The sequence below is a fragment of the Mauremys mutica genome, chromosome 3, assembly GCF_020497125.1.
Source record: "Mauremys mutica isolate MM-2020 ecotype Southern chromosome 3, ASM2049712v1, whole genome shotgun sequence".
In the NCBI taxonomy this organism is placed as follows: Eukaryota; Metazoa; Chordata; order Testudines; family Geoemydidae; genus Mauremys; species Mauremys mutica.
Genome location: NC_059074.1, coordinates 41,418,549 through 41,562,727, shown reverse-complemented (window position 1 = coordinate 41,562,727; position 144,179 = coordinate 41,418,549). Strand labels below are relative to the sequence as shown.

Genomic DNA, 144,179 nt, shown 5'->3' with positions numbered 1-144,179 from the left:
CTTACAAGTCTAGAGAAATGCTGCTTCACCATATCACTTTACTGCCATCTTGTGTGAAAGCAGAAACACTACAGTAATTTCTTTTCTATGTATCACTAAGAAAAGGTACTCTTAAAATATACGAACAAGAGTCAGAAGCAAAAATGGAGTGGGGGGTTATAATAAAATCTGAAATGTAAATATTTGGCCATATTTACTAGGTCTCAGAGAGGAGCAGGAAAAGGGATTCATTCATCCTCAGCAGGCACCCCCATTTTCTTTGTGCTAAGATGGATGGCTTCCTGTGCCCGTCTGTGGACTATCAGGCTCTGAACAAGGTTACCATTCTGAACTGATGCCTTTGGCCACTCATAAATGTACTTCTCGAGAGACTTCATTCCACAAACATTTTCACCAAATTGGACCTCCACAGGGTTTACAACCTGGTCTGTATCCAGGCAGGGAATGAATGGAAGATGATGTTCTGCACCCACTACAGGATCTTCAAATACTTAGCCATTCTATTCCAGCTATGCAGTGCTCCCACAACGTTTCAGCACTTTATCAACAACATATGTAAGGATAGGTTGGACCAGTTTGTAGTTATTTATATTGATGACATTCTTATCTTTTTTTGAGAACCAGACCCTTCCTGACCAATATGTACGCCATGTTCTGGAAAGGCTCCACCAAAACTACCTCTGTTGTAAATTAGAGAAATGCTATTTTGATTGTAGCACAATGAAGTTCCTTGGATATGTAGTGTCCTCAGAGAGGTTAACTGTGGATCAATGCAAAGTGTCTGGCATCTCCATGTGGGCTGCTCCCATCAACATATGTGGGGTATAATGGTTCCTCGGCTTTAACAATTTCTATCGGCATTTCATCAAAGTGTTTTCCCACCTGGTCATTCTAATTACAGCACTCCTTCAGAAGAGAAGCCTATTCATCTGGTTCCCTGAGGTCCAGTCCACCTTTGACCAGCTGAGGAAGGCTTTTACTATTTCTCCCACCCATGTCCATCCTGACCCACCCAAAGTTTTCATAGTGGAGGCTGATGCATCAAACTTCGCTATAGGAACTGTGTTATTGGAATAAGCAGGGCTGTTGACTGGTTTTAATCAGCTGGGGACCAGTCCTAGAGATTTGTCTCCCTTATCCTCCATCTATGAATGGGGTTTATATGCCCCAACATAAAACTAACAAAATATGTGGGTGTAAAACATGAGGTATGTTTGTTAACCAAAGCAACAGTTAATCAAGTAAGGCTAAACAGGTGTAAACTATAAGGACTTCCAACACAGATAACAAGGAAAACAGGTAAGGATGACACTGATATACTAGCTGTGAACAAAAAGGGTTTACTCCCTCCCCAGAACATGTCCCAGGCAGGGGTATGGAGGACTAAAAGGTCTCTACCATCTTCTTGCAGCTTTATCCGAGAACCTCATGATGGGGACCATCTCCAGATTCCATTTAGGTGGACCAGCAGGTGAAGAGTGGACCTCAGGATATAGGCAGGCATTGGCTCTGTTCAACGTTGATGCCTCTTCTGTTCTTCCCCTGTGTTGTCGTGGGTGTAAGTAAGAGCCTGAACTAGGATGGCAGTTGGCAGCTCACCCTCGCGTGCAAGTATGATAAATCCTCCCACAACCCTAAAGCTCAATGCTCAGGTCTACACACCTGCTGTAAACACAGCACCATGATACTCCACCCGAGGTAAGTAGCAGCACCATCAGCACTCTGGCACTCAGATGGGCAGCCCTGTCTCACTGATCTGCTAGCCCCTATATATCCTGCTGTTGCTGGGCAGACTTTGGGTCAGGTGACTACCCTGTTTTCTGACCTTACAGTGAAAAGGGCTCCAAAGTGTACCTGGGGATGGGGAAGAAAGGCACCAAGATGGATTCCTACTTGTTACCTGTAATCCAATATGACGCATAGGTGTTAACATAAAACAAAAAGGTTTTCCCTTTACAGGGCCTTGTAACCAACTCCACCCTTGTGCTTTGTACTGCAGAAAACTAAACCAAGATGAGTGGAGCTATGATATTTGGGACAAGGAGTTGTTTGCAATTAAGGTGGAATCTCCTTGAAGATTCCAGTTCAGTTCCAAATTCCAGTTCAGGTCCTTATGGATCACAGAAAATCTGGAGTATCTTCATAGGGCCCAAAACCTAAACAAGCACCATATCCATTGTCCCCTCTTCTTCACCTGATTTCATTTAGTTGTGACATACCATACATGTGCAAGAAACAGAAACACAGATGCTCTGTCCCGCAAAGATGAACTTGCTGAATTATGCATGACAGTATGTTCCACCATCATCAAGCAGAGTGCCCAAGGGTCAGTCCTGAGGCCAGTTTTGTTCAATATCTTCATTAATGATCTGGAGAATGGCATGGACTGCACTCTCAGCAAGTTTGCAGATGACGCTAAACTGAGACGAGCAGTAGATACACTGGAGGGTAGGGATAGGATACAGAGGGACCTAGACAAATTAGAGGCTTGGGCCAAAAGAAACCTGATGAGGTTCAACAAGGACAAGTGCAGAGTCCTGCACTTAGGATGGAAGAATCCCATTCACTGTTACAGACTAGGGACCAAATGGCTAGGAAGCAGTTCTGCAGAAAAGGACCTAGGGGTTACAGTGGACGAGAAGCTGCATATGAGTTAATAGTGTGCCCTTGTTGCCAAGAAGGCTAATGGCATTTTGGGCCGTATAAGTAGGGGCATTGCCAGCAGATCGAGGGACATGATCATTCCTCTCTATTCGACATTGGTGAGGCCTCATCTGGAATACTGTGTCCAGTTTTGGGCCCAACACTACAAGAAGGATGTGGAAAAATTGGAAGAGTCCAGCGGAGGGCAACAAAAATGATTAGGGGGCTGGAGCACATGACTTACGAGGAGAGGCTGAGGGAACTAGGATTCTTTAGTCTGCAGAAGAGAAGAATGAGGGGGAATTTGATAGCTGCTTTCAACTACCTGAAAGGGGGTTCCAAAGAGGATGGATCTAGACTGTTCTCAGTGACAGAACAAGGAGTAATGGTCTCAAGTTGCAGTGGGGGAGGTTTAGGTTGGATATTAGGAAAAACTTTTTCACTAGGAGGGTGGTGAAGCACTGGAATGGGTTACCTAGGGAGGTGGTGGAATCTCTTTCCTTAGAGGTTTTTAAGGTCAGGCTTGACAAAGCCCTGGCTGGGATGATTTAGTTGGGAATTGGTCCTGCTTTGAGCATGGGGTTGGGCTAGATGACCTCCTGAGTTCCCTTCCACCCTTGATATTCTATGTTTAAGCCATCTATCTTTGCCTTTGGAACAGTGGACAAGGCCTTAATGTAACTCATTCAATCTTTGCTGCTTCATGACCATTTCACAACCTAGAACTTGTGTGTTGTGGACCCACATCATGATTCAGTATTTCAGTTACAGGATGGAATTCTCTATCATAGAGACCACATTTATGTTCCAGGTGGCTAGCCTAGAGTCAAGGTTCTTGAATTATGTCATGAGTCACGGGTCTCCAGTCATTTCTGGTCAAACTAAAGTCAGGAACTTAGCATTCCAAAAATTTTGGAGATTAGGTATACACTTGTATGACAGAAAATACATTGACTCCTGTGACCTGTGTTCCTGAACCAAAAACCCTCACAGAAGGACATTCAGTCTCTTTGAACCCTAACCCTCCCTGTCATAGCCCTGATCAACTGTGTCCCTGGATTTCGCAGTAGAACTATTCTGCTCCCATGGATATATAGTTGTGTTGGACTCCCGACCAAGATGGCACACTTTTGCATGGGTCCTACTGCCGTGGGAACTGCCAACCTTTCTTGAATATGTCTTCCATCTTGGTGGATACTGACTGTCATTTTATTGGTTCAAAGCCCACAGTTTGTCTACTGTTTCTGGCAAGAGCTCTTCAAACTCTGGGTTGTAGAATGCCTCACCTTGTCTGCATATCATCCACCGCTCAACTGCCAGATAGAGCAGGTAAAATGGACTGTCTAGAAGCTGCTAAAAAGCTCTATAAGCAGTATGAAGATGAGAGCTGTCAAACCACACATAACATAGCTAAAGGGCCAGCTCTAGGCACCAGCAAACCAAGCACATGCTTGGGGCAGAACATTTTCAGGGGCGGCATTCCGGCCAGCTTTTTCTTTTTTTTTTGCTTCGGGCAGCAAAAGCCTAGAGCCGGCCCTGGCAGCAACAACATGTCGCGCTCAGGGGGCGCAGAGGCCACCCCGCAGGGCACACGGAGCTGCCTGCAGGGGCTGCAGGGTGGCTGCCCCCCAGCGCCACAGCCGGGGCTGAGTGAAGTGGCCCGAGCCACCCAGGGACTGAGGCAGGGTGGCCAGAAGCAACAGCAGCAGCGGGGCCATAGAGGGCAGGGTGCTGTCGGGTGGGGCCTGCGTCCTGCTCTCCAGTGCTCCACTCCCTCTGGGGCTAACCCTGCCCCAGCTCCTCCACCCCCTTCTGGGGTGGTCCCCCAGCTCTGCCCTCCTGGGTGCCGGCCAGTCCTGGAGGTGGGAACCCCAGCTGGAGGGACCCTGGGCAGAGGCGCAACCCGGGAGCCCTGCTGCTTACTCTGACTCTGCTAGCGCTAGACCTGGAGGTGAGGGGGGAGCAGGCGGAGTCAGCACTGGCAGGAGGGAGCCCAGGGCTGGGATGGCAGGGGGTATGGGTGGGGTGCGGTGGAGAGCCCAGTGCTGAGGAGGCAGGGGATGGGGGTGGCGAGGTGGGGAGAGAGAGCCCAAGGCACGGGGGTGCGTTTGGGTTGTAGTGTGGGGGAGAGCCCAGCGCTGGGGCGGCAGGGGGTGCGGGTGGAGGAGGGCACTGGTGGGGGGGTGGGGGTGAGAGCCCAGGGCTGGGGTTGGGGGCAACCAAAATTTTTTTGCTTGGGCAGACGAAAAACCTAGAGCTGGCCCTGCATAGCTATCAGGGACAAGGTCTGGGTGACAACTCAACACATCTGTTCTCCCCAATCTGTGGCAAAGTTAGATCACCAGTATGTGGGGTTGTTCAAGATCATCGCACAGGTCATTCCTGTAACAGTCAGGCTTTGTCTGTCAGAGTCAATAAAAATCCACCCAATCCAATCCAATATGAGCCAACAATGTGATGCATTTTCAAAAAAGGATACCATCATTCTGGGGCGTATTAACAGGAACATCATATATAAGACCTGGGAGGTAACTTTCCTGCTCTGCTTGGCACTGGTGAGGCCTCAGCTGGAATACTGCATCTAATTCTGGGTGCCTCATTTTAAAAAAGATGTGGCCAAACTGGAGAGAGTACAGAGGAAAGCAATAACAATGATAAAAGGTTTAGAAATACTGGTATGTTTAGCGTTGAGAAAAACGAGATGGAGGGAGGACTTGATAATAGTCTTCAAATATGTTAACGGCTGTTATAAAGAGGATGGTAATCAATTGTTCATGTCCACTGAAAATAAGAGAAGAAGTAATGTGCTTAGCCTGCAGTGAGGGAGATTTAGGTTACATATTAGGGAAAATGTTCTAACTATAAGGATAGGTAAGTTCTGGAATGGGCTTCCAAGGGAAATTGTGGAATCCCTGTCATTGGAGGTGTGTAAGAACAGGTTGGACAAACACATCAGGGATGGGGTAAGGTTAAGGGTCCTGCCTCATCACAGGGGGCTGAACTAGGTGACCGCAAGGTCCCTTCTAGCCCTATATTTCTATGATTCTCTATGAATTTCCAACATACATTTGTATTCCTATGGCTAGAACCTATGACAGAGGCCAGGTCTCCACTAAAAAGTTATGTCAACCCAGCTACATCCTTCAGGGTGTGAAAAAATCCATATTCTTCAGCAATGTAGTTAAACCGTAGTGAAAACAGTGCTAGTGCAGCTGCTACTGCCTCTCTGGGAGATGGCTTAACCACAGTGACAGGGAGAACCCCTCCCATTGCTGTAGTGAGTGTCTACACTGAACTGCTATTGTAGCGTAGCTACAGCTGTGCTGCTGCAGCATTTCTAATGAAGTAGACTTAGTTCGCTTTCATAGGCACTGCCAATGAATTTTATTTTATTTTTAGTATGTGGCACTAAATCCATACAGTGAACTTCAACTGTTGTTCCTCTTTACTTATCTCTATAGCATTACTCAGCACAGAGATTACTAATTCAAAGTAAGAAAGAGATGAACATCACAGGAATGATATTGATACAGCCTAGTGGGTGGAGTGTCTATTTCTAACAGAAAACTGATATAAAAAACTTGAGACAGAAGGTACAGATGACAGGGATCAGCCACTGTGCTCCATACTGTGCTGGAATTCCAGCTAGGAATTCTAACTGTTCCTTCTGCTTCTCTATCTTGATTCTGCCCTGAAGCAGTGACAATTAGTAGCATCTGGGAAGTGATCCCTTACTGGTGCTTTGAAAGTCCACAAAAGTAAGCCCTGATTCATCCCTGAGCTCTTTGTTCTAGAGAGGTAAACAGAACACATATTTAATTTTCAGAGGATGAGAACTGAGATACCTGCAACATCTTTTCCACATCCTACCTGGAAGATACTAAGTTATGTTACAATCCTCATCAGAGAAGGGTTACTGGGCATGGCACAATGCCACCTGGAAGTTAGATTTCCTCTACTGACTCTTCTCCTCAGCCATAGCAGATGTAAGACTGGTACATTCCTCAGGGAATTTTGCGCCACTTCACATGTGCAGAATTCATGTCCCCTGCAGATTTCTTTGCTTCCCTGCAGAAAAACAACTTTCTGACAGGGAAGCAAAGGGAAGCTGTAAGAGCAGTCACACACCACTTCCTATCTGTGCGGGTACATTGTTTCAGGCACCTGGAGCATCCAGCAGAGAGGTACCGGTAAATCACTGCAGGGCTGGGGATACCCCAGCCAGTGGCTCCTACCCTGATCTGGGATCAGCTGCTAGTCCCAGCTGGGTTGGAGGCAGGAGATTATGGGACTTCCTCTTTCCCTGCAAGGAGTGTCTGGGGCTGTGTCAGACCCACTCCCAGAAACCTTCCCCACCTGCAGGAAACTCAGCATCTTCCCCTACTTCCTGACCCCATTGCTCCTCAGCTGTATGGTCACTGTATGGGAAGTTGCTCCCCCATCCACCCAAACCTCATGCATCCGGACCTCCCATATCCAGATACCCCCACCAAGCCTCATCCAGTACATCCAGAACTCCCCTAGCCCTCCATACCCAAACCCACTCCATTGAACGTCAACCCCTTTGCCCCAGACCCCCTGCCTCAGAACCCCTGCACCCAGACCATCCCCTCTGATCTCCCTGCACTCTAAGCCCCACCCCCTTCAGCACCCTGAACCCCCACATCCACACCCCATGTCACTGACCCCCCAACTACTTGCACCCAGACCCTCATCCCACCAAGTCCCATGCTCCCAGCACCCAGACCTCCCTGCTGAGACCCCCACACTCAGATCCCTCCGCTGAGCCCCAACCACATCCACCTGGAAGTCCCTGCTTAGTCCCATTGCCCCTGCACCTGGAACCCCCCCCCCAACAAGCCTCTGTGCATCCAGATTCCCCCATGCCTAGACCCCCCACTGAGCTGCCTGCACCCAGATTGTCCCACACAGAATCCTCTCACCCCACACCTGGATCACCCCCATACTGAGCCCCTCAACACTTGGATCCTGCCTGGTTGAGCCTGCCCACCCATACCTGGTGAACCTGGAGCAGAGGGGCAGGGTCCCAGAGTGTTTCTGGGGCAGGCCCAGGCCTTGTGCTGTGTCAGGGTTGGGCGCAGCCTCACCACTGACTCTGTGTCCTGGGGGTGGGGAGGCAGTAGGGTGATCTCCCACCTTCATGCAGCCAGTGGCCTGTGCTCCCCACTGCCATGCAGGAGCCTCTGCATTTATTTATTGACAAATAAAGCTTGCAGAATTTTAAAATATTGTGCACAAAGTTTTAAATGGTGCAGAATTTTTTATTTTTTGGTGAAGAATGCCCTCAGGAGTAATTGAAGAGGGATCAGTGACGTAGCCAGGTGGAGCGAACAGGCGGAGTAATCACAAAAAAAGGCGCCACCCGCTGCGGCGCTTTTACTCACCCGGCGGCGCTTTTACTGACTGGGTCTTCAGCAGCACTTTGGCGGCGGGTCCTTCACTCACTCCGCAGGTCTTTGGCGGCATTTTGGGGGCTGGTCCTTCAGTGCCGCCGAACACACCCGGAGCGAGTGAAGAACCTGCCGCTGAAGTGCCACCGAAGACCTGGAGCACCGCCGGGTGAGTAAAAATTAAAAAGGTGCCCAGAAATTGAAAAGGCGCCACTTGTGCTCAGTGGGAGAGCAGCTGCTGCCCCTCTCCCCCCATAGCTACGCTACTGAGAGGGATAGCTGAAATCCTCTCAGGACTCTATACTGAGCACCTATAGTTACAAAGAAAAAAACGAAGGATACTAATGGACAATTGTTTTTCTCAAGTCAGCTTTCTATCCACTGTGAAAAATCAGTCTGCTTTTAACTTGCTGTTCTGAGTTATCTTTTCATCTCCAGATTCCATTTTTATTTTCCAAATCACAAAAATATTTTTTAAAGAACTTTGTAAAATGTCACTAATTCTCAGGCCACCAATCTACATATACCACAATTTTCCACACATGGAATGGCAGCCTGTTTGCTAAAGCAAAGATTTAATGGCCATCTATTGTAGTATGGTTTCATGTAACTGACACACCATTATATTTACAAAATATACTGCAACTGGGAGACTGACTTATTATACATTATTGAAATTAAATGCCCTTTTTTATTGTTCTGTGGTATTTTTGATCTATTGAGTTTTTCATGCACTAACAAGGATTATACATCACCTAGAGCTCTGCTTAGATGTTTTTGTAATTTGAATAAAAACCAATAAATAAATTAAATGAACACCATATATTTTGTGATGCAGCATCCTTGCTTCTTTTTTTTATTCCCTATGCCTTTTTCCTTGTCCAGTAATTTACAATGGGTCTCCAAGTCATTAATTAAAATTAATTCCTGTGTTCAGGTAGGAACTTATCTTAATGCCATAGTGTATAACTCTGCTTGCTCGACTATAAATTCCTGAATTTGCTTGTAGCAGCCTCTTGCTTACATGCTACACAAGGACATTGACATTGGAATAAGAAGGACATGCAAACAGAATGTAAAAGAAACCTAACTCACACTCTACTGCCCAGGACTTTCTTTGTGACTAGTGGCCTCTGAAGGAAGCTGAGGGTTGTCTAGTGGTGACATTTGCCTGATTCGGCTTCTAATGAACTCACTGGCAAGACTCCTATTTGCTTAATTCGGAGGAGGATTGAGGCTATTGTCTGCAAGTCAGAGATTGATTTTTTTAATGGTACCATGTGACTGACCACTTACAACAAAACCAGTTATGATAGCCATGAACTAGTTAGGCAGCGGAGGATACTTTTGACAATTTTTTCATTCAGTATGTGGCGCAACCACTAACTGGAGCGGAGACAAACACTTTGTCAGTAGGTTTGACAGCTATTTGCTGACAACAAAAGAATATTGAAACTCAGAACCCTGAGTGCAATTCCAGGTCCGGGAAGAGAATGTGCTCTAGTGGTTACAGATCCTTCTCCATAGCATGTCTCTATGCCCCTGGTTCCTTCCCTTTCCCCTCTGCTCCTATTTCCCTCTGCTTCCTGGATCTTGCTTCTATTTCACCATCCCACACTCTCCTCCTAGCCCAGGGCCGGCTCCAGACCCCAGCGCGCCAAGCGCGCGCTTGGGGCGGCATTTTGCCGGGAGGGTGGCAGGCGGCTCCGGCGGACCTTCCGCAGTCATGCCTGCGGGAGGTCCACCGGAGCCGCGGGACCAGCAGACCCTCCGCAGGCACGTCTGCAAGAGGTCCCCCGGAGCCGCGGGACCAGCGACTGGCAGCGCGCCCCCTGCGGCATGCCGCCGTGCTTGGGGCGGCCAAATTCCTAGAGCCGCCCCTGTCCTAGCCCATCCTATTCCTCCTGCTCCCATCCTCCTCATCCCTCTGCATCAGAGTCAGGCTGTTTCCTCCCTTCTGCTTTATGCTTCCTGGGCAATGAGAACACAGGAGAGATATCCTTCCTTCCTTCCAGGTCTTGTGCCTGGAAGCTTACAGGAAAAGTCCTGCCCAGTTGCTACAGGTCTGTGCTGGTGTATACTCATTTGCTTTGTGGGGATGGCATACATACAATCTGTCAGCACATGGGAGCTGTGTGGGGGTGGAACATGCTCAGAAACTCTAACAAAGCTCTATTGAATACATGCACACTGTAATTTTTCAAAGGTTTACAGTATGGCCAAATCTGGGCAGATTTTCAGGATGATAGAAAAAGGCATAGCCCTGACACCACAGTGACCCTCCCCGCTTCCCAAATGTCAAGCTCCTGCTTCACAGAATGGAGCTGTTAGAGGGCCTTGGTAAGATGGTTGCAAGAATTTTTAAATATGGGCAAAACAATGTATTTTTCCTTGATCTTGTTTTTGCAAATGACGAAACTATTTTTGTTGACATATTGCAAAAACTTCAGCCTGAAGCTGACACCTGGTATGAACATTTTCAGGTTAAAGTATGGCAAAGTAATAAGCAATTAAAACCAGAGTCTTATAATATTAACTCTAGGTGGCTCTGCCCGCAAGTATAGTCACTTTCAGTGGTGACTCTTTCTGGAGGGGCAGGGAAGGGAGAGGAGATTATACTGAATGTTTCCAAAGGTTTAAAAGAAACTCAAAATAAAAATAAAGGTCCTGATTGCAATTGTATGGAAGCCATCATAGAACTGGATTAATATAAGTAGGCCCACATTTAATCTAGTGATTAGCTTGTTGCATAGGGCATTTTTTTGTTCAAAAGTTTATAGACATATGAAAAATTTTGTAGGCTACAATATACATTAAATACAATTGACAGAAGAACTAAAAGTCTTTTGCCCTCACTGTCCTTCCAAAAAAACCTGTACATGGACAAGTGTGGAAGCAACTATGTCCTCCCCATGGAAAATGCCCTTTTGTTCCACCAGCTGCAGCTAGCTAGATATATGTAAGCAATCCATCTTCATGTTCCTTTAAGGCTTCAGCTATGTAAGAAAAATTGGGACCTATGGTAAAGCGTCTGGAGTAAAATAGCAGAAATCATAGGAGCCACTGCCCAAAACACAGGCTGCATGCTAAGCCAATCAGGAGCTGAGCTGGAGGAGAGTGAGGGGCTGAATGACAGTGCTATTTTGCGCTACTGCACAATGCAGAATTTTGCAGAAATTAGCGTTGTGTGTGCAGACTTTTCTTTTTTTATCCCAGAAATGGGCTGCAGAGCTGCTGGCCACCACTAGGGTCTGCTGGACCTGGCAGAGCCCAGCTTGCAAACAGAAGACAAGGCCGGGGGAGAGGAAGGGAACTGGAGGGTTCCCAGCAGCTCTAGTTCCCAGCATGCCCTGAAGGAAGGAGGAGATGATACGCAGGAAACTCCATGCAAGCCCAGGACCAAGCATCAGGCTGTTTCTCCCTCTGGCTGCCTGGTCTGGGGGGGTAGAGGGTGTGAGTGTCTGGGCTTGTGGCTAGGCACTGGTGGGGAGGAATGTGACTGTCTGGGATGGGGGAGTGAGTGAGAGTTTCTGCAGTGGGGGTGGGGGTGCAGCTGGGGAGTAGAGGATGTTAGTGTCTGGGCTGGAGATGTGTGGCTGGGCTCAGGGGGTGGGGAGAGTTTCTGTGGTCGGGGGGCATGAAGTTAGCCCTATGGGGTAGGGATGTGTGTGTGTCTGGGGCATGGAGGGCCCCATGCTTGGGCTCTGAGGGGCAGGGGGTGTGAGTGTCTGGCCCCCTAGTTGGGCTCTGGAAGGGAGGAGGCAGAGAAATAGGTTGAAATTGGCGTGATTATATAGTATTATTTTGGCAATTAAAATTTGCAGAATTTTGCAGAACTTTCAAATATTGTGTGCAGAATTTTTAATTTTTCGGCGCAGGAGTACACTGCAGAGGGCTGGGTATTGTGTTGGTGGAGCTGTGTGTAAGAGTCTGAGCGTGAGAGCAAGTGAGAGCAGACAGAACTAAAAACACCACAGAAGCAGACAAAGCAGAAAGCCTAAGAACAGCTAAGGAAGCCCTGAAGCTGAGAAAACTTTTTGGGAAGAGTGCTGGCTGGAGAATGTTCTGAGATATTGAGCAAGGAATCTATTTCTTGGACTTTTGAACTCTAAATATGGGGGAACAGATTCTGAACTGCTCAAATCAGCAGGCACAGCTCATGTGTGCAGGGAATAAGGTGGCGTTAACCCTTCTTTATGCCTTCTGACTTTTGGACCTGGCTGGAGGGTGAAAATTAGAGCAACCCCAGAGGACTGTGCAGAAACAACTTAGAGCATATTCCAATTACATCACTACCTCGATATAACTCGACCCGATATAACACAAATTCGGATATAATGCGGTAAAGCAGTGCCTGGGGGCGGGGGCAGGGCTGCGCACTCCAGTGGATCAAAGCAAGTTCGATATAACATGGTTTCACCTATAACGCGGTAAGATTTTTTGGCTCCCGAGGACAGCATTATATCGAGGTAGAGGTGTAATATATTTGATTTTCAGCTACTGCAAACATGTTTGTGAATTTCCTTGTTCTCTGTTACCATCTATGACAGTATGGTTCCCACCCATTTTTCCTCCCTATGTAATTTCCCCTAGGTATTGTCTATGTGTACCACACCTTTTCCTTCCTTTCATACTGACTCAGAGTTGTTCCCACATCTTGCCCCCCATAATCTTTTCCTAGCACAACAGCTGGAAATACAGCAGCAGCATAATCAGAAGCATTAAAACTTTCTGCAGAAAGACCAGGGTCCCAGTGTACTATCTGACACAATATTCCATGATGGATCATCCCAGAAAACATCTACAAATGTGTCACTTGTGACAATAAAGTCAAATATCGTGCAACTTATGGGCTAGCTGCTCCATCTGTCATACTTACTGACAGTGAGGCGCTAGGTCCCAGAAAAATGAGAAATGGTTGCAACATTTTAGGGCATGTGGGTCAAATGGCACTGAAGTGAAATACTTGTCATAGTTGTCAAAGGCTCAATGGAAATTGCTTCATATGACAAATCTTTCAAATTGCCAAGCGGCATGCCTCATGCAATGAAATACTGCAAACTGCCACTCCAGGTGTGTAAGCAATTTCTCTTTCATTGTATTATTTCAATACGTTCTCAAGTGGTTAATTAAAGAGAATACTTTAACTCTGAACATAACCACCTGTTTTGATTATGCTTGGTTTATTTCACAAATGAAAAATATCCATATAAAATATCAAAGATAAGGAGAAAATACCTACATATAACAGCATATTCACTTAATTTATTTATTCATGTCCCTTAAGGTCCCCTCTTTGGCTGTGAGGATACATCCGTGCTATCCCCAAGTGTTGGATTCTTTGCGCTTCGATTATGTTTATGATCAGAAAGTAAAATCAGATGTAGTTATACAGCTTCCTATGGATTATTACAAAGGATATCTGTACATTGTTTATTCCACCTGCACATAGAATAAGTTAATTGAGATTTCTTGCTGATATATCTACTTGAGGAAGGTCATACGAACAGGTGATGAATAAGAGGTCTTGATTTTGGCCAATGGATGTGGCATTCTATCCCTCCTACAAACAGGGCTGGCTCTAGGTTTTTTGCTGCCCCAAGCAAAAAAAATTTTGGCTCCCCCCCCTGGCTTTTTTTTTGTTTTTACACGTTTGCACTTTGCAGTTTTGTTTTGACTGTTTAAAATTAAAAAAAATTAAAACAGAGAATTTGTAGTTAGTGAAATAAAACAATTTCCTACTAGTGTAATTTTAACATTTAATTTTAACAAAACCCTCTTGCCTGGCCCAACTCTTACCTTGCTGTGGATCTGGCCTGAGACGGATTCAGCTCCCGTCACCACCGCTCCCAGGGCCAGGGGTTGGGGCTGCTGCTGGATCCCAGCCCCGCTCATCCTTGGACTTCGCCTTGGCCCTGGCACGAACTGGGCTCAGCCCGGGCTACCGCTCTGCTCCCCTCCCCTGGCAGGAGGTGGCGCAGAAGGGAGGAGGAGGAGGAGTCAAAGGCAGGGACAAGCCAAGGAGGAGCGGCCCGCCTGGGCACCACGTCCCCCCCATCCTCTGCAGCCAGAGAAAGGCCGCGCTACCAGCTCCCACCCAGGCTGTGGCCGATGACCACGGGAGAGTGGCGGGGACAAGCCGAAGAGGAGCGGCCCATCCTCTGCAGCCAGGGAAGGGCCGTACTACTGGCTCCCGCTGCTCTTCCGTGGTCAGCGGCCACCACCCTCCCACCCCCCAGGCGGGAGCCGGTAGCATGGCCCTGCCCAGCTGCAGAGGACGGGCCACTCCTCAGCTTGCAGGGCCATGCTACCGGCTTCTGCCGCTCTTCTATGGTCAGGGGCCAACCCCCCCGAGCGGAGGCGGTAGTGCGGCCCCACCCCAGCTGCAGAGGATGGGCCACTCCTCCTCGGCTTGTTCTCGCCACTCTCCTGCGGTCAGCGGCCACGCCCCTACCCTCCCAAGTGGGAGCCGGTAGCACGGCCCTGCCCCGGCTGCAGAGGACGGGCCGCTCCTTGGCTTGTAGCAGCTGGGACAAGCCGAGGATGAGTGGCCTGTCCTCTGCAGCCGGGGCAGGGCTGCGCTACCAGCTCCCGCCTGAGGGGTCGGGGGTGGTCGCTGCCCATGGGAGAGTGGCAGGGACACACACGTTCTCCACTTAGCCGGCTCCCTGCCCCGCTGCACCCGGTGGCAGAACAACAGGCTGGTTACCGCCCACCGAGGCGGTCAGGATCCAGCCCAGGACGCCGCTTCAGGGAAGAGCTGGGGCCCCAGCATTATGCCGCCCCATATATTTTGCCGCCCTAGGCCCCTGCCTACAAAGAAGTAGGTAGTTGCCCTAATTCACAGTCTGGAGGATGCCAGGATGCTGTGAAGTAGTTATCTAAGGCCTGGTCTACAGTACGAGTTTATCAGCGTTAAACCGAATTAACCCTGCACCCGTCCACACAATGAAGCCCTTTATTTCGATATAAAGGGCTCTTAATATCGCTATCTGTACTCCTCCCTGACGAGGGGCGTAGTGCTGAAATCGGTAATGCCATTTCCAATTAGGGTTAGTGTGACCAAAATTCAACGGTATTGGCCTCCGGGAATTATCCCACAGTGCACCATTGTGACCGCTCTGGACAGCAATCTGAACTCGGATGCACTGGCCAGGTAGACAGGAAAAGCCCCGTGAACTTTTGAATTTCATTTCCTGTTTGCCCAGTGTGGAGAGCTGATCAGCACAGGTGACCATGCAGTCCCAGAATCAAAAAAGAGCTCCAGCATGGACCATACGGGAGATACTGAATCTGATCGCTGTATGGGGAGATGAATCTGTTCTATCAGAACTCCGTTCCAATAGATGAAATGCCAAAACATTTGAAAAAATCTCCAAGGCCATGGTGGACAGAGGCCACAACAGAGACTCAACACAGTGCTGCGTGAAACTTAAGGAGCTGAGACAAGCGTACCAGAAAGCCAAAGAATCAAATGGACGCTCACGGAGGGAGGGGTGACTGATGACTGTAGCTATCCCACAGTTCCCGCACTCGCCAAAAACCATTTGAATTCTTGGCTAAGCTCCCAAAGCCTGAAGGGTCAAAAACATTGTCGCGTGGTTCAGGGTATATGTCGTCAGCCCTCCACTTCCTCCCCGTGAAAGCAAAGGGGAAAAAAATCATTTCTCGCCTTTTTTCAATGTCACCGTATGTCTACTGGATGCTGCTGGCAGACACAATACTGCAACGCTACACAGCAACATCCCCTTCCCTTCCTGATGGCAGACGGTATAGTATGACTGATATCCATCATCATCATCCCGTGAGTGCTCCTGGCTGGCCTCGGTAAGGTTGGCCGGGGGTGCCTGGGCAAAAATGGGAATGACTCCCAGTCATTCTCTTCTTTGTCTAATGGCGATTCAGTCCTGCCTGGAATGTCATGCCAGCTGGAGGCTTCTGCCTCAGGCTGCTCTCCCAGTCAGCAGCTCCGCACGGTCACGCCTACCCCTTGCTACCAGGGCTCACAATGAGATACTTAGACCGCTATATTTTGCTGCAAATAAAAAAATTAAGCTGCCGCTTAGAACTGTCCCCCAACATACATATCCTGGGACATTTTGTATTTTAACAGAGTCAACCAAAGGCACACATACAAATGGAGATTCAGTCCTGCCTGTGCTTCTATCCTCGTGCTTGTCACAGATTCCCATTTTCACCTATAGGCTGAGTAAGTGCAGAATGGTGATTCACTCTACTTTGTTGTAAGCCAACTGCCCTCCCCTCCCCCCTTTGATCTCTGCTTGCAGAGGCAATAAAGTCAGTGTTGTTTCTTATTCATGCATTCTCTATTACTTAACACAAATGGGGGGATAACTGCCACGGTAGCTCAGGAGGGGTGGAGGAGGAGGGAAGCAACGGGTGGGGTTGTTGCAGGGATACCCCCTAGAATGGCATGCAGCTCATCATTTCTGCGGGATGTCTGGGGCTCTAACCCGGAGCAGCCGTTTGCCTCTCTGGTTCTTTAGTATGCTTGCCTGATATTCTAGGCAGGACTGACTCTCCATTAGACAAAACTTAAAGAAGAGAATGACCTGGGGAGTCATTCTCATTTTTGTCCATGCGCCCCCTGGCCGACCTCACCGAGGCCAGCCAGGAGCACCCATGACAGCAGCAGATGGTACAGTATGACTGGTAACCATCTTTGTCAACTTGCAAAGCAGCAGACGGTACAGTAGAGCTGGTAACCGTCTTTGCTAACTTGCAAAGGCAAGGGGATGCTGCTGTGTAGCACTGCAGTACCGTGTCTGTTAGCAACATCCAGTAGACATCCAGTGACAGTGAAAAAAGGCTGAACAGGCTCCATGGTTGCCGTGCTATAGCGTCTGCCCAGGAAATCCAGGGAAAAGGGCGCGAAATGATTATCTGCCCTTGCTTTCACGGAGGGAGGATTGACTGATGACATTTACCCGTAACCACCCCCGACAAATTTTGGCCCCTTCAGGCATTGGGATCTCAACCCAGAATTCCAATGGGAGGGGGAGACTGCGGGAACTATGGGATAGCTACCCACAGTGCAACGCTCCGTAAGTTGACGCTAGCCTCGGTACATGGACGGACACTGCCGAATTAATGTGCTTAGTGTGGCCGCGTGCCCTCGACTTTAAACAATCTGTTTCCAAAAATCGGTTTCTGTAAAATCGGAATAATTCCGTAATGTAGACATACGCTAAAGCAGTGGCTCTTAACCTTTTCCAGGCTACTGTACCCCTTTCAGGAGTCTGATTTGTCTTGTGTACACCTAAGTTTCCCCTCACTTAAAAAAGTACTTACAAAATGAGACATTAAAACCACAAAATTGTCACAGCACATTATTACTGAAAAATGGCTCACTTTCTCGTTTTTAACCATATAATTCCAAAATAAATCAATTGGAATACAAATATTTTACTTACATTTCAGTGTATAGTACATAAAGCAGTTGTCAGTGTGAACTTTTAGTTTTTACTGACTTCGCTAGGGCTTTTTATGCAGACTTTTGTAAAACTAGGCAAATATCTAGATGAGTTGATGTACACCCCACTGCCCCCCAGAAGACCTTTGTGTACCCCTGGTTGATAACCACAGCTCTAAAGTCAGATTATTGGCAACTTCTGGAGGTAGGAGCCTTATAGACAGGTTCATAATGGGAACTAATCAAAAGTTGCTTCTTCACATATGTAATTTAAGCAAGATATGGTCAAATAAATGTGTACATCCCCAGAATGAAGCTTACATTCCTGATTTGATCATAAGAAATGTAGAATTTCTAGCTGTATTAATTTGTACATTTCCTTTCCCCAGCAGCTTTCTCCTTAGCTTCCTTTTCAGCTTCCCCTTTCTGTGTTCCTCTCAGCAGTGCTCACTGAGCAGCCTTGTAAATCATCATTAGTCCCAGTGGCACTACACTGACTTACACCAGCAAGTGGCGTGATCCATCATATCTATCAGTCTAATTGTGTGTATAAATATACTTAAAAATCAGGTTAATCTTTCCTAAGGTGTCAGTTTCTTTCTAGTTTAGATGCATTTTTGATCAAATTTATTTGGACATATTCCAATACCAGATAATATTTATGTGCCTTCTTCACTCTTCATTTGGAGTTTGTTTCCTGAACTGTCAAAAGTGCATGTCACATCTCTAATATTATTTCTGATGTCATTTGTAATACTTACGTCCTCGATCTTTACAATATTATTAATATTTATTTATTCATTGTATTACAGCTTAATTTCCTTTTTATAGCCTTTCATTTAAAGGAGTTTATTATATTAAGTTCCTACAGAGCTGTATTGCAATTGGTTGGCCATCATATCACACATCACTGAACTAAATACTGTGAATTCTGAAGCATTTCAGTGCCGGGTTCTGCATCAAGTGTGATGGGATTCAGCTGCAGTGGCACTGAGTTCTTGCAGCATTTTAGGGTCTGATTTTCAGAAGTGCTGAGTGTCACAGCTCCAGTTAAAGTTATGGATGCTCAGCACCACTGAAAATCAGGTCCTTGGAAACCCTGAAAAAGACTGTCCTTATGTATTTGTAGCTAATAATAAATAACATTGGCACACAGCAACACTAAGCAACAGTTTGACTACAAATGATTCAGTTTCAAGTATTTTGAATCTATAAGGGGCCATTGTTCTCTGTTAATGAAGAATACCGCATCCACTGGAAATTTCAAAGAGACTTTAGAAAGGCACAATATTATTACCCAAACTAGAACTTGGTCAGGACACCAGGCTTACCATCTCTGTTCACATGGGAAAAGCTAAGGGATCTTTAATGATCACCAGTAGTCAGGACCTTTCTTTTATGTCTCTATCTAAAGACTTCACATCTAGAGTCCCATTTCCTGCTAATATTGTGCTGGGACATTAGCTCAGTACTGACTCAGGGGGAAGAACATCACCAAATAAATCACTAGCACTTCCCGTGGCACGTACATTTAGCTTGGAGGCCTTCATCCAAGCACTAACCTTGTCTCATGTTGCTTTTCTTTAGATTTGACAGAAACACAGCTCACAGTAACGGCCTGCCCTTGTCTACATTTAAAAGTTTAACTATGTTGGCATAGTTTAAGCAGCAACCCCCTCTCCACCTCCAAGTGTGGACACAATTATAGTAATATAAAAGTGATTATAGCACTTATAGCAGGATAGCTTTGCTTATTCCAGTTCTGGAACAGACCTAAGCTATACTGAAATAACTTTATACCTGGATAACTGTGGCCACAACTAGGGCTTTTAGCAGCCGACATATTTATGTTGGCAAATAATCACACACATCTCAACCCCATATACTATGTCAGTAAAACTATGTAAGTGAAGGCCAGACCTAAAACTACTGTGCAAGAAACAGTGTACTTTTAAAGAAAAACAACAATAACAATTCTGAGAGCAAATGCATTTCCAGAAAAGATCCTTGATTTTAGAGAAGCCCCAAAAGTTGATTAGGGAAATGGGTATTGGAATGGCTGCTGCTTGTGATCAAGGCATATCTTGGTTGCAGAATATCAATGCAGAACTGCTACTAATGCCTCTTTCTGCCAAAACAGAACTTGGACTGGAGACAGAGATACAGACAGAAAGAAAAGCTAGGTGGCCTTTGGCCCTCTCCCAGTTCTTATATGAAAATCACAGACATTTGGCACTGAGAAAAAAATGCTTGGGATTTCCCCCATCCTAATATTAAGAGCAAAAATCCTCTCATCCAAATTGTGGGCAGGCATACTACTGGGTTTCAAACAGATACTTAGCCAGCTAAGTAATCTCCCCTAATACATCTGCCTGCCCCCAATAAATTCATGGTTGTCACAGGGTCTCTTGTACCTCCTTCTTCTATTCTCAGAGATTCCGAACTCATCTTCATGCACTCCTATTGGCATATCAAGAAGTGTGGGCAGTGGAAAGCAATACTCAGGTTTTCTTCTGAGACATGCCATGAATGCAACTTTGTCTGTTTGCTCTGGAACACTAACATTCTTAATGGCTAATTAGTTGCTAATAGGACAAATACAAACACGGAGAAACACTGGGCTACATCTTGTACAACCAATATGATCTTCCGTTGTTTTTTTACATTCCAATACAAACTAATTGCAAACAATTCAGTTTCAATTATTTTAAATCTGTATGAGGCCATTATTTTCTCTGTTAATTAAGCACAATGAATTGATTCAAAATGTATGCAGATTAGATTCTATATCTCTTGTATGAATATTAATCAAAGAGTGTAACTGTTAGTATTGCTCAATTGATTCCAAATTGATTTATCACATTCCTTCAGCTATTACGTATGCGTTGCTTTGGCATTCAAACAACTATTTGTTAAAACTATTACATTTAGGTTGCAATTGCAGGTACATGAAACTTTACATCTGCAAAGTCCTTTCATAGTTATCATACGATTTGTTACACAATAATAGTAGGGGGTCTAAGAGTTTCCTGATGGAAGAGGATATGCATTTTCCTGTGTATTTTCAACTAATGCAAATTGTTTAATTCAATAAAGAGTAAATGCCACTTTTCTCAAAAAATTTAATTGCAGAATTATGTACAGGAGATGAACATAAACAATACATAAACCAATTGAAAGAGGCAACTTCATAAAAGAGTATGGGGCAAAAGAGTGAAGCACATTTTCTTACAATCAGCTGGAGGTGAGTAGAGAATCATGAAAAGGAATAACTCAAGAATAAAACAATTCTCAAATATGTCTTCAAAGTAACAAGTAACATTCTGGTAAAGAAGATATTACCTAGAAGCAAGAAATTATTGTAGCAATGAAACAGCATACTGTACATTCAATTTAGGTATCCTGCATGCTACTAAATAGAATTTATCAAAAGAACCATAAAAGCATGAAAAGAGAATTACATAAAATAGTTTAATTCTAGTGAAGTGTAGCTTTGTACAGATGGTGAATATTTGGCACTCAGTTCATCCTCATTGTTGATATGATTTCTTATGTATATATATTTATATATATATATTTATATATATTTTAATGTTAACTAAACAGCTAGTTTCCTGGTTCTAACATTCCTTGAAATTTTATAGGAGGCATTTAATTTAGTCCTTAGGCCACACTTGAATATTTTGGCATGTTACATGGTAAATGGATGTATGCGTTTTATCTCTGTACAGAAGAAACTGCACAGTCATAGTGGCTTTTCTTCAAGAAAGAACAGTTCTAGAGCAGTAGAAGTCACACGACTTCAAAGGGAAATTTTGTCAATTCAGAAAAATCGCTATATAAAGTGGAATAAAGAATACATACATGCTGAGCCCTTTTAAAGTGAGATGGACGCACTGTTTAAACCACCACGGGGGAAAATCAAAGCATGGATATGAGGCTGTGGATTCCACAGATAACTATAAAGAAAGCTAGTAGTTTTCTATGTAATGACAGTTTTCATAAACTTGAGCCCAGTAACAAGCACTCTGTGGTGACTATGACCTACTTGAAAGGGAAGATCTACTACAAAAAGATTTGCATGCGCTAACTTCCACAGTAAGTGTTTTCCACTTCAATAGGACATGCTGCATCAGATTCTGATCTCGGTTGCACTGGTACAAATCTGGCATAACTCCATGGACTTCAGTGGAATTTCTCAGGGTTTATATTAGTGTAACTGAGATCAGAATCTAGTCCCAAAGCTAAAGAATATTTATCACATAGAGCTGGAGCTTTGATTGCAGTTCAGCCCCAAAGATGGAAACAGCTATGTGTAAAACGACAAAATAGAAAGGGAAAATTCTCAAAATGGGCTCTACTGATTTGTGGATTTTAAATATCTCTGTGGCGAAACTAATGAGCATGTCTTCAAATAAACTTCCATTCATTCCTTATGTAAATACTGTTTTTTTGGTCAACTCAGTGTTAAAGGAGTACAAGACTGTTCTGCAACAAAATACCAATTTAGAAACGTGACTACCAATGATCCTTAACTACACATATAAGGCTAGATTCTCAGCTGATCTATATCAGCGTTAATGTCAGTGGAGCTACAGCGATTTACACCTGCTGAGAATCTGACCCATAAAGCTCAATTCTGACCTCAGCGAATGGTAATGGGCACTACACCCATATCACCAAGGGCAGAATTAGGACCATAATGTCATTCCCCAGTCATTACTTTTTATGAAAGGTGGCACATGTTTACTAACAGGAATTCTTGGATGTGTCTTTCATATGTAATGAAAAAAATGTACTGGCCACATACAGTCATTAGGCATTACATTTACTTGGTTATTTATTTTGTAAATATGAGGAGGTGTGTTAGTCTCAGTATCCCAGCCAAATTCAATTTTGGGCAAGCAGCAAAGAGTCCTGTGGCACCTTATAGACTAACAGACGTATTGGAGCATGAGCTTTCGTGGGTGAATACGATGAAGTGGGTATTCACCCACGAAAGCTCGTGCTCCAATACGTCTGTTAGTCTATAAGGTGCCAAAGGACTCTTTGCTGCTTTTACAGATCCAGACTAACACAACTACCCCTCTGATACTTGAATTTTGGGCAAGTTCCCTTTAACTTTCACTTTTACACAGTGTCCTGAACATACTTTTATGTAGTGTTTCCGCTGCTGTATGTCACCTCAGAAATGGGTGCATTTCAGTGATGGACTAAGTGATTCCTATGCTTCTAGAGAACTTAATTCTAGCTAGGAATTTGGGTGTGGACATGAGCATGCCACAAAAATACACCTGTCACTTATGATGGATGATGGCTGCCCCTAATCTGCCCACCCCCAAATATTGCATAGAGGTTGCCTTATCAATCTTTCATAAAATGAACTGTTAGGGTCATAAAAGGTGTAATCAAAGAGCATGGTCCACACCCGGGCAATTGCCTGCTCCCTACGTACAATTTCAGAATATTTTATTCTTTTTTATTTCTACTTGTGGCCTTCCTACAGTCCACAAGCAGGCAGTGAATAGAGCGAATTTCTCCTATAATACAGGCATACATCGTTTGCTTTTTGCAGCAGATAGTCCAGATCATCTTCTGCTTAAAAAACCTATAGGAAGGAATTCTGGTGGGGGAGATATCTGCTTGAAGATCCCTAATGGAGATTCCTCCATATCATCCCATGGGGGAGAGGGATGGGTTGCCTCAGTGGAAAAGACTGAGAGGTGAGATAGAAAAACCTGGCAAACCTGTACTACCTACACACTCTGTGCCTTCAGCACTGGTTGTGGCTCCTTTGTGAATCATTATCCAGTTCCCTGGTAGACTAGCTCCTAATAGACCTTCCCTTGGCCACAGTGGCTCTAAAGACCATCAAGTATGGCGGAGAGGCAAAGGCTATTTCTGAAAAGGTGCCATAACCTGAGGATGCACTCTCTCTTCTGCCTAATTTCTTGAGGGATGACCATGTGCATTGCCCCCCCACCCCTGTTGTGGTCATTCCTTTCTCTTGGACCATCCAATTTTTACCTCTTCCTCCACCAGCCCAGACCCTGGACTATGCAAAGTGGCCCCCATAAGGTTCTGAGGGGATTATAAAACTCCCTTTTTGTGTGCAGGGAATGAGGACATGATCTAGCCCTATACCAGTTAAACCATTTTCCCTGCATGAGCCAGAATTTTGCCCACCCTTTGCAAATCAGCTAGTAAAGTGCTTTGAAATCCTTCTGGATGAAAGGCACTATATAAATGTAAGTGTTGACCTCCCGTACACTGGGGAAGCACCACTCTGAATATTAAAGGATTTACTGATATTTGTCACCTGAATTTTAATTTACGTGTGACTGCATTGTCTAGTGATTTGCTCTGAAAGCAGTGCAGAGGAATAACTGACTACTGCTGAGCATTTTAACTCAACTATCAATCAGCATTTCTAAAGCCCCCTCACAGCAGACTTTATGCTTTTATACAATATTAAAAGAGACAGCTGTACCTAATTTCCTATGGGATAAATTTAGCCTTCAGATTAACATGCACAACACACAATGCACTCAGACAGGCCAAGTTCTGGCCTCCTCCACTGACATTAATGCTGTAGTCCAGGTGTAAACAGGAACAGAATTTGTCTCAGAATGTGCTGCATCCAAATGACTGAGATGAATCTGGTCCTTAGCTTGCTAATATAGCTACCAAGTAGACTAAACACGTACTGGAATAAAAGAGCACAGGGACCTAACACAAAGTTTACCTTCAGAAGAGTTGGCGATGAGCAGTAGAACTGGATAATGTGTGTTGTGAGAGAGGAATGAACAAAGAAGCCCAGGAAGAAAGAGAGGCTGTTGAGAAGCACAAGTCAAAGAAGGATTCGGAGAGATTCCAGGTACATTTGTGGCCTAAACTACATTTGTGGCCTAGTCTCTTAGTAGTAAATTCTATCCCTTTCAACATCACCAGCTGAGTGGAAGTTTCCCCAATTTGTAGAATCAACAGTGTTAAATTAGTGAAAATTAGGGCACTGATTTACTGATACAGCAGGAGTTATGATTTTAAAAAAATAACTTGTGTTATATGAAGTGCATTATATGTATGAAATCCACACACCTTCCTATTTATGCTTCAGTTCTTTTCTAATTGACCTAAAATTTAACATACAGTGACAAAGTTTAAGCATGAACTAAAATGTAATTTTTGGTATTAAACTGTACAACATTTTCAGTTTTTACACATTGCCAAGGGCCATTCTGATCGAAGCTGTCGAGAAATAATAAAATGCATTGTAACATATTTCAGCAATTTACAATGAACTTTAAATCTAAAAAAATATACAAAGCAAAAAATAAGTATAATAAGTATTGAACCTTAAACTGGTCAGGTCTTGTTCCTACGTCAAATATAATACTCTTGAGAATTCTATTTATTATACTTGTGTTTTACGGACAATGGAATAACAAATGGTGGCTTTCTGTATCTTTCATCCTTTACGGATAAGATCTAGTATGCATATGGCCTAGCTAATGAAATATTTTATCGTTATGAGAATTTTGACTCCTAAATATGTTCTAAGTATCTGTAGAGCATGAAGCCGCTAAAAAAGAGATATTCAGCTGTTATCTTAATAGAACATTGTAAGTTACTGAATTTTCTCCTACATTGGTCCTGTAATCCATTCCTATGTATGAAATAAATGCTATTTCCAGATTTAACATGACCTCTCTGTAAGCAATAATTACTGAATACTGTGTATCTTATAGCAATGATTCAAGCAGATTGGGTGTGACTGACTTTCAACACAAGTATTATAAACATAATTTTATTTTTCCAGCTAATTAGATGTACAATACATAGGTAAACATGGCTTATGATCTGCCTTTATTGATAGAATGTTACCTGCACAACAAGTTGAATATATTGCACTTAAAAATGTAACATGCACAGATAACATTTTATCAGATTTAGCAGTAGGCATCTATTTTACTTTTAATTCTTCTTCTTTGGAACAGAGGTGGAACAAACAGGGAATCATACATATCCAAAGACTCATATTGAGCATATTCCCATCATTGCATGGACATTGTAAAATTTAGGGTCTGATTTGCTCACACAGGTCTGTCTTAGCCAGACATTTAGAGTCCAATTTAGTGATGACGCACTAACATAAAATACCCCAAAATATCTATCAAAATCTGATGTGTAATTAAAACCATTATGGACTGCTCCAAGTCAACATTATAATATAATCTGGGATCTAAATTTAACAGCTAGTCTAATTTTTACAATTCAACTTTACAAATTCTGTATACTGACAGGTCAAATGCTGTTTGCCTTAATCACGTGATCCCACTGTTTTATGTGGGATTATTCATGTGAATAAAACAAGTGTGATTTAGCCTGGAAGTATCCAAGGAAATTAGATAAAACACATAGGTGCCATAAATATATATATAGGTCTATTTTAAATTTCCTACATCTAGGAAATACACTGGCTTTATTTTCATGTGGATAGTTCTAATTCGCAGCTCCACTTAACATTAAATATCACTTTTAAAGACTAAAGATGCCAATACCTGCAAATACATTTGTATTTCAAATAGTACAACAAATATAGGAAGCAGCATCAATATTGTACACTACCCAGGATTCAGCTCTTTCCGTACACAGAAAACGCTTTGAACACGCTGGGGGGTGAGGGTATAATAAGTTTTCATTGATATAAGAATATTTCAGGGAGGGTTTTTTTGTCATCGTCGTTTTTGGAAGGATATACATTCATCTTGGTTTTTGCTTCCAAATATAGTTTAAGGCTATTTGGTAAACTATATACCAGATATCAGGCTCAATTTACAGAGTTTTCTCCTTACAGAAACTTCTCAACTATTCAACTCTAAAGATTCATATCTTGAAGCTAAACATGCTTATATCAGCTTTGCTCCAAAACCAGAACTCATGCTTAACAAAATGCTCAGAAGGAAGAAAAAAAAAACCCAAGAAACTAAACCCAGATTTGAAGCAATGTCAGATCTGTGTAACCTGTGTTACTTAATGTTCTCAGTCATGTGGCAGGTTGCAGGGTGTGCCAAGTACATATTTAAAGTGCTCATCAAGGTGAACAAACCAAAGTGCTGGAGTATAATTAAGTAGCTCTTCTGCCTATGGTTAAGTACATAGTTAAAGCAGTAAAAAAATAAATAAATGTGTTAGTTGGGACTATCTGTGTCATGGTTGTAATACTCTTTTGACCTAGAGTAGTAATCAGAACCCTGGTATCAGGATCTGTGGGCTGTATCTTTTATTACATCTTTATCTGAAGACTTCTAAGAGCTGGGATGCTCAATTATCTATGGGAAGGTAAATGAAGTGGAATAATACTATCTAAATTTATTTCAAATTAACATTTAAAGCCTCTTGATTGTAGTGATTCCTATTTTTCTCTTGTAATAATCAGAGGCTTGAAAAAATTACTTTCCTTATATTCCATGTCTGGAAGTCACTTTACTCTCAAATCATTTCTTTAAGTCTGACACAAGCAAGAGGATAATCTTGCCTTAACTGATACTGCATAGGAAAAAGATTTCTGGAAAAAAAATGTAAACCACAGTTCACCTTTACCTTAAGATAACCATTTAAACTTAGATATACTTACCACTCACATTCATATTTCTTAAACTGGTTACAACATCACAACTGGCATTTTAAACAAGCAAATATTTTTTTTCAAGGATACCCTGGAAACTCAATTGATATAGCATTTTGAGAGTTTAAAGTATCACATAGCATAGCTTATGAAATTAAAGAGAGAAGGTTGGTAAAATAAAAAGTTAACACATAAAAGAACTGTTAAATGCAATGAGTGTTCCCAAGGAGTAAGTATAACTGTTCTCTTTACACATCTTGCTACAGAAGATCTAACTTTTTAAGGCTTCCACTTCCCTTTCCCCATCACTCAAGTTCTCTTGCATTATAATTTTGCTTTGATTTCTGAATGTTGTTATACTGCTATGACAAACATTTCGCACTGAGCATTCCCAATAGGACTAGGCTTGTATGCTTCTTGGTTCCTGATGAACTTTGGAGTTTTAGTGGCTGGATATTCCTGTTCATCTCCAGAAACTTGACACGAGAGGCCTAATGTTATTTTGCAGTAACAAAGATGAGTAGAATGGCAGAGCACATGGGCAAATATTTTAGCTGGGTTCAAGGAAAAGAAACTGGAGGTCAGAGAGATAAATGGGTTCTTTCTTTCCTGCACTTCACATTTGTAGCACCTTCTACTTGGATAAGCTAATGCCTCTAGAGAATGGTGAGATGCACCCATTTATAGTTTGTTATTCTTATCCCTAATTATCACACAATTTATAAAAATATAAATAACAAAAAGGTAAGCTGGGTTCCATCTCAAGAGGTGTTTCTTGTTGTCCTCTGAGAACATATTGGATAAGTCAGGTCTCAACAAGCCCTATCCATTGTAGCTGATTGTAAGTCAGACAATAAATACAAAAAGAAGTAGTTCTTGCAATGAGCTCAGCAAACTCTGAGGAAATCAAAAGCATTCCACTGTGCTTATGGCACAAAGAACACAACAGCAAGGGCATATTCAGTGGAGAGAATGAGACAAAAATTACCAGGTAAGTGACAAACTGTACAGCATTTGTTTTAAAAAAGGACACTGCAGCATTCTGTCTTTAAAGCCGGGTTTGGGCTTCTGGGATATAGATCTCAATGCTGTCTGCCCGCTCTGTGGCTGAATTCTGCCGAAAGGAGGCTGCTCTCTTAGCAGCCATTAGCCGTCTTCTGGCTTCTTGACGTTGTCTGTCAGGTAGGTCAAGAGACTTTTCTCTCGTTATAGGGAATTTTCCTTTTGGGGGCTTCTTTGGTACTGGAGGAGGAACCTTCCTTTCTTCCTACAATGGTTATTGAAAATTGAAAAGTGAGTTAAATGTGAAAGGCACCATATCAATAAAACACGCACATCAGAGAAATGTCAATTGAAAAAATACTTGTCACACAACTAATAAACATGCTCAGTTTATACTCTGAGATGAGCTAATTAATATATAACATTAATCACCATCAGTTCTGGGGACACAGGGGGAAAACCAGCTATTGCAGAATCCAGTGCAAATTCCAATGGATTGCACTGCAGTAGCACAGTATAAAGAGTATATCTCCATTTACTCTCATTGCAGGTACTGTACACATACATGCTGCAAACCTCACTTTCATCTTCGTGTTAATTTTATTTTACCTGGCACATCATTAGATCCATTATGTTCAGAAACACAGGCTGGCTCTCAGATAAGAACTCAGTGTGTCTGGGTGTTCTGGTGGAGTGAAAAGCCTGTCTAAGATTAGCAGGACAGGATTTTTAATTAAATTAATCATACTGAGTTTAGCCTCAGCTGGGTATGAGATAGCAGCTGTGTATACATCTCTATTAGTTTAGTCTCCTCTCTGAATTGCAAAAAAGGTAACATACAAAAACAAACCAAACAAATGGAAATGTAGGGCTAATTGTTCCATACATCAGCCCAGAATACCTTAAGAAAATCATATTGAGAAATTATTAGAATATAAAGTGTTTCTTAATATATGTTTGTATAATGCTTGTTGTAGCTCAATTCTGTAGCTATTAAGCCTGACATTGTTTTGAAAAATGAAATGCAGATTTTACTTCAAAATTTGGATCTCCCATTTCGACTCATTCTCTGAGTAGGACTGTGAACTGAAAGCTTTGGATGATATGTATCCTCCTGCATCAGTGGCATTGTTACATGATGCAACTTTCCGCCATTAGTACATGTTACTGCTGCAATAATTATTGATACAGTGGGTAACTATTTACATAGGACACACTGGCAGGTTGCTAATTTAATCCACTGCAAGACCTATATCATAAAGATCTTTTGAGGGTCATGAACTGTGTAGGTCTTCTTACTGCAACTGCTGAGCCCTGAACCTAATAGTCAAATGCACTTGTCATTGGTTAGATTTTACAGTATTTGGCAGTCTTGTTCCAATTTTCCAAATTAAAGGACTTATAGCAGAGTCCTGAGAGGGGGCACAGGCACTGTTCTTCCTGAAAGCATGCTCTGCCAGAATACTTTGTTTTTATTTGCTATTTTCAGTCAGGAGCATTCCATCCCCATGTCCTTCCTCCCATCTTCTCTCTCTTTACTAGGATTTAGTTCCCTCCTTAGACAATCACCAATGCTGCCACTAGAATCATCTTTTACTTTCACCCCCACAATCAGCAAAAGCAAAACTGCCTACCCACCAGCCACCTGGCCAAGCAACCCAAGAGGAGGAGCAAGCAGTTACATTACATGCCTGAAAAAGTGAAAGAGCACATCAACTTCTGAGAAGATACCTCCTGTCGCATTCTAAAACCAAACAAGTATTCCATTGGGGCCAGCTATACTGTCTCTAAGCTAAAGACATCCTCCCTGTTTGTACAATATTGTAACCAGCAGGGATGGAGCCAGGAGCATAAAGAAGAAAGCAGGTACACAGCAACATTGCCACTGTGGCTCATTTGCAATCTGTGCTGCTACTGCTGTGAGCAAGGGGGGCCGCAGGGATGTGGCGCCTGAGAGCACAAATGCAGACAGCATGAAATTACACAAGGATGCAACCTCTATCCACACAAGGTTCACAGGCCGATCTCCAGTCCTCGAGGTTCTCAGAGGGGATGGTGCACAGCCCCAGAGAGCCAGAGATCTTGGGAGTCAGATCTCTCCCCATTAGGAAGGAAGTAGAGGATGCAATCCCCAGATAGTAACTGCTCACAGTGTGACAGCATGAGGGACTTTATTTCAGTTGCATTTGCAATCTGAATGAATCAGAGCATCTTTCAATTCCAATCTGCTCCTAGTCATTTGTTATCAGAATTCAAGGGGCCAAATGACAGTGGCTAGGCACAGGCTGGTAGGGATAATTATACCTATATTATTTATATCTTACAATTTAAACCAAAAATGTGAGAAGAAAGTAAAAATAAACCTCAAGGCCCTGATTCTGGACAGGGTCATCTGTTAATGAGGCAATGGAAAATAGTCACTTTCTATTTTCAGGTTTGAAACCAATCACTTTCTGGAATTGACTGTAATGCCAGGGGGCCTTATCACTACAATCTGAAACAAAATGTTATTGTCTCTGGTCTGCTTACCTTCCTTTCAGGTGATTCTATTAGTTTCCATTCATTGAGTTTCAGCTGGTGCAGTTCATCAAACTTCATGCTGACGTCTTCAATTGAAAGCTGCAATAAGTCCCAGAATCCTGCTAGGTCCTGGGAAGTTGGCCTTGGCATGGCACTGGGGTCCTGACATATGCACAATAGAGAAAATATAAATAGACCGGAAGCCATTGAACAACATTCTTTAAAGCGCCTTTGTATGCAGTTGAAAATGCATGGTGCCAGTTTCCATTGTTACAGTGGTACACAGTGCTAAGGCAACGTACATTATGAGGCTGGGAACTGTGACTGAAAATATCTGCCTCCCATACAACCCCAAAATCTATGAGTTATACATTATATATTGATTCTTGTAGCTTGTGCAGATTCTTGTGCAAAGCTGACCTGCATTTTTAAAATGTAGTAAACTGCCATACTGACTATGTTTGCTGATCATTACAGAGGAAGGAGAACATGAGAAACCAACTTTTTTTATTCCACTAGTGATATCTGAGTAGAAGACAAAATTAATCATGTTATGAATTAATTTCCAGCTTATGCTTATTGTTGCTATTACATTTTCTCAGGTCTTAAGGTTTATGTATGGCACAAATATCTTATCTGAGCCATTTTTAAAGTTCTATTGGTTGGTCCCAAAAGGGCTGGGCAAGCTTGTCCCTCAAGATATTTTGATTAGGTAGTTTCTATGCCAAGGGCAGGCAATATGACTTAATGGAGAGCCAATAATAGTGGTAATGAGTTGGTCTGAAGACCCTTCATCTGATTATGAATCCATTTGGGTACTAAAGGGAAATTATATAAGAAAAGCTATTATGGGGACATAACCCTTTGCTGTGTAGGCATTGTCTTGAGAAAAGTCACCAGCTGGATGACTTTAAAGAGAGATGGCCTGAGTGGTGAGGATCTCTGTGAAGACAGCAGTAAGGAATCTTTCCTTCTAGGCCACAGGGCAGCAGTGGAGACAATCTACAACCACCACAGTAGACTTTTGCCTGCAGCAGCCTCCACACACACTGGGGTACAGTGTGTGTAGAGTCAATGGCTGGTGAATCTGCATGGAAGCAGATCTACTGCCTCTACTCCTCCTCCAAAATCCTGCCTAGGGGACAGTACACAAGGAATCTCTACAGAGCTGTATTGTATGCTGCACAGGAATGCTCATTCCATACACAGCCCCTCCCTAGTTACTGTACAGTTACAGGCAGAAGAACCACAGTGGGATTGTGTGTGGAGCTCTCCACACCTGATAAGGAGAGGGAAGGACACCCACTTAATGAGTAGGTCTCTAATTAGTTCACTTGAAATCCCACCTTTTGTTGTAAAGGAAGTATCTTTTTTTATGGTAGCTCAGTGGAAACTTCCTGGGGGGAAAAGATGATGTTTAGATGGACTTAAAACATTTAATTTAAAATTTCTGTCTGTTCCAACATAACTTGCAGCCTGTGCCCAAGTAAGTCTGAACTAGCGTAAACTGGTGCAACTCCACTCATTTTAAGATACTGGGACCCTATATGCAGTCCACCAGGTGAGTCTTGTGGTAATGTACAACATTTAATATAGCTTGTATTTCAACCTGTTCTTCCTCCACTACAACACAGCCCTCTCACTCCTTCTTGTCATTTTTCCAGTTTACTTTACAGACACATAAGAAGATGCCTGCTGGAGGCTACTCATTCTGAGTTGTCATCCTCTTCTGAATTGAAGGCAACGGCTCTTCTATAACCCCTGTACACACAGTTCTGCTTATGCCTATTTCAGTACAGTATATTTTCCAATGTAGCTGCTGTTGACTGGAGCTTGTTTTGTATTCTCTGGACCACAAGGGGGCTACCTCCTGCTGCTAATATGTATAAATCAATAATGTACGTTATTTTCAACTGGTAACCCCAGCCAAAAGGACTAATGTTAGAAACATCTAAGCTTGGAAAAGCCTTGTTCGAGTGCGAATTTATTCAGTAACTTTTAATTTGTTTGTATCTAATTTTGAATTCAGGCTTTGCTTCTAAAACTAGATTATTTATGACTGCAGCCTTTATCCTGCAGAGAGCAAAGAACTAACAAAAAGGGCCTTGACAATGCTTATGTGTTGCTGCTGCAACCAGGACACCCTTGAGTGTGATCTCATTAGATCTCATATGCTGAACAGGATCAGTGCTGAACAGAACATTGGTGAGGAATCAAAGAAAACTCAGCAGTTACAAACAGTGGTGCGGGTGATTCAGTAGGGAGCAGTAATGAACCAACAATGCTCTTTCTAGTTGTTAGTGTGGGCCAGATTCTCAGCTGCACTGCCGTAACAAGGGTGAGGCGAGTGAGGCACTTGCCTCGGGCGCCCAAAGCTGAGGGGCGCGGAAAAGCCCCGGAGTGTCCCTGCCGGAACGAAAGCTGCTGCACGTCAGGAGGGGGAGGGGAAAGGGGGCACACACATGCTTTGCAGCCCTCTCCTCCCCTGGTACCCACTTGGAGGAGACGTCGTGGGGGCTTCTGGTGGGAGACAGATAGGATCATTTGTAGCTAGTGGATCTCATTCACCTGAGCAGCTGCTGGGGCTTCGGTGAGTGTACTGTTTGAGCCTGTGATCCACCCCGCCCCCTTCCCCCCAGCCACCACTCTTGCAAACTGGGCAAGGGGCAGCCCCATCCCCCACCCCCAGTGAGGCTATGGCGAGGGGCAGCAGGGGAGGAAGGAAGCCATATGTAATGGCAGTCCCCACCCCCACCAGCACCCACCACACCCTCCCAGAGCCCACACCCCCTCTCCGGCCCCCAAAGTCTGTTCAGAGTCTGCACCCAGCCCTCCGCACTCCCTCCCAGAGTCTGCACCACTCTACCCATCCTGCACCCCACCCCGTGCCCCAGCCCAGAGTCTGCACTCAGCATCCAAACTCCATCCCAGAGCCTGCAACCCAGACTCCATCCCAGAGCCCAACCTCTCAACCGTCCTACACCCCAATCTCCTGTCCCAACCCAGGTCCTGCACCCCAGACCTCCTCCCCCAACCCAAACTCCCTTGCAGAGCCTTAGGCAGGTGGGGGGCAGAGTTTGGGTTGGGGGGGGGGCTCTGAGCATTCTGGGCACCGGCACCACTAACATTTCTACAAACCTGCGCAAAAATAGCTAGTTACGGCTCTGCTCAGCTGATGTAAGTCGGCATAGCTCCTTTGAAGTTGAAAGAGCTATGTGGATTTACAGCAGTTGAGAGTCTTTGTTAGGAGACTTATAACCAAGAGCTTGACCAATTGTGCTGCTCAAAGATCTCAGAGCACTTCTTGCAAGTCTAAGGATGAGGGTTCATTGTCTTGGATAAATTCTTTTTTGGGTAATTACATTCTGTCTTCCTAAATCCTTGCTGTAGTTTCAATTGGTAGTTCCACTTCCTGTCCTAAATATTTATTTAGCTTACTGCGTGCTGTTGGAAAGCTGCTGTTTTCTACCCCAAAGAGAGTGATTGCATTTAAGTGGTGGATTTAATGCAAAATGATCTGTATCTGGCTCAATTCCCATTGACGTCAGTGGGGTGGGATCAGGACCATACACAATATCTACTGTAGATACACTTCTAGTGAATACTTTACAAAATACAAACAAATGAAAAAAAACAAAAACAAACCAAACATCAAATATAAACAGGAAGGGTATAAAAAACCCAATCATATTAAGGGCTCAGTCCTGCAATACTTATTTCCCATTGACTCCAATGATAGTTTTACTTTAGCGTGTCCTGCAGAATGAACGTTAGAGCTTGTCTACACATTAGACCAGGGCAAGCTGGGGTGTGAATCTAGGCTATTCTAGCCAGCTGAGGTCTAACTGTCCACAGTGCACCCTCCTGAGGTGCGCTGACAGTTCATTAATGAGCTTTGAGCTAGTCCACTCCTGTTTCAAAGACTACTAGATCAAAGCACTTAAATGAACTGTTGGTGCGCATCAGCAGGGTGCACATGGACCATTAGGCTACGGCAGGCTAGTTCACACCCCAGCTTGCCGTAGTTTAATTGTTTGGTAGAGTTAGTTTATCAACGTACCAGACAGCCATGCTGTGTTGGAGGTTTATCAATCAAAAGGGGAACAGAAAAAAAATCACACCATTCCTTCAGTCATCATGTCATAAAAGTCCTAGATTTTATCATATATTTTCCTATTGTTTTTTCAGTAAGAAATTGCTAACTGTTCCAGACAGCCAATGTATATGCTGGACAGGCAGTGTCTTTTCATCTTATTAAAATAATGCTCTTGGCTACAGGAGCAAGAGAGACCCACTTCACTTAGAGATAAATAAAGGGGGATGGAGGCTACAATTTAATCCAAGTATGGATAGTTTAGCCAATCAGATAATGGGAGGATACGTTAGATATGCAGCAAGATTTTTGTAGACATCAGTCAAGATTTCCTTCACCAGCAGACAAAAAGAAAGCATGCGACATATCTTAATATCTCGAATATGGTTCCTAGCAATAGCCTGACTCAGTTGTCTGTTAATATCTATTAAAATCATATTTTTGAAGCAGATAATTGGATGCTTTCCAAATTGGACCACATAGAGTCATAGAAGTGTAGGGCTGGAAGGGACCTCAGTAAGTCATAAAGTTCAGTCCCCTGCACTCAAGGCAAGACTAAGTAATAACTAGACCATTCCTGACAGGTATTTGTCGAATATGTTCTTACCATTCTTTATCAGATATCACTAAGTGAAAGTAAGACATTTTTAAAATGACTTTCTCAGTAACATTTTGGATACAATTTTCAAACCCTGGATGTTTGACTTTGTAGATGACAAGCAACAAAATGTGCATCTGCAGTGTACGTATGTTGTCATGACTTTAAAAGGTTATTCAGTAAATATTAATGAATGATGGATTTTTTATAGCTAGTCACCTAGGTCCTGGCTTCTGTTACACATGCTACAGAATTTAGCACTTTTTAAAGAGATGCAGAGAGGGAAACAAAAGGTAAAGATTATATTCAGCGTTGAAAGTGAACCTGAGGAAGTAGGAAAGGGTTTATCACAAACTGTACTTAACGAGAAGAATTATCTTCTTGTACAGATAAGTATCTTATACCAACAGTTTCCATACAACTGATAGCAGCTGTCATAGCATATTCATGAAAATAACATTTAGAACTGAATTAGACTCTTGTGGACTTCCAAAACAATCGTTTTACCAGATAATGCACTGTAGCTCCTCTAGCTCTAGGACTTCTTATATATAATTGGCTGGGCAAAATATGGGGCCCAATGCTGCAAGCACTCCGTGCATTGATTCCCATTGACTTTACAGGATCAGACTTGTATATATGTAGTTATATAACCGAAACACATGCCATTCTGTTCTCGTTGTACTGCAACTTTAAATCAAGGGAAGTCTTCTCTTCCCTATTACTAAGGCCACTGCCATTCTCAGTTTAGATACAGAATGTTACAAAATGAAGTCACTGTGTTTTCTGTCTCACAGAGAGTTTATATTTGTTTATTTTCTTTAATCTGAAATAAAAGTTGCCAAGCCTGAAATTACATGTTTACTCTGTGGGAAACATAAGAGGCTCGATGATATATTTTTATGGCCAGACTCAGTTTAAGAATTAAAAAAGAGTTCTAGGACAAATAGGGGCCATGGAAACCGTCCAAAATGAAACTTCAGGACTTGTACAACTTTATGCAGTTGCAGTAACTAGATAGTTAAATTTGTCTCTGAACTGGGATGTTAAAAGCAAGTTTTTGTGGATCACAGTAGGTATCAACTTGCTTAAACTATCCAATAATATGTATGCAATGTAGTTGTAGCTGCCAGTCCCAGGATATTAGAGGGATTAGAGGGACGTGGGTAGGAATATTGACTTACCAGGTTCTGTTGACAAAGCCAATAAAACTGCTGGAACTTCTGAGACATAAGGAGCTGAGCACTTCCAACAGCACTTCGGATCTTACCTAGAACTGAACAAGCAGAAAGGTTTTTGCCAACCGGTGTCTTTGAAGCACTATTCATGCAAAACTGTAATTAGATACAAGAAGTATTGAGCTGAACTCCTGTTATTTCAGAATATTAGTAACTACACCACTACCTCGATATAACGCCACCCGATATAATACAAATTTGGATATAACGCAGTAAAGCAGTGCCCCCGGGGGGGTGGGGCTGCGCACTCCGGTAGATCAAAGCAAGTTCAATATAACGTGGTTTCACCTATAACGCGGTAATATTTTTTGGCTCCCCAGGACAGCGTTATATCAAGGTAGAGGTGTATTTTGTTATGTTTTAGAGACTATGTAGACAAACTTCTTCTGAGGAAGATGCAGTTATCAGGAGACTCTGATGCTGTGTATAGCATTATACCCAACCTTCCTAGACCCATGGCAATAATAAACAATACGTTAATAATTGGAAAGAATGCAGGGAAGGTTGACTTAGGAAAAGACGGAAAGCCTAACACTGTCTCCACTTCCTAGGAAATCAAAGATTTGAGAAAATACTAAATAACTTGCTGAGACTGGCACTCAGATTTTATTTTTAAGGCAAACCTTGATTTATACAGTAAATGACAAAAACAAAGCTCAGTCACAAGTGTCATCATCCTGAAGTTATTTTAGCAAATGCTTTAGTCTCTGTCCAGCAAAGCACTTAAGTATGCACTTAACTTTAAGTACTTCAGCAGCCCATGAAAGTCAATGAGACCAGTGGATTATCACAAGCACTGTTCTAAATTGTTATTCAGCTCCACAGTCCATCAGTTTTTCTAACCTTACCTCACAAGCATCATCAGGCACAACTAACAATCTGGAGCTCAACCCAATAATATCTTTATTCCATAGTCTCCACAGTGGAACATGATTTATTGTTGATGCCAACAGGCTTGGGATCAGGGCCTAAGAGCGTATTGTAGGCAGCAGGCTCTGTTAACTAGGCCGGGCTTATTCCATGCATTAACATTCTAGTAACTAATTAAAGTACTACATCTTTCTAAAGCATAGTCTCTATAAAATATTAAGTGCTAGCTCATGTGTTAATATCTTAATATAAAATAATTATGAATCAAAACAATATTGTATTAGTTTTCCTTAAAACATTGTTTTATACTGAAAACAGAGTTTGTAAAATTGCATTGTGGACTTCTCTGTTAATTGTTTTTGAATGATGTTAAGACCAAATTTGCCCAGTTTATGGGTAAAAAGATGATGCCTGCCTTGTAAACCTAGTCTGGGAATCTCATCAAAATGTGTTCTCTCCTGGTGAAATCCAACCCCCACTGGAGTTTTGCCATTGATTTCAATCGAGCCAGGATTTCACCCTCTAGCTCTGAAAGCACAAATGATAAATATCCTTCACTCGGAACTCCACTAACAATTCTGTGGATGCTGTCCTGACCCTGAACAAAACCCAGCTCACATTATCAGAGCTGTATTGGCTGTGCAGTGCTAATAAAGGTAAAATATATGTGAAGTACCCTACCACAAGAACCTCAGAGGAACCTGGGCCTCAATGACTCCCAGGGATCTTCCTGGAATGGTGCAGGAATGGTCATACATGTTGACCCATACTTAGGACTATTGATAAAGGCCCCAATTCAACAGATCACCAAAGCATATGTGCTTAACTTTAAGCATATGCATTTAAATCCTGTTGATTTAAATGGGACTATCACGGGGTTGCTGATCCCTTTAATGGATTAAGGTATCTCTATGTGGCAAAAGAAACACTTTGCACTCACCGACGGAAATTACAGAACCACAAGTCAGCTTGAAAAGCTGCTCAGGACAGTCAACCCCATTGGACAGCGAGTCATTTAAGCCAGTCAATAAATTGGCAGGCCCAGGAGTCTAACTGCAGATGACTCAGGGGTTAGTGCAGGAAGAGATGTGCCAGACACTGAGGCTATGTCTACACTACAGCTTATGATGGCATAATTTATATCACTCAGGGGTGTGAATAAACTGCCCCCATCCCCGAGCAACATAAATTATGCCAGCATAAATGCTATGTGCACGGGGCTATGTAAACAGGAAAGCTTCTCCTGCTGACATCGATTTTGCTGCTCAAGGGGGTGGGTTTTTTATGCCAATAGCTCTCCCGTTGGCATAGAGCGTCTTCACCACAGGCGCTGCAGTGGCACAGCTGTATCGATACAGCTGCGCTGCTTCCACGCTGTACGTGTAGACATGGCCTGAGTCTCGTACCTGGGTGGAACAGATGGAGGATGAGAAGAAGCAATTAAAAGGAGCAGATGTGTGAAGGACCCAAGCTAAGCCAAAATCTTGGGAAAGAGGTCTTCACCTAAAAAACAGACAGAAGGAATTGGAATATCTGCTTGCTTTGGAGAGGCAAACTACTAGAGAGACAAGTGGAAACATATTGAAATAGAAGTATGGGAATGAGAGAGAGACTCTCTGCTTATTGAGGAGGGGAGGAACGTTGCCAAAGATTGAATAGTCTTATGGGGTGCTGCTGAACAGAAAGTTCCCCATGGCTTTAGAATATGACCGAGTGTTAGATAGTGTCAACCCTACATTTGTATATAGGTCAGTTCTGTAGGGGAGGAAGAAATGTCATAGGGTTGCTTTAAGAGGAGTGTAGGCCCAGCCTACACTTGATGAGCTAATGTACGGAACACATCTAGGCAGCTGATTGGATAATGAACACCTATGCCTGTTAAAAGGCTATCAGGGCTCAGTAACAGGGAGAGGCTCACAGAGAGAGATAAGCTCTCCTAAAGGAGAGGAACTCCAAGAATTAAAAACCACAGGCCCCAAGGAGGAGAGCTGTACAAGCCCTGGGGCAAGGAGAGCGACCACAGGCCAGAGAGGCCAGAATTGAGAACCATAGGCTCCAAAGAAGAAGGCCGTGCAACTCCCTGAATCCAAGGGGAGAGACTTTCATTCCAGTTTATTTTAGGTTTAATAAAGGAGAACCCCAGCAGGAGAACTTTGTCTTACATCTGTTTGGACTCTGTGGAATTCTTAAAGGGCCCTGAGAGAAGGGAAACTAGGGCAGGAAATGCCTGCAGTCCCACTAACTCAGCAGGGACTCAAGCACATGTGTAAGTGCTTGGCTAAATCAGGGCCAACAAGCACAGTCCATAGTAACTTTTCTGACCATAACTGTACTTTACATTTACAGCCTGTATTCACATTTTCTTAGCTAACGCTATATTCCATTACAAGTTTCCCAATTCTTACTGAAGTTCTTGAAAAATCCAAACTTCCTGTAGCTTCACATGAAACATCCAGACTTTTCCTGGAACAAATAACATTTCCTTCTATGTGTAAGAAAATCTAAATTTTTTTTTAAAGATTTGTAAGCTGAGATGGAAATCGAATACACTAGGATTTCCTTATATGGTGGTGGAGGGGGTTTTTGGGATGAGGATTTTTCTGGTATCTACCAAATTCAGTAAACCCTACTATACTGATTTATACCTATCTCGTAGAGGTCTAGAAAGATATTTCAGCAGTGCTAGAAACAAAGGACTGTAGCAGATACTATATCAGAAGTACACTGCAACACATTTCAAAAGTTAGCTCTTAGCTGGAGGTAACATGCCAGCTACATTTGTGAGAGAGATGTCTGACTGGACCATGGGAGACTGCTTATGGTATTAGGTACTAAATTTTAATTCAACGTTGTCTACACTAGTTATACATGTGCTTAGTTACAAGCAGTGGTGAGAGAAAATTCCAATATTTTAGACCCTAATCCTGTAAAAACGTATACATGTGCATAACTTTAGGCACATAAGGAGTTCCATAGAGTCAACCGGACTACTCAAAACCCTGACTCAGCAAGATACTTAAGAACATGTGTGACTTTAGGCATAAAAATAGTCTCATTGCCTTCAGGGGGACCACTCATATATATAAAGTTACACGTGCTTAAATAATTTGCTGAATGAGTGCCTATGCGCTGCAGATACGGTTAGGTACAATGAAACTTATTATAGCCCTGGGATTGGAGAACCAATATATATTATTAAGAGCCTACCTGTTACTACCGTCTTTCTTAACTTTACTTACATTTAAATAAGTAAATCAAATTTAGAAAGTTATAACAAGTGAGAATCTCTCTTATTCATTCCTCTCAGCTTTACTGTAATGAAATTAAAGTATTGAAATACTTCAGTTCATAATCTTTAGCACAGTATTAATACACCGCCAAAACCCTGTTATTAATTTCATGCATTGGGGAGTTATTCTGATGAATGCAGATTGATTATCTCCATGAAGGGATGATGAATGTTAGAGAGTGTAGAGGTTGAGATGTTTGAAATGCGTAGAAATAATTTTGCTAATCAATGAACGATGATAAAATTAACCAAAATATCAATTCCATATAAGAAAAACCTATTAAGAAAAAATCAAGGTTGCACAGTTAAGCACTCAAAAGTCAGGAAATGGTCACACGACTTTAGCTCTGTTCCCTCATGAGTATGAATTACAATACACTCTTTAACTAATTAACTAAACTTCTCCCATTGAGTACCACTATTTAGGAGCTTGCTCCTGCTCCATCTGAAGAGAATGGGAATTGTACCACTGACTTCAACAGGAGTAGGTTCAGGTCCTATAGAGAGATTGTGAAAGTTATTTGTATACAAGATGCACAGATAATGCCACAGAAATTTTTCCACATGGACCAAGCATGTTATAATACTGTAGAAAAAAGCCCTGTGTGATGATAGATCATATTATTTGGGATATATGATGTAATCATATAATGAAGTACAGTTCCATATCACATGTGTACAAGGGAGCGGAGAAAGATTATACAGATTTACACAAAAGTAACCATGATTCTGCTTAAGCGCTACTCCTCGTAGGTTAAAATAGTTCTGCTCAGTTGCAGTCGATATGGCAATAATGAGGAAACTACCAATAATAAATCTGTTACTGAACCTCTTAAAACACCATCATTTTTGAATTCTCAGGCATTAACATTTAAGTTATAGATAATACATATACAAGTATATGAAATCGTAATTCTATATGAAAGTTGTCATTTTGATTTTAATCTACTTCTAATTTTCTGTGCTAGTGAGTTAATTATATTCAGTACTGACTATATAAACTTTTTTTAAACTTAAATCTTCTTACTGAACTGCAAATCTCATTCACAACACATTTTTTAGCACTATGTATAGGTTGTTAGTCTGGCATGGCATTTTACTGCAGCACAAGTTGTGTCAGTTAAAAATGTCAAACAGTGTAACTGTCAAATATGTCTATTTTAGTTCAATATATTGTATAACCACGAGAATGGAAGATTAAAAATATATGACATATGTCAGTGGGGTGCTTTGGAAATCAGAACTAAATCTTCCTCTACTGAGTCAGTGGGAGTTTTGCCATTGACTTTAACAAGGGAAGAATCAGGCCTATGCCATGAATCTTACATAATTGATAAAGTACACTACAGAGTTTGGACTACAACCAAACCATTGACATTCTAGCTGCTTTTTAAAAATGAAAGTGGGGAGCCGCTGTCTCGAGTCTGCAGTGAAATCTTGCAGGGCACGCTCAAAAGCACGACACGCTTAATTTTAGCTTGAGTAATCCCACAGCTTTTCATGCTATTGAGATGTTACCTAGATGACAAATTTCCATGGGATTAATCTTACATTATGTCTACTGTCACAAAAGTTGCACAATGGAATCTTTGTGAACAGAATGAGACTATATGTAGATCCACTTTCCAGATAAATGAAGGATTCAAAGAGGGGAAAATTTAGGCAGAACACTTAATATGCTAAAAGGGATTCTGAGATTCCATACACAGTATTTTATTGACTTTAAAATACTGTTTGGGGGAAACAAAGATATTCTTTAGCCATTTAATTTTCTATTTAAATTCCAACAGATGCTGATGGACTGCATTCCTGAACAGGAAAGGGAAAATATGTAAGTAAGCTTTTTAGTTAAAATAAAAGTATAACTTTTACTTGGAATAAGACCTCTGGAAAGTTTTCATGATTATTAATTGATGGACATACTAAAATGAACTAGTTGAGATTTTCAGAGCAGTATCGGGGATTTAGTCACACCTCTTTCATTAATTTTAATATATATTGCTAAATTTCCTGCACTGCTTGGGAAATCTGAACCATTCCATTTAGGAAACACATACCCAAAGCATGGACTCAAGAAGAAGAAGGCCGCAGTTACAGACTGAACTTGCTCCCCTCCTTTCCAGGCATCCAGTATTATGCTAATCCCTTCACTGGGAAAGCATTTTTTCCCTCCACTGGGCAATGTAGCTTTTAAAAGCTCTAAAGGGCTGCATCCAATTTTCATCACTGGGGGGAAGGGTCACTTCACTGTGGCCCAAGGCTGCTGCGGTGAGAAGGGAAAGCAAAGTTAACTTGTTCATTTCTAATGAGAATCTTGCTTTGCTACTGTTAGTATTTGTAACATACTGCTGAGGATACCCAGAATTGTGAGCCACTGTGTTACCTCTCTGCCTCAGTAAGAGTGAGCTTTGCTGGCAGTTAGACTGTGTGTCAGCTCCCGGTCACCCTAATCTGTCTCCATCACCAGCAAACTCCTCAAGGCTCGCCTGCCCCAGATCTTGCCTAGCAGGTAATGATCAATGAACTTCAGCCCCCGAGTGCCTCAGAGATGTTTCTCTGCAATGCACAGCCCCTACCACTGTGCTACTCTATTAACTAGTCAGTACATCACAGCTTATTAATTTAACTGGGGTAAATACACCCTTCCCTTCAAACACAGCGCAGAACTGGTTTAAAATAAATGTAAAACAAGTTTAAGTGATGCCAACTAAAAGAGATAAAAGTAGAGATGGTTCCAAGGAAATAAAAGTGAAAACACACATCTGAAAGTCTAAACCTTAATCTAGCAAGATACAGTCTTTGTTCAAGAAGGTTTATTTTACCCCAAGTCTCTTACCCAACTTTTTACTGGCCAGGACACGTCACAGATATCAAGTCGCTTGGTTTCTTTGTCTCCTAAGGTGAAGGATCAAGATGGAGTCTCTCTGTGTTCCTTATATCCCAAAGGGATGTCTCTGTCTTGCAAGTCAGGACGGCCTCCTGGGGGCTCAGTCTGCTGTATCAGTTTGAGGTGCAGGAGCCATGTTAATGCTCTGTCTCTCGAGTTCAGGACCAGGATAGCCCCTGCTAGTTTAGCAATGGCTTTGTTTACTGCTAATATGTAAATTGAGGTCAATCCACACTCTTTTGTCTACTTGGAATAAGACCTCTTTATCACCTTTACCTAGATTAGGCTGTCTTGTTTTAACCATGCTCTAGTAACATCATACAGAGGGAATTTCTAACTTCACATATAAGGTTAACACATGCATTTTATAATGGTATTAATAATCAGCAGGTTTCTAGCTTTCATATGATACCTTACAAGGCATACTTTGTACAAATATCATTGCAATTCTATGGAGGATGTGCCTAGGGTCACAGTATTTTGCTGCAGATAACCCTCTTGTCCCTGAAAATCCAGAGTGGTGCAAATCTGTGTGTGCTGCTGGTATATATGTCTTTGTGTGGATTCTGGAGAAACTGGGAAGGAGCAGTGGCATGGGAAGGGAGAAAGAGTAACAGGTAACCACAGAAAAGGGGCTCCACCAAGACCTGGAAAGTAGAAGGAATAGTAGCAGGAACAGGTGAGGGAAGGCAAGAGGGAAAGCTGGAGAATCAGAACAGAGGCACGCAAGCAGGATGAGGGAAAAGTAGTGAGGAAAAGGTAGGCATAAGGTGGAAGAAGGGTCATGGGGGCAAAACAGGTTGTGGTGGGTGAAGCGAATGTGTCGAGATGGTGAGTCAGGAACATATCAAGAAGGTGGGGATCAGAAAAGCTAGGAGGAGATGCAACACTGTAAAACAGGGCTAGTCTGCAAGAGAGGAGGATATGCTGCTTTCTGGCTGTGTAAGAGTCAGGGTTGCAGTGCAATTGGACCTACCACAAGAAATCCAAATATACACCCTCCACCTGGAGAAATCTACTGCCTTATGGACTGAAGTGGTTACGAAAGGAATCAAGGTAGTTTGAACCAAATCTTTCCAAGACTGTTTTCTTTTCATGCTGAATTCCACAAATAGCAGAATATTTTTTAAAAGTTTGCCTTTTAGGCCTACACACACAAGTTGCCCCGATGTACGTAAAGGTGTGATTTTAAATCAGTTCAGTTAATCCAGTACAACTTTGTGTGTGGACACTTAAATTAATTTAAAGTTAGTTTATATCCATTTAGCTGGTCCTGAAATTTTACAGGGAAGCTACGCTGATATAAGTCTGTCCACTCAGGGGTTTTCACTAGTTTAATTAACCAGTTTAACTAACTGGGTGCAAACTGATACGCAGACAAGCCTTTAGTGGGTCTTGAAAGCTGCCAGATTGACAACAATAGAATCTGAACTCCTCCCAGTATATTTAGCAATTCAGTAGATCCAGCTTAGTTAGTGGCAATGTAGATCTTCTCCATAGTGCTCTGCTAATATGCCGCTCCCATCTAACCTAGAGACACTGCCTTGGGGCGAAAGGGTATTATAGTCGCCATACCCATTCTTTGGCCTCTGTCACCAGCAACATGGGAGCCAATTGCTGAGGTACTTTGTGATATGGAGAATTTTGCCAGAGAAATGCATTGCCGTTGACAAGTAATTTTCACCCAAAGCCCTGAACATCTGGAATCAAAGTGTAGTGAGCTTTGGGCTGTCTTAGGCATTCACTGAGTGTAATTCACCACAGTACTTGGGAATTGGGTACAGTGATTGGGTGACTACACTGAGACAGAATGAAAATGGTTTTGGACTAGGCATATTTATTTAGGATACTGTATGAACTGTAAATGCATCTGAGTGTTTATCTACTTTCCCTCATATGTTAATTTCCATATATTTGAATGTTTGGGTGGCTTTGGCTGTTGGTTTGGTTTTCCACTGTAACATTTCTTGATGTGCTACTCCTGGAGGTAATCTGTGCCTCTGTGCATGTGCAGAATTCATGTTCCCCCACAGATTTTTTTTTCTCTGCAGAAAATACATTCTGACAAAGAGACACTGCAGTTACACCTTTTGCGCACAAGGGGCATCTTTAGCACCAGAACAGAGGGCAGCCAGCTCACTGGTCATAGCAGTGAGCTACAGAGGAAGGAAGGAAGAGGAGGCTGCATTCCTCACAGCATCGTGCTCCTGGGGCCAGGTCAGGAGGCACATATGGGGTTGGGGGGGGGTCACATAGCCTAGGGTTCAGAAGGGCTAGTGGGGTGTCACAACCTGGGGTGGGGGTTGAATGGGAGTGGGGAGGGGGATGCAGGGACACATGAGGACACAGGCGGATGTGCCTGACTGATTGGGAGAGGCTAGGGTCTGCATGGGGGAGGGTCCCCAACTCCCTAACAATCCCTCCCCTCCAAAAAAAAACAACCCTGTTCCATACTCCTCCCACACCCAACAACCCACCTGGTTCACTCCCAGGCGCCTTTTCAGAAATTACTTCCCTCTCCCTCAGCTCCTCTGTTACCCCTTACTCCCCCAAGCCTTTGTACTGCTTCTGAGGGGTGCAGGAAACTCTTTTCTGCACTGTAGTTTAAATGAAGTATTATTCAAAGTTCTGTATTAATATGCCTAGTAAGGAATCTATTTGTCAAAAAACATTCCGGAATCTTTTTTAGCATCTGTATTGTTACAGACATACTTGTTGACAGGTATTTTGAAATAAATTACCAAAATAACTGAAACTGGCACGATCATATTGTGTTATTTTGACACATAACATATGCAGAATTTTGCAGAACTTTAAAATATTGTGCGCATAATTTAAATTTTTTGGGTGCAGAATTCCCTCAGGAGTAACAATGCGCATATGTAGTAGTTGCTCATTAATTTTCAGCTTCTGAAGAAACAGGGCAAATGTGGAACTTAGGAGCACCACAGTATTCCTGGCTCCCCTGCTACTCTCTATGTTGTGGTGTGGTGTCCTTATCTCCCACATCTCTCAGTGCCCTTCACAACTTACTTACTCACTGCCTTACTTTGCAAGTCTCCCAGCTCCTGTTAGAAACCACTCCCCTGCAGCACTTCTGAGCACCACATGGCTTCTCGCTCTTCTTGTGCTGTGGAGCTTTGGAACATGGAGAGTGATCTTCTCATTAGCATCCCTCCCACAATGCTAAGTCAAACACGGTTTCCCGAATCCAAAACTGAGACTCTAGTTGCTATTGTTTAGAAACACATATTTGCAAAATAGCGTGGGAGCACTTTTCCAGTGAACATGGTCAAATGACTTACCCTGGAAACAGCCAGAATTTCCTAACTATAAAAACACCAATATCTACCCACATAAAAAATAAATGACATTTACAGAAATAAATGCACTATTTACTAAATTTACTAAGTGAGCAAATAAATAAGTAAATAAATAAAGCGAGGGGCTTTGAGACATGAAAGGTTATTTTTGGTGCAGTGATTATTCTTTGGTTCGCTAAGACTCAATGAGTGAAGATCTTAAAACAACATTATAGGAGAAAGTCTACGGTAAAAGAAAAAAATCAATAGGGCAATCAAACAGTGTTCTAAGATCCCAAGGCTATTGTGCTAACACACAAAGTGAAATTGCTTTTTAAAACATAACTCTATTTTAAGCCCTCTTTTTCAAGATTATCTGTGAAATATAAATGGTAGTGTAAAGTGCGAGGTTCGCCTATGGGATATACATCTATAGCTACACTTGTGGTACAATTAATAGATCTGACACTCAAATAAGGGATTCAGCTTTAACAGTGACATTTTGAACGGGCAAACTCTGCCATGAAGTTTCTTGGGTATAGTATGTTCCAGTGGAAGATGGAAAAATACACTTGGCTGCCTCTGGCCCAGGCACTTCTGATTATTTTCTTCATGGAACTGCCAAATGTTTAAATACATCAAGATAAATTTCATGCTGGGTTATCACTAAACCTTGGGTATGGTAGATAGAATACGGCTCAGTCTGCCAAGGCCTAAATGTGGGATGCAATGTGTGAAAAAGACCCATAAATGAATAAAATTATTCATGCATATTCAAAATGCTGTGGGATTCATTCCTTTAATATAAATAACTCTGTTGATAACTTGAGCTTCATGATTATTTTTTTCCCCCTGAAGTAAATCATAACAATACAAATTTGTTTGTAGTTAATGCATGTAAATTTGGGAGTAAAAGGAGGGATGTCCATTGAAATGAGGGACATTTGAGACATATGGCTATATAAAGCAGAAGTATGAATGCCATATGTTATAATTAGTTGGAGCCAAAATCTGCTCTCAATTACACCACGTAAACCTGTAATAACTCAATTGACTTCAGTGTCAGCAACAGCAGAACCTCCGCCAAAGTGCTCTCTGAAACATAATCCTGTAAAAACAGCATCACAGGGAGTCCATGTTTATTTTATCTCAGTGACTCCATCTCAGCAACAAGAGGCTGGGTTTTCTCCTTCTCTTGTACCACCACCAGTAATAGAGTTGTTCAGCAAATGAGAAAAAAATAAAATAATGACATGTCAATTCTCATTCCCTCCACATTTATTTTTTGTCAAAATTGTCTCACCAGGTCTAAACAGTAATAAAAATGTAGCAAGCCAAATGATGCCCTCATTGACATCCGTCCAACACAACTATCTGAAAAGTATGGCTACACCAGCGCAGCACTGTACTTTATGGTAATCTAAATTATAGGATGCTATAAGCACAAGGGATGTTAAGGATCCAGATACCAATATTAATCCAACATGACATAATCAAAGCTTCCTAAGGCATTTAGAAGACTGTTTTATGTTCCAGAAAGTAATGACCCCAACCAAACCCAGCTGTATCTATCAGTTGAGGACTGAACAGTGACTGAGAACAACAGAGAACCTTGGAATCTGTGTCTTTGAGCTACTTGACTTCATCAAAGCAAATGATTTACAGATTGCAATAATACAAGGGCATTCGATTTGGGGGAACTGAGAAATCTGATGAAGAAGGTGCATGAGAGGGAGTATTAAAAATCAACTATTATGGAAGAAGTCTAGGGAGTCTTAAAAGCCACTCTAACAAAAGCACAATATTATAAAATTATTATTATTATTTAATAGCGCCTAAGAGTGTACTAAGCAGTTCACAGTATGAAGGCAAACTTCCTCGTCCGAACTGCTTACAATCCAATCTCAGACATGACACAATGAAAAAAATGACAAAAGAGAAAAGGAGGGAGTTGAGGGGGAAAGACTGGCCTTGCAGCAGTATGATAATGCAGTTACTCAGCAAAGGCTTGTGCACAGTATGGTGGAGCAAAATAATTAAGGGTAAATAAAATGCATTCATAACAGAACAGCCTGTCTTTCCTCTGAAAAAGAGGTGTGCAAGAAATAAGAATGGGACAGTGGACTGTGCGACTGTCCAGAGATGTGAGGGTAAAACATGAATCTGACATGGAAGATAAGAGCATAAGAACGGCCGTATCGGGTCAGACCAAAGGTCCATCTAGCCCAGTATCTGTCTACCGACAGTGGCCAATGCCAGGTGCCCCAGAGGGAGTGAACCTAACAGCAATGATCAAGTGATCTCTCTCCTGCCATCCATCTCCATCCTCTGATGAACAGAGGCTAGGGACACCATTCTTACCCATCCTGGCTAATAGCCATTTATGGACTTAGCCACCATGAATTTATCCAGTTCCCTTTTAAACATTGTTATAGTCCTAGCCTTCACAACCTCCTCAGGTAAGGAGTTCCACAGGTTGACTGCGTGAAGAACTTCCTTTTATTTGTTTTAAACCTGCTGCCTATTAATTTCATTTGGTGACCCCTAGTTCTTGTATTATGGGAATAAGTGAATAACTTTTCCTTATCCACTTTCTCCACATCACTCATGATTTTATATACCTCTATCATATCCCCCTTAGCCTTCTCTTTTCCAAGCTGAAGAGTCCTAGCCTCTTTAATCTTTCCTCGTATGGGACCCTCTCCAAACCCCTAATCATTTTAGTTGCCCTTTTCTGAACCTTTTCTAGTGCTAGAATATCTTTTCTGAGGTGAGGAGACCACATCTGTACACAGTATTTGAGATGTGGGCGTACCATGGATTTATATAAGGGCAATACTATATTCTCAGTCTTATTCTCTATCCCCTTTTTAATGATTCCTAACATTGTTTGCTTTTTTGTCCGCCACTGCACACTGCGTGGACATCTTCACAATCTGCTTTGGTCTTAACTATCTTGAGCAGTTTAGTATCATCTGCAAACTTTGCCACCTCACTGTTTACCCCTTTCTCCAGATCATTTATGAATAAATTGAATAGGATTGGTCCTAGGACTGACCCTTGGGGAACACCACTAGTTACCCCTCTCCATTCTGAGAATTTACCATTAATTCCTACCCTTTGTTCCCTGTCTTTTAACCAGTTCTCAATCCATGAAAGGACCTTCCCTTTTATCCCATGACAGCTTAATTTACGTAAGAGCCTTTGGTGAGGGACCTTGTCAAAGGCTTTCTGGAAATCCAAGTACACTATGTCCACCGGATCCCCCTTGTCCACATGTTTGTTGACCCCTTCAAAGAACTCTAATAGATTAGTAAGACACGATTTCCCTTTACAGAAACCATGTTGACTACTGCTCAACAGTTGATGTTTTTCTATGTGTCTGACAATTTTATTCTTAACTATTGTTTCAACTAATTTGCCCGGTACTGACGTTAGACTTACCAGTCTGTAATTGCCGGGATCACCTCTAGAGCCCTTTTTAAATATTGGCGTTACATTAGCTAACTTCCAGTCATTGGGTACCGAAGCCGATTTAAAGGACAGGTTACAAACCTTAGTTAATAGTTCCGCAACTTCACATTTGAGTTCTTTCAGAACTCTTGGGTGAATGCCATCTGGTCCCGGTGACTTGTTAATGTTGAGTTTATCAATTAATTCCAAAACCTCCTCTAGTGACACTTCAATCTGTGACAGTTCCTCAGATTTGTCACCCAGAAAAGCCAGCTCAGGTTTGGGAATCTCCCTAACATCCTCAGCCGTGAAGACTGAAGCAAAGAATCCATTTAGTTTCTCCGCAATGACTTTATCGTCTTTAAGCACTCCTTTTGTATTTTGATCGTCAAGGGGCCCCACTGGTTGTTTAGCAGGCTTCCTGCTTCTGATGTACTTAAAAAACATTTTGTTATAACCTTTGGAGTTTTTGGCTAGCCGTTCTTCAAACTCCAAAGGTAATAAGAGAGGAAGCAGTCAAACAAGAAATTCAGAGTCAGCCAGGGCTTGAAGAGAAAATATGTGGGCAGCAAAAGTCTAAATGAATTGATCCTGTGCCTGAGGAAGTCTGAACTGAAAAAAACAACTCAAATTGGCTGAGGTAGGAACATTGTTATGCGAACTGAAAACTGGCCAAGAAGCCTGTCGACAAAGGCTAAAAGATACATGGCAATGGAGAGAGTTGTGGGGAGGCATCTAACAGAGTGGCAGGAGCAGTTTTATTTATCAGCATCATTAATGCCAACATGGCTCTTGCTCCAAGAAACCTGCATCACTTTTTAGTTCACTCCATCACTTCTCTCATGGTGTCCACAAGAAGCGAGCAAATAATAATGATTCTCTATAAAAAATGCAACAACAAAACATAACTGAACCATCTAAAAGGACACATGCCCAAATAACTACAGAATCCTGTTGCAGTAACCACTGTCTTTCCTTACTCTATTTCCTCTCCAATGTTTGTTTCCCCCACCATCACTCCCGCCCCTTCATGCCAGGGAAAGGGCTGCAGTAGAGTAAAAGGGTTCTAAAAGGCCTGGATCCAGCTGGGGGAAAATGTTTGTGGTGCAGAACTGAAGAAGACAGTTGAAGGCTGTCTCTCAAGGATCCTCTCATATGCCCTGGCACAGGATTGCTAGAAAGGTTGTGTCAGGGGTGGGGCTCAAGCATGTAGCACTGAAGAGATTCTGGGCAATGCTACTGCCATACATAGGCATGGATAGGTTGCCGCAAGATAGAAGCTCCTCAGGGCTAAATTATGCCAATGCCTGCTATGACCCCCGGAGCAATTCAGAAATCAGGAGGGCAAAAGGGTGACTTCTTGCCGTATTAGCTCCTCCTCCTTCTCTTAGAGCACAGAATCTCCGTCATGATGTCAAAAACCATGGCTGATCCTGCAACTGACTGTGCAGATAGACCCTCATTGATTTCAGTGGGGCTCCACTCAGATACAATGGTTTGCCTGCACAGTCCACTGCAGGATTGGGGTCTTTAATTGTAAGCGCCTCAGGGCGGAAACCTTCTCTCTGTTTGTCTTGTAAAGTGTCTAACACACGTCCAAGCGGTATAGAAATATATCATATCATATATAATATATCATATATCATATATAAAATTAATAATAAATATAAACTACAGTTTCATATTCTCTGTCAAATGTATATAACGAAAGATACTGTCCTTACTTTCTTCAGAAAGATCATTTTCTTCTGCTTCTCTCTCCATCTCTTTACACCATCCTTCCATCCTCTTCGTTTCAGTATGTAGCAACTTCATAAACCAAGACCCATCCCGTCGACATGGGGACATCCGACCAGTTTCTACTGCCTCAATGGCTGGCTCCAGCCAGGGTTCTGGCGGTGGAAGATTTGAGGTGTCAACCTGGGTCCTGTAATCTTCTCTGTAACTGAACAGTCCCTGTGTCCGTACAGTTCTTACTGCACCATACTGGGTAGGAGTGCTAGGCTCTGAATGCCTCTGGAATGATGAACCAAACTGAAGTCCCTTGTCCTCCATTGTTATGTGTCCTGGAAAGCCCTCCAGTTCCAGGTCAGCCTGAACAGCTGCAGTTACACTATTTGAACGTTTAAACCGTCCATGTCTTGGGCAAGGAGAAAAAAGAAAGAAAAATAGATATATATAGAGGGAATAATGAACTGGCAAAACAAATCTGATTTTCTTTCTAATAGTAAAAAATATTTTTGCTGGCATACAGGATATTTTTCAATTAATCTTTGTCAAAGTCCACCCTCCAACTGATTTAGTTACTTAATGTAAGAGAGTGAATGACAATGCAAAAAGACTATATATAGTCCATATGGTGTCATTATTGATCTGAACAAAGATATCAATAAAAATAATTTAAACCACCTTTGGAAGCAAATATTGATCTTTTCTTACATTACATTATATTGCACATAATTAATAAACAGAACTGCAAATAGCATCAAAGACCTGCAGTGCTGCATATACTGTTGAAATGAAGACTATCAAATAAATATATATTTCAAATAATAAGGGCCTTACTCAAAGACATTCTGAGTTAAGGCTGTCAAGAATTTTGTAATAAATGTAAAAAGTGGTAGCAGGCTGGTGTGGTTTAAGTTTGTTTGTGTTTAAACACAGTATAGAACTACCATGAAATGGTGAGTGTCTCATGATAATCTTATCTTGATACTGAAATACTAGAATAAATTTATGTTCAATAGTTGTAACAGAGGATCAAAAGATTCATGAAATATACAGGTCAATTGTTCAAATTTAGCTCATTTAGTTGTAAACAAAGGTGATTACTATCCCCAAAGGTTGTTTGATGGCTTCTGTGAAATGAGATAGTGGTCCCAGTCCAATGCCAGGTGGACAAGTGTCTAAATAAAAAAACCCACCACCACCAGAATTAGCACATTTGTCAGCAGTCTTAGCAGACTGGACAAGGATTGACTGACCACGGAAACTGACTTCTAGAAGTAGTCCTTGTAGGTCAGGGTTGAGGTAGGCCCTGTCCTGCAAATGGACTGTATAGCATATAGATTCAGCCATGGGGATCCCTTTGCAGGGCTGGCACTTCAGTGTGCTTGCCCCTGTTCTGTGATTTCTCTCATTAATTAGGAGCACTAAGTTCACTGTACAAATATTAACTTCCTCTGAATCAAAGAAAAAAACCCTGGAAACTCTGAGTAAATATGAAGGGAGAGCTAAAGCATTTCTTACAATATTAGCAGTTGGCCAACATGCACGTATAAGCCTGGCCTTGTGAATTATTTATATACAGCACCATCTATGTGTTTGCTAGCAGTTTGATCACAACAGTGTTTTGTCTTCTGAAAGATTACACTTTTATTTTGCATGAATTACCGTTTCTCATCTTCCACTTGCACTCCAACGGAATGGTATTCCCGTAGGCCTCTGCTCTCGGTATCTGAATCGGTTGCCGTTTCCACCTAATTCAACACAAAAGATACATCTGCAGAAGTGAACATTGACAATCCAACCTTATATCTACCTACCTTTATTTCAATTGATTATATATTTCCTTAATTACTTCAAAGAAACACCTAACCCAGTAAAATCATTTAAATAAGCATTCAGTCTGGTATCATTGTTTTGGTGCTGTGTTTTATAAAACTGTGCATAATCACTTCTGCTCTGCTCTGTAATTCCCTTTCTTAAATGTATGCAGATACAATTACTCAGTTTAATGCAGGCAGAAAGTAAGATTGGCTTGACTATTCTATTATTAGAACTAGGAACCCATAGATTAGCCGCTTTATATATTATTAGAATGTAATCTCATTATATCTCAGGATTTACAAAATAAAATAAAATAAAATAGCCCCATAAAAACTGCAAGTCATAAAAAGAAATGTTACAATGAATTGATTCTATTGGCAACTGTGCCGACAAATACAGAAATATTTAAGTGCTAAAGAAGATACAGTATAATACCATAGCTCACCTTTCTTAACAACATAATCTTAAAACTGCTATATCAACTACGTCAGGAATTATAAATAGTATTCCCCTCTGCAATACTCTTACAAAATGTATTCACGATAGAGTTTTCACCTTAATTGGCACTACACTTATATAAAAAATTACTGCAGGATTTTCTATAAACACACACACACAAGTGTTGCAGCATTAAAGTTATGTTGAATCAAAGGAGAGTCAAAGAAAAAATAATTAAAATAGAACATTTTTCTCTTTTGGAGGATATTTTGTTTGTTAAACAAAATGAACAGTAGTTACCCATAAGTACAGTTAACATTACAAAAATATTTTTCCATAATATATTGGAAATATATATATATATATTCCATTATATATTAGAAATAATTGTTAACTTAACATACAATGTTACTTTGAAAAGGGATTGTATAAAACTGGCAACTTTTTATTCACCAGGTCTCTCTCTGTGCATTCAGAGTCACATCTGCTGACTTAGTAACAAACATATATTTCTAGTAGCTTTTACTCCTGTTAGTTAACCATGTTGAGCCAACACAGCTAAGGTAGAGTAAACTGGATTCTATTCCTTCTAGTCCATCATCAACAGAATTATTCACTAAACTACATTTCAGAAGCCAATCAATTATAGCTGCATACATCTACTGAAGATAATGGTGTTGCACAGATCTCACTAGGAGAATCATCTGAAGATAAAGGTAAACTCATGGCAATTTAGCCAGATATTTAGCCTCCATGTGGATTGCGCAGTGCCTCAGAAATATCAGAGCAGATTTCCCTGTGTGTTCCATATGGGCTCAATTTTCCCACTAATGGAATGATTTGGGAACATCTCCATGGAGAGAGCCTTCCTCTTCCATGGTGCCCTCCTATGGGTATTTCTGCAGGAGCTCTGGATGACTATAATTTGCCCAATATGTAACTGACACAGGAATTTATAGGAATATATATAGTTGATCTACAGTGAACTTTTATATGATTGAAAACACAGTTATCAGTAAAATTACAGTCCAGGTGTCAAAATGGCCCTGGCACGCATTCCTTCTAAACAGAAACTCTGCCAAATTATCCTCCCGTCCAGCTTGCCAAAGCTGGCACGAAGTAAATGCTCTGACGATTGCTTTCACATTTTAATACCTTTCATTTGCTTGCTGGGCCCCGCAGCAGGAGGAGGATGCCAAATAAGGACTTTTGATGTAATTTGGAGAGCAAATATTGTAACACCTGACAAACAGAAAACAATCCTGCAAAATGGAGGCAAAGGCTGAAACAAGTAAAAGCGGGAAAACAACAATTTCATCTAACAGTGGTGCGGGGGAGGGATGAACAATTCCTGCGAAACACAGGCAGCGTAAGGTCACCGTCTGGGAAAGAAAGGGAGATAATTCAAATGTGACCAGATTGGCCAGGCTTCATTTAGAATTTTTCAACTAAATGTTTCTTTGTTAAAAAAAAAATGCTGATTAATCAAAACAGACTTTTTGTGGAAACATATCCGTTTCGACAAAACCTTCGAGGAAGGTTTCTCAGGATGAAATTTCTGGTCAAAAACAGAGACCCACTCCAGAATAGCTAATAGCCCAGTGGTTGGGGCACTCCCCAGGGATGCAGAAACCCAGGTTCAAATCCCTCTCTATTTGATTTGAAGCAGGAACTTGACCATGAATCTCCCACATCCCAGGTGAAGGCCCTAGCTACTAGGCTCATGGCTATCCTGAGGTGGGTTTCCCTGTTTTTTGTGAAATATTTTGAAAGGTCTTAGTTTCATCTTGATGCAGAACAAAAAACAAATGTAGAAACCTTGAAATATTTTGCAAAACAGAATTCTTGTCTTCCAGCCAGTCTTAGCTTAATTTACATAAAAACGGGCATACAGACCAATGGTCCAACTAGCCCAATATCCTGTCTTCTGACAGTGGCTAGTGCCAGATGCTTCAGAGGGAATTAAAAGAACAGGGTAATTATCAAGTGATCCGTCCCCTATCATCCAGTCCCAGCTTCTGCCAGTCAGAGGATTAGGGACACCCAGCACATGGGACTGTGCCCTGATGATCTTGGCTAATAGCTATTGAGGTACCTATTCTCCACAAACTTATATTGGTCTTTTTTTAACCCAGTTATACTTTTGGCCTTCATAACATCCCCTGACAAAGAGTTCCACACGTTGACTGTGCACTGTGTGAAGAGGTACTTCCTTATGTTTGTTTTAAACTTACTACCTATTAATTTCATTAGGTGACCCTGTTTCTTGTGTTATGTGAAGGGGTAAATAACACTTCCTTATTAACTTTCTTCACATCATTCACGATTTTATAGACCTCTATCATATCACCCTTTAGTTATCTCTTTTCTAAGCTTAACAGTCCCAGTCTTTTTAATCTCTCCTCGCATTTTTGTTGCCCTTCTCTTTACTTTTTCCAATTCTAATGTATCTTTTTTGAGATGGGGTGACAAGAACTGCATGCAGTATTCAAGGTTTGGGCATACCAGATATTTATATAGTAGCATTGTGATAATTTCTATCTTATTATCTATCCCTCTCCTAATGGTTTCTAACATTGCTAGCCTTTTTGACTGATGCACATTGAGCAGATGTTTTCAGAGAACTATCCACAATGACTCCAAGATTTCTTTCTTTAGTGGTAACAGCAAACTGAGACCCCATCATTTCGTATGTATAGTTGGAATTGTGTTTTCTAATGTGCATTACTTTGCATTTATCAACATTGAATTTCATCTGACTTCTTTTTGCCCAGTCACCCAGTTTTGTGAGATCCCTTTGTTAACTCTTTGCAGTCTGCTTTGGACTTCACTATCTTGAGTAACTTTTTTGTAACATCTGCACACTTTGCCATCTCACTGTTTACACACTTTTCCAGTTCATTTATGAATATGTTGAACAGTATGGATCCTAGTACAGATACTTGGGGGATCCCGTTATTTACCACTTTCCATTGTGAAAACTGACCATTTGTTTCCTGTTTTTTAACCTGTTACTAATCAACAATAGGACCTTCCTTCTTATCCAATGACTGCTTACTTTGCTTAAGACTTTTTGGTGTGGGGCCTTGTCAAAGGCTTTCTGAAAGTCGCAGTATACTATGTCAACTGGGGTCACCCATCTCCACATGTTTGTTGACCTCCCTCAAATAATTCTAATAGATTGGTTTCTTTTTACAATATAACATGTTCATCTACATGTCTGGTAATCAAGTTCTTTATTATAGTTTCAACGAATCTGTCTGGTTCTGAAATTATTTGCCTGGTATTGAAGTTCCACTCAGCACAGGGGAAAAGGTAACATGTTTGGTTTTGTTGTGTGGCTCCCAAAACTTGGATGAATCTTACCAAAGTAGATTTGTTCTCTGTGATCCTTGAATATTTTATTATTCACTAGCATGCATTCCAAGTAGTTTAGTATTTGAAACACTGGCCATGTCATCAGCAAGATGATATAAGATTAAAGACAGTCATAGAGCCCCAGCTCCACAAAGTGACTTAGGTGTCACAACACTGAGCATCACAATGCCTAACTTTTAGGCACCTAGAAAATCACTGGAACAACACTCGTATCCACAAAGCCTGAGTTAGGCACATACGCGCATATTTGATGAACAGGGAGAGACAGGTGCCTAAAATGAGATTCACAAAATCCAGAACACTATGTGGGGTGCCACCTAAACTAGGAAATGGGAGATGCAGAGAAGAGGATTGTGTGCTAAACTCCACCCTTTTTATGTAGTTAAAATAACAGAATCATAGAAATGTAGGGCTGGAAGGGACCTTGAGAATTATCTAGTCCACCCCCCTGTGCTGAGGCAGGACCAAGTATATCTAGACAATCCCTGACAAAAATGAGCGTGCAAGCTCCTTCAGTGTGCTTGCAACCGAGGTTGGTGTCATCCAAAATTTTATAAGCATATGAGGACTTTCAGAAAGCCTTTGACAAGGTCCCTCATGACAGGCTCTTAAGCAAAGTAAGCAGTCATGGGATAAGAGGGAAGGTCCTCTCATGGATCAATAACTCATTAAAAGGCAGGAAACAAAGGGTAGGAATAAATGGTAAATTTTCAGAGTGCAGAGAGGTAAACAGTGGTGTCCCCCAGAGATCTGTACCGGGACCAGTGCTGCTCACTCTATTAATAAATTATCTTGAAAAAAGGGTAAACAATGAGATCGCAAAGTTTGCAGACAATACAAAATTACTCAAGATAGTTACTTGAAAGCAGACTGAGAACAGTTACAAAGGAATCTCACAAAACTGAATAAATGCAGAGTATAAATTAGAGTATAGCTTGATTTGTTTTGCAGCCACTCAGCGAACTGAAAAAAAGATACATTAATTGACTAAACTATTTTTTGAAAATTATTTGTTCAGCTCTTTTAGCTATTAATGTTTAGCCAATAGATGGCACCGTTTATTTCAGCATAATTTGTCTGCTCTGAACATTGACTCTGTGAAAATAGCATAGTGGGGTTTCAGATTTACTGTCTCTCAATGAATTCCAAACCAAATATGCTCAGTTTAGAAGAAAACAGACCTCAACCTACTATCTGAAAGCAAAGCTGGGCTCTTCCCTTTTCCCTCATTGTCACCAGCAATAAAACGTTTTGCAGGCCACATTAGGCCTCTCATGACCCTATGCAACCTCATTACCCTCAGTGGCCTTGCCCTGATATAACTGCTTGGCTCTGTTAGGGTGACCAGACAGCAAGTGTGAAAAATCGGGACAGAGGGTGGGGGATAATAGGAGCCTATATAAGAAAAAGCACCAAATATCGGGACTGTCCCTATAAAATCGGGACAGCTGATCACCCTAGGCTCTGAGTGCAATTAGAATTTAATAAACATTTCTGTTGATGGAAAAGAGTTCAGCCCACTCTCCCTTACCTCTATCGGCCTTTCAGAGCTAACAAGAGTAAAAAGCAAGAAAACCTTACTTCTGACACAATAACAAGCAAATCTGACTCTAACACACAAGGATTAGCACTTACACTAATCTGATGTATAAGAAAGTTTCATTTGTACATAGTCACTTTTCAAAGTAGAAGAGTAGCTTAAAGTAAAACTGCAGTGAGAACTTCCACTGTTTTAGTTAGCTGAAGGAATATTTACAACTAACAGATGCATATATGTTTCAATTTTCAAAACACTTGTACATCAGGGATTATCTCTCACTGTATCTGTGAATGATTTCTGTGTTTTGTAGCATTTTACTGCTATAGTACTTCCCAGAAGGAAGTCCAGGTTACTGACTATGTTGTGTGACAAAATAGGTGCTAATTATCAGATGAATGCATGAAGCAGGTTGGAAACTTTCATGGTTCTTTTAAGTGAGTTCTATTTGATAAAAGAAATAGTTCAGAAAATTTCAAAAACAGGATTCATATTAAACTGAGATTAGATTACCAACAACAAATTCTAATACATAACAGAACGGTAACTATTTTCATTATCTCTTGTATCAGAGGGGTAGCCGTGTTAGTCTGGATCTGTTTCTCTCTCTTTCTGCCCTGCCACCCCGACTAACATGATACAGTTCTGCGGCGATCTGGAAGCCTACTTTCGCCGTCTCTGACTCAAAGAATACTTTCAGGATAACACTGAACAGCCCACTGATACACAGTTACCCTCCCACCAACAGCACAAGAAGAAGAACTCCACATGGACTCCTCCTGAGGGTCGAAATGACAGTCTGGACCTATACATAGAATGCTTCCGCCGACGTGCACAGGCAGAAATTGTGGAAAAACAACATCGCTTGCCTCATAAGCTAAGTCGTGCAGAATGCAATGCCATCCATAGCCTCAGAAACCACCCTGACATTATAATCAAAGAGGCTGATAAAGGAAGTGCTGTTGTCATCATGAACAGATCTGACTACCAAAAGGAGGCCGCCAGACAACTCTCCAATACCAAATTCTACAGGCCACTTTCCTCAGATCCCACTGAGGAATATACTAAGAAACTGCACCATCTACTCAGGACACTCCCTACACTAACACCAGAACAAATCAACATACCCTTAGAGCCCCGACCAGGGTTATTCTATCTACTATCCAAGATCCACAAACCCGGAAATCCTGGATGCCCCATCATCTCAGGCATTGGCACTCTCACTGAAGGACTATCTGGATATGTGGACTCTCTACTCAGACCCTATGCCACCAGCACTCCCAGCTATCTCCGTGACACCACTGATTTCCTGAGGAAACTACAATGCATTGGTGACCTTCTAGAAAACACCATCCTAGCCACCATGGATGTAGAGGCTCTCTACACAAACATCCCACACACTGATGGAATACAAGCTGTCAGGAACAGTATCCCTGATGATGCCACAGCACAACTAGTTGCTGAGCTCTGTGCCTTTATCCTCACACACAACTATTTCAAATTTGATGACAATATATATCTCCAGATCAGTGGCACCGCTATGGGCACCCGCATGGCCCCACAATATGCCAACATTTTTAAAGCTGACCTGGAACAACGCTTCCTCAGCTCTCGTCCACTCATGCCCCTTCTCTACCTATGCTACATTGATGACATCTTCATCATCTGGACCCATGAGAAGGAGACTCTGGAAAAATTCCACCATGATTTCAACAGCTTCCACCCCACCATCAACCTCAGCCTGGACCAATCTACACGGGAGGTCCACTTCCTAGACACCACGGTGCAAATAAGTGATGGTCACATTAACACCACCCTATACCGAAAACCTACCAACGGCTATGCCTACCTTCATGCCTCCAGCTTCCATCCCGGGCACACCACACGATCCATTGTCTACAACCAAGCACTGAGGTACAACCGTATCTGCTCTAACCCCTCAGACAGAGACCAACACCTACAAAATCTCCACCAAGCATTCTCAAAACTACAATACCCACACAAGGAAATAAGGAAATAGATCAACAGAGCCAGACGTGTACCCAGAAGCCTCCTACTGCAAGAAAAACCCAAGAAAGAAACCAACAGGACTCCATTGGCCATCACATACAGTCCCCAGCTAAAACCCCTCCAACGCATCATCAGGGATCTATAACCCATCCTGGACAATGATCCTACACTTTCACAGGCCTTGGGTGGCAGGCCAGTCCTCGCCACAGACAACCTGCCAATCTGAAGCATATTATCACCAGTAACTGCACACTGCACCATAGTAACTCTAACTCAGGAACCAATCCATGCAACAAACCTCGATGCCAACTCTGCCCACATATCTACACCAGCGACACCATCACAGGACCTAACCAGATCAGCCACACCATCACCGGTTCATTCACCTGCACGTCCACCAATGTAATATATGCCATCATATGCCAGCAATGCCCCTCTGCTATGTACATCGGCCAAACTGGACAGTCTCTACAGAAAAGGATAAATGGACACAAATCAGATATTAGGAATGGCAATATACAAAAACCTGGAGGAGAACACTTCAACCTCCCTGGCCACACAGTAGCAGATCTTAAGGTGGCCATCCTGCAGCAAAAAAACTTCAGGACCAGACTTCAAAGAGAAACTGCTGAGCTTCAGTTCATCTGCAAATTTGACACCATCAGCTCAGGATTAAACAAAGACTGTGAATGGCTTGCCAACTACAAAACCAGTTTCTCCTCTCTTGGTTTTCACACCTCAGCTGCTAGAAGAGGGCCTCATCCTCCCTGATTGAACTAACCTCGTTATCTCTAGCCTGCTTCTTGCTTGCTTATATATACCTGCCCCTGGAAATTTCCACTACATGCATCCGACAAAAGCTCATGTTCCAAAACGTCTGTTAGTCTATAAGGTGCCACAAGACTCTTTGCTGCTTTCATTATCTCTTGTTCATTCAGAGGCTACATGGAAATCCTTCTGTAACAGACTAAATGAGCAGATAGTCTGCATGACAGCATCCTGGATCTTTAGTAATGTGAACTTTTCATTATGTTAAATGACAATTAAGAAAATCAATAGGATAATTTGTGAAAGAAGATTAAATTATTACAAGCTTTTTTTAAAAAAATGTCATTTTGTTTCAACTGCAACCACTTCTGCTAAGCTTTTTAGCAAGGGAAGAAATAGCCATTGGATGAGGCGAGTCCATTGATTGGTTACATCCATTGTTTTATGTGCATAGAACAACTTTTGGGGTCAAAATCTGGCAGCTTCACAATAGATGTGCTGGTGGGAGATAAGGAGCACAGGGAGATCCTTTGCTGTGCTCTGCCCTCATTGCTCCCATATTTAGTATCATCATTTGACAGCCAGTGCTCTGCAAGCACATAGTGAGTGTGTGTGTGTGTGATGAGGGTGAAGGGCAGAGAGGGTGAAGGTGGGAACACTAGTGTGGCCAACACTGGTTACCTGCTCTGACAAGGTGTGTATAGGGGTGGTACAATGAGTGATTATGATTCAGAGATTTTTAGGGCCAGAAGGTACAGCATAGGTCATACAATTCACCAAGTAATTCCTGCATCAAGCCCATATCTTCTGGTTGGGCTACAGCATATCCTTTAGAAAGACATCCAGTCATATCTCAAAGCTGTCAAGTGAGAGAGGATAAGTTGTTGCAATGGTTAATTACCCGCACTAGGTATGTCTACACTGCAGTTAAGAACCCATGGCTGGCCTCTGTCAGCTGACTCGATGTAAACATTTGAGCTTGGGTATGGAATCCTGTGGGGAGGGGGCCAGCCCAAGCCCGAGCCCAACCTTCTACACTGCAATTAAACAGCCCTTAGCCCAAACCCCATGAGCCCAATTTGGCTGACACAGGCCAGCCACAGGTTTTCGATTGCAGTATACACATACCCGTTATTAAAAATATGTACCTTATTTCTAGTCTGAATGTGTCTGGACTGAGTTTCCAATCACTGGCTCTTGTTATGCCTTTGTCTGCAAGACTGAAGAGTCCTCTACTATCAGAAACCTTCTCTCCATGTAGGAACTTACAGACCATGATCAATTCACCATTAAAGCTCTACTTGGCTAAACTAAATTGACTGAACTTCATAAGTCTTTTGTTATAAGGCAGATTTTCCAGACCTCCACTAATTCGTGTAGATCTTTTCTGAATCCTTTCCAATTTGTTTACATCTTTTTAAAAGTGTGGACATTAGTATTCCAGTAATGGTCTCCTAATGAATATACAGAGGTAGTAATGCCTCTCTACTTCTAGTAAATATCCCCAAGCAAATCCAACGTTTTCATTTCCTGTCATAGGGTTAGTCTACACACAAAATTTGTACTGCTTTAAGTATACTTGTATAGTTAAAGAAGTACAACCCCCATTACATGCATGTAGTTATCAGGGCTGCCCAGAGGATTCAGGGGACCTGGGGTTTTCAGCGGTGGGGGCCCCCGCTTTGGCGGTAATTCTATGGCGGGGGGTTCTTCCACTCTGGGACCCGCCGCCGAAATACCCCGAAAACCTGCGGCGGGGGCCCCCCGCCGCCGAATTACCGCCGAAGCGGGACCTGGCGCCGAAGTGCCGGATCTTCGGTGGCAATTTGGTGGCGGGGGGTCCTTCTGCCCAGGAGTGGAAGGCCCCCCCCGCCGCTGAATTGCCGACGATGACCTGGAGCGGAAGAAGCTCCGGGGGGCCGGGCCCCGCGAGAGTTTTCTGGGGCCCCCAGAGCGAGTGAAGGATCCTGCTCCAGGGCCCCCGAAAAACTCTCGTGGGGGCCCCTGTGGGGCCCGGGGCAAATGCCCCACTTGCCCCCCTTCTGGGCGGCCCTGGCATTTATATTGGTAAAGGTGCTTTATACAGGCATAACTGTATGACTAGGGCTAGTGCCAGTATCGCTGTTTCAGTAAAAAAAGAGAAAAGAAAAGAAAAAAATAATCACACTTGAAGTGAAATAGTTCTATAAGTACAAAAATTGTGTTTAGACCAGTCTTTAGCATCAAACTGGCAGCTCATGTTCAGCTGGTTATTCACCACGACCCCATACGCCTTTTCTGAGTCACTTCTTTCCAAAATACAGTTCCCTAGCTTCTGTGCATGACCAACACTCTTTATTCCTGGATGTATGACCTTGGATTTAGCTGTATTAAAATGCATGTTGTCCAAGTTTATCATGCAATCCAGATAGCTCTGTAGAACTGACCTGGCCTTATCGTTATTTGCCACTCCACCATTTTTTGTCTCATCCACAAACTTTAATAGCAACAATTTCATGTTTCCTCCCAGATTATAGATAACAATATTGAACAGCATTGGACCAAGAACAGATCTTTATGTGCTGCCAACAGAAACACCTTCACTGGATGATGATTCTCCATCTACAATTGCTTTTTGAATTTGCTCACCTCCATGGTAACAGGGCTGCACTTAGAGGACTGTTTGCTATACCTGTTTAAAAAGTACAGCAAGGGCATATGTACAAATACTACCACTTGAGAGGTGCTGTGAATGCAACTCTTGCTCGTAAGATAGTGTTGCAGAAATCTGCATTTTGGAGCTGCCCAAGAAAGGTTGATACCACAGTAGGGTCTTATAATTAAATGTCTGTATCATGACTGTGACTCAGGGAAGTGGCACCTGATAGGTTCTTGTCTCACAGAATGCTACTATGAGAGAAAGGAGAAAAATAAAACAAGAAATTTCTAATAATCTCTAATGTTTTCCATGCAATATATACAAAAATAGTGGAATCCACTTTGCCTTTCATCCAAGGCATGTATTCGGTTACATCATGTTATAATGTAGAAAACTCATGGAGTCCAGCTGAGACTAACTGTACCACTGCACCCCATGAAGCTTCATAGTACAGCTATCATACAGTGGATTGGCATAGCATCATAGAAATGTAGGGCTGGAAGTGACCTCAAGAGATCATCTAGGCCATCTCCCTGTGATGAAGCAGGACTAAGTACCCATAGACCATCCTTGACAGGTGCTGTCCTCCAACATGCTTGTAACCTTCCCATCCTGGGACAATCTGCAAATTTTATCCACTCCATTCCTCCACTCCTATTATCCACTCCATTGTCTAAGTCATTAATGAGGATGGTGAATAGTACCAGACCCAGGACAGACCCCTGCAGGACCCCACTAGATACATCCTTCCAGATTGACAGCAAAACATTGATAACTGCTCTGTGAGCATGGCCTTTCAACCAGTTTTGCACCCACCTTACAGTAATTTCAGCTAGGTCATGTTTCCCTAGTTTGCTTATGAGAATGTCATGCAGGACAGTGTCAAGAGCATTACCAAAATCAAGATATATCACATCTACTGCTACCCCCCATCCACTAGGCCAGTAACCCTGTCAAAGAAGGAAACTAGTTGGTTTGGGATGATTTGTTCTTGACAAGTCCATGCTGACTATTCCTTATAATCTTATTATCCTCCAGGTGCTTACAAACTCAGTGCTTAATAATTTGTTCCATTATCTTTCCAGGTATCTAAGTTAAAATGAGTGTTCTATAATTCCCCAGGTTCTCTTTGTTCCCTGCTTTTAAAGACAGGCACTGTTTGCCCTTCCCCAGAGATGACCCATACCCGCCAATAGTGGGGGCACAGAGCGAAAGCAGCAGCTTCAGTAGTCCATGTGAGCATGCTCGGTACAAGCAAAGCAGCAAATCTGGGAGGGCATGTGACTCCGTGTGGTGCCCCCCATGTCACTTCTGCTCAGTCCTCTGGGACCTCACTCATCCTCCAGGAGTTCCCAAAGATAAATGCCAACAGTTTCGAGATTGCTTCATCTAGTTCCTTAAGTACCCTAGGATGAACTTCATCAGACCCTGCCGACTTGAATATATCCAACTTATATACATAATCTTTAGCCCATTCCTTTCCTATTTTGGCTTGCATTCCTTCCCCCTTGTTGTTAATATTAATTGTGTTGAGTATCCGGTCACCATTAACGTTTTTAATGCAAACTAAAGCAAAATAGGTTTTGGATTTGTAACAATTACTGTAGAGAGGGTCCTGCAAAAAATAAATACAAATTACCCATTTTGAAGGGTGCCCTGTACATGACAAATGAAGGAAAGAGTCCATTTTCTATATTACGTATCACAACTTTCTCCAATAATGTAATCATGATTTGGTCTTGACATACATTGGGTTTGTTTCTATATCAAAGTAGTTTCTTGTACTCTCATGACTTTCTGGTATTTTCAGGACTCTTACTACAGCAATGACAAAACAGAAGACCTCACTACAATTAATATAATAGAACAGTGTCTAAATTTTAACCCATTTTACAGTTTGCCCATCTTTGGGAATAGAGGGCTATTGAAGTCAATGACAAAACTCCCACTGACTTGAACGGTGCAAGATTAAGGACAGAAAATGTTTCTTTTTCCTATAAAGGGCTGGGCTCTGTAGCTGTTCCACATGCAGGAACTGTACAGCTCTACATGCAGCAGCATTGCTAGATTGGTGTTAATGTTAGTAATCTATCATCTTCACAACCTGTATGGTTGCAAGACTTTCATAGTAGCAGTCTGCCTGATGTTTCAGACTGTCTCATATTGTCTAGAACCGTAATAGAAATAATTTTCAAACCAATTTGTTAAATCAGAGCAACATTAATAATGCACTAATTATCCATCCTGGAAGATGCAAAATTTATTAATGCAAATATATTCAGATGCAATGTAAGAGCACTGCATTGCATTCTAATGAGAAAGCTAGTAATGCAGTCTATCAAGGTAATATGTAAATAAAAAACATCCTTATCTGAGGTGCTTTGATGCAGAAGGCTAACCAAACTGAAGTAGTTTAGTCTTATTTCTGAGGCATGAACTAAATTTTTTCTGTATTTTGAAATAAAATTATTCTACTCTGCTTTATTATTCATTGCAAACAAAGCAACGGGAATATGACAAAATGTATTTTCTGCTAAGAAATGTTGCCAATGAATATTTTTCACACAGATGTAACATTTGGAACCTACTGCAGAAATAACCAGTAAAAATATATTGTGTCCTGGGATAATTTTGTAATTTTAATCTTATATACAAAATCTCCAAAAGATGCATAAGAGGTATCTGCACTTCTGAAAATATATGCTTCAGCCTTTTTAGACTCTGACCTTTCACAAACAGCATTTGTCATTTACTGTGAACAAACTTGAAAACCAGAATTAGAAGCCAAGCACCAAATGCTGTGTTGCCATAGGTATTCCATTGTATCCCTGTAAATCGCTGCATGGATGTATTAAGGGATTATAAGCACACATTACCAAAAATACTGCACACGAAGAATCATCAGAGCCCTACTAAAAATGTTGGTCATCACCTGTACTAGGAGACTGTATGAAATGATGTAATCAAAGCTTCCAAATTAATTGTTCAAATACAGGGGTTGAGGGGAGGCGCCACTATTGTTATATACCTTTGGTTCCAGCTGCTGTAAAGAACAGACAAGAACAACCACACATACTATTCCTGTTTGAACACTGAATTCTGGGTTAAAGGTCTAAATGTACCAAAATTACTCACTGCTCTTTTCAGCTTTCCATCATTATCCACTCAGCCCCCTTTTAAACAACCTCAGAGGATGCATCACTGTAATGGATAGTGGCAAGTCTTAATTCCTTCCCAAAGCATTTGAAAAGTGATACTTGAGTATTTTGCTGCTAGTGTCAAATTGGATTCTACTCTTTACTCTAACCAGCTGTGGCAAAGAACCTTTACACTGAGAGGTGAGCAGGCAACGTTACCCAAATCCTGTGCCTTTTCATAGGTCCAACACCTGAGTTGTGAAACACCGACATGTTATCATACTGTGATGTCAGTTATGGAAGTTCTTCATCTTGGTTGGTTAATCAGTATGTTTTTCAGGGAACATATTTCAGCCTAATGGCAATGGAAGAACTGCTGGATAAAAAGAACAGTAGATCCACTTAATGGGCTTGCCTCTTAATGGGGACAACAGACCATCCCACAGGGATGTTTCGATTTACTAGATTCCATTGCACTGTCCTCTGGAATGATGCTGCAGTAGCAGTATTGTCATTGCCATGTGTACCCTTATTCCAGGAGTGGTATAAAAACCCATGGCAATTACTTTGTGTGTAATGAAAGGCTGAGGAATTTAAACAGATGAGTAGTCCCACTGCAGTTAATGGGAACATTTGCATGCTTAAAGTTAAGTACATGCCTAAGTGTTTGCAGGCACAGAGCCTGCTCCTTCATCCTCAAAGGGTCCTAAATTGTTTGCAGGGTCACCTGCAGTATATTTATTAATAGTCAACATTTGCTAGAGATATAACTAAATGACAACCAGCACCTAATGTCTGCCAGTCAGTAGAAGAAATATGATTTAAAATTTGCATTCTAGATCATCATATTTTATTTAACTGAAACTAGTGTGACAGTATGTTCCACAGAATGACAGACATTTTGTAAGCCAAAAAATATATTTTGTGTGTCACACAAATTTACTCAAAGGACTTTCTTATTAATTCTATATAATTACTGCCCAGTTTACAATTCCCTGTCCAGCTATACTGACACATTTTTTATATTTTTATCCCCTACAAAGCTCCTGGTCCTGGTTTGCTTTTGGTGAGTTGGATAAATTATTTTAAAATAATAATTAAAAAAACCCAAAACCAAACAACCATCCAGCCAAACAATAAACACAGAAGAAGCATCAGCACCCATCCCCCATGGTCAGAAAGGAAAGATAATGAAAAAAATGCAGTCCAGGATTCTAAAGCTGAGATAGTTCTATAAAAAAGACTATGAATTCACAGAGTGAAAGAGATGAACATGCTGTTCACCTGTAGATCTTCAATATAATTTTCATATCAAGTGTTAATGACAGGTAACCTCCCTAGAGATTTATTCATTCATTTCACTTCCAAGTTTCTGCACAGCCACTTTGGTATGATGCGAATTACAATTAATGCTAAGCAGCCAGGGGTTGTTTGTTAGATTGTTAGAGTCAGTGATGCTGAATGACTCATTCTATGCTATTTACAGAACCAAGGCGAGCAATTCATCACAGAACAGATGTTAATGATAGGCTACCTGAATCCCTATAGAGGACCGTCGACTCTTCAGAAACTCCTCAGCTTTTGTCACTAAAATGGCCTTGTCACTGGTTCGTACTGAAGTGATTTGACTCTCAGAAGCATGGCGCTGTGCAGCGGCAGTTTCCATGGCAAGATTCATGGCCTTGTTACTGTCCAAACTGTCTGTAGAGTTGTACATCCCTCGACCATCTTGAGGCCATGGGGAAATCCTCTGAGTCCGGCTATCATGATATGCATCCTGGGTGGATTCTGTGCTGCTCTGTGCTGTAATTGAGATGAGTGGCTTGGAAGTGGTACGTGGGGGTACCGGTGGTGGCGTTTTTTTGTAACTTGTATAAGTTACAGCTACAGAAGAAATAAAAAAAAAAGAAATCAAGATTAATTTGTTAATGGCAATATTGTGCTTTATTGGAGAAAAATGTAAAATAGAGACTGTGCTACTTAAAAACCGAAGACAATTGCAAAATAGTGTTCACCTGCAAAGCTCACTATCAGCACAAACTCTTTCTCATACTAAGAAGGGTATCCATAGCAACAGGTTTATTTTATTTCATCAGGGAAGCAAGGATTGAAAACGCTCCTCATACTAAAATGAGAACCCTTGATTACAGTGAAGATGAAAGGATTTAGCACAAATTTGTTGTGTATGTCTGAGTACTGAGAGTGATGTTCAGTTTTGTACACGTTAGTGCCCATGGGCTGGTTCTCCATGGGATAAAGCTGATAGCAGGAATGAGGGATGATTTTTTCACCTCATGTAATCATTTGAACTCTGGACTCTTCACTGATTCAGTGGGGATTTAAGAAAGTGACATATTGAAACAAGAAATTCTTCGACAGACTCTTCCACTGAGCAGCAGAACATTACGCTTTTGATCTTTCAATACTAATTTTAGGTTTGCTGCTGGATATAGTTTTACTATCTGACAGTAATATGACTACTTAAATGGGAATAAGGATTAAAATATATATGATTAAAACAAGCTACAAATATTAGTCAAGCAGGAAATTCTGTACATATAAATGTTTCTAAAATGCAAAGACTAAGAATTACCTTTAAAACCCAAACAGACTAAAATACTTTAATCTACAGTGACATTTTATCCATATTCCTGTAGTAAATTTTAAATGCAGTGAGAGTATATTGAAGGGTACTGGTTTGAAATAGACAGAACCAGCAAAAGTACAGATCTAAAAAGCAGGACGAAAATTATGCTGAAAGAACATCAGTGAACTAACATCAGTGAACTAATATCAGTGAACTAATATCAACAGGATGAATCAGGTTTGCTTCTGGTTTTGACTCTAATCCCATCCTACAGCAGAGAGTTTGACAAAGCATCAGGTGCATCCAGGAGAGACTACAAAAGGGAGAATCCTGACCAGGAGAAATCTCAGGGAACAGAAAAATAACAGTTTGCAGAGTGGTAGAAAACACTTTATTTTGTGATCACTATCATACCATAAACAATCGGAATTTTTAAATCCAACCCAACTGACTTGAAAGGGGCTGCACTAACGCCAGATCCAATCACTAGTTTGTACTGTTTTGGTAGAGGATTGATTTGTTACTGAAATAGTTAGACCAGTACAACTCATTGGGCGGATGCAATTATATGGATACAATAGTGCCTTATACCAGTACAACTCATTCCCTTTCCCATACAGGAGTAGTTATAGCACTTTTACACTGATATAATTGTGCCCACACTAGCGGAGTTGTACTATACCCCTATAGTTAGCAGTACAACTTGTGTGTGTAGCTAAGGCCTAATAAATCTATTTTTAACAGCAAGGGTTTGCATTTTGCAGGCTTTTGTAAAGGTGACCCAAGTAAGCCAGAGACTCAGGCAAAGAGTGCCTCCTGCTATAGAGAGGTCACATGATAAGCAAAGCAATAGGCATGCGTGACTATCCAGTTTTTTCCAGTTAGTACGAGGTTATGCTACAGTTAGAGAGAGGAGAGGCTGACGAAGAAGCTGCTAGCCATTGTAACTTCTGCTGAGCAAGAATGTGAGGGTAACCACATGGGGAAAGTGGAGCCAGGAGAAAACTGCTACTCTTCCATTTTCTTTTTATCATTGGTAATCACAGATGAAATAGGAAAAAGAGTGAGTACTGGGGAAGAAAACCCTTCAGTAGGAGCCCAGTTTGACCCTACCACTTATTTAAACAGCTCCAATTCTGGTGGAAATTTGAGGAGGCTCTTGCCCTTGAGTTAAAGCAGTTTAAAGGAACAGGGACCATAGATAGTGCCATCAGATTCAAGAGATGCCAAAGACCTCACAGACCAGACCATCAAATGTTTGAATATAGAAGGTGTTGTGGTGTTAGTGGTGGGCTGAGTGGACACTGGTGACCAAATTCTAGACACAGGACAAAGAGTTCATGTTTGTCACTGCATTGACTATTGTTACTTTACTTAAAGGGCGCTTGTGGCGACACATAGACATACCAATCTTAAACTGATTACAATGAGTGGGAATGGGCAAATGACAGGTTAATGTGTAAAGTGTTTGAATAAAGAGGAAATACATTTAAAATGTTGAATTATAAAACTGGAAAGCTCACCATTATACTTCCTTACATATTGTTCAGAAATCAGGTTATTATTTTTCTGCCTAATCCTGCTTGTGCCATGTCTTGGTTCCTTGAGATGGAAGAGAAACTGCAAAACTGGGAAGGGGTCCTGAGTGTAAATCTGAACCTGGGGCTCAAAAACATAACTGTTCAAAGTGTGGTGCTACCATCTAGGTCTGGTGGTCATTCTTTAGTGGATTGTATGCCCAGGTAACTAGATTCTAGACAGTAATCATTAAGGTTACCTGACTGAAATGGCTGTTCAAGAATGACTGAAACAATACTGAATGATCTAGAAAAACATAAAACATTTCTCTTTAATCAATAATTACAAATATCTTGATTTATAATTTTAATCAACTATGAATATTTTCACTTCTCTTTAAAACAATGGAATGCCTGTCTCATCAATTTCCCTTAAGCCATCCTTCTCAGTAAACACTAGGACAACTAGTCATAAAAATCAGAATAGACTATAATAAAAACAGACTTTAATAAAAGAGTTTATTTGAGAAAATGAGAATGAAGAGACAGTCCAGATTCTGGGAGCTGATGCATTTTTTTAAAACATGGTTGTACTGTTCCATCACCAAACTTATCTCCTATCAGATTTGTAACTACTGGTTGAGAAGACAAAAACCAAACAAAAACACTTTTCAAATACCAGGTAAGAGGGCAGCTTTTCAGAATATAGTTGTCCTCTCAGAGATGGAGATGAACACAGTATTTGGAAATTACGATAGTATCTGCAAAGCTTAAACAATGGCTCAAATTAATGACGGTGCTGGAAAAGGTAGATGCAAGTGGTCACAGTGCTGGAAAGCATTAGAAATAGGACTACTGGGATGAAATGAAGTGGGTGAAATCCAGATAAGGACATTAAAACTAAGACAGGTTATCTGCGTTATAACTAATTTATTATATTTCACCAGCTGTCTTCATCCCAAAGAACAGCAGTGAGCAATGAAGCATATGGTGAATGTGACAGTGAAACCTCGTGGGCAAGCATAATCCTAATACACAGGCAATAGGTCCCATTTCTACCTAACAAAATGTAAATATTGAACTTGTTCAGCATACGTCCACAGTTAGCTTAATTTTTTTCTAGCTTTTCTAAAGTTCCTGTCTTGGAAGAATTAGTGTGGTGGTCGTCTGAATATTACTTTTTTTGGGGTAAGATATAAGAGTTACTTCTGTGAACTTAATATTGTTTTGGCCTTCTGCTGGGTGAGCTGTCTTACAAATATATTTTATGACTTATTTCTGCATTACACTGGAAAGCATTTGCATCATAATTTACACTCCTGCATCCACAGATGTGCAATGAGAGGGAGAAACCAGGAAAGAGGTAATGATGAAAAAAGATTTAAGAATATAAGCAATCTTAATACATATTTACAGTGAGACATAGCAGCAAAAAAGTCCAATGAATTTCCAGGTTGCAGACACAGAGATAGGGTTTCCAACTTTCTAATTGCACAAAACTGAACACCCCTGCCCTGCCCCTTCCCTGAGGCCCTGCCCCTGTGATGCCCCTTGTCCAAGTCCCTGCCTCCTGCTGTCCCTCTCTCTCCCCCACCCTCACTCACTTTCACTGGGCTGGGGCAGGGGGTTGGGGTGCGGGATGGGGGTGAGGCTCTCTGGTGGTGCTGAGGTGCAGGAGGGGGTGTGGGCTCTGGCTGGGGGTGTGGACTCTGGAGTGGGGCCAGGGATGAGGGGTTTGGGGTGAAGGAGGGGACTCCGGTCTGGGGAAGGGGTTTGGGGTGTGGGAAAGGGTTCGGGATGCTTACCGCAGTTCCTGAGAAGCAATCGCTAGGTCCCTGCAGCCCCTAGATGCATGGGCAGTTCCTGGCCAATGGGAGCTGCAGAACCTCCCTGGTTGCCCATGCATCTAGGGGCTGCGGGGACCTGGCAGCCACTTCCGGGAGCCACACAGAGCTAGGGCAGGTGGGGAGTCTGCCTTAGCCCACGGCCCCTGCTGCACCACTGACTGGACTTTTAATGGCCTGGTCTGCAGTGCCAACCGGTGCCGCCAGGGTCCCTTTTCAGCCAGAACGGTTGAAAACTGAGTGCCTGGCAACCATACACAGAGATGAGATTATTAGGCAGGGAAGTTAAAATCCATACCTATGCAGCTAGTGAGATCACACTGGATCTGTGGTCTGTAAGGGCTGCTTTAGTGCCAGAGAGAACTAGAAACTTGGAGGCACTAACAAAAAATGTTAAAATACTGGAGAGTCTGATTTATGGGGAAAGATTAAAGGGCCAATCCTAGTGGTTTAATCACTCAAGTTGTTCCAGTGAAGTCAATGGGATTATTTGTATGAACAAGGTGAGCAGGTTTTGCTTTAAATGAATACAAAATGTATTGCTTAGCTAAGTGATAACTAAATAGAAGGTGAGGGATGTGCTGATGGGGGCAAAAGAATCCTGCAGTAGGCAGATGTGGGAGCTGTCCCCTACACTAGGCCTCATCTTGATCTCTAATCTGAAGCACCAGGTTTAGTATCTCTTCCCAAACTTTTGTCAGCGTTAACTATTATGTCTCTGGATATTCTTCTTATCCATAAAAGTGTCCAATTCCTTCCAAATCTTGCAAAGTTTCTTGCCTCAGTGATCTCCTGTGGCAATGAGTTCCAGAGTTCCCTGTGGCAATGAGTTCTAACTGCATGTTGTGTGAAAAAATATTTGCTTTTCTCAATTTTGAATTTGCTACCTTTTAATTTCATTAAATTTCCCCTTGTTCTTATGTTCTGAGATGGGGAGAACAGAAGCTCTCAATCTACCTGCTCTTTACCATTCACTATTTTGTACAATTTTGTCAAGCCCCCTCTTATTTGTCTCCTTTTTAACATACACAATTCCAGTCTTTTCAATCTCTCCTCGACTCAGTTTTTTCATACGCCATTTTCCCTATACTATTCTATTAGCTCCTAAGTCCCGCCCTTCAGTGGAACAATTCACACACCCTGTGAGGAGGCCTGGAGCAAGTCCGTGCAGCCTCTGAATACGGGGTGCGGGCTGAGCAGAGGCATGCCCAAGCTTCTTTGGAAATGCCTTGATTCAGTTTTTATGTAAAAGCTTATTGCCAATGTAAAACAGCATTCCTGGATAACACAGAAAATGCCCAATCTATTATGGAACGTGCGAAATTTGATGTGAGTTTTTTATTTCCCTATTTTAGGTGAATGATTTTGTGTTTAATCGCTGGCCATTTTCAATACACCATGCAACAATCTTGCTGTTGAACACAGAGGCACATACAAAGTAAAAATGACAGATTGCTTCCACACTGACAATTGATCTGTGACATCTGCAGCAGCTCTGAAGCACAAAGAAAAAAATGAGTTGGCATCAGTAGTCAAGAAATATTATGGGATTGTTTTAACCTGAACATGTAAAGAAGTACGAATGAAAGAGGTTGAGACTGTCTTTCCTATTACATTTGTAGGTTACCTCAACAAAGATAGTTTTATTTTTATAAACAGGAGAAACCTTTTTCTGGAAATCAGAATTTACAACTTATCTTCATCAGTTAGTTACTGATCATCCCGAAACAAGGAAATGAAGTGTACAGGTCAAGACACACACAAAAACCTCCCTCCTCATGCTAAATTATATAGATGTCTTATAGGCCCCTTAGAATAGCAGTACGGGCTAGTTAGATACTTGTCCATCCTTAATGCAAACATATACAAGCAATTGCCTTGTGTTTTCCTATTAGGAAATACATTTTTAGGCAAATTTATGTCAGGACAATAAAGTGCTTCTATGCTGATTCACAGTGGGTCAAGTTAAAAGATGATATAAAGTTGGTGTAAGTTGGTCAAGAGAAAGGAGTTGGGTAGTGTAATATGCATAAAATTGGCATTTGGTGGGCAGGAAAAAGAAAAGTAACACCCTTTCCCCCCCATCCCTTTTTTTTTTGTAGGGACCAGATTTAGTCCTAGTACAATATAAGCAACTGCAACCTCATCCAAGTCAATTCCTATTAGCTGATTTTATTGCTATCTTCCCTCACTATGTAAATTACACATGGTTTGCACACCCACTCAGTGCCAAATTGGCACACTATATTGTCACTTATCATATCATGTATAATACATAAAACTCTCTATCACCACTGAGTTTGGCCCAAAGATGCCCATGAATGACGCATCCTCTGAACCATGTTCAACTTTCATTAGTACTTGCATTATGATATCTCTTAAGAAGCATAATCAGAAATCAGCATGCTAGGCACTGTACAGACACGTTGTACAGAAGACAATCTCTGCCCCACAGAGCTTACAGTTTAGATTTCAGATGGGACACAAATGGTATAAATCCAAAGTATTTATGCTGATTTCTCTCTTCAATGAAAGGCACTGGTATAACTGAAAGCAGATTTTTCCCCTTACACCTCAATGCATTTGGCTGAATTTTCTGAGTATTATAGAAACAGTTCTAGGAATAATTCGGTTACTCAATCTAACCAATTTTTTTCAATGCAAATATAATTTCTACTAGAAATGAAATGCTTTTCAGACTGAGATTATTACAAATAACTAGGCCTAGGATTATCTAAGTGAATCAGGAGATTTCAAGATGAAAGGCAGGAGGTGACACCTAGTATTTTGGATTGGACATTGAATTTCATGAGGTCACAGTCCACCCCCTTCAAGAGATGCAGCTTTCTAATTCACCCACAGTTGTCAGTTCATTTGCACGATGTGATCACCCTTTTCTTATGAATCAATATAGCCATTAAACACTAACTCAAGGGGAAGATGCCATTATCCAGGCTGACAGAGATAAAGTTAATTGCATGATGAATTTACTCAAAGATACCAGCAATTAAAAAGAATGGTTTCCCCTTGCTACACATGGGAGAAGATAGGGAAAGCACACCAGATTTCCTGAGTAATGAGCTTTATTCATCTTGGGTATGGTTACTGTGCTGGAAGCACAGCTCTTTGCTGGAGGTGATGCACAGGTACACTCCCTCAGTAGGTGCTCCAGGGGGCATCTTGCTTCAGGAAGATACAATGTGCCCCAGATTTCAGAGGAGCAAGACCACTGAACTGCTGTTGAAGAGAATGCACTGTGCTTTCTCCTGTGTGTGCTAGTTCTCTTGACTAGTGAAGAAAGAAGGTGAGGCTAGTGCTACCTTGGCACTTCCTTTGCTCTGCCAGAGTGCAAAGCCTGCAACTGTGCAAGAGGAAAGGTTCCTTGTGCCAGCCAGTTTAAGGGCGTGGCAAAATCTGGACCCAAACGTAGAGAGTACTAAATTCATTATGTGATCTGATCATTATGAGAATTCTTATAATCAAATGCATTTACATCATTGACAATGGGCACCCCTCAAGTGTCCTGTAAGCACTGCCTTGCTTTGTTAGAAATGCTTTCATATGCAGCAGGAATATGGAACTCTTTTTTTTTTAAGTACTCACAGCTGCAAAAAAGGATATCACTTTTCAAAACAAAGAATAATGAACATTAAAAGACTATTGACTGCAGAAAGCAAATGGAGCTTTTGAGTTATGATATCTTGAGCACTTAAGTGATTTTATTTGATGATCAAAGGATGACCCCTTTGAGGAATTTCCTATATATCCAGTCCCATTTAAAGGATAAAAGCCCTCCCTTTAAAAAAGAGGTGTCTGAGACATGTTTTTTATATTTCATAAGCATGTTGTCAATCTACTTCACAATCTGGTCTCTAATGACCATGTAAAACAACTTTCAGAGATTAGGATAATATAACGTAGGTTCATTTCAATTTTACATAGACAAAAGGAAAGTAGAAGTGTGAGATCTAGCCAGGGGCCTCTTTCCTGCATCATTAATACATTTCTGTGCTCAATAATAATGAGATGCTTTAGAAATGTTTAGATATAATGCATATGTGGCTTTGGGCTATTTGAACAAAGATGGATCAACTAAAGAAATGGGCAAAAGTTAACATAAATTAGTCTTTTGGGGCTAGCCGGACAGTCTAGTAGCACTTGTAATGCACAGGATCCACATTTACAGTCTTGAGCTTGGTCCCTCTTACATGCAGAAACAGTATGTACTCAGTATGTACCACAAGGAAAAAATGCCTCACCTTGCTGTGACCCTCCCCACTACCTGACAGTGAGTGCTGAAGGGCTCCTGAGGAAAAGGAGGTCACCATGATTTAGGGCATTTAAAAAGGAGAGTCACAAGAAACTGGGAGGATCCTAAAACATCTCAAACAAAAATGAGTCCTCTGAGTATAGATCTCAGGGAAATATTTCAGTTTGTAGGAATTTTTCATGATCTGAATAAAGGAAAATACATTTTTGCACTTCTCCGCAGACAACTGTTACAATGCCCATTCCTTGCCTTCCAATTTAATTACCCCATTAAATTATTATTATTTCAAATCAAAACTGATCAGATAGCAAAAAGTACATGAAAGTCAATTAATTTGGGCCAAAGAAAGTTAAATGGCAGGGAAGCTTGTAATTTATAGAATACTATTTCAGACACAGAATAGGAGGAGACCCAACACTTGCACTTGGCGAAATCAATAGTATGTGTGCAAAGTGAATGTAAAATGCTACCAAATCAGAATGGCAGTGTTTCACAGACACTTTGCATTTACATTGGACAAGTATAAATGACGGGTGGTGGCAAAGCAGGCTTCAAGAATATATCCTTGTTATCCACTGGCTCTTCCACCCTCCTGGTCTGCTCTTTGGTTTCTTAGCATGGGTGCCCACTTCTGCCTTTTGTTCTACTGGAAAAGGATCTTTTCGTCCTTATCCTAGGACTAGAGTGCCCCAGACTCCAGAGCCTTTCTCTTTCGGAATATTTCTGGGTGTTTTACCTCTAGGGTAGAATTGGATATTGCAAACTTACAACCAAATTCTTTAAAAAACAAGTTATATTGGAAATCAAAGAACGAGTATACTTTAAATAAAAATAAATGATTTTCTTATCATAGCTAAATTTTTACTTTTCTCCCAAAGCTAATCAGATTGGCTATCTTAATCACCATTCCAGGACAAAGAGGCTTACATGGTCACATGTTTCCAGAGATCAAATCTGAGGCCTTTACTACACTACCAACTTATGTCAGGATAACCATGTCGCTCAGGGGTATGCAAAATCCAACCCCTTGAGTGACGTAGTTATATCAACCTAATCCCTAGTGTAGAAAGCAATATGTTGATGGGAAGGTCTCTCCCATTGACATAGCTATCATCTCTCAGGGAGGTGGAGTACCCACACCAGTGGGAGAAGCTCTCCCATTAGCTTAGGTAGCATCTTCACTAAGCACTACAGCGGAGCAGTTGCACTGCTGCAGCACTGTAGGTGTAGTCAAGGCCCTAGTTTGGTCCAGTAGCATGCCCTCCTGCCTATTGCCAGGGAGCTTCTCTTGTCTCTCTCTCTCTCTGTCTCTTTAAAAAGAATCTTTCTTTCTGCTTTCCAGATTTCCAGATTCCACATTTGTGTGCTGGTACTTCCTCGGGAAGTACGCTGCTTTCCCTGCACTACAGTTCTACCAAAACTTTTATGTATCTGTTTTTATCACAGACTAGAGTGAAATCTGGCTAAATACTTAAAGTGAAACAGCCTCTTCCGTAGTCTGGTTGTTGGGCCATTGTGTTGTAATAGTTCCTATTCATTTTCCTTGATGGGTCACTCAAAGGTGGATTGGTTGTCAGAGATCAGATTTAATTGATCACAAAATATAATGTTTAGAAATCGAGGATAGGAGTGCACATCTGTCACACATCTAATATATAATTAAGAATTGGCCACATATTACCACATTCTGGCACAATCCTTAAGATTAAGAAGCTGCAATTAGCCATGTGCTCAGGTTTTTTGACGGAGCTGTTTAGTTACAAAGAATTCTATCATGCCTTTGAGGCACTGGCCTTATGTGTGGGGCGGTACATACATGCTTCATCTCAGGGTATACCTATACGGCCATCAGAGGTGCAGATGCACCCAAGCTAGCTTTCATCTAGATAACACAAGTACCAATAGTAGTGAAGCTGCAGCAGCACAGACTTCAGTGTGAGCTAGCTGCCCAAGGAAGTACCCAGAATGCTGGGCGGGTCTGTACAGCCCATGCTGAAGCCTGTGCTGCTGAAGTTTCAATGCTATTGGTACTTGTGCTAGCTAGAGTAAAGATAGTTTGGTTGTGCTGCAATCACATCGCCCCCAACTGCAGTATAGACATAGCCTCAGTGACAGCTCACCTGGAGCATTCTGGCATGCAACAGAGCAAAGCAACTGCACTGTGTATTCTTCTCTGCAGTCAACCAACTTTGCTGGTCCAGGGCAAGGGTTACAGGTTGTGACTGGCTTCTGTAGGGAAGAGAGGAGATAGCCCCATGATCTCTTTCCCCATGCACAGCCATGCAGCAAATAGTAATAATCTGGTCCAAAGTCTTGTCTGAAAACCTGCTGTGTAGAAATGTTAATGGACGGGACCAAATCCTATATATTTCTGTAGTTTTGAATTTGCTTGTAAAGTATTAAACATTGGGCCAGATCATCAGCTGGCATAAATCGGTGTAGCTCCAATGAAGACACCGACAAGGAAGTCAGTGGAGCTAGGCCGATTTGCACCAGCAGAGGATCTGGGAAATTATCATTATCACTGTGTGCAGTACAGATGGGCTAGGTTAGTGTCTATTGTGTCTGTATTTAAAAAAATATAGGACAGTTTTCTGAAACACCAGGTCACTGCTGCTGGACAAATCTTACACCAAATGATACTTTTAATGCAGCATGTGATGTACCCATCTGTTCTTGACATCTCAGCACTGAATCAAACCCATTTGAGACAATACAAAAGCTTTATTGTTCATATGATACTTAAGATGAATTACAAGCCATTGGGCGTGGTGCAGAAATGACTAGGTACAAGTCTGTGGTTTACTAGATGATCACAAGAGACCCTTCTAGCTGTAAAATTGATGAATCTATGTGATATTGAGCAGGAAACCAACAAAACAAATAAACTGGGAAATGTGACCACTAAATTTTGAAAATGTTGAAGTCTAAGAGTAGCATTTTAACACACAGTAATCTCCTAATTAGAACTTGAAGGAGAACAATATAAAAAGAATTACAATAATCAAGTAATTCAGTGTGTAAATCATTGCCTCCATATTGGAAGAATCGAGCTCTGAAGGCAGCCCATTCTACATAGATGGTAAGATCTATTTTGGCAGTGTAATTAATGTTAGTCTCAGAACAGAAATGTAAATCAAGCAAGACATCAAGGTCACACGCTGTAAGCGTGTACTAAAGTTAAAAGAGATGTGGGCAACACCAACATTGTGGAATCGTTGATGGACTAGTTACAAAGGGTTCTATTTTAGATCAGTTAATTAGCAAGAAATTATAGTCTAACCAGAATTTAGCATCCTGTAGACAGCAAAGTAGTGTTGACAGCTGTTTCACTGTTCTAGACAATTTCTTTGTTCTTCTAAAATATTTAAATTGCACTACAAAATACGATCTTAGATTTTCAGCAGCAGGAAGGAGGTGGGAAAATGTGAATTTAATAATGCGTCATTTAAAAAATATATTAGAGGCATTGAAAATATGTTATTTGCTTATCAAAGGGCAGCAAAGAGGAAAAGGAAGTACTGGGTAATTCTGCTCCTATTAAAATCAATGGGAGTTTGCCACCGGCTTTAAGTGAAGTAGGATCAGTCCCCATATTAGTATAATTCAGTGTTTCTCAACCCCCTCCCTGGTCCAAGGAGGGTCATGAAAGACAATCAGAGGAGTCAAAGGCTATTGAATGTATTATTACAATCTATAGCCAAGAAAATCTTGCCCCCCCCCCTTATCCTTCAAGGTCAAGTATGCTGTCAACCCCTCTAAAGAGACCCGGAGGGTAAGCATTATGATTGTTGATCCATTTTTACTCTTACTTTTATAGGTGGTTGTGAAAATGTTTGACTTTCACTAAGGAGTCACCAACCTGAAAAAGCTGAGAAACACTAGTATAATCCATCAACCTTAAAAGAAGTATCATGCAATTATACAAGATGGTGCAAGATGACAGTTCTCCTAGATTAATGATAATTATAAATTACTAAACCAACTTTAATAATAAAAGTAATACAATGATTAGTTTTTATTTGATGCTTTTCATTTTAAACAGCTACAAACAGCTACAAACAGCTAACCCTCACAATACCCAAGTGAGATGGATAATTATATCCTGTGTATATAGATGAGGAAACCCATTTACCAAGGATACAGAAAGAGTCACTACCAGAGCCAAAAATAGAGTGGCTTCCAGTCCTGTGTTCGACCAAAATCTGACTCCTTTGTAGATAGCACACCGCTGGGTTTAGGTCTTATACACCTAGGGCAGAATCCTGGCCCTACTGAAGTCAATGGAAATTTAACCAATGGAGCCAGGATTTCACCTCTACTTTCATCCTTATGACGAAGCTGTTTTTGAAAAGAAGAGAGTGAAAAAACACACACTCTTCTAATTCTGATTGTTGAGTTATTCAAAATAGGGTTGTATTTATATCTATATATATATCTGTATAGATATAGGTTTTGAGATATATTTGTATCTACCATTTCTGAATAGCCCTAATAATTGTAATTGTGGGCTATTCTGGGGGTTTGTGAGACCCCTAGTGTAATTTAGACAACCTTGAAGGTCTGTCTAAGTTATATCAGCCTGTCCAGGCTACCCTACGGGCTGCAGTGCTGTTTAGAACTGCAGCTCTATCTCCGTCATCCCCTTCCAGCTTTTAGCTCTACTTCTGGCATAACCCCTGCATCAGAGCTTGAGACAGGGTCCTCAGAAGCAGCCATACACCAGTATTCTACAGTACCTCAGCCAGAGGAATTCCCGCCCCCTGGATACAGGGCTTTTTGCCCTTTATAGCATCCAAACCTTTCTATATGAAGTAAAGGATCCAGAGCAGACTAGAATCTCACCCCTCATCTTATTAATAACTTTATATAATTGGGCCCAGATCTTCAGCTGATGTAAACAGGCATATGTCCAATGGACTTCAATGCAGCTATGCTCATTTACACTAGCTGAGGATCAGGGCCCAAGTGCATACAAATTTGTATGTGAACTGGCAGGAGGCTCTGGACAAAATGAAATCAAAACAGACTTTATACACCCAGCACATGAACCTTTTTATGCCAACTCAGATATCAATGTTATGGCTCCCTGCATATATTTCTGTAAAAAATGAGGCAGGGTACCTGCAGGGCTTAAGGGAGGACTCCCTAAGAGTTTTTCATCATTGCTGATGGAACCTGAAAGGGGTAAAAGAGCTGGAGGAAGGTTCCTGCATGCTTTGTAAAGTATATAAAAGGAAGCTATAGGAACACAACAACTGGTGAAGGTACACTGGGTATTCCCCAGCTTCTACACAGGACAGAGTGGTCTGGTAGTATGGAACTAAATACTTCCAAGTGATGGAATTTACACATGCTAATGCCAGTCTCTAGCAAGCCAACAGAGTTCAAAGACCCAAGCAGTGAAGTTCCTTTTTTGCATGATTTTATTTTTTAGAATTATAGAATATAACACTGGAAGGAACCTCAAGAGGTCTTCTAGTCCAGGCCCCTGCACTCATGGAAGAAGTAAGTATTATCTAGACCATCCCTAACAGGTGTTTGTCTAACCTGCTCCTAAAAATCTCCAATGATGGAGATTCCACAGCCTCCCTAGGCAATTCATTCCAGTGCTTAACCACCCTGACAGTTAGGAAGTTTTTCCTAATATCCAACCTAAACTGCCCTTGCTTCAATTTAAGTGCATTACTTCTCATCCTATCCTCAGAGGTTAAAGAGAACAATTTATCTCCCTCCTCCCTCTAACAACCTTTTATGTACTTTGAAAACTATTATGGCCAACCTCCGTGTTCTCTTCTCCAGACTAAACAAACTCATTTTTCAATCTCCCTCATAGGTCATGTTTTCTACACCTTTAATCATTTTTGTTGCTCTTCTCTGGACTCCAATTTGTCCACATCCTTCCTGAAATGTGACGCACAGAACTGGCCACAATACTCCAGCTGAGGCCCAATCAGCACAGAGTAGAGCAGAAGAATTACTTCTTGTGTCTTGCTTACAACACTCCTACTAATACATCCCAGAATCAGGTTTGGTTTGTTTGCAACAGTATTATACTGTTGACACATATTTAGTTTGTGATCCACTATGGATGAATCCCTGGGTTATGCAGAAATGCCATAATGGCGCCTATGCCACCTGATCCTACCCCTCAGTGCATGGGGGCAGGGTGACCCTGAGCCCCCAGGAATCCCCAGTGGCTGGAAAAGACTTTGGCTGCCTGCATAAAGAAGAGCAGTCCTGAGGCACTCAGCTCCTCATAGGATCAGGACATTAGTATATTTTAAAGAATTAGACTCTAATGATACCCTCAGATATATACTGAGAGCAATGGACATTATGTGTGAATATTTCAGTGTAGAATCAGGGTCACTGCGTGTTGATATATAATTTATTCTCATGGTACATGCACGCATGTTGGCCCAGTGTCAGAATCCAAAAACGCTGCTACAGATATCTTTTATGAGTCCTACAAAGAAAGAAATATTAAACAGGGGCTCTGACAGTAATTAAAGTCATTGTGCAAATCATGATCTAGAGAAGAGCCTTCTCTATATTATTTTAATTAAATTCTTCATATTTGTTTAAATGCACACATACAGTAGTTGCCATTACAAATCTACATTTATCAGCAATCTCTCAGATACTGCATTTATTTCCTGCTCTTTGTGTAGGGACAGAGTGTGGAACCTTGGATACCAGTGTGTGGCACTCAGCCCATTTGTTTGCTCTCATATAGGTGAGCTTTATGTGCCAAACTGCACTGGATTAAAAAAAGATCAAAGCTGCAGTCTGGACCCAATCAATATATCTTTTTTTTCATTAAGAGATTAAAATAATTATTTGTATTGGTCAGAGAACCTTTTATTTTTAAGCAATTGGAGGAGCATATTTTTCTTATTTTTAATAGATTATTAGGATAATACTTGGGCATAGAATCCATCAATGCATCGTAGCCAGGGCAGTTTTGCATGAGGTTATATTGCATAGCTCCACCCATGACTGATACATTTCCCTACACTCAGTATATCCATCGTCTTGAAGAAGAAGTGTAACTCATCTTTATGGTTCAGACGGCAAGAAGAATGCTTGCTGGTTCAGTAAAAGGCACTGTGCTGAACTGCAGCTCACCAGCTAAATGACATATTGGGCATCAGGGGAGTCCTGAAGCCTGGTTGTTGGAACATAACCTCCCAAGTCTCATTATCATTAACAGAACTTCTGTGACTAAATACCTACAGATCACACTCAAAGCTTCCCCATTTGGATCTAGTTATTAGAGATAATTTTAAAATGACAGAATTTAAAATAATTTTCAGCAAGAGAAAGGGAATCTGAAAGTCCAAGGATATTTTATTATTGACTGGTGAAGTGAGCTATAATTAGGGCCCTACCAAATTCCTGGTTCATTTTGGTCAATTTCATGGTCATAGGGTTTTTAAAATAGTAAATTTCATTATTTCAGCTATTTAAATCTGAATTTTCATGATGTTGTAATTTAGGGCTCCTGAGGCAAAAAAATGTTGTGGGGGGGGGGTCACAAGGTTATTGTAGGTGGGGTTGTGGTACTGCTACCCTTACATCTATGCTGCTGCTGCAGAGCTAGGCCCTCAATCACCAGCCGCCACTCTCCAGCCACCCAGCTCTGAAGGCAGCAGCACAGAAATAAGGATGGCACGGTATGGTATTGCCACTCTTCTGCGCTGCTGCTGGCAGGGAGCAGCCTTCAGAGCTGGGCACCCAGCTAACAGCCGCTGCTCTCTGGCTGCTCAGCTCTGAAGGCAGCAGCGCAGAAGTAAGGGTAGTAATACAGTGACCACCCTAAAATAGCCTTGCGACCCCTCTGCAACTCCTTTTTAGGTCAGGACCCCCAATTTGAGATACATTGGTCTCCTCTGTGGAATCTATATAGTATAGTGCAGGGGTCGGCAACCTTTAAGAAGTGGTGTGCCGAGTCTTCATTTATTCACTCAGATTTAAGGTTTCGTGTGCCAGTAATACATTTTAACATTTTTAGAAGATCTCTTTCTATAAGTCTATAATATATAACTAAACTATTGTTGTATGTAAAGTAAATAAGGTTTTTAAAATATTTAAGAAGCTTCATTTAAAATTAAATTAAAATGCAGAGCCCACCCGACTGGTGGCCAGGTCCCGGGCAGTGTGAGTGCCACAGGTTGCCTACTCTTGGTATAGGATAAAAGCACACAAAAGGCCAGATTTAATGAGGGGAGACTAGATTTCATGGTCCATGACACGTTTTCCATGGCCATGAATTTGGTAGAGCCCTAGCTATAACTGAAAACTATCTCATGCTATGTGACCAATTGGGTTTGGAATTACAGTTCAATAGTTTAATAAATATGGAATTCTATTTACTGTACCCTTTACTAGTCTGAGTGCAACTGGTTGAAATAGGTTCATTTAACTAAACCAATTTCCCACTATTCACCAGTGGCTATTTGCTACTCCATAAATTCTCCCAGATACCAGCTGACAGAAAGGGGTCAAATACTGATTCAAATTATGTGACTGATTCCAAGGAACAGGGTCCTTTACAAGTTCCAGAACTGGTTATTGGTCACTTTACCACCCTCTAGAGCAAGAGTTTTCTGCTATACCAATATAACCCTTATCTCCAGCTATTAAAACCTAAATGGGTCTGGGATTCCTGTCTGAGACACAGCCTCTCACCTTACATCCCAGTGACTCAGTGAAGATCAACTGCAGTGCACTTGCTATTCATTCCTTTGGTAAAATTCTCAGAGGCCAGAGTTGGGTCTTTTTTCATTTAAGAGCCCCTGGCTTCGGACCTCATTCCCTTTGGTAGTGCTCCAAGACCAGTTTAATGAGCTTCAGGGCACACAGTAAGATGATTACTATGCAGGTCAGCTCTGTTTGAATGCAGGTTTTTTTTCTTCTCTTTTGGTTTTATTTTAACTGATTATCTGGGGATTTTTTTCTATTAAGGCATTAGGGTCAAATCATGTTTCTCTTTCTCTCTCTCTCACACACACACACACAAATCCTCTATCCAAACCTTCAGTGGGCAGAACACACCCAGAACACTACTGAATGGCAAGCGGGGAGCAGCAGACACCCTGCTTGACTTAGAGATGGGAATATGAATGCTAGTGTCACCATTTGATGTACTTGTTCAGTTTACATTGATCTGTGAGTGGGGTGCAACAGTGGGGAGTGGAATGTTAAAGGGACATTTGTCCACTGAACTTTCACACCACAAGATGGGAAACTGAGGCAAAGTGTTGCCCAAGATGCAATGGGGCAAATGTTTTACTTATTGTCTGCATACTGCTGAGTCATTGTTTTCCCAGATTAATGCTGGACAACTCAGCATTAATGCTCCCCTTCATAAAAGTTTTCCTTTGTTATACCCAGACTCAACGCTTGTGAGTGGGGAAGTAATGCCTATCACAAGTGCCCAAGGGTAGTGTTTAGTTTTCCCAGATTTCTGTGTGGGGGCTTGAGCTGGCTTTGTTTAAAGACTGAATCATAGAATCATAGAATCTCAGGGTTGGAAGGGACCTCAGGAGGTCATCTAGTCCAACCCCCAAACTCAGCCCTTCCTGCTACTGACACCACTTGGCAGAAAGGTTACAACATTATCCCCTTAACAAACCAATGGAACATAAAAACATAAGAACAGCCATACTGGGTCAGACCAAAGGTCCATCTAGCCCAGTATCCTGTCTGCTGACAGTGGCCAATGTCAGATGCCCCAGAGGGAATGAACAGAACAGGTAATCATCAAATGATCCATCCCCTCTCACTCACTCCCAACTTCTGGCCGTTCTATAGAAGATAGGCAGAAAGTTCTTAACCACAGTGAAGCATAGTTAGTCTTGGCAAGAGTCACACAGAGGAGTGGGAGTTACCATTGGCATCCAACAATGTGGACTGCTTTGGGGTCATTGTCACTTATTCTTACTGGATCATAAGAATGAGTGGGGCACTGGCTTCTTCCCGATTTAGATAAGGCCAAAACTACAGGTACTGTCCCTGAGTCTCCAGGTTCACATTCATCGCTAATCTGGTGTTTCCTTTCTTGGAGTAAGATTATATCATTTTGAATTCTACCAAGTAAGTAGCCTGAGTTCACTGTTTAGGTGGCATGGCAAAAAATAACCCTGTTTTCCAACCTTGCTGAGGTTAGGAGAGAGTTTTGCTTCCTCCCACAGAAGAAAAAAATCAATCTGACAAGCAAGGATGGATAGGGATTCGTCCAGTGGATAGCCCAGTTTACTGGCACAAAAGCTAGCCCATAGTAGTCATCAGTACTCGAGAGCATGTCCTGGGATCACATATGTCCCTGGAAAGTGGTTTAAATATTGGAAGCGATGACTATGGTAACCCCCTTTCCAAATGTTATGAGGACACCCTAATGCTTCTAATGGGATGAGCAAATATGTCCCACATACTATTGAATAAAGCTGTAGCTTTCCTGCCATTCTGAATAACACCTATGTGTCTATTGACATTTGTAATCATCTTTTGACAAACTAAGCTTTATAAATGTACTGTATATATAAATGTACATCCAAAATAGATAGTTCCATAATTAAATTCAGAAATGAAATATACTTTTTCTGCTTCCGATTTACATTTTCTCTTACAGTATTAAATCTTTAGCTTAGTCTAGTGCTACAATTTCTAGTCTGTGCTACAATTTCATTTATTTACAACACTGATAAAAGGCAGCCACCCTCTTATCACTAATGTTTCAACTAATAATGAAATTGTGTTTCCTGTTAATTTTCTAAGAAATGGCTTTAATGACTTTGCCAAGAAGGGCTTATAACATCAGCAGCGGGAAAAAAAATCTGACCAAAATTAATGTTCCTAAAGATTCAAAAGGTTGAATTTGCACTGAAGGTTGAAATGGAACTTTGACCTTTGTAGCTTTTATTTGAAAGAAGTTTATGGGCATGTTAAATATCATCCAGCCTCTTATACCGTATTGTATCCAATAACTTATTTTACAATTTTCAGATAAGTAAGGGAGAAAGTAAGGGGTTATTTGAAATGTAGCAATAATATGAAATGAAGCATCTCTCTCTAACCTGCTAAATGCTGAAGACGGAAATATGAAACAGTTATTCCATGGTTTTATAGCTAATGACTTGTTTGGAAACTGGAAATTTCAATTAATATTGAACCACATAATCAGTGCTCTCCCTTGCAAATCTAATAAATATTTCTGATTTGAATATTTGTCTTACATCAGTAACCCCATGGATCTAGAAATAAAAGTTAAGAACAAACTTTGGAGTAATAATTTTTATTAGAGAATGTCACAAACTGAAAAATCTGAACACAGATCCAGATTCAGAACCCACTAAAGTCTGTGGTGTTTGGAACCAGAGTTCTGTTTAGGGCCCCATTTTAAAAAAAAAAGGTAATAATTGGAGATACACCAATCTCCTAGAACTGGAAGGGACCTTGAAAGGTCATTGAGTCCAGCCCCCTGCCTTCACTAGCAGGACCAATTTTTGCCCCAGATCCCTAAGTAGCCTACCTCAAGGATTGAACTCATAACCCTAGGTTTAGCAGGCCAATGCTCAAACTACTGAGCTATCCCTAATTACCATATTTCCTATAATCCTTTTTTTGCTATGGTGTCACTATTCCCTGACCTTGACAAATAAGAAATATTACATATTTAGGCAACAAAATCTATCTGATAAATCATTCCAGAAATAAGAAGGAAATCATGCGTGAAATGAAGGTTAGAGTTTTCAAAACCACATCATTTAATCAGCAGACTGCTAATCAATGTATAGCATTTTTCATGGGAAAGAACAATGTGATGCAGTCATATTTATTGTCTATCTGATGATTTTGCCAAATGTATCATATTCTATTCAACTTTATGACTCCAGGAAAAAGAAAGTGATCTCCTGAACGGGACGGCTATGTTTAAGCTGCAATGCAAAGTCACAGTATCTCAGGTAGATAAGTCAATCAGCTTGTCTTCTAAGTTGGATCTAGAAATATTCTAACTTTAGTGCCTAAAGTTAGGTACCAAAATCCATATTTAGGCACCCAAATTTGACTGCTTTGGCCTCAGTCCATGCAACAGTATCTTCATATTCATCATACAGTGCTATACAACAACTGGGAAAAATGTAGTCCCATTGGTGGCTATTAAAAGTTTTATTGCTTTATACATTTTATCTCTTGATGACAGAGCTATTAAAGCTTCTAAACATGGGATGGAAATGTGTATCCATGTCGGGAGGGAAGTAACAATGACTATTTGTATTTTAGGAGTTGCTTACAATATTCCATTAAGCTGTGCTGTATAAAATGTTACACTGAAGATAAAATAACATACAATGCTCTTGGTAGCACTATATGCCAGTGATATTGAAAGACAACAATTGCTTTCTGCTCAAAAGCTCCTATTGCTCTGCTGTATAGTAAATATGTCAAAAATCAATTTAAGTAGGCTTGTATCATTTTTTGTTTGGGCTATATTTTTACTTTCTAAAATGTGGCATCTCATTTCAGGAATATGAGGATAGGGCAGTATCATTGAATATGATGGAATATATTTGGGAATGTAAAAATATATTTGGATAACTTCACAAACGTTATAATGGATTCCATTTAGTTTTCTGACTTATCTGTACAATTTTTGCTCACCTTTCTCTATAAATGACAGTTAAAAATAATAATAAAATAAAATTAATCTCTGTTAAGCAACTTAAAGAGAAAAAAGTCGCTCTAAAGGTGTGAAAGAATCCTAAAAATGAGTGGAATAATAATGATTAGTGATGAGTAACAGTGAAGATACATGAAATATGCCACAGTATATGATCATCTGTCATACCCTTTTTCCAAAGTTAAGTAAGTTACATCCTGCCCTACCCCTAAGAGTTTGGACCAGATATTTAAACCCCATCTTCCCTTTTTGCACCTGCAATTTAAGGGCCCAAGTGATTATGAATGTAACTGATCTCTTTTAGATGTTTAACTTCAAGATAGGCAGGTGCAATCAGTTATTTAAATATCTAAGTAACACCATTTTTTGCCTGCAATTATTTGCACTTGCAAAACTGCAGGCAAGCAAAGCAGGTGAAGTTAAGTCTAGGCTGAAATTCAGGCCCATTATATTCCAGGCCCACTTACAAGTTCTAATAAAAATGAAATTATTCATAACTACACATTCAGACATGCAGGCACTATAGTACAATATTAAAGGAAGGCCTGATTCTTAATGTACTATATCAATATAAAAGACAATATCAATTATGATAATTACACAAGAAAAAGAGGCTTTCAGTCTCATGCACCATTTTCCATCCTGACTATCTTTACATGTGAAAGAGGCCAGCATAGATTTTCTTACCTGTTGTTGACCTGATAGTTGAGGTGATGTTGGAAGATCCCATAGCAGGGATACATTCATCATCTTGGGAGTAACCTGCCTGAATGGCCCGCAGGTAACTGTGGCTTCTTGTTCGGAAGCATCCAGGGAGGTCAAGGGCATCCATTGCCTGAGCTTCAACTTCGCTAAACACTGATTCACACACCGACTCAAATTGCCCATTGACCTCTGCTTCACTCATCTGAATAAATAACAACAATGCATTTGATTTTTGACTTGCTTTGTTTGTGATCATCATGGCTTCAACATCTCTCAAGTGGACACTTGTGCGTTGATGAAGAACTGTTTAGCAAATAATTAAAGATTAGGAAACCCTTCTGAACACAGTGACATTTTAGCACTTCACATTAGCCATATACAGTATCTACCAGGCAACGAGTTTTAGATGACCATCGTTAGTTTCCATTTGGTATATTTATATTTAATAAATATGAAGAAAACTAACAGATAAATCCAACATCTCTATACACTGATTAGGAAATCTTTCCACTATCACAACTGGAGAGTCAAGAACCATTCAATACCACTTAATTGTATCTGGTCTTCTAACTGAGACACTGAATCAAACTAGCTTGAATTTTCAGACTTTGAATTATATTAACCCTAGTCTGAAGCATAGTGAGAAATGGGCTGAGTAGTGCCTTCTGTGCACAACTCAACAAATTTACTGGCCCCATAGGTGTGAGTGTACAGTGCCCTTTAAAGGGGATGTTGCAGATTGTTCTTTTCCCCTTGCTATGAGGGAGCACCAGGAGGTATCTATGTCACCCAGTGCCACGATTTAAGCCCAAACTGACAGAAGAAAAGAATCACTTGCCACTTGCATTGCAACAGCACAGGTGCGTCTGCAGCTGTATGAGTTGTCCTCGATTGGGATGGTGAAGTGTCTGTATGTGACTGAGAGCTAACACCACACTCTGAACCTTTTTTATTAAAAATTGTCAACAAAAATCAGTACCTGGTCCATGAGTAATTGAACATGGCTGAGGCCTTATTTTTTTTCTTTAGAGACAGGATTAGAGAGGTAAATGGACCAGCAGGCTGGAAACAGAATGTCTGTATTTAGCTAGGGGACACGAAGGAAACCATTTACAATGGACAAGATAACAATGGATAAGATCAGTTGGGAACATAAAGATGAGGTAAACAGTAAGCGGTTCATGGACAGTGCATGGGGCAGGGTTGGTTTCTATAAAGTAACTAAGTCAAACCCCAAACACATGATGGAATGTCTAGTGAACGTAATGTGATGTGTAAACGTACATAAAGGAAGGGGGGTTTCACGTGACTTTGGATGTGTGGCATGCCCCATATCCACCCCTTACGGTTGAGTCGGATCAACTCAGCATAGCTTTGATGCATGCCAAATAAAGGAACCAAACTTGGAAGACTGAGTTGGACTGAATTTGTGGGGAACCAAGTGGAAGAGGACTCAGAGGAACCCTAACATAGTGCTGCTGTGACTTGGATCTGCTCCTCTGGAGCTGGTAACATATATACCCTTTGTATGAGGGTCCTAACCTAGCATTAAGAGAAATGGCATTGGTAGGGTTCAAGGGTTTAAATATGAGGAAGTTAGCATCATGCTGGAGATGTGGATTAAATCTAAGGGAGGACCCTATAGACTCCCCAGAGAAAGATTAGAGGGAGACTGGATCCAGGTGAAAAGGGAACTCCAGGGAGTGGTATTCAATTTTTTTTTAAAGAATGTTTGGCAGAGCACAGCAGAGGTCTACTGAATGTCACTGACATTTTCAAAAAACAGGACCCATTGACAGCCATAAAAAGAGTGTCTAGTTTGTTTGTTTTTATATTACTGCAAAGAAAGCTCAGATGAAGCTTTCTTTACAAGGATTGTTTCTAGTGGCTAAAATGTTACAAACAAAATGTACTACTTTGAAAAATGAATGCTAAAAGCATAAAAAGCAAATCAAAGTTGTAAGAGGAGGAAACAAACTAAATGGAAAAGATTCCAAAAATGTTTAAAAAAAAATCCAAAGTAAAAGGCAGCCAACCTTGAAGGACTGAATTTAGAGAGTATAGTTGTGCAGGCAAAGTGTACTAAGTTAAGAAATAAGAGCAAAAAATCATAAAAAATAAGCTTAGACTGCGGAGGAAAATTCAGCTAAGAAATGTGTTGTTATAGGAAATAAAATAGAAGTGTTACGGTCCCAGACTTAAGTAGCTAGTAAGGTCTATGGAAATGTCTTATTAAACAGCCAAAAACTGAAGTGAGTGCTTTAAAGAAAGTACAAGCAGCTAAATTTTTGCACAAATTAACACTGGAGATCTTGGACTTTATTACTTTATTACTTTTACTACCCCTAACTATTTAGTGTTTAGTGTATAAAATGTTAGAAAGGACTTTAAAGTGTTCATAAAAAGAAAGAAAAAAAAGAATGCTTGGTTTAATAATGAAACCCAGTTATGGCAATATCACCACTATGCTTTTCTCTCCAACATGACTTTTCAGCCACTCTAAAAAGAGGGGGGAGGGGCATTTTGTGTCTGTAATAAATTAATTGTGCTGGCTGCTGCAGGGATAGGGAAAATCTGATTTAAATTGTCTGATTATGGATGAGTTAGTTAAAATCACTGAAGGAATTAGGGATTTCTGTATGGCTTAACTGCTTCTGAATGTAGTAGTGGAAATGCAACCAGGGTACAGCAAAGTAGTGGAAATGTAACTTGTGTAAAAAAATAATTAAAAGCAATGCAAGGGGCATTGATCAAATCAAACAGTAAATTGTGTAAAAAATAAAAAAAGTTTAAAAAAACTTCTTGTAAAAAAGTGAAGCGTAACAGTCAACTTACTAAAATCCCAAATAGCTAAAACAAACAAAGAAAAGAAAAGAAAAAAGAAAAAAGGAAGTAACAGTTGTAAAATAAAATGGTGCTAAAATACAGCAGTGTTTGTATTTTAGCTGTTTGAGATTTTAGTAAATTTATGTTACACTCTATATAGTAAACATATTTCTGTAATTGCTTTTAAAGAAGTATGGCATTAAGTCAATGTGTTCTAATAATAACATCTTGTGTAATATGTGAGAGATACATGCTATACAAAGTAAAAGCAGCCTCAAGTGATATGGATCAAGAAAACTTGCCCTCTTTTATGACCACAGAAAAGTTAAAAATTTGGCACAAGACAGGTAAGGGTATGAAAATTAACCAGGGTCCAATACCACAAAGTTAAATGTAAAACCACTGTGACTCATACAGTGTGGAAAAAGTTTGTTTTCCCTCCTCAAATACTATGGAAAAACCATGCAAGGTCTGAAAAGCCCCAGACTTGTCCTGCTGTTGGTATCTAGGGGACACTTACAGGTGCAGGTGCACTGGTTTACAGACAGAGTTGCCAGACTGTGAGTTCATTCTGGGAGAACAGTCTCCAAATTTCACAGTACAGTTGAGATGCTGGGACATTGGTGAAGTAAAAACTGCTCATGCAGGTAATAACTATTATTGTGTGATGGCTGAAGAAGACCACTTCTGGTACAGACTCAGGGAATGTTATTTTAATTGGCCTATGTTCTGTTTCACACCTAAATTTCCTGTATTAATAAATGAAAAAAGTACCAGTTTTTATAATGTAATTAAAATAAAAGCAAAGTTAAAATTACAGAAGGAGGCTTTAAAGGCAGAACAAGCCTATAATGTCATGGTATGATAGACCACCAAACCAGGAAGAAGTAGTAGATGAGGCTTTTAAAAACAACTAACAACATAATCCAAAATATACGGCTTGGTGGTAATGGGGAACTTCAACTACCCAGATATCCACTGGAAAAATAATACAGTAAGGCAGATTATCCAGCAAGATCTTGGAATGCATTGGAGACTATTTTTTCTTTCAGAAGGTAGAGAAAGCAACTAGGAGATAGACTGCTCTAGATTTGATTTTGACAAATAGGGAGGAACTGGTTGAGAATTTGTAAGTGGAAGGCAGCTTGGGTGAAAGTGATCATGAAATGATAGAGTTCATGATTCTAAGGAATTGTAGGAGGGAAAACAGCAGAATAGAGATGATGGATATCAAGAAGGCAGACTTTAGCAAACTCAGGAAGTTGGAAGGTCAGAGCCCACAGGAAGCAAGTCCAAGGGGAAAAAAAACAGTTCAAGAGAGTTGGCAGTTTTTGAAAGTGATATTATTTAGGGCACAAGAAAAAACTATCCCACTATGTAAGAAAGATAAGAAGTATGGCAAGAGACCACCCTGGCTTAGCCAGGAGATATTCAGTGATCTGAAACTCAAAAAAGAGTCCTACAAAAAGTGGAAACTAGGTCAAATTACAAAGGATGAATATAAAAGACAACACCACAAGCATGTAGGGACAACATTAGAAAGGCCAACGCACAAAATGAGATTAAACTGGCTAGAGACATAAAGGGAAACAAGAAAACATTCTACAAATACATTAAAAGCAAGAAGAAAATAAAGGACAGGGTAGGCCCGTTACTCAATGAGGGGGAAAGCCAATAATAGAAAATGTGGAAATAGCGGATGTACTAAATGCCTTTTTTGTTTCAGTTTTCACCAGAAGGGTTAATAGCAATTGGACGTCTAACAAAGTGAATGCCAGTGAAAATGAGGTAGGATCTGAGGCTAAAATAAGAAAAGAATAAGTTACTTAAACAACTTGGATGGCTTCAAGTTGGCAGCCCTGATGGAATACATTCTAGAATTCTCAAAGATCTGACTGAAGAGATATCTGAGCAATTAGTGATTATATCTGAAAACTCATGGAAGATGGGAGAGATTCCAGAGGACTAGAAGAGAGAAAATATAGTGCCAACCTATAAAAATGGGAATAAGGACAACCTGGGGAATTACAGGCCAGTCAGCTTCACTTCAGTACCTGAAAAGATAATGGAGCCAATAATCAAGCAATCAATCTGCAAATACCGAAAAGATAATAAGATGATAAGTAACTGTCAAAAACAAATCATGTCAAACCAAGCTAATAGCTTTCTTTGACAGGGTAACAAGCCTTGTGGATGGGGGGAAGTGGTAGATGTGGTATACCTTTACTTTAGTAAGGCTTTTGATACTGTCTTGCATGACCTTCTCATAAACAAACTAGGGAAATATAGCCTAGTTGGAGCTACTTAAGGTTGAGTGCATAGCTGGCTGGAAAAAACATTCCCACAGAGTAGTTATCAATGGTTCACAGTCAAGCTGGCAGGGCAGAACAAGTGGGGTTGTTTTAAGGAGGAGGGTGAAAAATTGTTCTCCTTAACTTCTGAGGGTAGAACAAGAAGCAATGGGCTTAAATTGAAGCAAGGGACGATTAGGTTGGACATTAGGAAAAACTTCCTAACAGTTTGGGTAGTTAAGCACTCGAACAAATTGCCTAGGGAGGTTGTGGAATCTCTGTCATTGGAGGGTTTTAAGAACAGGTTAGATAAACACCTGTCAGGAATGGTCTAGTTATTACTTAGTCCTACCTTGAGTGCAAGGGACTGGACTAGATGACCTATTGAGGTAGCTTCCAGTCCTACATTTCTAGGATTCTATGTAGAATTATACTCTAGTGGGCTATACCAAAGGAGGTAAGGTTGCACACCCTGGTTCGTACACCGGGCCTATTATTAATGTTGATTCAAATAATTATAACTACTGTTGTCTTGGAAATGTGTTGCTGGGTAATGAACTTAAAAAAGGAAGCATAGAAAACAGAAATAGAATGCAAATAAAACAAATGATAATATAGGAAAGTAGTGGAATGTCGGCCCAGCTTGACATGAATAACTGGACATGGGTGAGATCTCATTTCTTGAGTGACAGGATTAAGGATGTAAATGGATCAGCAGGCTGGAAATGGAATATCTGCGCTAACTAAGATAGGTAAATGGGTCAGTAAGCTAAGAAACAGAATGTCTGTACTAGCTAAAATATACGTCATCATATGCCAGCAATGCCCCTCTGCTATGTACATCAGCCAAACTGGACAGTCCCTACGGAAAAGGATAAATGGACACAAATCAGATATTAGGAATGGCAATATACAAAAACCTGGAGGAGAACACTTCAGTCTTCCTGGCCACACAATAGCAGATTTAAAGGTAGCCATCCTGCAGCAAAAAAACTTCAGGACCAGACTTCAAAGAGAAACTGCTGAGCTTCAGTTCATCTGCAAATTTGACACCATCAGCTCAGGATTAAACAAAGACTGTGAATGGCTTGCCAACTACAAAAGCAGTTTCCTCCCTTGGTTTTCACACCTCAACTTCTAGAAGAGGGCCTCATCCTCCATGATTGAACTAACCTCGTTATCTCTAGCCTGCTTCTTGCTTGCATATATATACCTGCCCCTGGAGATTTCCACGACATGCATCCGGCGAAGTGGGTATTCACCAACAAAAGCTCATGCTCCAATACGTCTGTTAGTCTATAAGGTGCCACAGGACTCTTTGCTACTTTTACAGATCCAGACTAACATGGCTACCCCTCTGATATTTAAAATAAGGGGGAACACCCAGGAAACTACTTACAATGGACAAGATAACAATGGATAAGATACATTGGAAACATGAAGATGAGGAAAAGAGTAAGTTGTACATGGACAGAGCATGATGTACAGGCAGTGGTTTCTACAAAGCAATGCCACAACGAGTGATGCAATGTAAAGTGAATGTATGTATATAAAGAAATGGGGTTTCTGTGTACCATAGGTATGCCCTGTGCCCACCCCTTATGGTTCAGTCTGATTAACTCAGCGTAGGTTTGCTGTATGCCAAATAAAGGAGCTTAAGTGATGAAACTGGAGTTGCACTGAATCCTTAGGGAACAGAGTGGAATAGATCTTGGGGAAACCCCAACAAAAATAATCTGCTCTGTACTGATGGAAACTATATAAATACCATGTGTCATAGCCATAAATGGTGTTAACTGGTATCGCTCCATTAAATATAGCGGAATTATGCTGATTTAAATCAGCTGAGCATTAGTCCCCACATCCTGATTTCATTTTTAAACATTCTTTCTAGTCCTATTGACGTCATATTTTTCTTTTTTATTATTTGTATTTAGCCAATCACAATATGGACTGAACTATATTAATGTCAAGTGCTTGGTGTTAAAAAAGAGCTTAATTTTACTATGGCCATTTACTCTTGACAATGGTTAGTTTCACCATGAATTCGTATATTTCATTTTAGAGACATTCTGGGATAATTATTAGGAATGTACTAAATATCTAATTGTAGCATTTGGCTGAGTAACTGGAAATGATATTTGTCCAAAGAGAATTTAGAAGCTGAATAATGGAGAAAGCAGTAAATGACAATAATATGTATTTTATTTAATCATTTATTAAAGCAGAATGAAAGAAACAAAATACTATAAATATCTAGTCAATCTCATAACCTCACCAGCCTCCACATCTGGATGATATTGCTTTTTATTATATATTGTAATCAATAACTCTTATTCATTTTGGGGAAAAAAACACTGCAAATTTTCCAGTTTTCATTAATCAAGCGTATAGAAATTTCATACAGACTCTCTGAACCCAATGAAAGGCTGTTATTCTAATTTTCTAGAAAGGAATCTTGGCAATGAAGTCCACTGTGAAATGAATTATTTTGTCCTTTATAAAATTATCATTTTTATATTTCTAATAAAATTAAGTGGACTAATGAAGTCTGGGAAGGGAAAAACTTATTCTAAATCATCTTTTGCTTATACTATTGACCAAGAGAGTTATGATAACTTAGGCCAAGATTTTAAAAAGTGACAAGTAATTTTTGGAGCCTCCCAATTTGAGACACTTTAACAGTGCTTAATTCAAAGGATTAACATTAATCACTTTGTGAAAATCAGGGACCTTAAAGGCATCTCAGGTTGGGCACCCACAAATTGAGGCACCCCGAATCACCTGTCACATTCGAAAACCTTGGCCTCAGTCAATAATTACATGATGAAATTCCTTACTACTTTTTTCAAACAAAGCTTGTTGACACCAGCAAAATAATAATTTTAAAATACAGATTGCAAGAGTGAATATATACTTCTTAAATATATAGTCCATCACTATCCCTGAATTCAGTCCTGAGTAGTAGAGGGTGGGAAGGGAACCCATTGAAATAACAGAAATAAAAATACTGAACTGATATCATATTGATGGAACATGAAGAGTGTGATGTCATAGGAAGGGACCAGGAAACAGCAAAGGCTGTCAATTGAATGTATTTAGTTTATATTCTGAATGTATTTAGTTTATATTCTGTGTTATTTAATATATATGTTACTGAGCTGGAAAAGGTTGAACAGTGAAATGGCAAAATATGTAGATGACACAAAATAATTTAGGCTGGTCAAGACCGAAGGACATAGTGAGGAACTTCAGTAGGATCTAATTAAGCAAGCTAATTGAGCAAAGGATGGCAAATGAAATTCATTGTAGACAATGGCAAGGTTGTGCATACTGAAAGAATCTGAACCATCATATAACTACTCTAATGAGCTAGGAAAAGGTCCTAGTCATCATTATGGACAGCTCAATGAAAAACATTTTCTCCATGCATAGTGCTCGTCAAATAAGGCAAAGGATGTTAATTTATATTAAGGAAGAAACAGAGAATAATATTTAACATAATATAATTATATAAAGTGATGGTACACCTCACTGAATTCTGGTCATCCCATCTCGACAAGTATGGTAAATGTCAGACAGGGCAATGCAATTTTTTAAAAGCCAGGACAGACTTCCACATGAAGGGACATTGAAAAGGTTAGGTCTGTTTAATTTAGAGAGGTATGAAGATAAAAAGGTGACATGAGAGAGGTATACATAATAATGAATGGTCTAGAGAATGGCCACTCAGCGATCCTATTCATGCCCTATTACCTTACAAGACAAAGTGGGAACCCAATGAAACTAAAAGGCAACATTGTATATATTTATATGTAGGGTGGCTTTCTTAAAAGGGAAATTCTAATTTTACAGTTTTTTGGCATAATTTGCAATTTGACTGTCTCTGTTTAATCATACCATCTTCATTCAATATTAAATTACTTGAAGCTTGGATTACTTTGTGACTACTTACATCCTCACTCCTCTAATATTAATCAAGAAAAACAAATGTTCCATTTTTAGTAGCTAGTCCTGTATATGCAGATAGCCCACAGTAAAAGATTTAACAATAGATTCCCACCTGACTAACACAGCTGGCCTGACTGAGTGTGCTCACTGCTCTCATATAGCTCTGATTCCTTGAGCGGAACTTTGGGGAATTGTAGTTTGCGGAGGGATCCATGTTGTGGCCCCCAGGCACATCACTTGCAGCTTGAAGGTAGCTCTGACTATAAAAGAAAGAGGGGAAAAAAGAGGAGGCTATAAAAAAAAACTCCAGATGGAATCAGTTATGACACTGAAAACAGCAATTTGTATTAGCATCATAAATGCACTCCCTGGGGCCAAATTCTTGATCCACATGAAGAGGCACAGGGTTACTGAAGTCAGGAGAGCTGCATCATTTAATATAAGCAGAGAATTTGGCCTTAAGTTCAGCACCAAAATGATTTGAAGCATTCAGCATTTTTACTGTAAATGAGTATCACTAATATTCCCCTGGCTACAAATGTTACATTTTACTAAAATAAAATGTGAACATCAATATGAACAACAACTACTGCAGGAATGGAAATGTTTATACAGGGATAAAAATCACTCTTTTCTGTCATCCTTTTTTCATCAAGGTGCTGGATTTCAAGATGCCTGGTAGGTTAAAAGTATCAATACATTTACAGAAGATCAGCTAAAGACTGTGATTTGTAATGGCACACAGCACAACTGCATAAATCTCCTGAACTGGTCTTTTTACAACGCACCTCTCAAGTTACTTTTCCCTGAGTGTACTGCAGAACCTACACCACCACCATCACCTCCTGTCCCAGGGGATGGTCTTGTTTAAAGAGACACTGGCTATGTATTCCCTGACAAAAAAGGTTTTCTTTTTTCTTTAAACACGATAACTAACCCGCAGTAACTCTCCTAGCGGAGACAAGGCACAAGTAGGGTTTACAATGATGTAGCGAAGCAAGGTCTACACTCTATCGCCAGCTGCAGTTGGCCGCCCCTGGCTACATCACATTAAAAACTACAGAGCCTTGTCTCCAGTAGGATTTTACAGCAAGATATTGCATGTCATTATCTTACTGTAAAGTCACACCTTTTTAGGCAGTGAAGACTTGTCAACTTGAGTTAAAAGCAGCTGCCCTCAATTCTCCCCTTGCCAATGTTTGCAGTTTTACTATATAGGCCTGGTCTGCTATGCCCATTGCTGTAACTGTCTTTTATGGGACCGGGAAGGAATTTTCCCCTCACTGCCAGATTGATCAGGATGGGTTTTTTGCCTTTCCCACAGCAGCTCACAGACCCAGTGGGTAGGTCAGGAGGTTAAGGTTCAAGTTGTCACAAATTAACAGGTGTCAGGTGTCCAGGTACTTGTTCTGTAGTGGGTCCGGTTCTGTGATGACTGGCATTGGAAGTGGACTTCTGGAAAGCATCACCTAAGGAAGCTGAGGAATGGGGTTGGAGTTCCCAATGTATGGTACAGCAAGGGGATAACACCCTTTCCTCAGCCCCTTAACTCTCAGATGGGAGAAGGCCCGTGGGATCCCAGCAATGGGCTGGGATGAGTTGTGGAGGGCTTAGGGTCTGACTGCAGCCCTCCACGAGTTGGAAATGATTAAGAAAGGAATCATGTCCTGCACTGTACAAGTTGTAGTTCCTAGATACTTCCTAGATAATTTAATACATTTGCTGGCCACTTAAACCACATCCCTCACATCTTGTCTTTCCTTCCATGTGTCTGGGACAAAGATGCTCATTGCTCCCTCTCCCTTACATCTCATGCACTAGCACGGGCAATAAAGCAACCTGCACTTGCATCCTAGATCTGTGCATATTCACAGGGTGCAGGAAAAACAGCAGTGAGCCTCTGAACCCATTTACAGCATGCTCAAGCACCATGCACAATCTAGGCACACTAGGAGCAGGGAACTCTAATGCCAACAAGATATGTCAACACGACTTCCTTTTATCTTGAGTTAATTGTCAATTAATTTGAGGTAGTTAGCGCATTGGTAAGTGCCAGTGTGAACACTCCACAAACATTTGTTGCAAATTACAAATGTTTATTCTTTGCCCAGGCGAAGTAAAGTTCTTTGTACTAAGTTAGCAGAATCTTATTACTAATTATTAGTTATTATTATTATTATTATTATTTGTATTATAGCAGCATCTAGGAGCCCCAATCATGGACCAAGGCTGAACTGTACTGTATAAACAAGAACACAAAGATGGAATGCTAGGTTTGTTCTTTACCCAAGACTGATGGGCAATTAATTCATTTGAGGGTTAAAAAAAAACCCTAGTACCAACAACCCCAATGGTGTTAGGAAACTTAAAATGGGCTGCAATATGGTCCTTTTAATAGAATATCAGGGTTGGAAGGTACCTCAGGAGGTCATCTAGTCCAACCCCCTGCTCAAAGGAGGACCAACCCCAAACAGATTTTTGTCCCAGATCCCTAAATGGCCCCCTCAAAGATTGAATTCTCAACCCTGGGTTCAGCAGGCCAATACTTAAATCACTGAGCTATCCCTCCCTTTCCCCCTATGTTGGTATGGCATGGGGACAGCACATACTGCACTCTGTTAAAATGTATAGCATGTAGCAGCAGCTGCTCTGTGCTCGGACTCAACACTGCTGGAGGCACGGTCTGCCCCACCACCCAACATACTGTGTTTGCACCACTGTACTTCCTCACCACTTCCTGAAGGCAGTGGGTTAAAGTCAAAGATTGCCTTTTTGACAAGGAAAAAACACTTTTCTGATCTCAGTGTCTGCTTCTCAGCAGGCTGCTGAATGGTCTACATAGCTTATTGAAAATAGTGTTAAAATAAATCAAAATAAAAATCATTTTTTAAAATAAAATGAAATAAGCATCAAAGTTTGGTTTCTAATTTGTCCTCACTGGAAATGTATTGGCAGCTATGGGGTTCAATTAATAAGCTTTTTATGTAATTTTCCTGCTGAGTGGCATATGGAATAAGATTGACCAAAATTATTTATGGACTAAAATTGTGCAACTTGTTCCCCTTTATGTTTAAAAAATTCCCACATACTTCCCACGCAGCTTCTTCAGTGTCAACTTTGCATCATTGGGACATGACAGTATAACATTTTCTACATATATGTTCAGCTACAAGACATCACAGAGATTTCCCTAAAGAAGCAAAACAAGGACACCCCAAATAAATATCTCTGACAGTAAAAATATACATTTCAAAAGAATATACGGACTTAGACTTATTCTTTGCTTCAAGGCAAAAAGAACACAAAGTATGTCACAAGAGGTCACTGATTTTGTGGACCTAACTTGAAACACACAAAATAAGAATAATAGTTCTTATTTGTAAGCACCTAAGCACATACTTACATTTGGGACAACGCCCATACTTAAGCTAAACACATGCTTGAGTGCTTTGTTGAATCAGGGCCTTAGAGATCTACTGATGAAAAGTGATAATATCAAGTTTTTATTAAAACCTCCTGGATCTTTCAAAATGGAGCTGGATATTTTTAGTTGAGTAAATTGCCTCAAAGTGGGCATCCAAATATGAAGGCACACAGAGCCAAATGTTCATTTGGCATAAGGTTAAAATACGACAGACAAATTTTCAAAAGCAGCTGCTGTTTCTGGATTTCTTGATTTTGGATGCCCGACGTCAGGTGTCTCAAATTGACACCCAAATTCCGTGCCCACTCTGCACTTATGTCAGAGGGAGAATGGAGGCCAAAACACCACTGCCAGCCCCATTTGAGTTTCCTAGCACTATTGTGGTTTGTCTGCACTAGTTCTCATGCTTCAAGTTAACTGACTGCAAATCAGCCTAGAATAAAGAGCAAGTAGTTACCTAGGAAAAAGACCTTTACTCTATGTACAGGAAAGAATAAATAGTTGTGAACGAAATTTGATTTCAGTCACAACTGTGAGTTCACAGCATCTCTGAAAATCAGGCAGCCGGTGTCTCAAGTTGGGCACTATGGAATAGCAGTACACAAAATTACTGAACTCTTCTGAAAATGTTACCCTCAATCTATAAAATACTTATTTCTTATACACACTAGACAGTCATTTTTTAAAGAAAAGTTTTGCAACTTTTTTCTTCTGTTAGAAACAAACATACCAATTAAACACTGAGATACCAGTATTATTTAAGGCATTATTTCGGAGACAGATCTTGTGCCCTGCCCTATGCAGTACTAGATATACCACTGGGCAGGTCTTACTAAAGGGCACTCAGCAGCTGCCAGAAGTTGCTGATGTCATTGCAAGACTAGGACCCTTGTTATCACAGTGAAATTGTGTTGGACCTTATGCTAACATTGCTAAAACAAAATGAAACCACACAAAACTGATCCAGTATAAGCTCAAAAGCTTGTCTCTTTCACCTACAAAAATTGGTCGAATCATAGCTATTACCTCACCTATCTTGTCTATAATATCCTGGGACCAACACAGGTACAACAACACTGCATGCACTATCCATGCTTTCCTTTTAATGTGTCATCATCATTGTGCTCTCTGAACACAGCTCCTTTAAAACGGTTTAGTGTTATTAATGTAGGCTATTTTCCAAAAATGGGTGAAAAACATTTTGGACCCTCTGCTTGTTATCAGGTGTTACCAAATCCTGGATTCTCAGACCAGAAACAATCTGAAAAACAGCAAGACTTTGGGCTTCTTCATTGAGATTTGGTTTTTTCCAGGAGTCGAGTCACAGAGGCAACATGAAAAAAAGTGACAATAGAAATAAGACACGTTGTATTATAGAGTGCCAAAAAATCAATTATCAGCAACAGTTAATAACTGTCTTCTTTCTTTGCCACACAATGTAATGGTCTAACAATCTAGTAATTAATTATGGAGATACTCAGTTTCTCAGGAAGTACTGTTATCATAAACCGTAATTGACAATTTAAACAGCAATAATTTACTAAGGGAAAAAAAACAGAGTACTGTAGCACTCTAAGCAGTTGAGTTTTGATGGATGAGGGATTGGATACTTCCTGGTAGTTAAGTAATTTTTCATTTATCAGAGCGCAGTAATTTATTCAAAGGTCTATAGCAGAGTAAAAGAAATATTACATAAATTAGACACCCATTTAATTAATATTTTGAACTTTTTCTGATCTAAAGAGATCATAAATTTTTAAACCAGATTAGCATTAAAAGACTTATTTCTAAAATATACTCTCAATTTAATTCCTTAGGATAAATGGTTCACTCTATGATGCACATTATGACCCGATATTAGTTATCGAGAACCAAATATATAGAGAGACACCAATCACATACAGCAGTTGCCATCAAAAAGTCAAGTCTCTATCTTCAGTGCATTTAACGCTCAGTGGTATATGGGATGCAACACAGAGTACGCAGTGTCTCAAATACTACTACTATTTATGATTGGAGCTCAGGGTGTGATTTCCATCTTTTGTAGATGTACTTGCACTAGCTAGTGCGCTAGAAATAACAACATAGCTGGGGTAGCACTGGTGGTGGCTTGGGCTAGCCACCCGAGTATGTATTCGGTGGGTCTAGGTGGGTACATACTCAGGCGGCTAAGCCAAGCTGCCACGTGTGCTATCTCGACTACATTGCTATTTCTAGCACACTAGCTTGAGCAGAGATGTTGGGTACATCTATGTGAGCTAGGAATCAGGTCCCCAGTTCCAAGTGTAGACATAGCCTATCTTAAGTATTTAAAGAGTACCAATTACTGTAGTATTTAGGAACCAGGTCTAATTTTATTTATCCTAAAAAGGAAAAAAGAGGAGATTTGAGAAAATTATGAAAGACTTAGTGAAATGTAATCTGTCCATCTTTTCCTCCTACCCAATTTTAGAAGAAGAATAATGAGACTCCAAATGAAATTAAAGGGTAGTACTGTAGGTTTAGAACCAAAGAAAGGAAGGATTTTTTGTTTTAGTTTTTTTAAGGTAGCATAATATCTAGTCAACCTGTGGAATTCATTGAACCAAGGAGAAAACATAAAAACTAGTGTGGCTGAATTTTAAAAGACTGGAATTGCTAATAACATCTGCAGTTAGGCAAGATAAGCTAATATCATGGATGATCAAATATCATGCTGTGTCCAGGGATCCATTTCCTCCAGCATTACACATCTAGCTTTGTACTTTACAGCAGAATTTACAAAAGTAACTGATGGTTTTCTCAGCTGCCGGAGAAGATAACAAATAGTTTGAACCTTTGTGCCTGCTATGGTCTATTGCTATTTTTATTGCAAAGCTAATTTGAAATCAATAATTTTAATCATTATTTTTAAAGTAGGCATTTCTGAGGCAAGTGAGGTGCTAACTTCATATGATTTATAAATGGCTGTATCTCTTCAGACTATCATCACAAAAGGGTCTCCTGTTGAGTTAACAGCAAGCACTTTTATTTTCAGAAATCTGCCTTCTTTTGCTTTTTATGTGGCTGTTAAACAGATACAATGGACACAAACATTATTCATGTTGATACTGTCCAATTCTAGGCTTTAGCAGATTTTAGGCAGTGTTGCTCACTGGGAACAGGTTGTTTTAACTTAGGGTTGGTCTTCACTACAGGGAGAGTGACGCTGCAATCGATGCAGCAGGGGTCAGTTTAGTGGGTTTAGTAAAGACCTGCTAAATCGACGGCAGAGCGCTCTCTGGTCGACCCCGGTACTCCACCTCTCCAAGAAGAGTAAGGGAAGTCGACTGGAGAGCGTCTCCCATCGACGCAGCACAGGGAAGACACCGGGGTAAGTCGACTCAAGCTATGTCGACTCCAACTACGTTCTTCACATAGCTGGAGTAGTGTAATTTAGGTCAACTTACCCCAGTAGGGAAGACAAGCCCTTGGACAACTCTCTGGAGTTACACTGGGAGCTGGTTCAGTCTCTGGAGCAGCTCAGGACTAGAAGGGTGCAAACAGTACCTTAAAACCACGTTAGTGAACTCCCCAGGGCGGTGAGTTCTGTGCTTAGAGGCAAAGCACAAAATCTCACCGTGCAGTTCTTATAATTCCACCAAGTTTATGAAGGGTGTGTCTGATTTACAGGAACCCAATGTCATTCAATGGAATTCACTTTGAGGGCAAAACATGCCCTGTAGGACTTAGGAAATTGTAAAGTTCCAACACTGTATTTCTGACTTTTTAAAAAAATGTCCAGGATCACCACCATATTAGTGCAAAATCTAAGAATGAATGGTAACGTTAAAGAAAATACAACCACCTTTAACTGTCAGTAAGTGAGATGGAGAAGCATTATTCTGTGATTAAAAGGTAACATAAAATTTGTTAAAGACCTGAGGCTGGACACTTAACAAGCAGGTATATTAATATTAGCAGTGTTTCATCAGTTGTCATAACCTATTTTATTGAGGGATTTGCATTTCAATGGATATTCATTTCTCTACCCAGATGTATCTTAATTCTATGTTTGGATTTACACAAAATAGCTCATAAACGTGGACCTTACAAATGAACAGTGCCATTCTGTAGAAGCTGAGATTCACACAGTGACTGTGGAGCCCTGCTGAAGTCAATGGGGCTCTCTGCATGAGAGAGTGGATGTGCTCACCTTCAGTCAATTACAAACCCAGGACTGTAGATACTAAGTTTGACTTTCCCTTAAGGATGGAATAGTTATTTTGGGTTCCTTGAAATACAGCAGGTGTCTATAAATCTAGTTAATTTCTCTATAGTGGAAAATTTACTTTCTAAGCTTTGCCAAACTGTAATAGTTTATTTTTGGTCTGACTATGATGGAGATCAGGTTTGGGGCCAAATGAAATTAAAAAGGTTTTCTGTGTAGGAAAGTAGCCATCTATTTCCCTTTTTTGACAAACTCATCTTAGATATTGCACATTGGATTTATTAAAATGAGACTGTGTTAGGAACAGGGCATAGGATGTTGTTTCTTTCCCTGTGAAATTTCTATTAATTATTGGCAGAAAACAGAGGTCCTCTTTTTTGTGTCAGAGGAATTAAATGCCTTCTTAATTCTATAATGTTATCTTCAAAGGAACAACACTTAAAATGATTTAATGGCTGATTGTTATGGTGAATGGTTTATGATGTAAAATTTTGAAAATTATTTTTTAAAAGTTGGTCCTGTTTAGCTGTGATTAATGTATTTAGACAGTAGCACTACCAACACTGTGATTTATATCATAATTCAGTATGAAGAATATTTTCATTGTAGCAATTTTCTAATCATTACCCTCACTTCATGATTTGCTTCCCAAAACGGTGGCCTACATAGAATCATAGAATCATAGAATCTCAGGGTTGGAAGGGACCTCAGGGGGTCATCTAGTCCAACCCCCTGCTCAAAGCGGGACCAAACCCAACTAAATCATCCCAGCCAGGGCTTTGTCAAGCCTGACCTTAAAAACCTCTAAGGAAGGAGATTCCACCACCTCCCTAGGTAACCCATTCCAGTTCTTCACCACCCTACTAGTGAAAAAGTTTTTCCTAATATCCAACCTAAACCTCCCCCTCTGCAACTTGAGACCATTACTCCTTGTTCTGTCATCTTCTACCACTGAGAACAGTCTAGATCCATCCTCTTTGGAACCCCCTTTCAGGTAGTTGAAAGCAGCTATCAAATCCCCCCTCATTCTTCTCTTCTGCAGACTAAACAATCCCAGTTCCCTCAGCCTCTCCTCATAAGTCATGTGCTCCAGCCCCCTAATCATTTTTGTTGCCCTCCGCTGGACTCTCTCCAGTTTATCCACATCCTTCTTGTAGTGTGGAGCCCAAAACTGGACACAGTACTCCAAATGAGGCCTCACCAGTGCTGAGTAGAGGGGAATGATCACATCCCTCGATCTGCTGGAAATGCCCCTACTTATACAACCCAAAATGCCATTAGCCTTCTTGGCAACAAGGGCACACTGTTGACTCATATTCAGCTTTTTCGTCCACCGTAACCCCTAGGTCCTATTCTGCAGAACTGCTGCCCAGCTATTCGGTCCCTAGTCTGTAGCAGTGCATGGGATTCTTCCGTCCTAAGTGCAGGACTCTGCACTTGTCCTTGTTGAACCTCATCATATTTCTTTTGGCCCAATCCTCTAATTTGTCTAGGTCCCTCTGTATCCTATCCCTACCCTCCAGCGTATCAACCACTCCTCCCAGTTTAGTGTCATCTGCAAACTTGCTAAGGGTGCAGTCCACACCATCCTCCAGATCGTTAATGAAGATATTGAATAAAACCGGCCCCAGCACCGACCCTTGGGGCACTCCACTTGATACCGGCTGCCAACTAGACATGGAACCATTGATCACTACCTGTTGAGCCCGACCATCTAGCCAGTTTTCTATCCACCTTACCGTCCATTCATCCAGCCCATACTTATTTAACTTGCTGGCAAGAATACTGTGGGAGACTGTATCAAAAGCTTTGCTAAAGTCCAGAAATAGCACATCCACTGCTTTCCCCTCATCCACAGAGCCGGTTATCTCATCATAGAAGGCAATTAGATTAGTCAGGCATGACTTGCCCTTGGTGAATCCATGCTGACTGTTCCTGATCACTTTCCCCTCCTTTAAGTGGTTCAGAATTGATTCCTTGAGGACCTGTTCCATGATTTTTCCAGGGACTGAGGTGAGACTGACTGGCCTGTAGTTCCCTGGATCTTCCTTCTTCCCTTTTTTAAATATGGGCACTACATTAGCCTTTTTCCAGTCATCCGGGACCTCCCCCGATCACCATGAGTTTTCAAAGATAATGGCCAATGGCTCTGCAATCTCATTGGCCAACTCCTTTAGCACCCTCGGATGCAGCGCATCCGGCCCCATGGACTTGTGCTCATCCAGCTTTTCTAAATAGTCCCGAACTACTTCTTTCCCCACAGAGAGCTGGTCACCTCCTCCACATACCGTGCTGCAGAGTGCAGCTGTCTGGGAGCTGACCTTGTCTGTGAAGACAGAAGCAAAAAAAGCATTGAGTACACTAGCTTTCTCCACATCCTCTGTCACTAGGTTCCATCCCTCCCTCATTCAGCAAGGGGCCCACATTTTCCTTGACTTTCTTCTTGTTGCTAACATACCTGAAGAAACCCTTCTTGTTACTCCTAACATCTCCGGCTAGCTGCAACTCCAAGTGTGATTTGGCCTTCCTAATTTCACTCCTGCATGCCTGAGCAATACTTTTATACTCCTCCCTGGTTATTTGTCCAATCTTCCACTTCTTATAAGCTTTTTTTTGTGTTTAAGACGAGCAAGGATTTCACTGTTGAGCCAAGCTGGTCGCCTGCCATATTTACTTTTCTTCCTACACATCGGGATGGTTTGTTCCTGCAACCTCAATAAGGTTTCTTTAAAATACAGCCAGCTTTCCTCGACTCCTTTCCCCGTCATGTTATTCTCCCAGGGGACCTTGCCCATCAGTTCCCTGAGGGAGTCGAAGTCTGCTTTTCTGAAGTCCAGGGTCTCTGTTCTACTGCTCTCCTTTCTTCCTTGTGTCAGGATCCTGAACTCGACCATCTCATGGTCACTGCCTCCCAGGTTCCCATCCACTATTGCTTTCTCTACTATTTCTTCCCTGTTTGTGAGCAGCAGGTCAAGAAGAGCTTTTCCCCTAGTTAGTTCCTCCAGCACTTGCACCAGGAAATTGTCCCCTACACTTTCCAGAAACTTCCTGGATTGCCTGTGCACTGCTGTATTGCTCTCCCAGCAGATATCAGGGTGATTAAAGTCACCCATGAGAACCAGGGCCTGTGATCTAGCAACTTCTCTTAGTTGCTGGAAGAAAGCCTCGTCCACCTCATCCCCCTGGTCCGGTGGTCATAGATTTAGGATAAAATTGTCAAAAGTCTCTAAATGACTTATGCACCTAAGTCCCACTTACTTTCAATTAAACTTAGGCTTCTAAGTCACTTAGGTACTTTTGAAAACTTTACCTATTTTCTCTGAGGGGCTGCTTCTCATATTCTTCTGCTTTTATTTGATTTATTTTTCCATTATGTACATATCTATATTTTTGTAACAGGCCCTGATTCAGCAAAACACTTAAGCATAGGCTAAAGTCCATCTGTATTGAGCAAGACACTTAAGCATGTGCTTAAATTCCATTATAGTCGATAGGATTTGAGCACAGAGTGCTTTACTGAATAGGGCCCTCACAAGATGACTTCATGTAACTTAAAAAAATGAAATAAAAGTCACATCAGGAAAACCAGAATTTAATTTATGCATTTTTTTCTGCTTCTCTAACTAAAAACATCTTATTTTTCAAATTCTTGCCTCCGGCAGAGAGCATTTATACACACTAACTTTTTATTGTAGGAGATTAAATAAGAAAAAAACAAAAACACCTCCTGACTCAGCCTTTTAAATTAAAAGAAAAGTAAAAGTAAGATACAAGTTGAGAGCAGAAGTTAACAGGCAACTTTGTTTGGGGAAAAAAGCTTTGTCATCAGAAGTTGTAAATTCATGGTTGTGATACTTGCCCTTGTAAATGATTGTTTCTGTACATCACTGGGATGAATTACAGTTTGTGAAACAATGCTGTTTTATTCCTGGGAAGTCTTCACACACTCTTGTCAGAGCCTGAAGATCTACCCATCTCACCCACTGACATTCCCATCCTAATCTGGTGCCTTGGATTTCAAGCCAAGAACATAGTGGCAGTGTTCTCTACCGTTCAGGAGATTTGGGTTAGATTACTTCCTGGTTCTGGAGTGAATGCTGGTGAAGGGCAACATACTCAGCAACAGGAACAAGGTATCTTGCATTGTTCAAGAGCAACCACTATTCTTTCTGCAAGGAAGAATGGATGGGACTTCCTTCTGACCCCATAAAATAGTGATTTTCAACAGGTGGCCCATGGGCAAAATGTGACCTGCTAAGACGTCTTGTGTGGCCCACCAGCTCTCCTTAAAAATATTTATAATTAAATTCACAAACAGTGATGCTCGGTCTATCATTTACCTATGACTTCCTTAGTAAGTAACTTACTAGCTTAATTTGTAATGAAAGAAGTGCCGGGCTCAGCCCTGGCAAGCCCCGGCGCAAACGAAGCACTGGCTGGGTGTCCAGAGAATGGCCGGGTGCCGGGGTTATGAATTGCCAATCTTAGAGGTGCCGGGGCTCAGCCCTGGAACAAATTAAGCATCGCTTACTGGATCTTAAGTTCTCAAGATTGCATCGGCTATGATTGAGCTAGGAAGCCACACATTTTTCACTAGTGATGGAAATGGATCCAAAAATGAATGTGAGTGGGAGTAAACATCATAAAGTCGACAGCAAAAACCGAGCTTTTAACCCAAACGGGACAGTGGATTTTCTTTTTATTATGCCACCTCATTTAAACACAAAACCTTTGTATTTAATATGCCAAACCTCTGTATCCATCTATAAGGTGGTCAGCATGAGGCGCCACTTTGAGTCAAAGCACAGTAACTTCAACACGGCCTATCCTCCTGGCAGTGTTTGCAAGATGTGACAAAACTGAAAATCTGAAGTCTTCATATCACACTTCAAATGTCATTCTCACAACATCAGTGACTGTGCAGGAAAAAGCAACAGCTGCTCAGAGACATCCCATGCCTACTGATAGTGGGGAAGCAAAGTGAGGGTAGTCAGCTTCAGCAGTGTTACTGAGATCAGTCTGTGTGACCATGCTCAATACAAGCCAAGCAGCAAATCTGGGGGGAAGGCCTCTCCCATGCATCGCCTTTGCAGTTGCTTCTCTTCGGATAATGTTGGTACTAGCTAAAAAGAAAAAGCCTTTCCTGTATGCCAAGTCTGTGGAGGAGTGCATGTTGGAAATGCTAGAGGAGCTTTTTCCCGGAGACAAAAAAAAAGATGACATTGTGAACCATGTGAAGCAAGATCCTTCTCTGATCCCATGGCAGTGTGAAGACTGGAGGTAATTTATGAGGATTATTTGTCAGCCCTTCTTTCTGATTAAAAAAACCGCCAAATACATGTCTTTTGCAGTGGACGAATGAAGCTATTGAAGTGACACTGCCCAGCTATCACTGTTTGTTACATTTTATGATGGTAAAATTCTCAAGGAACAAGTTTTGTGCTTAATACCGTTAGAAACCTACACAACAGAAGAGATCATTTTTGAAAAGGTAAAAGGCATTTTTGAGAAAAACATTTTAGATCTGCAGAAAGTAAACTTGCTTGTAACACATGGAGGTCCCTCCAGGACAGGGAAAGAGAAGGGCTTTGCTTCACATTTGGCAGCAATACACCCATCATTCACTAGACTGTCCTGGGCGGTAAGTTGTCTGGGGACTTGAAAAAAACCAATGGGTATTGTAATGAGATTGGTGAACTACATATGCTCAACTTCTAGCTTGCAACATCATCTTTTTAAAGCTCTTTTACATGACGTTTCAGGTGAATACAGTGACCTGTAACAGCACAACAATGTTAGCTGGTTAACAGTGGGGGATGCATGTTACAAAGGTTTTGTGAACTTCAAAAAGAAAGAATAGAATTTCTTTCAAACCACAAGACCAACATGGCTTGCAAATTCTTGGAAAGTATGAATGACGTCCCCTCTATGTCACAGGTAGCTTTTCTATGTGATATTACTGGTCACTTCAATTCCCTCAACTTGCAGCTCCAAGGCTGTGCAAGCAGTGCTGGGGATCTGTTTGAAAAAGTGCGTGCCTCTCAGAGGAATCTTGAAATCTTTCAGCCAAGCTTAACAGGAAAGATGTTGCACTTTCCCACATGTTGTGTTGTTTCTACAGATGAAATTTAGATGAAAACTCTAGTAGAACAAGAGCGCTAGACACATGAGGCCTGGTATGAGGCCTAAGGCCTGAACTAAAGTAGTCAGGCGCTGCTGATATAAAGCAAAATCAGGCTATGAGCAGAAGTCAGGTCCTGTTACAAAACATGCCTACTTGCAGGTTCCCAGAAGCTGGCAAGGACAGGGCGGGTATTTCAAAAACGCAAATGTTCCTAAGAAGTGCTAGGCACAGGATACTTACGTAAACACATTCCAAAAGGGTGGTACCAGAACACCCTGATACTAAGTATGGTATAAACACACTCCCCGAAGATAACAGAGACACATTGACTCTTCCTGAAGATAAGATCAGGATAACAGCTGATGGATAGAGATGTTTTCATCAAACCCACATGTACAACACAGAGTGGTAACTAACCATGTCAGAGGGGCAACAAGTAACTTGCTTGTAACAATATACAAAAAAGGGGTTTCAGAAGGTGTGTCTTTGTCCAGCCGCAAGGGGAATGGAAAGTACCACTAGTGTAATTGTAGCACATGTATGCCCATTACAATGTAATTGTACATTGTAATTGTAATTGATCCAGGAAGTTAGGAACATGCTTTATTGACAATAAACCTGGCTGAGTGTCTTCGCTACTGAACAGAATCTGTGGTTGTCTTGGGCAGTTCAATCGGCGCCCACTGTACAGATTATCTGGCCAGAGCCAGTGCAGCACACAGAGAACAAACACATGAAGCAAACAACTGACGACAAAAACAATGCAAGAAATCCTAAACAATCTGACTGAAAATTTTAAAATGTGATCTGAGAATTTTAAAATGCCCAAGGATTTGCTTTTATTTATTCATGATGATGGCTCTGATGATGGACCTTGCCCTTCTAATGCAAAGAACATTCTTGATTCAATTGATGAAGGTGTCTTTCAATTAGAAATTGTAAAGCTCCAGAGCTCAGATGCCTTTAAAACAAAATTCAAAGAAGTGGGACTTTGTGATTTCTGGACTCAATAGGCTGACCAGTTTCAGAACAGCCAGAATCTAGCTATCTATCTTTTAATGATGTTCAGATCAACGTTCCTCTGTGAATCTGGATTTTCTACCATGAACATTATAAAAAAACCACCACCACAATCATTTGACAGATGAGCATCTTCACCAATGCATGCACCTTGCCCTGACCTCCTACAAATCGCTCTTCACAAAACTTGCCAGAGATCATCAATGTTTGTTGGAAGATCACCAACTTTGTTGGAAGATAAAACGGTAATACTTATGTTGCAATTAAGGTCTTTATGTATTGGCAGCTGAAGTTTTTATTTTTTATTTTGCCAGCCTTTTGCAAAAATGGCCTGCAAAATGGCCTACCTCTTGTCATAAAATTCTCAAATTGGTCCATGGGTAGATCTAATTGAATATCACTGGCATAAAAGATACTTCTTACTTCACAGGCTCATGGATTCCAGGGCCAGAATGGATCATTGTGATCATCTAGTCTGACCTCCTGTATAGCACAGACCATGTAACTTCCCCAAAATAATGCGTAGAGTAGATCTTTCAGACAAACATCCAATCTTGATTTGAAAATTGACAGTGATGAGAATCCACCACAACCCTTGTAAATTGTTTCAAGGGCTCATTATTCTCACTTAAAAAAAATCACACCTTATTTCCAGTCTGAATTTGTCCAGTTTCAACATCCAGCCATTAGCCAGATGGCTTGTTCTTCAGCACTGCAAAACATCTCTTTTCCCAGGGGCTAAGCCTTTGGCCCCTGGGTTCTCTCCCAACCCAGGGAGCAGTCTAACCCAGATCTCCTGAGTGACAGCAGAGAAAGTAGCTATGCCATTGGCCTGGTAATTGCCCTGTTTGTGTGATAAGGCTTTGTAACAAGCCATCAAACTGTTCTTGGTAAATCTCCGCTTTCATCCTTTTGGGTAGGTCTACCTGGGGATAAAACACTCGCTGCATGGCTGCGGCTGGCCCGAGTCAGCTGACTTAGGCTAATGGGTCTCGGGCTGCAGAGCTAAAAATTGCTTTGTAGATGTTCAGGCTTGGGCTGGAGACCAAGCTCTGGGACCCTGCAACCCTAGCCTGAGCCTGAATATCTACACAGCAATGTTTCAGCCCCGGAGCCTCAGTTAGCTGACCCGCGGGAGCTGTGGGATTTTTGTCCCTGTATAGACGTACTGTCCGAGACTCCTAGCTGGCTGCAGAATCTTGGAAAGCTGCTAATGAAGTGTGCAGCTGGACTTCTACTGTCAGGAGGATGAATAAAAGTAACAATTAATAAAAAGAGCAAATACAAGATTAACATAATTTTTCTGCCGCTAATTATTCTTCCCATCTCGTCAACTGAAATTATTCCCTCAGCACCACCCTCTACAGAAGCCATGTCTAAAATAAATTCAGAAAATATTTAAAAAAATAAGTTTTAAACTTAATAATTTAAACAGGGATGGATCAGCTACATGCAGCAAAGGGTGATAGTGAAATAGTATATTAATTAATATAGCATGGAAGCAGGATTAAATTTGGCCCCTGCATGATCCTTCACAAGACCACACAAAGGCAAGCTTCCTGTCTGCGTGCCTACCAAGCAGTATTTCATCAGAAAGATGTTATAGCCACGCTCACCATAACTGCCACCACCCTGGGAGCCTGGGGTGTTGGACACTGTCAGAGGCAGATGGTTGCAGAACAGATCCAGTACAACAAATCCTATATTTCTTTTTTGTTCTTATATTCTTATGTTATACTTGGGCTATAAAGGGTTAAGCTTCAGCAGGAAGTTCAAATGTTTAAAGTGACACCATGCAATGTTATACTTCCAGTTCACTCCAACGGACTCACTCACACATATAGACAGGAGAGTCTCTCCTGAATACAGAATACTGAATTCAGCCAGGCTAGATTATAGCAGAATCAATACTGTGCTTATTTAATGTTATTTCTTGTTGTTAGTCAAATAAATAAATTGTCCTAAATACCTGTCATAAATGAAATATCACAACACATACTATATATATGTAGAGTATATGGAGGATCTATTGCTATAGTAAAGTCTGTTACTTAGAGAAGAAGTAGGCAAAATATACACAACACACTGTCATTTTAATTGTTATCTGACCTAGCTCATTTTCACTTCACTCTTCATGTTTGCAAAGGTAAGTTTCTCTTGAGTTGCTTCAAAAGCATAATGGAAAACTCTAGCACCACATGATTATTCATCTGCATGATTGTTGCCAATAAGATCAGAAAATCTATAACTTGAGGTTAAATGCTTTTCTACTAGCAAACAGTGGATTGAATTGAAAAAGTTGGTGTTTTACTTCCTAAAATCCATATTTTGATGTACAATCCCAGATTATATATCAGGCAGCCCCCTTGCAAACCTAACCACAAAGCAAAATATGTTGAATTTTTCCACTCCTGACAAAAGGAAGTTGAGACAATTTCCATGACAAATATGAGCACTGGCACTATTCCAAAAAGGAACAAACATGAAATAGGACAGATATTTGAATCCGCTTCTGCCTCCAACAAAGAAGGCTTTATTATATTATATTTTACTTAAATGCAGTAAATTACACTGGTAAGTCTTTCACACAATGTTATAGCAGTAGAATTTGCACTATTCTAGTGTTTGCTTTGTGTATCACAATACTATTCAAAGAAAAGGTAAAAATGCATCTATCAGGTGAGAGACTAAGGGACAGATTTTTAAAGGGATTTAAAGGTATGCTAGCTTTTGCAAAACCCACTAGAGGAGCCTACCTGCCTCTTTAGCCACCTAAATATTTTTTAAAAAACCTCTGCCTTAGGGCTTGTCTACACTTAAAATGTCAGTGCAGTTTTTTTGTTTTTTGTTTTGCTTTTTTGAGTCAAAGACATTAGTGCTCTTGTAGAGCTCAATTCTGAATCATTTCATGTACCCGAACAACAGACTAAGGAGTATAAGTACCTACTTACTTCTCTCTGTACAAGCTACCTGATCACGGTGGACAAGCCAATCAATGCAGCTGAGCTGGTGCACCAGGGGACATAACCTGTATCTGGTACTGGGCAAGTTGATGACCAGGAATTAGAAAGTGGCTCTCAGTCACAATCTTGTTCATGGTCTGGTCCTGGAACAGTTCACGTATGTGCTGCCCTTGGCTCAGGGCTTGTGGAAAAGCCCCAAATAAGCCTTTAATCGTTTTCTACAATGCTAAAATGAACCTGCTCCTGCTCCAGTTGAAATCAACAGCAAATCTGCCACTGATTTCTGTCATTTCTAGTATACTGCATTAGTACTGTTCTGTGTTTTTAATATTTTTGTTTTGTACAGTATATTTGCAAAACATGGCAAAATCGATAGACTGTTTTCACAATGACCTATTGATAAACTCCTGCATTATGAATACAGTGGATGATAAAAAGCTCCCCTTTATAACATATATCTTATTTAAACATGTGTAATTTTTTATTTCTAGGAGAACAGAATGTCCTTTACGTTGCATAAATAAATAGAGCACTACACTCTTAGAACTGTCTTCTGAAGCAAGATTTTAGATTCCATGTTGCTTTCATGACACTAGTTATTGTTGGTATTGTGAACATTATTTTTCCTCTAATCTGCTAACTAAATTATTTTATTTAACAAAGCCAAACAGATTATACTTTGGTTGAAGTTTTTTATTATTACTATTATTATTATAAAAGTGTGCATCACTAAGGTACTGCAAATATGGTAACATCTACAGGCAGCTGGTGGATAAAGGTGAAATTATCAGTCAATTTCAGTCTTAATTTCTTCGCTTGGTGCATTTCTCACAGAATTCTGAAGCTATGTGGAACACCCATTCTCATTAATGGAAGTTGCAGAGTTGGAGCTATGCTACCACTTTGAACATTTACCTCTCAAAATACTTAAATGTGTAGTCTTGTAATGGTACATTTAAAAAAAAAGACAAATAAAAACCTACTAGAAGCACAAGTCTGGCTCCATTATGTAAATACATATCTAGACAAATATAATATGTACATTACTTATTTGATAGACCACACATTATGGATGCTCAGAAAAACATGTTATACTGTTTTTTAAATGAGTGTGATACAATATACTTAATACATGGGAAAGTTGCTATATGGAAAGCATCATGTTGATAACTAAAAGTCACAGATGATACAAATGTAGTTTTTGCTGTGTGTATTTTTATATATATATATATTTCATGAAATCCGTTTGTTGTAACCACATCAAAACATCATTAAAAAATGACCTGAGTCATTATGGTTTTCAGTAAGATATGCAACAAAGTTTGGTGAAGCTTACTTTTGGTGATCTCCGAGTGGTCTCTGTCCAATGGATTTTAATAATGACTCTGGTCGAACCGCTACCTTTGGTGATGTTTTAGGGCTAGTGTCAGAATCTCCGCTTTCCTCATCTCCCATGGCTTTAATATAACTCCCACTTCTCATTCTCCTGCAGGGGATCTCCTCGTCTTTACCGCCAACAGGGTACCCTCCCCATTCATCTTGAGGTACCTGGTACCAAACACAAAAATATGCAGGAATCTCATCATATTTTAAGAGACAGCCTTAGATATTCCACACTTCAAAGACAAGTCATTTAGGTTTGACCCTTGAGGCACAATGCCATTGGTAAAATTTTCAAAAGTTCCTAAGTGACTTAAGAGCCTAAATCACATTTTCAAAAGTGGCTTATGTGCATAGGAGCCTAAAACTCATCGAGAGTCAAGCACTTTTGAATATTTTACCCATTATCCTCATATTGGGATTCTGTAGCCTTTCAGACATACCATCGCTAATGAAATATAAAAAAACCTGCATTTAAATAACATTAAGATGTATTTTTGTCACAAACTGATGGAATTCAGAGAGATGGCTAATGTTGTTCATAATTCGGATTCTTATGAAACAAGCATAATGGTGGGAGTTTTCTAAAGTAATTTTTTTAAAGAATGATAAATAAATAATTCAGAGAAGGCTGTAATATAATCTCATTCTATACCAGTAAAATAGGCAGTTAATTACTAATACGTACACTTTAGGCAGTTAAATTCTCATTATGTTTAGTTACTAGACAATCCATCACTCCTCACTAACTTTGTACATCAGGAGATCTAGGTTCAATTTCTGACTTAGGAAACAAGAGTAAATGAGCTACATGCTCATAACTTTCTGCATCACAAAGCTTCCAAGTAATTCAGCATGAGATGAAGTCTCTACCCAACATAAACTCGGAATTGGAAGCCGTGCCGTTTCAAGCTACGATACAGGCATGCAGACACTCACATGGTTAACATTAAGGGCAGACATAGGAGCTTTGCTAGATCTGGGCCAGAGAGCTCACCATCTTGGAAGATCAAGCCCTTTATCAGCATGATGCCTTCACATATTATATAGATTAAAAATATAGAGAGATACCCTAAAAAGCTGGTGGCCTGCAAGGTAAGACTCTATAGTGGTGATTCTGAAAAGTTAAAAGGTCTAGTCAAGTCTGTCAAACTAAACACATTTGGGGCTGATCCAAAGTCCATTCAGCTCAATGGAAAGACTCCCATTGACTTCAACAGGCTTTGCATCAGATCCATGGAGAGTGACACTAACTTATTCTCTCAGCTCCTGACCCTTCAAAATGCACTCATAACCCACTTTTAGGGTGAGCAGGGCTTGTGCTGTGGACCCCAACCAAAGAGGGTCAAGGGGGAAATGAAAAAGGAGGAGGAACCAGGGGAGGGAGGGAGAGAGAGAGTGAGTGGGAGGGAGAGACTGAGCCAAAGACAGAGAGAGACACACACACTCTAAACACTAAACGTAATGCCTGATAGGGAGAGCTTGAAAAGAGAGAAATTGTATTAGAGAAAAATATACTCTGAAGTATTTTAAAAGAAGAAAAAAACACAGGGAAAACACCAACACTGAAAGAGAGGAAAGAAAAGATGCAGTAGGAAGGAAGAATAACAAATAGAACAGAAAGTTGCCGTCTGAAGCACTGGAACAAATCTTATAGTTAGCCAGATTTGGATTTTGGAAGAAGGTGGTGGGAAGCTAAGAAAAGAGAGTGATCATTTCTCCCCAGGCTTGAGATCTCTAGATACAATAAATCACCCATATTTTCCTTTTAAAACCAAACACATATAGAAGTTCTCTGTGGGGAAGGATTTCCAAAGTTTGCTGAGAACTCAAGAATATCTGCAAGCAATGTTAGTGTAACGGATGGAAATCCTTAACATTTTGAAAAATATTTTTTCTTAAACTTTATTACAACACAACTGGCAATTCTCTTGACTGCCAAAGACTGAATGATATATTGCTAAAGAATTAGACCTGTAAATTCATTATGATGAAATATTTGATACCAAACAAACTTACTTATACCTTTTATTTTGTTGCTAGTGTTCGGACGCTGGCATGGCTATTAGGGGTGGCTCCAGGCCCCAACACGCCAAGCGCGTGCTTGGGGCGGCAAGCCGCAGGGGCGCTCTGCCGGCGCCGCGGAGGGTCCGCGGACTGTCCGCAGGCAAGCCGCATAAGGCAGCCTGCCTGCCGTGCTTGGGGCGGCAAAATTCCTAGAGCCGCCCCTGATGGCTATGAACAAGGTTCAAGTAACTGAAAAGCATTCTGGTTACTGGCATACAAGTGGGTCCCTATTACTTTATTTCATTTCTCAATTTCCTATATTAAGGATGAATTGCAGCCGCCGGTCTAAATACACTTTTCCAAGTGTCCATAACTTGATTTTGCGCTGAGATTTTCACTGCTTTGTCTCAGCTTCAAGATGATTTAAAAAAAAAGTGTGAGTAAAATCAGTTCAGTTGTTTTTGAGTTATTCAAGTAAGAAAAAGCCTACTTTCCCCATATGCTCCAATCTGAAATTCTGTACTTCTCTAACTCAAAAATGGATGAAAGCTAAACACGTTAAAAACAAGTTTATATTTTGAGATTCTTATTTGTGACTCAAGCCTTGTTTGTAAAGTTATGAATGTTTAAAGTTTGCAATTTCATCCTAAGGGCAGTTCTAGCGAGAAAGCTGATAAACAGCTTTTCCAGGACAAGCTTTCCACCATGGGCACATTAATATTACATCCTGTTTGGGCTGATTAGATTTGTATGGCTACATGACCTGATACAGATAAAGTTGGTTTTGCAGCTAAGTTCACAAGGACACTGGAATCAGGAAAGCCCTCTGCGGAATTATTCTTGCTTGTAATATAACTGAGAGAGCACACAAGTACACCCAAAACCACTCTAACGCTTTTACATTAAGAGCCCTTACTGGCCAACTGAAGACCCTGGTGATTGAAAGAAGTTAATTAGTAGTCCAGTCCTCAAAAAGGAAAAAAATTTCTGGAAGATCCAGGAGAGAGAAGAGGCCACTAACCCCATAGTAAATGGCAACTGTGAGTGGGAGTTTCTGAATCCTGAGTAGAAGGAGGGATGTTGCCTAGTGGCTCAACGGAAACATGTTTTAGTGGGGTACAAATTTCCTCACATGGGACAAGAACCAAGGCCCAGAGAAGACAATTGGAGTCTTTCCATTGACTTCAAAGGACACTACATCAGCCCCTGTGAACTTCTTCCTACAAGATTTGAAAAACATGGCAATACTCAAGCTCAGCTGCAGTATGAGCAGGTTCAAGATTCACTTCAGCTCTTTGTACAATCATTATACTGTAGGTTAAACACCTGATTTTTTTTTTAATTCAGCCTATCTCAGATGCCAACATGTCCTGAACCACAGCAGAGCAGCAGGCTATAATACTGCATGAACATATTTCTCTTTTTTTATTATTTTGAAATGCTAACAAAAATCTGTTACAGATCATGTAAGGGGTATTAAATGTATGCATTCCAAAATGTTAAAGTGGTTTTACAGCTTGCAAAAATGACTTTTACAATAGTTATCGGTCTCTGAAATTTCCATCTGCAGGGTTTGCAGCTGCTAATTGGGAATAATTACCCTAATTACCTACTTGCATACAGTGATAAGTGCCGATATTTATAATTTCAAAAAAGCCTTCTTCCTGTTCTAGATGTTCACATAAATTCCTATATCTGCAGTTTTTATCCACAAAGCAACAGGACTGCATATTACCATATGCATTTTCCTTCAAAAGAACAATAAGCTGATAAGGTCCAGATCTTTTCATTTAATTTGTCATTTGCTGCTGATTTGGTTATAACAACTATGGACAATGATGAGTTTTCTTTAACAAATTCTATGCTCTCGAGGTGTGAGGAGGAGAAGGAAGTGCAGGAGTTAGGGAATCTCTTCATTCTTGTGTTCCTGTTCCACTGTGGGATCTTAGGCTAGTCACTTAGGGTCAGATTTTCCAAAGACCCCAACCTCAGCATTTGAGATCAGATTTTCACATCAGGATCAGCTTCCATTTAGGTACATAGCTAATTTCCAGAGTTTCAAAAGTGTTCCACACCCACAGGGCTGTACTCATACAAATCGGGCTGCTTATTTGGTTTTTAAACAGGCGCTGATGGCTTTTGAAAATCTGGCCTCAATTTTGGGTTCTGAACTCTTTTGAAAATCTCACTGTAATCTTTGTTGCTCCAAGGTTAAAATGAGTATTACCTACCGCACAGAAAAACTATGATGTTTAATTATCATATAAATGTAAAATGCTTTGAAATTTTCAGATGAATGGGGCTATATAAATTAAAATTATGGTTAAAATCTTATCATCATACACAATCCGTGCATGTAGAAAGTAAGAACAAGAGTTGAAGCTCTGTCTGGTGGGCATGTGTAGCCAAGGATAAAAGGTATCAGGTTTATTTAGGATATAGAGGTGAAATTAATGTTGTAACCCAAGATCCCAGGCTTGTAAAATATTTAGCTTAGTAAACTTAGACTTTAGGATTTAGGATAAATTACCATAAATAAGTCAATAGTAAACCTGCTGAGCTTCTGTTTCTGTTTGTGATATACTGATGTTTTGAAAATAACTGCTGAGTTTGGATACTATTGCCTACAAGAGATAAGTAGACACCACAAGATGACCATTGGTAGGCAGAGTGAAATGTTGGAGACTTCCTTAAGGTAATTGCCTGTTCCTTGTGGTGATAACATGACATAAATATTAATGAGCATTAGTAGGGCGTGGATGTTCAGATAAGGAAAAGGGGTTAAAACCTTCATAAATATGTATGAACCCCACTCAGTGTCAGCATAAGACATTATAAAGGCTGTATCACAGTCTGTGTGCCTCGGGGTGGGAGACTCTAAGATGAGGACCACTGGTGGTGATGATGATGGTGCTGGTGAGGAGTAATACTTCAGGGTTTTCCACAAGGGATGATGTAAGTAATGCAAATATTGTGCATTTTGTACTGGTCTCTCTGCTTTACCAGATTGCAATGCGTATTGTTTTGATGGCTAGCAAATATAATCATTACAGAAAGAGCACTATGTAGCCTCTGCTGTGCACCTTGGGGTCTCCCTTCTATTGATAATCTCTCTACTGAAGTCAATCGTAGGGGCTAAACTCTCACAGATTATAGTAGAGGTAAACCCACACTTTGGGGTGGGTAATTGGTTAAACTAAGTAACCCATCACTATAAACCATGCTACACATGTAATTCTTGTTTTCATTTAAAGCTTTCTAAGCCTGATCAAGAAGAGAGCAAGAACTAAAATTTAGATAGATTCCCTGCCCCCCACACATAAGATTTCTTTAAGAGAACCCAGCATGTCATGGTATATAGCTATAGATTGGCAGATAAATGGATGCACTAGAAAGTAGAGACTGTCTCTGCAGCCATGAAGAAAGCTTCCCAAGATGATAGAGGAACCATTCAACTAGAGTGCTAGCTTTTTTGAAAGACCCACATGCTTGTTCAGAGGGTCCTTATAGGGTAAGCAATTCTTCCTAGCACAACCATCCACTACAGAATCTACATTAAGGCTAGTGCTCACACTCTGATTTTGTCATGAGTATAATGTGTATACTTTGGAGGAAAAAGTGCATACATTAAAGTAGATATTGATGCCTGCCTGAATGTTTACTAGTTTTTGGTCTGCTGGTTGGGAAGCATGAACATTGATGAGCTTATTCTCTCGAAAGTTAGTAGGAAGCACCCAGCATTCCTCTGAAGAAGGGTTAGGAGAACCTTAGAGGTTTGCACAGAGCCAGCAGTTTCTCCATGGAAAACTGCCAGGATTAGTCTGGAACTTATTTGCTAGTCCTTGCTCTTGTTTTTCTCTTGGATTTCTCCAGTTTGTTTTCTCAGAGAACCCACTTTGGAGGCCTATCCAACCAGAAGAAACTAAATTAGAGAAAGTTCTGGAACAAGAAGAGGGAGCTCAGTCATGCTGCTTACTTTGTGTGAGGCTGGAGATTTTTGGAAGACACCTGAATTGCTGTTCAGAAAATCAAAAGGACAAAAACACTACCCTGGTCTAAATGTTTTCTTCCTGGGGTGGTGATGATGGCTCTATAAAACCCAAACCCGGGGACACTGAGTAGACTATTCTTGGAATGAGATGTAAAAGGACAAGAAGAATACTGTGATCCTGATTGATAGTTACACTGAGACGTGGATTCTTAATAGCTTCTCTCGCTGTTGGTTACTTTTGTTCCCTGATGCTTCTCCTTCGCTTTGTGACTTTTCTCTGAGTATAGAGGGCTATGCTTTTTGGTTTTGTTTTCTGCTCAAGCAGCACCTTTTCAATAAGCATCTAAAGACAACATTCTATTGCTGCACTTTAAAAATAAAATAAAATAAAATAAGAAATTCATTAGGTATTGACTATTTTCCTTGATTTACCCTGTCCTTAGAGGGTAAATGCCACAATGCCATGCTTGGCATTGTGGCAAACTCCTGTTGGCATATGAAATATTTGCAGCAAAAGTTGAAATGCTAAAATTGCAAGTCTTTTCACCTTAGATTGTGGATTTGTGAGTTTGGTCCCAGTTTCATGGGCCCGTTTTTGAAGGAATTTTTTTTTTCTTGAGAAAACACAAAACCCTGTGAGTAAACGTTTTTTGAGCCAGTTACTGGCCTTCCCCCCTCCCCCGCCAAAAGAGGGAAATTCTATGAAAAATATGTATGCAATTTTCCATAAACATAAAAATGCAAATGATTTTATTGTCACAAATTCTAGAATCAGAAGTCTCTAACCCCATACAAATTTGACTGGCTCTATCTCCTCCAGCCCTATTGACTATGACATTTAAGGTTTTGGAAGTAGGGAGGAGTTATAGGATGAATCTGGACCTATAAAGAAACCCTTGTTTCTTTAAATACATAACCTTTTATTGCCTCAACACCATTTTCAGTGCATGTATCTTTCTCAATGCACGTATATTATTTAGTTATTCTGATTTTTTAAAAAAATGTGCTGATTCATTGCTCTACGTACATGTATTATATAATTAAAAACATTCAAAAAGCTTTATAAAATGAACCAGGAATTCCTTCTCAGCATTAACGAAAGCCACCCCCTCCATTCCCTTCAAATTTCATAAGCCACCCCCATCCCTGAGCATGTGGGAGAACAGAGAGATCTTGCAGCATGCCCTGAAGGTCAGCTGACACTGTCAAACAAGTGGGGAGTTAATTTCAGAGCTGAGGACCCTTTGCTGGGAATGTCCTACCAATAACTCTCCCATTTAAACCAGGGGGACGTCATCTTGAGAACCTCACCTGATATCATGTGTCATGGTATCACATGCAGAAGGAGGTGGTCAGATAGATCCCAAACCATTTAGGACTTTTATAGGTCAAAATCACACCTTCAGTTGCACCTGGAAATGAGCTGGAAGCCAGTGCAGATCACAAAGCACAAGTGTAATATGCTGTGAGAGACACTCCATGAAGCAAGTCAGCAGCTGCATTCTGTATTAGCTGACATTACCAAACTTTTTTTTTCAAGAGTAGCCCCAAGCAGAGCACAACTGCAATAACTGAAATTTGAAGTGAAGACGACATGGGTCCCATGTTTTCAGGGATTCTGTATCCACAAAATATCCACTTGCTACAGAACTGTGCTCCAAAATCTCAGCTTAAACTGAAAGACATGAATCTAGTATAAATATATGAACTGTCACCTGCCTTACTCTTCAGAGAGCCTTGAAGCAAAAGCTCGAAGAGGTGTGAAATGCCCCATGGCCCCATAGTTTATAGTGCTCTAGGGGGCAAAGAAACAGCAGGTAGGGAGCTAGAGCTGGAGTCCAGCTTGTAACCAGGGGGATCTGGAAATGTAGGCTAGCCAGCTGGGTTGCCTGGATGATGGGACAAGGCCCAGAGAACTAGGAAGATGACCAAATGAACCTGACCACAAGCTTCCCTGGCATATATGGGAGGAAAAAGGCTTTGAATGATGCAGGGACCTTTGCCTGGAGTGTGGAGCCAGGTTACCCACAGGATATAATGGAACCAAAAAAATGCATCCTCATCCATTCACTATAAAAAGAACCACTGTAAGAATACTCAGATGAATTTCGCATCCATTAGTATTTTAAACTAGGAGCCATAGTTATGCATGTTTATATGAAGAGGTGGGAATAAAGGGTGTTTATATGAGGAGGTGGGAATGAAGGGTATTTCATGGTGACAGTCAAAATTACATTGTTGTAGAATTTAAGGTGGTGGTTGTGTAATTTGTTTTCATTGTGCCACAGAAGTAGATGGAGCTCTGGGCATATGTTTTTTGCCACAAGTCTTCGCAGGTAAGAAAGGCTGAGTAAAAACTGACTCTTTTGGAATTACTGGTAACTAACCCCTTCTGAGGAGCTACATCATTCAACCTTTGCATTTTGCCAGTCACTCTACCTCACAGAAGGGTAACCATATGTCTTCCCTCTCTGTGGCCACAAAAGGCCCTGCCTGAAGTACAAGTGGTGCAGTTCTGATGCACAGAGGAAAGAAATCCCACATGCTGGATTCAAGTCCTTCACAGACGATAGAGCCAAGACTATGGGGCTCCCTCGGCATCTTCCACAGATGGGTTCAGTGAGGGACAAGGGTGAGTTGGAAGATCAATCATTGACCATTATTTCAAATAGTGAGGACACAGCACAGCCTACAGTAGTAGCCATGGAAAAGCTCTGCTGTTGCTCTGGAGTCTGGGGAGAAGAGAAAAGCTTTTATTTCCTGCTGCCCTGGAATCCACACACCAACTTCGGCTATTCAGACTTGATGGGAGCAAGAGGATTTGGCCCATAAGGAGCAAGTGACATTCAGGGCATTATTTCTAGATAACCTAGCTGGCCTAACGTACCCTTGCTGCATGAACCAAAAAGTGTAGCCCACTTTTTTAAAATATTCACTTCCAGGACTCCAAACATCTTAGCTGTTAAACAACTGTAACCTACAAGAGTGCATCAGTTTATAACCACTGAGGTACATGCCGAAGTTTGGTGATTGTAGGAATTGTAACAGAAAACCTATTTTGTGATTTAGTAAAGTAATAATGGAACAAGAAAAGTGCTCTGACGGCATCTCCAGGCATGCCTGCACCAACATTTGCTGCACAGCAAACTGGGGTGTAAATCTACAGTGCTGCAGCATGCTGTGCACTAACTATTGGTGTGAACACCGCTACTGTGCACTAGATGTTCCATAGAGCACATTGACTTATTGCTCTTTCAAACCACCTATTTAATCCAAGCAAGACACATTTTTCCTCCAGGGGCTTTTTCCCCCAGTCATTATGTGGGCATTACTGAAATGATAGCACAGATGTCTTTAAAACACCCTCTTTTTAAAAGGGCTATATAGAAATGAACATATATTTTATCTCTCATCCACTCTTCTCATCCTAACAAATGAGTTTTATGGTTATGATCAGCTGACCCAAAACTCCATTGGCAATTATTTAGTCGCCAGAGGAAGGTAATTATTTTTGTTACTTTCCAGCTGTTAGGAGACATTTTACTATCTGTATAATTCTAAAGGGGGATATATTTATTCCCTTACTTGACATAAGAGAGGCCATGAATACATTGCCACTAAGATATTGAGGGAGGGATAGCTCAGCGGTTTGAGCATTGGCTTGCTAAACCCAGAGTTTTGAGTTCAATCCTTGAAGGGGCCACTTAGGAATCTGGGGCAAAAATCTGTCTGGGGATTGGTCCTGCTTTGAGCAGGGGTTGGACCAGATGCAGGGGCGGCTCTAGGAATTTGGCCGCCCCAAGCACGGCGGCACACCGCAGGGGGCGCGCTGCCGGTCGCCGGTCCTGTGGCTCCGGGGGACCTCTTGCAGACGTGCCTGCGGAGGAGGCATGCCTGCGGGAGGTCCACCCGAGCTGCGGGATCACCGAACCCTCCTCAGTCATGCCTGTGGCAGGTCCGCTGGTCCCGCGGCTCCAGGGGACCTCCCGCAGGCATGACTGCGGAAGGTCCGCCGGAGCTGCCTGCCGGCAAAATGCCGCCCCAAGCGTGCGCTTGGCACGCTGGGGTCTGGAGCCGGCCCTGACCAGATGACCTCCTGAGGTCCCTTCCAACCATGATATTCTATGAAATACACATGAGGAATTAACTTCAAAAACATCCTTTAAAGATGACCCAGAAAGGGTGGTAAAATCATGACCATTTGGGGGTCAGAGTCAATTCTTTAAAAGATGTTTTTAAAGTGAGTGCTGTGCAATTTCCTCCATGACCCAAAACTGCACTAGCTGATCAGCTCAGTCCTAGGCAGCCAAGGGAAGTGTGTGGTTATCTAGCATCAGTGGCAGTAGTCCGAGCAGCACCCCCAGCACATGTGTGAATTGGTCCAGGGCTCTAGAATATCAAGTTACTTGTGGCTGCAGGCTTCTTGGTCCCCTGTAGGTAGCCCTGGACAAATGTGGCAAAGACCAACTTTCAACCTACCTCTCTGTTTAATGTTGAACATTATTTTGACAACAAAAAAGTGCTAGAAATATAAAGGAGAATAATTCTTGATAAAATATTGGTAGGAATACAGCCTCTCCTTTCCCATCCTGGTGACAACACTTGTGCAATAATGTCAACTTGCACTGGCTGTTAGAAAGATATGAAACTATGAATATTTTTTTTAATTTTGTTTGGAAAACCAGCCACGGCATATCTGCAGCAATATTTTCATCAGAAATGGTAAACGGCTCTTAGCACTTGGAGGCAGCATACTATCATGTCATTAATCACTGTCATTATTGGAGACTCTCAGTGGTTTTAGTCATAACCTTGCCCAATAGTTGAGTCCATGTAATTATTTCACTTTTCTCTTGCAAAGAGCAGCACTTCAGCCTTGGCCATGCTGATATCTCTGCATCCCTGGAAACCGGGAAGGAGGAGTGTCAGTTTAGTGTAAAGTCCCTAGTTCTTTAAAGCCGTTCAGGGAGTAACTACAGAATTGTACAGAGATATAATGGGTACTGGGAACATTATGAAATGAATGCATATGAGGAATTCATTGTAACACACATTAGGAGTAATTTATACTCAATAGTTATTCAGCACTGGAAGTAGTTTTGTATAGTTGGAATATAGGGCTTCACGTGACGAAATCTGGAGTTTGTAATCTGCCTTCATGACAGTGTAGTGCATTTAGAGTTGGGTTAGGATGAATTCCATCCTCCCAACCGAGAGACAGCACAGAGCTGCGGCACAGACCTTTTGAGGCTGTAACTCTACCTTACTGATGCAACAATGGCCTCAATGGGGTTCCATAACTAGGACAATTCAGTGGTCCCCTTCGCTGGCCTGTCCTCAGCGCTCTTCTCCACATCGGCATACCTGAATCCAGAGTGCAGCCCCACTGACACTGGGTCTATTTTTTTAAGATAACATGAAACAGAAGGACAGATAAACCCAGTGTGTTCCTTTCATGCTACAGAATCCACTGCTGCTATTATTACCTGCACACTAGCAATGTCAGTGCAGTTAAGGGATGACGCTAGCACTTTAATGCATCAGGAAGGCAGAAGGGGGCTGTGGCCATTTTTAGCACAACATGCTATTTTCTTTTTTAAGTGCTGACTCATTCGCTGTACCATTGATGTGTTTACCTTGATTTCATGCTGCTGCTTCAAATACTGTTGAATGGCTGAGGAAGGAATATCAATCAATGGCACATAATATTACGCTCCCAAACTGTAGTGGTTGTTAGTTGTACGTTTTTGCCTGAAATTGTTTCCTTTTCTCTTCCAGCAGTGCTCACAGATATTTGAATACTGGAAATTGTAAAATCCAACTTTTACATTTATAATTTTACTATTGATACTTAGCTCACTTCCAGCTTTCTCCCTGAAAATCCTTGTCACACCTAGGGATTCATATCAAACAGTAAAGTAAGTCAAATAATAGGCTTCAGCTTCAAATGTGTTGTGCCTAATTAGCCAAAGAATCTGATAATTGAAGATTTCCTTGCTCCCAACAGCTTTCGATATCAAGGGAAAAATTATTTGGGGAGCAGTAGCAACCACTATAGTTAAAGCTGCACCAGAGTTTCCATTCTAACCCTCTGTTTTCAGTTATTCATATTTTTTCAAAATTGTCATCTTTCACATTGAAATTTTCCTGGCTTGGTCACTCCCCAAAGATGAAAATTTGAGGAGACACAGTTCAGCTGTTTCTCAGCAAGAGGAAGAGGAAGGATGATGCACTGATTAGGGGGTAGCCTGGGACTTGGGACACCTAGATTTAAGTGCCAGACCATAGGCTCTGCCACAGAGCTCCTAAGTGACCTCAGGCAAGTTGCTGGTCTCTCTGTGCCTCAGATCATCACTTGTAGTAGGGGGCAGTAGCATTTCCCTACCTCATAATGTTGTGAGGATAAATATATGGATAACTGTGAGGTGCTCAGATACCAAAAGTGATTTGAGCCATATATGACATGCATCCGACGAAGTGGGTATTCACCCAGGAAAGCTCATGCTCATGCTCCAATTCGTCTGTTAGTCTATAAGGTGCCACAGGACTCTTTGCTGCTTTTACAGATCCAGACTAACATGGCTACCCCTCTGATACTTGAGCCATATAAATACCCAAGATAAACAGACAGGAGTTAAAAATATAAACTTCCTCTGTATGAAAAAAAAATATCTGCCCAGGATTCCATAGTTACATGACCATGATCTAAAGGGACAGTTCAAAGTTTAAATTTGGTATGGAAAACACCCTTGTCTTTGAATGTCACATACGTTTAACGCTATACCCAGAGAGGTGTTTACATGGATTTTTTTCCCTGCAAAACTGATCATGTGGGCATCTCAGGTAAATGCTTTGCATGGCTGATTTAGCTGCATAATCAACATCTTAATACCTTCAATTATTCTGAATTAGCCAGGATCCATTTCCAAATACGTCTGTGAAAAAGAGGGGCTAGCAGTGCCTTTACTTTTACCATGGGGTCCTGAGAGCTGTCCCTACCTTTCTGATTGACCAGCCTTAGTAAATCTCATCATTTAGTAGGCACTCCCATATAAGGTAGGCAAATATTCTCCAATTTTACACATGATGTAACTGAAGCCCAGGGAGATTAACAAATGATTGAATCCACTTCTGATAGGAAATTTGTGGCAGAGCTGCTAACACAGCCCATCTATCTTCTATGAATGATTCATGTCTCATCTAATAGATAGTACATCTCAAAGAAAATGCTTCAAAGCTATATTTTTAAATACGTCATCTGCAGAATGGGATTTCTCATACTTGCTTACCCAACTAGGTCTAGTGCGGAGGTGTCTAACACCCAGCCTGCTTGATGGATTTATGTGACCTACATGTCATATTCAGAGTTCACAGAATACAAACTTCAAAAAAAAATTAACCATCATATTTCTGAAAAAAACTCTCTCTAATACAGAGCTAGGTGCAGTACTCTTTTTTGGTTTTTTCTATGGCCCCTATTATTATGGCATCTAAGCACCTCACAATCTTTAATGAATTTACCCTTGCAACATCCCATGAGTTAGGAAAGTTCTATTATCTCCATTTTACAGATGCAGAACTAAGGCACAGAGAGGCTAAATGATTTGCCCAGCGTCACACAGGAAAGTCTCTGGCAAAGTACAAGCTTGAACCAGGCCTCCCAAATCCTAGTTTAGAATCCTAATCTTCCTTTCTAATATTTGCAAACAGGCTAAAATAATGATTTTGAGAAGTATGAAGTCTCCTGCACCCCACTTATCTCATTGGGCTGTTAACTCTAATGCCTAATGATAATGCTTCCAATTTCAGCATTAACTGTTTCACTACTGATCATCTGAGCAGAATGAAGTATGGGGGAGTGAGGCTAACTGGGTTTAGAACTGAGAATTGCTCGAGGGAGAAAGAAGGAGACACAAAGACAGGAGAGAGAGAGAGAGAGAGAGAGAGAGAGAGAGAGAGAGCGCAACACAGAAAGGAGGGAGAGAAAGAAAGTGAAACAAAGGACAGAAATAGGATAGATATGGAATATTTCTACAGATGTTTGACAAGATACAGCTCTTGCAGCATTGGCTGTTGTGGGAGTGTGCTATTCCACTGCCCACCCCGTTTTGGCATGGTGTGGCCCTGCTGACATGCCATCCTCCTGCTTCTCCCAAAATACTTTAAGTAACATATAACTGTAATCAAGTTATATTCACTTTCTTGGGGTCCAGTGTTTATAAAAATATAATCTCCTGGCCCAAACCCTATCACCTTGTTAAGGGAGTCCACAGCCCTCCTTCATGAGACTGTGCAGTGCTTGAACCCAGTTTCCAGAGAGCATCAGTAGCTGGGTTCCAGTGCTGTTTCACAGACTCTCCTTTCTCTCTCCTCCGTTAACAGCTGGGTTTTTATCAGCTGTTAACGGAGATAACTCCCTGATAAACACCTGGGCCCTATTCCTCTGTTTGTCTGCTGCTCCCTTAAACACCTGGTCCTTAAAAGGGCCATGTTGTGGCTTAGGGTTGGCTGCATGTAGAACCACTTCCTTAAAGAGGCCAGACCACCCTGTTACAGTCCCTTTCAGCTTGGAGAGACCAAAAGCACTGCACAGGACTAGAGGAAACATCTCTCCCTTTATTCTACATTTGTTGGCTTCCACGGAAACCAAAGAGGTTTGGAGATACTCAAGATACAAAAGCTGAGAAGTGTTAGAGTTGGTTAATGCATGAGACAAACAATTTCTATAGAGAGAAAATCTGATTTTAAAAGAAAACAAGAGTGAAGGCACTCACAACAGCAATGGAGTTTTCAGGCCAGTTAAGTTGTCTAAATATCAGATTTGAAATACTTACTCTCCCTGAGGCCATCCATTCAAATTTCAACAGGAATGGCTCATACCTTCATCCTCATGGTAGATAAACTAAATGTCCTGCAGCTCAGTACCTGAGTTTTTCAGACCAAGCCTTAAAGAGACAGGATCAGATTCACTGGTACCCTCAGCTGCTTTGCACCACTTCAGGGATGCAAAGCAACCATAAACCCAGTTTCTCCAGCCAATTAAACTACTTTGCATCATGATAGCAGAGCAGCAAAAGCAACTAAGCTTACCAGTAAATCTAGCCCTGTGTTGTTAAGACTGTTTGGGAAGAGATGTGAGAGTGACAGAACAGAAGGAAAGATCTCTCAAGTTCTCACCCTGACTAGCTTAATATCTTTAATTTATAATTGTCTTCTATAAATTTATTCAAGATACAAACTGCTGTGCAAAGTGCCCCTTTCTGTAATCTGAAACACAGACTTCACCAAGATTTAAATACAGGATTAACTCAGGTACTGAAAACAAATTCATTAAAATTAGACTAGTTAACATTACGTCAATTTTATTCATATTTCAATCTGAATCCTATTAATAAAGAATAAATACTGCAGATTTCCCACCTCCAAGATATCTGCAGTAGATGAATACCATAACCTTTGAGAAAGATTTACAGGGCACCCCTATAGTTTTACAATGACTTTCTGGCATAAATTATAACTAATTGCTTTTCTATTACAAATATTAACCAAATCTGGCTTTTACCTGAAGGTAATGGCACGGCCTCAAGGAAGGTTTGATTTCCTGATGAACCAGAGGCTTATCTAGGTTAAGCGATGACTTGCGATAAGCTTCTTTAGCCTGGCTTACTGTAAGTGTAGACCAAGAACTCCTTTTCATGTATTTACCATCAGGGGTCATTGCTAGCCCTTCACAAGCAGAACATTTCACATCATTGTTACTTTTGGAAGTCTTTAGTGAGAGATCCCCAAAATGCCCCTGGAGAGCTTCAGGGTAGCAGTGGGAGATATGATCTACATGATGCCTATTAATCACACTAGGTGTGCGATAAGTGCTATCACTGTCCAAATTATCATCAGAGCTCCACCAGCTACTCATACCAGATTTATGCTTGCTCTCTGGTTTTCGTTCCTTACTTTTACTCCTTTTGCTGTGCTTGGAATGATGTCCATGATGATGGTCGTCCCCTCGACTGTCTCCCTTTGTCCCATTGACATTGCCTTTGGATGACCCTTCCAAAGAATGAGACTTAGTGAAAAGTTTCTGGACTGAATGAACAAGATGGCGTATTCTTCCTGGGCTTTCACTGCGTTGTTCTGCAGCTGTTGAGGTCCTTTGATATTGTAAAGTGTGAAACCCATCCCTGTGGAGAGGAAGTTGTTTCTCAAACTGATCCAGGAGATTGGCAGGAATTCGGTTAATCTTAGGGTTAGCGTGAGACATGGCGCAATCGTCCCTCGTTTCGTAATGTGAGCTGTAGTGCATTCTGGGGAAAGTGCTACTTGACATGTGATCGCCCATAACCATGGGCATCATCATGCATTCTGAATGGATGGAGCTTCGCGGTGAGCAGCGATGATGGTCCAGTGGGCAGCTCTCTGTAGGGCTGAGAAGATATGATTGCCTTGGCTCCTGCCCATGGTGGATATGATCATGGGTGTGTTCACAATCTTCAGGGGATGCTAAACCACAAGTATGAGCAGAACATAATTGTGGTTGGTTGCGACTACTAGATAATCCTTTCATGTTCCTCGGAGCAGGCGAGAATCTTTCTTCATTGAAGTGCTGAGAAGGTGACCAGGAGTACTGCTGGTCTGTTGATAGAACATACACAGTTCAGTATTGTAGCTAATTAAAATATTAATTTTAAAAGTACAAATATATTATGAAAATAAAGCATTTTTTCATAGAAACTCAATGGAAGGTCTCAGTTACCAGTCAGGGACTCCAATCTCCAAATTAAAGCTGGTTAAATATTTGCTGCAAACAACTTATTTGGTGAATTTAAACCTTTTTTTCTTGTTTACAAGTTGTCTACAAACAGATCTAGATTTTTCTGAATGTGTTCATTATGCAAATCTACTCAAACAATTTTGATGGATACATTTTGAGCATTCAGTTAATTAATTGATATTTTGACTTCACTACTCAAGCTTTGTGACTGGTCACCTAAGTCACGTGGTATTGTTTCTGGTCCCCAATTGGATGACCAAATCCTTATAAACTGTTTTCTCACAAACTGAACTTCATTTTTTGATCAAGTGAATCTCAGCTACAGACCCCAAATTTGCTATTCAAAAAACATATATACAAATTAAACTACAAGTAATAAACAGCAAATAATAAAGGACAATGAACACACTGAATTCAACCTGGTTTCCACGTCCCTAAACTTTTCATGAGCAGGTGTCTGACACTATTTGAGCATCTCTTATCAGTAAGTCTACATTTTAGTCATGAGTATTTTTAGTAAAAGTCATGGACAGGTCATGGGCAGTAAACAAAAATTCACAGCCTATGATCTGTCCATGAGTTTTATTATATACTCTGACTAAATGTTGGAGGGAGGGGTGGCTTGGGAGGGCAGTCCTGGGGGGCACCATGGGTGCTGGGGAGGCGCAGCCTGGAGGACACCATGGGTGCTCGGGGGCACAGGCACTGCGGGTACTGGAGGGGGAGGGGGTTGGCAGGGCTGGGGCAGGTTCCCTACCCAGCTCTTGGGAAGCAGTTCCCCCAACTCTTAGCTTCACATGCTGCCTCAGCTCCACCCCACCCCACAGTTCGGCAGCTCCCATTGGCTGGGAACAGTGGCCAATGGGAGCTGTGGGAGCGGTGTCTGCAGGTGGAGGCAGCATGTGGAGCTAGGATCTGAGGGATGGAGTTGGTGTTGCCCTTCTGAGGAGCTCCCCCAAAGTAGGTACCACCCCTGACCCCAACCCTCAGCCCTGAGCCCCCCCAAAACTCCTGCTGCTCGGAGGTGGGGACCCCCAAGACTGCTCATGTGGCCCCCAGGCCAGGCGCACTGACCGCTGCAGAAGATATGGAGGTCACAGAAAGTCATGGAATCCATGACTTCCGTGACCTCTGTGACAAACACGGAGCCTTACTCATCAGCTATCCAGATGCACTCCCATAGCAGTCACTTTCTTATACTGTACAGTCATCTCCAAAACGTACTATTTGTCCCAATTATACATTTGTCCCAGAGTACTGTAATGAGATAACATTTCTTTCAACCATTCTGTGTTATTGCTGGTGACAGCAGATACCATATATCTACATGTACAAGCTACCGCTTCTATTATAGTTAATTATTTGCTCCTGTAGTTTTTGTAGTAAAGTTATGGCTACTAAACAGGAATGATTATTAATCAAGGGTGGCTTGTAAATGAAGGTATATGGTATTCAGTTTTTGATTAATTCGTCTCCTTTTCTTATGCAAGTCCTTGCAGCTGTCAAATTCGGCAAACAAAAATTTGAAAACCCAAGGAATACTTCAGTTTGATTTAGGCATTCATATTCCTCCTCAAAATTCAGCTTATTAAGGCAAACATTTCAAAAGCAGATAAATATCTAGGCTATTTAAAACCAATCCTTTAGAGGATCATCTATGCATTTGAGAATTTATACTTCCAACTCACTTCAGCACCGTCTTTCTGCAAACTTGCTCTTGAGAACGCAGTAATGGGTAAGTTACTGCAGGTGCATGCTACAAACAAGTAGAGACTTCAATGGAAATGGAAGCCAGAGAATATGCTGCTTGTCATAATCTGACATCAGGAAACAGCTTTCAAAGGTAACACAATAGTGAAGGAGCAGCTGGAGTGATCTTTATACACCTGTGGAAAGTCTCTCCCTCCTCAGGTCCCCATTGGTGGTCTAAAAATCAAAGCCTGGCTCTGAATACAGGCAAGTGGGTATCTTCCTCTTTGCAAATAATACAATACCCATGATACAATAGCAATTCACTGATATTCTTTGGCAAGAGCAAAGTTATAACCAGAGCAGTCTGGTATATTGGGGGATACTTAGGTAATAATTTATTATATTTAATAGAATTTTAAGCAAGGTTTTAAAGGAAATCCAATATTCAATTAAAATAACAAAATCTTATTCTGCATCTTGAGTGAAATCCTGAACTCACAAAAGTCAAAATTGACTTCAACGGAATCAAGATTTCATCCCCCGGCTTTACTGTGGTATTATATTAATCTTTCTCTACTCTTTTCTACTTCTGTTTTGTTTATATCAATCTATTTTACCTATTTCTGGCCTAGCATATTAAAATGAAAACTCATTGTTCTATACACAGATTCTAGTCTATTGTACTGTTTAGCTCAGAATCTCCTGCACAAATATGGGTACACAAAAGAAACAAAAATAGAAATGTTCCACTGGAATGACCTAATTTTGATTATCCAGTGAAAAGCAGAACTATTATATAGACAAAACAGTAAATTATTATAACAGTCCATTTGGATTTAGCCACATCACTAGCAGAATATTTAATGGTAGCTAACCCACTATATCACCAACTAGTATCATGAGAATAGTAATGCTCCATGCTTTGCATTTATAAAGCATCTCCCACTACAGGATCTCAAAGAACCTAACAAACATTACTGAATTAGTCCTCACAACATCTCTGTGAGATACTGTAGGTATTACTGACCTCTTTTTTAAAGATGGAGAAACTGAAATACACACAAACTTACGGCAACTTTTCCCAAAGTGGCCAGTGCTTTTAGTTGACAGCCCAAGAGCAGTGAAAGAAGGCCCCTCAGTCAAATCAAGAAACCAGCAAAAGTTAGGGTTGCCAGCCCTCTCAGATTGGCTAGGAGTCTCCCGGAATCGGCCTCAATCTCCCTGTGACTATTAAAGGCAATATGGGAGATTTTAATAGGCCAAAGTCTGGTTGGCAGCGCAGCAGGGCTAAGGCAGGCTCCCTACCTGCCCTGGCTCCGGGTGGCTCCCAGAAGTGACCGGAAGGTCCCTGCACCCCCTAGGCACAGGGGCGGCCAACGGGTCTCTACGTGATGCCCCCGGCCCGAGCGCCAACTCCACAGCTCCCATTGTCCAGGAACCACGGCTAATGGGAGCTGCAGGGGCAGTGCTTTCAGGCAGGGGCAGAGCATTGAGCCACCTGGCTGCCCCTGAACGTACAAGCCAGACATGCCGGTCGCTTCTGGGAGCTGCCCGAGGTAAGTGCCGCCCAGCCAGAGCCCGCACCACAGAAGGCTGCAAATATTTTCAGCTGGCTACAGCTCTAGGGGTGTGATCACGTTAGAGTGGGTGATCTAACAGCATACTTTTCATCTCTAACGTCTATAATCCTTGCACAGTAAGACTGCACAATGATTGGGTATAATTGCCTGTATACTGTTATACTGTATAAATCACATCTTTCACATACTTGGGTGGGATTTATGTATTTTTGTCACAATTAATTGTGTTCTTGTGACTACTGTGCAACTTTATTACAAAGCATATTTTAAAAAATTAAAAATTAAAAAAGGAGATTTTTCTTCCAAGGAGAAAAGTTTATAATAAATAAAATTCATAATTACATTGATAAGCAAACAATCACCTACACCAAGGTCCCAAATCACTCAGCTAAGAGCTCTACTTTGGACATAAAACAGAATGCTCTTGGGCATCACTAGTGTCCCATTACCAGTCCTCTAAAGAATTTCATTTACTTATTTACTTTCACTATGAATTTATCAAATTCTTGGAGTTTGCCCTGTACATTCCCTCTCCTCAGTCTCTGCCCTACTCCTAAGCACCCAAGTACTTGGCCTAATTTGAATATCAATGTCAGAGCAAGCTTAAAAAATATAATATAAACAAGCCAGAATGTGGCAGGAGTTTTGCCTTGTTTCTTAAAGGAGACAATAAAAATGAAAGAATGATCTTATTCAGTCACTTTTCTACAATAGCAGGCCGTATGTTTTCTTATAACAATATTTTACAGTTTTTCATAATTGAAGATACTAATGTCTCCTACAAAGAAAGTTGCACTGCCAGTTAGCATACAAAACCAAGGAAGCTTTGAACATAGCAAATTAGAGTAATCAGACCAGTTTGGCCAGAGTAACTAGGGGCTGAGGAAATACATCATGTTAATCCTGCAACAAGAGTAGTGGCTTTTATTGGGGTTCTATTGGAGAAAGAGAGGAATCTTTCACTGACTTCAAGGGACTTTGGATGAGGCCATTAGAGACAATTGGACTAATCCATATATACAATTTATTCCTTTCATGGCATTGACCCAGATATACGTTGGCATATATGGATAGCATATAAGGATGGCATTTGACCCTTAGTTTGAAGACCTATTAGCAATTTTAAAAATCCGGTAAAACTCTTTAAAGCTGCCCTTTCTATGCTATGGAACACTGTATGACGAGTCACCAAACTTAAACTCTGATGGATGTCAGAATTGCATCCTTTCCCATCCATTCCCTCTCTTCCCCCATTACAGCATCCGTCCCCTCCTCTGCCTTCTTCCACCTTCTCCTGGGTACTCCATTCCACTTTCCAATTTTAAAAATGCTGCTCTTTTATTTCAAGTAGCTGCTAGGCTGTTCTCTTCCCTCTAAGCACTGGCCATAATTCTTGAGAACATGCCAGTATCCCTACCTTGTGTCAGCATCAAGAAAGGGGAGGCAGCCAGCATCAACTTTAATTACTGAGAGCATTGCTTGAAATTGTGAAGTAGCTCTGTTAACATTAGTGTGCTAGGGCAAGAGGCCTGAAAACCTTTAAGCAATGAAAAATCAAGGCTCTGCATCTGTAATTTCCTGGAACTCTGCTATTTGCTAGAGGGAATCAGTGTGAAAACAACTGGAAATGTCTCAGACATTCAAAGCAAGTATTTGTCACTGCAAATTTAGCTCTACGGATTTGTCTGTATATCTCATATTGAATGCAAACTGAAAAAGCATAAAAAATGATAATGCCTGGAAGTAATAAACCATACGCAATACTTACCCACTTGTATTGGAAAATTGCTGTGATTTCCATTGAAAAAATATTTGCAAATGGTTCATCAGTCAAGCAACACACTAAACTGCTCACATTTTAAGTAGACTAGTTCTTTATTTCTAAGTATGCCATGCAAATAACTTAGGAGCCTAACTACAGCCCATTAGAGGGACTGTGGCACACCAGTAGGAGGAAAAAGAACTAATAATAATAAAAAAAGCTTGCATGGATTTTTGCCAATATACAGAGGGAATTTAAAAGAATTCCTTTATTTTTGCAAAATATTGAGGACCTCTGTCACTTAGGGCCTGAGCCAATGGTCCTGATCTGAAGAGGTGCTGAGCAATCACACTTCCAGATGAATTCAATGGAGCTGTAACTGCTCAGCACCTCTGAAATCTTGCCATAGGTTTCAACTGGAGCAGGAACAGCCCCTGGGGCCCATTCCTGCAGCCATTGTGGCTTTAATGGGAGTTTTGCCTGCGTAAGAACCCAAGAGCAATTTTCCCCTGTTAAATTGTTTGCTTATAACTTATTCCAGCATTGAAAGTGAACCTTTTGTTGATTGCAATGGTTGACTAACTGGCCAACTGGAAGGAACAAATACTGGATATGTCCCACAGAGCTATTCTAGTCTCATGAGATTTCCAGCCTATTTATGGAGACCAAAGAGGTTTGATCTGAACCTCTGAATTTCAGAAATTGGCTTTTACTACTTTTATACTCATTCTGCAGCTGAATTTGCAAATGAAGATGTGTGTGCAATATGCCATATGTATGGATCCAGGCGTAACACAATTGCAATTTCATCCAAACCAAACATTTATGCACTAAGGCCCCAATTTTGCAATTCATCCTGCATGGGCGCATCTCTTGACCTGCACGGAACCCCAGTGAGATATATTTAGTGATGGGGCTGAGTATGGGTTCAATGGGTGACTGATGCACAGTGAACTGCAGGATTAGGGCCTTAGTTACTCTGGTGTATATTTTAATAGAAAGGAAATTCGAGCTCTTTGAATTGCTCTGTGGTATGATAAAGATGTTGCAGGGACGGGATACCTAATATTAAATCTGGATAAAGGCTTTGATAACCCAAGATAATGGTGGGAGGCACAGTACAAAAGATGTCTAGAGATAGGATACAGGCTCTGTAACACCTCTGCTAGATTATTGTGAAGCTGCAGTGATGGAAGGGAGCTACACATCCTACCTCTAGACTAAAGGTAAAGCACCAGATTATTCTTGCTACAGTGAAGGGAACAAGAATAAATTTTTGAAAAGTGCTTCTGTGACTTGGGAGGCTAAATCCCATTTTCAAAAATGATTTTGGTATTTAGAAACCTACATCCCATTGAAATTCAATGAGACTAGGGCTCTGTCTGAAGTGCCTGAGTCTCTTTCAAAATTGGGTTTTAAGTATCTAAGTCACTGGGGTGCTTTTGAAAATTTTACCTCATGTCTCAATTGTAGGCAATCATCATCATTAGGGCTGTCAAGCGATTAAAAAAATTAATCGTGCAATTAATCGCACAATTAAACAATAATAGAATACCATTTATTTAAATATTTTAGATGTTTTCTACATTTTCAAATATATTGATTTCAATTATAACATATAATACAAAGCATACAGTGCTCACTTTATTTTTTCATTACAAATATTTGCACTGTAAAAAACAAAAGAAATAGTATTTTTCAATTCACCTAATACAAGTAGTGCAATCTCTTTATCATAAAAGTTGAACTTACAAATGTAGAATTATGTACACAAAATAACTCCATTCAAAAATAAAATGATGTAAAACTTTAGAGCCTACAAGTCCACTCAGTCCTATTTCTTGTTCAGCCAATCACTCAAACAAGTTTGTTTACATTTGCAAGAGATAATGCTGCCCACTTCTTTGTTACAATGTCACCTGAAAGTGAGCACAGGTGTTTTCATGGCCCTGTTGTAGCTGGCATCGCAAGATATTTACGTGCCAGATGCGCTAAAGATTCATATGTCCCTGGACGCTTCAAAAACCATTCCAGAGGACATGCGTCCATGCTGATAGGTTCTGCTAAAAAAATGATCCAAAGCAGTGCAGACGAACGCATGTTCATTTTCATCATCTGAGTCAGAAGGTTGATCTTTTTGGTGGTTCGGGTTCTGTAGTTTCCGCATCCAAGTCTCTTTTAAGACTTCTGACCTCATCCCTTTCAGATTTTGGAAGGCACTTCAGATTCCTAAACCTTGGGTCGAGTGCTGTAGCTATCGTTAGAAATCTCTCATTGGTACCTTCTTTGCATTTTGTCAAATCTGCAGTGACAGTGTTCTTAAAATGAACATATGCTGAGTCATCATCTGAGACTACTATAACATGAAATATATGGCAGAATGTGGGTAAAATGGAGCTAGAGACATACAATTCTCCCCCAAGGAGTTCAGTCACAAATTTAATTAACACATTATTTTTTTAACAAGCTTCATCAGCATGGAAGCATGTCCTCTGGAATGGTGGCCGAAGCATGAAGGGGCATATGAATGTTTAGCATATCTGGCTCATAAATACCTTGCAATGCTGTCTACAAAAGTCCTGTGTGAACACCTGTTCTTTCTGGTGACATTGTAAATAAGAAGTGGGCAGTATTATCTCCTGTAAATGTAAATAAACTTGTTTGTCTTAGCAATTGGCTGAATGAGAAGTAGGATTGAGTGGACTTGTAGGCTTTAAAGTTTTGTTTTTGAGTGCAGTTATGTAACAAAAAAAATCTAAATTTGTAAGTTGCACTTTC

At 41.0% G+C, this 144,179-nt stretch overlaps 1 protein-coding gene across 1 annotated transcript; it reads right to left on the bottom strand.

Annotated features, from left to right (window-relative positions):
* Positions 1–28,110: 28,110 nt before the first annotated feature.
* On the bottom strand, positions 28,111–136,175 carry DLGAP2 (DLG associated protein 2). The gene is made up of 10 exons (XM_045008711.1): positions 135,159–136,175; positions 119,555–119,766; positions 100,611–100,758; positions 91,413–91,632; positions 69,357–69,706; positions 53,761–53,846; positions 52,092–52,507; positions 36,513–36,604; positions 30,647–30,799; positions 28,111–28,382 (listed from the first exon to the last, which is right to left on the bottom strand). The coding sequence occupies exons 1-10, from the start codon at positions 136,158–136,160 to the stop codon at positions 28,164–28,166; spliced, it is 2,898 nt and encodes a 965-aa protein (XP_044864646.1). The 5' UTR covers positions 136,161–136,175; the 3' UTR covers positions 28,111–28,163.
* Between the last annotated feature and the right edge of the window lie 8,004 nt (positions 136,176–144,179).

Coding starts and splice junctions, on each gene's coding strand:
- DLGAP2 (XM_045008711.1), bottom strand. CDS start 136,160: ATGAAAGGATTATCTAGTAGTCGCAACCAACCACAATTATGTTCTGCT. Junction 36,605..52,091: donor AAATGATCTTTCTGAAGAAA/GTAAGGACAGTA, acceptor CTGCTTGTTCAG/TTCTAGGTAAGATCCGAAGT. Junction 28,383..30,646: donor TAGAATCACCTGAAAGGAAG/GTAAGCAGACCA, acceptor TAACCATTGTAG/GAAGAAAGGAAGGTTCCTCC.